The sequence below is a fragment of the Apus apus genome, chromosome 3 (assembly GCF_020740795.1).
Source record: "Apus apus isolate bApuApu2 chromosome 3, bApuApu2.pri.cur, whole genome shotgun sequence".
In the NCBI taxonomy this organism is placed as follows: Eukaryota; Metazoa; Chordata; class Aves; order Apodiformes; family Apodidae; genus Apus; species Apus apus.
Window position 1 is genome coordinate 22,657,064 of NC_067284.1, and position 135,345 is coordinate 22,792,408.

At 37.9% G+C, this 135,345-nt stretch overlaps 1 protein-coding gene across 2 annotated transcripts; it reads right to left on the reverse strand.

The window, feature by feature from the left end:
• Positions 1-29,930: 29,930 nt before the first annotated feature.
• PRIM2 (DNA primase subunit 2) lies at positions 29,931-118,822 on the reverse strand. 2 transcript variants are annotated; one of them, XM_051615320.1, is made up of 14 exons: positions 118,761-118,822; positions 118,346-118,519; positions 117,568-117,671; positions 117,228-117,307; positions 111,628-111,748; positions 94,728-94,823; positions 93,957-94,094; positions 68,013-68,080; positions 63,908-63,980; positions 62,653-62,838; positions 45,858-45,984; positions 44,896-44,978; positions 34,690-34,758; positions 29,931-30,562 (listed from the first exon to the last, which is right to left on the reverse strand). In XM_051615320.1, the coding sequence occupies exons 2-14, from the start codon at positions 118,500-118,502 to the stop codon at positions 30,335-30,337; spliced, it is 1,530 nt and encodes a 509-aa protein (XP_051471280.1). In that variant the 5' UTR covers positions 118,503-118,519; positions 118,761-118,822; the 3' UTR covers positions 29,931-30,334. The 2 variants fall into 2 exon arrangements, with proteins under 2 accessions (XP_051471280.1, XP_051471281.1); XM_051615321.1 differs by lacking the exons at positions 93,957-94,094; positions 94,728-94,823.
• Between the last annotated feature and the right edge of the window lie 16,523 nt (positions 118,823-135,345).

The window sequence follows — 135,345 nt, forward strand, 5'->3', positions numbered from 1 at the left end:
CACAGAAGCCTGGAAAGGTTTACAAATTCCCTTTTTTCAGTTCAAATAATTGCCATTGGATAAGATTTTGTACAGAAACAGTATTTCTGAGAGCCAAAATTTTGAAAAGACCCTTAAACATGTCTTAACACACACCCTCCTGGCTAACAAAATCCATGGTTTTTTGTATTTTGCATACCTGATTTTTGATATTGTGGCACAAACCAGTTCCTTGCTGAGGAAATTACAAAACTTCCTCCTAAGTCTGTGCTGCCCAAAAACCCAAAATAAAATAAAACTTCAGAGGTTTTTGCAGTTTTAATTTTCATTCTCACTAACCTTGCCAAATAATTATTTTTTTGTAGTAATTCCTGCACATCACTGAGCTCTGTGTGAAGATCAAATGTCTACTTCATGGCAATAACATTGCTTTACTGTTTCGTTCCCCAGAAGAGTGGAACTAGAGCAATGGAGGCTCTTCTTTGCCCGTTGGAATAATGGCATTACACTGACATGAATGATATTAAACCCTACCAATAAAAGTGTGTTTGGTGTATAAAAAACCACACTCATTTTATCTTCATACCTCTTACCCAAAAACCTACTGTAACAGGGATGTTTTGTATCTTTGTTTTCCTTTATCCTAAGCACCTTCCACCTCCAGACACTGCAGAAAAGGGCAAGTTGATATGTACAAATGAAGAGTAACCTAATACAGTTTTATTACCTGACTCTGGTAAACTGGGAAACAAATAAACAATAACAAGAAAAAGGGCTCTTATCTACTTAATGTAGACAAGTGAGCATATGATCAAGAGGCCAAGAGGCATCTCTGGCAGAAAGCAACCAACTCTGAACTTTGATCCAATGCAATTATCATGAAAGACTTTCATGGTGACTGTAGCAAGCTGGAAGACAAGGAAAAAAAAATAAAATAAAAAAAGACAATGTTAAACATACAGGAAAAAATTTTGCCTGTTTGATAGAAATGCTTTAATGGAGAAAAAAAGAAGTTCAGTTCCTCAGAGTGTAAAGACAGGATATCTTAAAAACTATTAGAGTAAATATTAAAGTGTAAGAAGTGTATCAGATAAGAAAGTGCGTGTTTCACTAGGTTAGGCGTTACTGTACATTTTTAGTCAACCTTCATCTTGTCTCACATATTAACAGACAGCTTTATGAGCCCACTCATCTACAAAATTTATGGGACTAACCACTTAAAATGTCTCCAAGGACCATCTGTGGATCTCTTCCCATGGCCAAACAGATGCCCAGGTGTCCCTGTCAGCAGGAGAGCCTCTAAGCTTGGGTCACTCCACAGAGCACCTCTGGTGGCACTGGGAGGTGAAGACCATCCCTCCTTACCATGGCTCCTGCCCCTCCACCTGTGCAGCACAGCACAGTCACTCCTGAAACCATGCTAGGAATCAGCTACCAAAATACTCCAGACTGAAAAAGCCCTCCCAGCCGAGCTGCCTGACAGGCCACAAACTTCACTTCTTTTTTTTTTTTTTTTTTCTCCAACTAGAGCTGTAATGACTGCTTACATGTTTTAAACAAACTCTGTATTTTATGCTTTTTCTGTGGCTTTGCAGATTTTTTTCTGGACCTCCTGGGAATTTTGCTATGGACATATTGAACTCAGCCCATAATTGGCTTCACCATAAAGCAGTGTATTATGGAATCAGCTATGAAGAACTAGAGAAGTATATGGAATGCTGATCACCCCAAGACTGAAATAAATTAATTTATGTACAAATTAGAAACATTCCTGGAAGTATGTTTGCTCTGCAACATTAAAAGTTTAATTCACTTGATGACTCAGAATAACAAGCAGAACTGTTCTAAATTTAAAATACAGAAGATACAACTGCATTGTAATATCTTTGAATTAGCGATGCTTGCTGAATAATTGTTCTATCTCGTTCTTCTTATACCCCTTTTCTGGAGAAACAAGGAGCATGTGTGATTGTACACAAGCAGCCACTTTTGCTGAGATATATAGCAGGATTTATGATCACCATTTATTATTTACCACATTAGTTACTGGACAGTAAGAGCAGAGCTCCTCATTTTCCTTCCTCAGTGGCAGAGACCGAAGATAAGAGCAGTGGCAGGTGTTAGAGCAGCATTACTGAGGAGAAAGAGAAACTATGCAGGGTCTGCACTCCAACATCAGAAATACTTTTTTGCATTTTACCTGTAATCATACAGTGGTTTAGAGCAGCAGGCAGCAGGAAAAGGGACAAGGAAGAGGTTTCTGCCTGGCAAGAGACAAATATGAGCCAAGGACCACTATGGCAGGCCCAGTCAGAAGAGAACAGCTCCAGAATCAATGGAAATCATTTACAGCTCTAGTTTGCTTCTGCCTTTCCCTCATAAATAAGGTAACAGGCACATCATTGCAGGGACACTCCCAGCCTTCTTGAAAACTGCTGGCATTTCATAGGTAAAGACAGGAATTACACGATGAAATGGGTCATTAAATAAAGCAGCTGCTTTTATTGTAGCACATTAACTTCTGTGTTATTCTGGAACAAATGCTTATGCTCGGGCTGAGTGCACGCTCCATTCCTCCAAAGCCAGCCACTAAGCTTAACCCATTTCTCATGTATTAAGTGAGTCAGATCCACACTATCAGGGGTCACCAACTGCCTCATACATTCATTTGCTATAAAATTATTTTTTTAAGGATCCAAAGCACTTCTTTACAGTACCACACATGGTACCTGGCTGCATGTCTTGTAATGTCATATAGAACTTACGGTATTTGTCAACATCTGTAGCTGCTCCCAAGATAATCTGGGAGGTGACCATGAAGAACAGCAGTTCTCCTGAGGGAGCAGACTCTTAGCTTTGGGAGCTCTGTGTTTTAGGTTTAAGGTAAACATACTGCAGCTGTACCTGTCAGCTTTGTTGCTTTTTCCAACACACATAGAAAAACCTTGTGGAAGTCACAGAGCAGCTGGTGCACACTGGGGGATGGGAAATGAGACTGAGGATTTTATTTTTCAGGAGAGACACAGGAAACAACATAAGGAATGACAACAGAGCACAAGAAAGAAAGTATAAAGGGAGGTAAAGAGAAGGGGCAAAGGGAGCATCCTGAAAGTCTGCCTCACAGCATGCTCAGTGGTAAAATCAAATCCTTTTAGCTTCTAATCAGGTGGATGCTTGGAGCTTACATTTTTCTTTCTGCTTCAGGAACCTGTGCTGATGCTCAGATGAATGTTCTCCCATGCAACACGCACTTTTAACATTTCAATTGCTGGTAACAAAAGTAATTTTGATGCCAGATAAGAGCTGCTTATTACTTTACTGGAAGGTGTGTATTTCTTTGCAATTGCAATATGTTTTTCCTACCAAAGGAAAAAAAAAAACACCATAGACCAAAGGAGATTAACTCCACAGAAGGGCTGTGCAGTGGAGTACTTCAGCCTAATGTTCCTATTAAAAGGATTTTTGTAGTGGGATATCCTCCCTTTTCCTTTTTTTTTTTTTTTTTAAGTCCAGGTGTAGATAACAACATAGCAATGGGACAGGCATCCATTGCAACTGCTGTCGGCAGCAGCAAGTTCTATATGTGCCATAGTACAAGGAGGAGACTTTTGAAGATAAAGGTGCAGTGTTTTTATATGCCAGAGCATTATCCTACAGCCTCTGGTGCTCTGATCAGCAATCATCGGGGCCACCTGCGGGTTGGAACAGCCACTTCCAGGTCAGAATGTAACTCCCCACAGCATCCCCCTTGCACTGGGAGGTCTGGGTACTGAGGGAATGCTTCCCTTGTGAAAGGGAAGACGATGAAAGGAAAAAGGATGAAAGGATCTGCAGAAACCAGCGATCCAGTTTCTTTTAAGCATCAGTAAGCCAGGAACAGATTTCTTTTCCCATTACAGTAAGGTGGTTTTTACTCTGACAGACCCATTTCCCTGCTGCAGCACCACCTCTGGCAGCTGTCCAAGCAGTGGGCAGGCAAGACGCTTTGTGTTGCCCGTGCTACAAATTCACCTCAGTATTTTTTGCCAACTGCTACAACATCTTCCCTTGCACTAACCTCAGAAAGAAATAGCTGTTCAAGACTGTCCAAGCCATCAAAACCATGGTACATGGGGAGCTGTCTTGCTGCCTCTCAGCCGTGCAGGCAAACAGGTCCTGTAGGATGGAGGACCAACCAGGGAGAGGGCAGGAGGCCAGAAAGGGACTGGCAATGAAATGGCAGTCTGATGTAGCAGCAGCTCTGCTGAGAGCTTCCAATGCCCTCTGCAGAGGGATGGAGGACAAGGGAGCCATAAGGAGAGGAAGGGATTGGCCAGGGTTGCCCCTGTCATGCACAGCACGGCAGCAGCTCTCCAGGGCTCTGCCAGGGACAGACCTTGGCAGGAAGCCATGGGCGTATCACCAGTTTTCTAGGCACCTTCCTCTTTTGCCTATGCATGAAACTTCAACTCTTGACCTTTTTCAGTTCCCTCTTTTTTGGCTCCAGTGAATTAATACATTCTTCAAACAATGGGAGTGAGGAGGGACTGGAGGTTCTTTCCAACCATGACTATTCTGTGATTCTGTGAGCACTCCTGGGCACACAGGCTGAGCAAGGGTAGTTTACACAGGTCTGTTCATCCTGCATAACTTCTCAGCTGAGCTGGCAGTAATTAAAAGCCGTGAGTTGATACTTTCAAAACTCTCCTAACAGAGGAGCAGAGTTCCTGTGCTCATAACCCTCCACAGCAAAGGAAAGCACACCTTAACCCTCAAAGTTCAACACTTGTTTCTCCACAATATCAAAACTTTTGTGATTAACTCACGATTACAATTCCAAAGATTACTGCAGCAAGAGGATTTACTAACTGCTACTTTGGACTATAGAAATGTAAATTAAAATCTCTTATGGCTGTATTTCAGCAATTTAATTCAGGCTATGCAGAGCTGTGGAGAAATGCCAGGAAACAACCTCCCTCCTCTTTTTTGAAAAGCCAGATTAAAATATGGGAGCTGGTTTACAGTCTTTTGTGCTGTCATTAACCTCACACTACCTGTGTCAAAAAAATGACTGAGGATCAGGCAGTCACCCATAAGTCTCAGAAACATCAATAAACTTTATATGCAGACTTCATACTTTGGATTGTGGAACCAAAAACTTCTCTCCATGCTAATCCTCTGAGGTGGAGCTGAAAAGAACTGGTGCTTTATACCCATGAAGCACCAACCATTGTACTATCTGCACTGGAGCAAAATGGGTGAAGTTTCTTGGACAATGTGGGTGGGAAGCACATGTATTTCATCTAAAGCTGCTGAAATTGCCACATCCAGAATCTGTGGACTGTGTTGTGGGAATTCAGGTGCTGAGGCAAGGGTTCCTCTACTAAATACTGTGATAAAAAATAAGAGAAGTAACACTAAATTATAACCAGGTTATTTCCCACTGCATATCAGAAAATTAAAAAAAAAAAAAAATTTCATTTTCCTCCATTGCAATAGAAGTGAAGAAAGAGATGAAACCTGGAGGGAGAAAATTCCCTTCAGAAGCCATTAAACAGAATAATTTCAAAGACCAAATATTTGTCCTCTCTTCTTCCAAACCCGCTCCCTCAGCTATGTACAGGATCATTTGTATGGAGTCACAGCAAGCACATGGGGCAAAGATGTGAACACACCATGAACACATGAACTATGGTAGCCCTGTACATCAGGCTGTCCGGGCCTCTTTCCCAAAGTCCCTACCAAGCAAATGCTCCCAAACTTAGTGTTAGGAGTGAGAGGCTGCCCTAAGTACATCCAACTCCAGTAACTCTCTAGCCTAGAACAAAGGAGACACCTTCACTCACCCTTAACACAACCTGTGGCACAATGAATACCTAAGGATACAATTTAGCCTACTTGCTGATAAACGCTAGCAAAAAACAAGGCAGGCAGCACTCAAGCTTCTCACTCATTTTTGGGAACTCCAGGATCACACCAGTGTAACAGAGACACCCCAGCTACTTTGTCACTCCCTGTGCAAGTCAGATTTGCCTGTGACAGCCACAAGAAGACTGTGCTATGTGAATGCCTTGTATAATGCCCTATGCCAGAGTAGGGAGTGCCATAAAAATCACCGAAGGGAGAAAGCAAACCCATATATCCTGACTGTTAATTCATGTTTCCAGCCTACATTGGTAAAACTAAAGAAATGTACCATATTACATCCCAAAAAGAAAAAGCCATGCAATAAAATGTTCATTTAACATTACTCACTGTACCAGAGTAATAATCCCTCCTCAGAAATTAGAACGAGAGACCGAGAGACACATAATTGCTCAGGGGCCTCAGTCTTGTCACTCCTCAAATCTGCTCCATCCCCTTGTGAACATGAACCAGCTCCAATTCCCCTGTCTCTTCATTGCAAGTCTTGCCTTCAAAATCATCAGCAGGTCAACCTATTGCTTTGCACAGTACAAAGGACTTACCCATGCAAGGTGAGATTCATTCCTTTACTGTAGCAATAATGGGGCAGTCCTTCCACATTGGTGGGTGTGTTGTTGCTGAAGCAGTGGGACTGAGTCCATGCCCTGCAGCGTGCTGGATAACTGGGACAGCTGAGAGGAATTTTGGGGGGTTCTGAGAGCACAATCATTAGAGATGCATTTTACCACCACCACCTTCAACAGCAAAAATAAGTCTGTAACCATGAATTCGCCTGATTATGGGTATAAATTAAATATGCTGGAAGTACAGGGAGCAAAAAATACTCTGATTTATAGGAAGAGGCACTGGTCTCCATTTATAAAACTAGAGTTCGTGCTGAACAGTGGCTCGACAAGAAGCCTGGGTAAGCCATTCGCTATCCAATAGTTACATTAAGTTATCACATGAGCAGCCATTACTCAAGGTGACAGTCTCAGCACAACAAGCCCCTGTTGAGAGTGCTTGAGCTTATGTCAAGATGAAACAGATGAACCTAGAGGATATCTGGCTGGATGACTGCAGTGTCTGCACGTAACCACAGCCAGACTGCATGCAGTGGGACAAACCAATTGAGCAGTGCCTTTCTCCAACACTGTGCTCTGCACAATGAGACTAGTATTTTTCTGCTTTCCTTTAGATAAGTCTTGTAGTTTGTTTCATTGTTTTTTTTTCCAGAGGGTTGTAATAAAAAATAACTCCTAATTAACAGCCACCAGTCACATCTGGCAACATGTTTAGTGTTGGAAGGAGACACTATCAAAAGGGATGGGAGAAAGTTTGGCTTTGATTTTCTCCATCAGACCTGATCTGCCTGGGGCAATGGGGCATGAAGATACTCAAAGGTCTGGTTATGCAGCCCATTTTGAGGAAGAAAGGGGCTTTTTCCAGTTCTAGTACAGGTTAGACCAATTTTAGAGTCTATTCTAACCCTATGGTCTATGGTCTTCTTTAGGTAAATACCTAGACTTGCCTATTTTATCAAAGATCTTGAGAAGCAAGTTTCTAAAGCTGCTAGATGAGAAAGATCAGGATTTCCTATATGGTTCTCTCTTTATTAAGAGATACTTTTTACTGCAAGCAGACATTGCTGTTTCTGAGCTGATCCCAAACTACTTTTGTTAAAATCTATGGCTGAACTTCATGGATTAAAAAGAAAATTAATTCCCTAACCAAGAATAGTACAGAACAAATAGAATGCACACCAGTTATCTTTCTACTGCCAAAGTTACTTCATTGTTCATTTTCTAATACACAATTCTCTTAATTAAATACAGAAATCTACTCCTTCTTCTAATAAAAGTAGTGAAAGTCAATGTCTGAAAGCAGGATATTCTTCTTCTGACTTTTTTACTGCTGTTTTAGGCTTTTATATCTTCACTGCATATTAGAAAGGGAGGAAAAAAACCCAGTAAGTAGCCAGTGAGATTGATTTCTGGAGCTGTGCTTTAACCTATGGAGTATTTTTTAGCACTTAACACAATGTAGCCAGCAGGGAACAGTCACGTTTTGTGTTCATTCATCTGATCAAGGAAAAAAGTCACATCCTAGTGCCACACATTTGGTGGGGGATTAGTCAAATTACCGTGGGCTGAGGCATTGGGCCCGTAAGCACCCTCCCTCAGTCTCTGTACAGCCCTTTAAGCCAGGAGATGCCTGGCATGGCCCTGCCAATGGCACCACCAGCCAGACCAGTGCCGCCTCCCCCGACCATAGGGTGAGAGCTGCTCCCCCAGAGCCAGGAGGCAGCAAGAGGCAAAGACAGTCTCTCTGACCAGGAGCACCAAGGAAACATCACCACAGACAAGCTAGAGGAAAATTATGTCTGGAGTAATTAATTTAGAGCTGTGCTTAAAAGGAATGTGAGGCAGGTGGGGAAAGAGTAAATCTGTGAAGAGAAGCAAACTGGATAGCAAATAAAAAGACAACACTAAACTCTGTTCTTCAGGAAGCACATTAATATTCTTATCTAACTCTATGTCTCTTTAGTGATAATACACTGGAAACAATTAAAAATATTTTTTTATTATTATTATAAGTAAGGGGTAGGTGTTACCAGGGCTCAGTTTAAATTATAAAACTCTCTATTAACATTAATTCATTAGTATCCTCTTCCCTGAATATGTATAACTAATTTGCAACTAAATTATTTGGGTTGTTTAGGGTATACAGAACCCTGACCCAGTGTTGCAGGACTTTAACCCCCAGAGAAGCAAGGGTGGGAGGGGTGAGGAGCAGACTCTCTTCAGAACCATTGCCAAACACCACAGTACAGCAAGTTCAGTACCTGATTAGGCAAAATCCTCTTTAAAAGGTAATGGTAGTTTGCAGAGAGAGTAAAGAATGAGAGATCAGAGCTCTGCTATGTGACACAGCCATGAGAAATCACATGATGTCTCTCTGTCCAGAGATGGAGAACGCTGCTTAGAGAAACCACAGTAAAATTAGTTGAGTTGTCCTCAATCTGTCGCAATATCTGCAGGTTCTTTCTCAAGCTGGGCAAGATAATGACAAATACAGCGTGAGATATTACATTGTGTCTTTTTCCTGAGCCACAAATAAAACTGCCTGCAGGATTTGCCTCCCCAGAAGTAAATGTCAAGAAGAAATCCAGGGGAAACAAAGGAAGTTGGTTAGTTGAGTGACATTCATGTCCCTCAACAGACATGATCCTACAGAATGGAGCATGCAGTCCCAGTCTGGCACTGTTTACAAACACAATGCAACTGGCATCATTTCAATATCACTGTAACAGGTGAGCACATGGAAATAGCATTTTTATTGACTGACAGATTGCAGTATTACATTACATTGAACATCCCATTAAAAATGGAGTGAGCCCTCCCTAAAATATGGCACTGTGCAAAGGTAGGTGGTACAGTGGTCATTTTATCAAGGTTAAGGCTATCCTGTAAAGCTTTGCTGTAAAGCTATGTTGATTAGGAATGCCAAATAAATAAATAAATAAAAATCTATCTCAAAGCCAGCTTAGCTCTGCCAGGGGAGCCCCTAGAGTAGGTACAGATCAACTTTATCAGCTTAGTTGGGCCTCTTGAGGAAACTGGGTAACAAAAGCAGCACCAGTATCTGCATCTTTCCTGCAGGGCTCAGCAGACACACGATAGCAGCACAGCTGCTGCAGCAGCTTCCAGAATAAATCACCCCTGACACAAGGTGCATGTTCATGTGCATGTGTGTATAGATAACATGTGTCTGCAGGTACGTATCCTGACTCTCAAGTCATAGTTCCAGGCTTGACCACAGCCTTCAAGTGCTTCTGGGGCAGATGCAGTCCCCAGCAGCTCCTGACCGTGGTGACAGTCACTCCACTGCCCACTTCCACTTCCCAAAACTCTGCACTTCTGGCCTGCCTGAAACCGGATCGATAAAGTACTGAACAGATAAAAAGTTATTATACACATAAAAATCTGACACTTCAGCACCAAAGATTTTGTGGGAATTGAATTATATCTCTGATAATTAACCATCTAGTTTTTCGCACTCTGACAGCTTCACAACTGGCACTGGTTTGCCCCTTGTTTCTGCACTGAACTTCCATCTCTACAACAACCAGCGCTCAAGTACTCGTGGAGTATCACTACTCATCAAATAGCATAGAGAGTAACTCTTCTGTGTTGTCATAAACAAGGGCTGAAGAATGCCCCATGAAAGATCCTATCACTTAAAGAACTTTGAAGGATATTGTTAAACAGTCAAATAATCTAAATGGGATGGTTTCCCTGTCTCGCAAATATTTTTGAATGTTTTTGTTGGCTTTTTTTCCCCTTGCATCCTGATGAAAAAGGATTTAAAATGAAATTACTAAAGGTCAGGTATTTCTGAAAACTGACTGCTATACCAATCAGAACATGCATCCCAAATGAGAAAGACAGGAATTAAATCCCCCCTCTGCCTCCAGAACAGGAACTTCCCTTCAAAAACTCATTCCCTCTAAGAAACATGTCTCATAAATAAGTTCTTTTTTTAATTCAGCAGCCTCTTTGACTTAACTCCAACATAAAAATTCTGCTCTGGACTATCCAACAAGAAGGGAAATTATAGCAACTCACATTTAGGTTTGAAACATGTATCTTTAAAATAATCCTTCATTGAAAGCAGAGCCAGCCCTGAGCACAGGCAGAGCCAACCACTTCTTCACCTGCCTGTGCTCCTGCCAGTGCAAAGGAGGATGTCCTAAAATCTGCTTGTTCCTGTTCCACAAACAACAGCATAAGAATTAAGCTCTTAGGCTTTCTCGAATCTCGGTCTCCCCTCCCATGCTACTTGTGCCCTGCCTGCAGTCAAAATCTGCCATTTCTCCCAAAAATTAATATGCTTCTGGTGTGAAGCAGCTCTGAGCCGGAGCTGGGTTTACATTTGCTCAGTCATCTTGTCTGGCCAGGTGGAGCTTGGGCCTCCCAACGAGCTGCACTGAAACGGTATTTAGCGAGAAACAAGGTATTTCTCCTACTTGTTTTGTTAGCAGCATGTATACAGGCCCTGCACACCCTGAAGAGCAATGAGGAAACTTCTGCAGACTATTTGCATGCATCACTCCACATTTTTAGACACCACAAGCTACTGATTCTAGCAAAAACTTTACAGTCTCTCCTGAGGTCATAAACCTGAGGACCTGTATAACTCTCAGTATCCTGTAAATCCTGTTTTATGCTTGGACCAACCCAGCACAACCTTTTATTTATTGGCAATGTGTTACACAGAGCCATAAGACTTTGTAGATGGAACACATTTGGGAATCCATTTTGGTGGAGCAAATATACCAGCACTAATCATGACACTGCTCATGAGCACCACTGTTTAGATGACCAACAAAAACATATTAACTACACATTGATACCCTTGTTCAGTTATAGCCAGTCATTCCTCAAGTAGTTCTGAGCTTGCTTTGATAGCAAATGGGTGAGGGGAGAAATCATAGAATCGTAGAATCATAGAATCATAGGGGTTGGAAGGGATTCCAGACTTCTTTTAATCATGACATCAGCATAATTGACAGATCATAACAGATAGGGCTAAAATGAGCCCAAACCCATTGAAATTGAAAGATATTTCCAAGAGCTTCAGAAAGATCAGTTGCATAATCTGGACATCCATAAATCGATGGGTCCGGATGAAATGCATCCAAGAGTGCTGAGGGAGCTGGCGGAGGTCACTGCTAGTCCACTCTCCATCATCTTCGGTAAGTCATGGGTAACTGGAGAGGTGCCTGAGGACTGGAGGATAGCAAACGTCACTCCAGTCTACAAGAAGGGCAAGAAGGAGGACCCGGGTAACTATAGACCGGTCAGCCTCACCTCCATCCCTGGAAAGGTAATGGAACAACTTGTCCTTGGCACTATCTCTAGACATATCAAGGAGATGGGGGTCATCAAGAGCAGTCAACATGGTTTTACCAAGGGTAAGTCATGTTTGACTAACCTCATAGCCTTCTATGAGGAAATTACTAGGTGGATAGATGATGGTAGAGCGGTAGATGTGGTCTATCTTGATTTCAGTAAAGCATTTGACACCGTCTCCCACAGCATCCTTGTAGATAAGTTGATCAAGTATGGGTTTGATGATCAGGCAGTGAGGTGGATCAAGAACTGGTTGAAAGGAAGAAGTCAGAGAGTTGTAGTCAATGGGGCAGAATCTAGTTGGAGGCCTGTGACTAGTGGAGTCCCTCAGGGGTCGGTACTGGGACCGGTGTTGTTCAATATCTTCATCAACGACCTGGATGAGGGCACAGAATGTACCCTCAGCAAGTTTGCTGATGACACCAAGCTGGGAGGAGTGGCTGACACACCAGAAGGCTGTGCTGCCATTCAGAGAGACTTAGACAGGCTGGAGACTTGGGCGGGGAAAAACCTGATGAAGTTTAACAAGAGCAAGTGTAGAGTTTTGCATTTGGGGAAGAAAAACGCCATGCACCAGTACAGGTTGGGGGCTGACCTGCTGGAGAGCAGTGTAGGTGAAAGGGACCTGGGGGTCATGGTAGACAGGAGGATGACCATGAGTCAGCAGTGTGCCCTTGTGGCTAAGAAGGCCAATGGCATCCTGGGGTGTATTAGAAAGGGTGTGGTTAGTAGGTCAAGAGAGGTTCTCCTCCCCCTCTATTCTGCATTGGTGAGGCCACATCTGGAATATTGTGTCCAGTTCTGGGCCCCTCAGTTCAAGAAGGACAGGGAAGTGCTTGAAAGAGTCCAGCGCAGAGCCACAGGGATGATTAAGGGAGTGGAACATCTCCCTTATGAGGAAAGGCTGAGGGAGCTGGGTCTCTTTAGTTTGGAGAAAAGGAGACTGAGGGGTGACCTCATCAATGTTTACAAATATGTAAAGGGTGAGTGTCAAGACGATGGAGTTAAGCTTTTTTCAGTGAAGACCAGTGATAGGACAAGGGGTAATGGATACAAGTTGGAGCATAGGAGGTTTAAGATGAATATCAGGAAAAATTTTTTTACTGTGAGAGTGACAGAGCACTGGAACAGGCTGCCCAGAAAGGTTGTGGAGTCTCCTTCGCTGGAGACATTCAAAACCCGCCTGGACGCCTTCCTGTGTGATGTACTCTAGGTGACCCTGCTCTGGCAGGGGGGTTGGACTAGATGATCTTTCGAGGTCCCTTCCAACCCCTATGATTCTATGATTCTATGATTCTATGATTTGGTGCAGCACGTGCCTTGTACATTCTAAAGCCTGCTGGCAATGACTTTGTACAATTTTGCTTTTTTCCTAGTGAGAGTCACATGAATTGATAAATGCTGCTTCATTTGAAAGCCAGGTGCTTAGTCCCTGGCTCTAATAACACTCTGCAGATTGATGACTGATTGATTGACAGGCATTTTTCGGATACCTAGTGATGAATATCAACAACAAAGTGAAATGTCAGCATGGGAGTGAAGTATATTGCAAGGCTTATGTGGATTATGAGAAGTTGCATTATCAAACAAGGGAATGAAGTCAAGGGATAAGCAAGTGTAGAATCAGAGCATCCAGCAGGATAGTGATAATTAAGTCCAGGGAGATAATTTTATAAATGTAGATTTAATGGCTTTACGCAGATTCTCATCTTTTGCTGCATAACCAGTAGGTTTCTTCAGAGACCGTGCTAGTAATCAGCTCGAGTAGAAGTGGCAACATGAGTAGAAAAGGGGCTGCACAGAGGAACAGTTAGGTTAAAGGAAAGCAAAATTATAACTTCCCTGCTGCCTGCTAATGACTTAATAACTTCAAATGTGATCCAGAGGGTGCTGGAAAAGGAAGTTGTCTTTTGAAATTCAAGCAGGAGTTTCATATCTGTTCTGCTAATTTCCAAACACCAATGTCACCAATTGTATATATAAAAAACAACTTCATCTGTCATTTTGGGCTCAAGTTACAATTCCTTTCAGTTAAAAAAAACAAACAAACAAAAGCAAAAAAAAAACAAAACAAAACACGAAAACAAAAAACCAGCAAGTAATAATGTCCCTTAGGCTGGAATTGTGACCCTGCTGTCATCCAGAAAAATAGTCATGTTAATCTCCCAGCTGCAGTGACATGAAAATAAACACATCTGTTTATGAGCAATTGACTGTTCTTATGTATCTGGTACTGGGTGCATCATATGCACCATCTTATATTTATAATGAGGCTGGACCCAAAAGAAAAACTCTGCTTAACAAAATGGTTCATATTTCACCACTGAGTTTTGCAGGTTGCAAGGATGAGCTGGAAAAATTGTGCATGGCTTTGGGGAGGCACAGGATTAAAACATGGTGGGGAGATAATTGCTACAGACATCTAGTGTTAGATGAGCATTCCTTGAGATGCCTGATTTCCCAGCAGTTCCCCAGCCACGATACTGTGTGATCAATATTCCACCCTCCACATAAAACTGAAAGGACTGGCTTCCAATTTGCAGCCTCTAGACCTCTAAGGAGGACATGGAGTGTGTCCTGGTTTGAGCCAGGATGAAGCCAGTTTTTCTTTTGCTGATTTTTTTTTATTTCAGTGAGCTTTCTTCAACTAGCAACTGCGTGTTCTGCTAGGTTGATAAGACACTGGAATGTTTTTGTAATTGCTGGGCTCTCAAGGTTGTGCCTTTGCTCTGCCGGCTCAGACACTACGGGGGGATCTGTGGTCCCCCCCGTGGGAGGCTGGGTTAGACGAACAGCAAAACTGGCCAGAGATATTCCATTCCATATATCTACGTAGGCTCGGGGGAAGGTCGGAGATGATAGAAGAAAACTTCCTTCCTTCCTGCTTCGCTCTCTCGCCGCTTCGTCTTGCCTGTCTATCTGCCTTCCTTTTTCTCTCTTTTCCTCTTTCTTTTGTTCGTGGCCGGCGTCTGGGAAAACACCATCTGCCCATCATCGTCGAACCATCGACCTCAAGCCCTCCTGACCCTCGTAACTCTCTGCCTTCTCCAGGAGCAGCTTCGGGATTCCTCGGAATTGTCTCATCTGAGGGAAGTGCTGTGGGAGTTGCTGGGGGTGGGGGGAGGTGAGAGGCTTCTGCCACACTTTTGTATAATCACTATATATATATATACACTCTAACTTCACGTATTAATATTCTAAATAAAGTTGCACGGTTCAGTTTTCAATCCAGACAAGTCTCTTTTTTTTCTCTCTCTCCTTCCCTACCTGGGTAGGAGGGGGAGGGGATCGAGAGCATTGTTGTCCAACTGGGTCAAACGTTGACAGAGTGATTTTAAGTTGTCCAAGAAAGTGGATTACAAAAGAGAGCTCTTTACATACTGGTGGGTGGGGAGGTTTTTGGTGTCCAGAAACTGCTAGAAATTGAAATTCTCCAAATGAAGTTTTAAATGGGATAATGGAAGTAGTAACAACCAAAATCCTGAGGCTTGACCTGCAGTCTCCTAAAACCAGTGCAAGTGCCACTGCCACCAAGGGTTCCCTCAGCCTTGTTGCTGCACACACCAAGCCAGAACCATAGGAGCCCTTCTAACAGACAACTCCTTGAAACATTTATCCAAGACTTTCAATTTCAACAGATGAGAAACTCTTTACATCAAAAACTTTAAAATCACCTGTAATGAACACAGACATATACAGTTCACACAAAGCGCTTCAGTCCTCAGGTTTTGTGAGCCTAGAATCAACAATTCGACTGGAAAATTTAAAAAGACTTTAGTGTACTGAGAGAGTACAACCAAACAGAATGATAATTAAAATATTCTAAGAACAAGTAAATATTATTTTTAAGCATTTTAAAGTCTTTGAGTAAATGCATAAAGTTCATAGTTAAGCAATCAGTTCATTGTAACAGTGCTTGAATATCTATAATTACATTTTGGTTTCTATTGTTCAGACCATTTCATATGCACATGTAAATGCAAACACTCCCATATAAATACTGGGTAGTGATTATTTTTAATAGTGCAATTATTTTCTCATCATAATCACCAGGGTACAATTCCTGTTAAACTACTCAGTATTCCTTAGGAGAACTAAGTAAAAATCAATCTGATTTACTTTAAGGTAAGGGCTTCCCAGCTCTGCTCCCTCCCCCTTCTCTGTTCAAATAAATATCAATGTGCATTAGCTATGAGGATAATAAATGAAATTATAGTAAATTTGCAATTCATCCAAGTGTCTGAAAATTCAACTAATTATTTATATTTTTACTCTTGTTAATGCTGCTGTTATTGAAAAGCTCAACAGCCCATCTCTTTAATGTAAGCAACATCTGAGACTTTTACATCTCTGTTTCATTAAAGTTGAAACACTTTGTGGCCTAGTTAAGTGGTTTACATAGTTTTCTGTTTACTGAAAATTTTCAAAATATCTGGTTCTGAAATGCATTTTATAAAGTAGTACATTTTCAACAGGTGTCAACACTGTATAAAGATATTTGGATTTTTGGACCTTATAAAATCATAACTAACTGTGATTACTTCCCCTAGGACTTCTCTGAAGAGGTCCTGGTGGAGGTCAGAATGCAGTGGGCCCCTCCAGACCCTACACAGCTGGTTCTGCTCCTGGAAATTGTGCAAAAAAAGAAAAAAAAAAATCCAACAAAAACCATCATTCTCCTTACTCCAGCAGTAAGGAAGCGATTAGCCTGATGTTAGTGAACCCTGACAGGGGTAAGGAAAGCCTGCCCGAAGACTGTAGGGCAATGAATTTCAACCTATAATATGACAAACACTGATGCAAACACCTCAAAATCGATTTGAATCCACAAGGATGAGTTCACTGCAAAGATCCACCCTCCCGCCGTTGCTAAACACCCCATGACATTTATCAGAGGAGTACAGGTAATGACCTCTCTTCTGCTTGGCAGATTACATTCTGCCTCCATGAACTCACCTTTAAAATTTCAAACAGATTGCACATTATTCATTTCCTGATTCAAAATGTCCATTATTAGCAAAAATGACATTTCGGAAGAGAGAGAAACTATTTCAGTGTAATCTGCAAATCAATTTCTAAGGATTTTAGCAAACCAATTAGAGAAATTTCTGGACTACAAACACTGTGTAATGTGAGATTTCATCTTGACTGATAGACCTGTCAGGATTTCCATCCAAAAATACAGCTGCACTTCCCTCCTTTCCACCCCACTTTTCCATGAGTTACATCTGGAAGTTTTGTTCTTTCCTGTATTTATTATTGGTGTCTTGGCACTTTACACAATTTTAATCCATTTTAAACCTCCCATTGTCCCCCTGAGCAGAACAGATGACCAGCAGGACTGGAGAAAAAGGACAAATTGATGCCATATCTGCAGTGCTCAGAAGCCACTGAAGAGAAATGCAAACCCAATTAAACCTCTAGAATGTACAGAGTGCTCTCCAGGCAGGGGAAAGCAAGACTGACCAAAGCTGAGTTTGGGTATATCATGCAGTCTGCAGGATGACAACCAGTCTCAACATTTCCTAACAAAACGGGCAAAATGCAGGATCACAACTTACAAGCTCTATGAAAAGGCCCGAGGGCATCATTTTAGGAAGTTACATGGGGTTTGGGGTGGGTTTTTTTAGCTTTTTTCCCCCTCTTTCTCTCAAAGTGCAGTGAATTCATCGTTATGCTCCAGTTTCTTTTGAACTATACACCAGAGACATCATAAATAACAACCCTGCTGCCATCTCATTAAGACTCAGAAATTTATCAACCATTAAAAAACTGACTCCCTTTCACATTCTCAGGCTGAGCTGTCTCACTGGCAGCTCCCGCTTTGAAAGATTCCCTGAAATCTCAAGCTTAGTGCAAATAAAATCAAAACCTTAATTCATCCTCTGTCTTCTCCCCCAGGTCTTTCTTAGAAATGTCAGATCCACAGTGCTCTATGTTTGGCCTCATACCTCAAGGGTCATCTCCAGTTCCTTCTTCCCTCTCTTACAGCCCATGACAGTTAAATCTGTGAAGATCTATTATTTTTCTTTTCCTCTTTGGAGGCAGTCATGTTCCCATTTGATTGCTGTACTTTTCCTTCTGGGGCCCTTCTTAATTAGAATTTTTTCTAGTCTACAGAATTTTTTCTAATAAGAAGAAAATATAGCCATCTTTTCTGCCTTGTGACTCCCCTCAAGCCTAGCTGGTAGGTTAGTTTAGTTAGCTAAACTAAACTTACTTTAAGTAATTAAATCCTACACGGGTATAAATAAATGTAACATGAGAAGCTGGCATCCAAACACTGAGCATAGCTCTTGTTTTGACCTGCACGTCCCTGTATCATCTTGCTAGGGTAGGAAAGAAATTATCTTACCAACTTCCAGAGCTTTTGTGTTGGAAATAGAAATAAATAGAACGGCTGAGCTGCCCCAGAAAAAATCCAGCTGGGATCCTCTTCCCTAAGCTACAGACACAGTCATGCTCTGGGAGGGAACACAAGCACAGATAAACAGAACATTCAAAACAATTAGATACCCACAACACTGAAAATTACTTAAATAGGGACTTTCACGCTCTGAAAGAGTGGGATGAAGCTGTTCATGACTAATTTTGCATGGCTGTCTCTGAACTGGCTATTAAACTCAACAGTGGAGCAGAAGAGTAAACTCAAGGCAAGCGCACTGGGAAGAACACTTCCCTGCACTGGGAAGGAAGCTTTCCTTTCCTGCCCTGCGTACAGCACCTTGCAGCCCCCACACACAGGCAGTGTGCAGCCCGCAGCAGTCGTTGTGATAGGGGAGCAGGAACAGTTCCAGGTGAGCTGCCTGAAGCACTGGAGATCTGAAGGTAATCTCAATTGGCAGATGGAAATCTAGCCTCTCCAGACCAATGGGAACTCCAGAACATTCTGGAATTAGCATATAAGACTGCCCCAGACATCCAGAACTTTTAGCAGCAGGATGTTAGAGGAAGCCACCCAGAATATTTTTTTCTATTATAATCCAGTTATTGCTCAAGTAAAATTCACCTTTACACATCAAATGCCTGGAAAAAAAGTTTTTATTGCTCATTGTCATTGTAGGCAAGCTTGGAGAATCCAGCTGAGACAATCCTCTCAATATTATACACAAATTGCGATGTACGATCCACTGGAATGGAGCGATACAAATGGACCAGAACTGGAGTTAAGGAGGGATGGTTCCCTCCGCCTTAAAGTAGGTAGAGAATTGCCACGGATCATCAGGGAAATCCATGGCCATATCTCAGATTGAAGACAAACTGTCCTGAGCTCTGAAGCCTGGTCTTCAAGTGGCAAGAAAGTTGACATTCAGTGGGTCAGCACTAACAGCAGCCATGGAGTTGTGCCTCCTAAGCCAGCCTGAATGTGGTATGCTTATTAAGAAGGGAAAGTGAATGCATTTTGCTCGCTCTTGTCCCAGCATTTCGAGCATGTCCCCACACAATGACTTCTCTTCCTGCTGCTGGCACATGGGAACTCGCAGCTCTTTTAGTCACTTCTCATTCCCTCAAATCCCAGGAAGGTGTTTTCCTCTCCCCTTGAATAGCCCTGCAAGCAACATTACTTTTACTTGTATTAACATCAAGCTCTTCCTAAAATTTGTCACTTCAGATGAAAAACAGGCATATGCAAAAGTGTTGCAAAATTATCAGCTTTCCATCCACATGCCAAAGCCGCAAGCTTTTCAGCCTCACCCACTTGTTGTTTGCTCCTGCAAGAAATCTTGCTGTAATTCAAGTCTGGGAGAAAACGAGAGTGAGACATGAGTGCATGTGTCAGAAGCTGTTCCCTGCCCACCACCAGCACGGTGGTGGGAGCCCTGCAGCCCTGCCTCCACTCTCAAGCTCATCAAAAGGAGAGCTGTGTGTTGTCTCAAGGCATCACACAGAGATGAAGATATTAATGGAGCAGGAAAAGCCGGTGTCAACAGCAAAATCTGTTACTGCAGCTGCATGACTTCAGAGCCTTAGACAGCAAAGTTTGTATTTGCACCCTTTGCCACAACTTTCCAGGGAGAGCACACTATTGTTGGGTTATGAGCCGAGAAGTCTTGATAAAGCCTCGGCTCTGCCAAAACTTCACTGTAAATGGATAGAGGGGTTTGCAGTGAGGACAACATTCTGGAAATATTTGGTCTTAGTCTCAATTCTAGCATTAAACTCTGGCCATTTCTGGTAAGAAGGCAAGCCAACGTTTTTCTCATCATATCTTAATGCTCTTCCCATCATCTGCCAGTTCACTGAGGCAAAACCCTATTCCACCGGCCTCTGATAGGATGTGAATCTTCTTTTCTTGGCAGGATTACCCACCTAGCTCCCATTTACTATCATGCAAGCTGAATACTGTGCCTGCCTACACAGCCCAAAGATGTGACTCCTCAGATGTTCATTATTCTCTCTGCAAACCATTCTGTATCCTTTTGCAGCACAAGTACATAAAACTCCTTTCCCCCTCCAGGCCCTAGACTACATTCATTTTTAAAATACTGAGTTAAACAAATAAAAATTCATGTTTAGTGACTGCTTTTACCTATCCTTATGCCTAAGATACATCATTTTGTGGCACATTAATGTGAAATATATATGTCAGAACACAGAAGTATTAAGTTTTGCCTGCAGTCCATGGTGACAAAGCATTTCTGACTGTATTCAGCTACCATCTGTGCCTCACCATGCAACCTGACAGCTGCCACTGCTGGTGTGACCTCCTGAGCAATCCTCATTAGTATGGCTTCTCACCCTCTCATTTAAGAAAAAAAAAAATTACTATGGAACAGTTCCCAAATGTGCACCTCTCCCTACAACAAAACTGCAAGGGATGAGGCAAGAGACTGAACATCTGTAGGAAAACAGTGTATCTTACATGTTAATCAGCAGTGGAGAGCAAATGAAACATGTTCTGGAAAATGGTAAACTGACTTCTTCCAGTTCAGGGGAGTTTATAAGAATACATGCCTACTCCGAAAAGGAAAAGCAAGTGACTGACTCTGCATGCATCATCAGGCCCAGGCAGAGTCAAGGCAGCTGCCCAGCCTGGATGATGCTCCACAGGCAGATAAACTTCCTCTCTCACAAAGGCTGGGTTTCCTGGAATAGGAAAATGCCTTATTGCCAGTATAGACTTCAGGCATTACTTAAGGGAGTAAGGTAAAAAAATTATTTTGCCTTTTTTACTTTCTTGTTTGGTATCTTTTTAGACTCTTTGATGCTGTGTCCTTAGAACTGAAAGCTCAAAAAGCAACTGCAGCAAACTGAGTTTTTATTCTTCTCCAGTCTTTTGTCAGGAACAGAAGCATTTGCTAACCAAACTACCTATGGAGAAACACAAAGCGACATTTCAATCAGCCATTCCAAATCAGAAACACAAGGTAAAAGCCAAACAACCACGAGTGTGCTCAAGGATCATAAATCTCCACATGCGACTCCATTTCTCCAACACCCTTCTGTTCCTGAAAGTACTATTAAAAATAAAATAAATTTTTAAAAATTTAAAATGCTCTCCTTTAAAGTAAATTCTTGAATGGCAGAAAGGAATTAATAAAGTGAGCAGAATACTGTTTTAAGCATGTTTTCATTGCTCATGAAATATATTGAACATATTCAACTGACAGCTCTGTCAAACAAAAACTACTGTGGCTTGGAAGAGCTGAATGGGAGACAGAATATGCTTCTTGCTTAGCTCCAGGCATGTCTCTTTAACATTTTAGGGGAACATATCTAGAGGAGAGAGAAGATGGTTCACTCATCATGTCAGAAATTAATCAAGTATCCAAGTATCCATTTTGGATGTCCAAGTACCCAAAATTTATTTGTCATAAGTGATTAAGATGCATTTAAACTGCTAATAGGAACAGAAGTTTTCTTATTCCTTACTTAAGCAAATCTGCAAAGCAGAAGATGTTTTTGTTGCTTTGTTTTGGATGTGTAATAATTTGCAAATTACAACTATGAATAGTTGCTTATTATTATAAAATATTAATTAAAGCATGAAATAGGCCCATTTTATGGCATCAATCCAAAATCATTCGCAGCACATAAGCAAGGCTATAAAATTTGCTGAAGCCAGAGTGAAACTGAAAATCACGAGACTAGAATACTAAACACAGAGTTCAATTGCCAAGATGTTTATAAACTTTAAATACCTGTGTTTGGAGACAATGAGATCTGTGATGCTCAGAACAAGAGAAAGTGTTTTAAAAGTAGGTACAATCCTATTCTTTGGTCGATCAGCAATTACAAAAATAATTTATATTTGAGGCATTTCATCTCCAAGATCTCTCATAGAGGACTATGGTGATAAAACATGGGGCTTGCTTTGGCTTTTGCAACACTGAAATCAATCAAGTGTCTGATTGCAGTTCAAAGGGACGATAAATCGTGTTTGTCACACCAACCAATTTTCTGAAAACAAAAGATACAACATTTTTCCACACCTCAGATGCCCTATATTTATCCTTTCTCTGAAAGCCTGAAGTGAAGACAGAACCAACTCCTCTCTTTTTTTTTTTCCTCTTTTTTTTTTTCCTCTTTTTTTTTTTTCTCTTTTTTTTTTTTAGTAACCAACTTTTTCAATAGACCCCTTTTGTAGTTTTTTTTTAGTGGTAGATCTTACTACAGCTGAAGCTTTTGCTTGAGGCAGAAGACGTTTGAAGTGTTTGAAGCAGAGCACCCTGGGCTTTGTGGAGTGGCCTGGAATATATTTAATATAAATGAAGTTATTATATTAATCTCAACATTAATCATTAAGTATGACAAAGTTTAAAATGCCTTATATGTGTTATGAAAACCAATATTATGAAAAATCCTTTCTATTATAGCTGCTTAATATACCTCCTTCCCCACGTATATTCTAGTTACAAGACATGTTTGTTTTCTTTATTGGTAAATATTAGAACAATATGAGAGATTAAATTAGAAAGAATATGTGCTGTTGCAAACTCTTAGTTATGGAATTACTTGCTTCTACTGTACTGCCTAGATAATTCACTGACCTATATACCCTGATAAATATTCACACAGGTCAGTCTCAAGCACAAATCCTTATCAGGCAGATGAGTCTGAGACATCTCAGTTTCTGGAGCCAAGAAAACATAAGACAGTAATTTTCTCTGCATCGTGTCCAGCCACCTTTTGTTACCTCCAGCCAAAATTAGCAGATCCTCAATCAGAGCTCAGTTAGGTGGCAGCAGCCTTGGTGAGCTGTGAACTGGTGCCTCTGGGTGTCTAGTGCACCAGGCTGGAAAACACAAATGAAGTCTGGGGCAGAGATGAGCCACATACAAAAAAAAATACATAGGAAGAAGCAATATTAGAGGCAGAAATATTAAAGACACAAGGACTCTTCAGTTTAGGAAAGCAGTAACTGGGGGAGGAACTAGCTGGGAACTGCTATATTGATATAGTGAAGAGAACTGCCAGTTGCTGTTTCTCATCATACAACATAATGAAACGATCAGTAACCAAATTTAAAATAACAAAAAGGAATTTTGGGTTGTTTTTTTTTTTTTTTTTTTCACGTAACAGAATCATATAATGGCAACCATTGTTACACAAGCATGCAAAGGTAAAAAATATACATTACTTCAAAAACTGTTTCAAAAATTCATGGACTGCCCAGAGAAGGATCACTGTCCATTTGTCCTTTTCCTGAGCATCCAGTCAGTTACAGCTGCCAGGGATGAGATATGGACTAGGAAGCTGTAGGGCCCACTCACTTAGGTTCATTAGATAGAGAGCACTCATCTCAATTCAAAATTCTCAGGGAGTTGAAAGCAGCAGCAATAACAATGTAAATTTAAGATTTGCCTGTCAGAACAAACTATATACTGAATAGGCAATAAGTATTTATCATGCTTGTTATTGCCATTCTGTGCTATAAGAATTAGAGCTGGGATTGAGAGATTGCAGGCAGCTCCCCTATTCCTCACCTGAATTACAGAGCTTCTTTCAAATAGGTCTTTCAAAACAGAAGGAATCATGACTAACTTGTGTGCGTAATACTCACTTATTTTCATTTGGATTGAAACAAGCACAGAAATCCAGACTCTAGATGCCTTTGTGATCACTCACAAATGCAATTTAGTACACCAAAATCCAATACATTACAATAATCTTTACAAAAAAACATGAACTCACACCTAATAGCTGAAATGACAAACTAGAATTGTCAACTCACTACGTGTGTTAGGCCAGTGTCACTCCAAGCAAATGTATTTTTACTCATATAAAATGAGAATTGCCAGCTACTGTCAATTCTTTTCCTTGAACAAGGTAGTGCTGAAAGCTTTACAAAGAGAAACCTGACTCTAAAGTATTTCTTTTGGAGCAACCCATAAACCAGGAGGTTCTCACAGGACAGAAGTGCTTCTTTGGAAAACAAACCATAAAGGTTAATAAAAAGTCTTCTATAAGCTGACAAAGAGATTACAAAGCTGAACAAAGGAGACTTGGGTAACAGTAAAACAAAGACCTAAGCTGTTCTTTGTCCAGAAGTCCTGGGCAAGGGAACATGTAGATCTTTCTGGACTCCAAGAAGAGCACAACATGAATGGAGGTCTTGTCAAACACCAAAGCATCTTTCTTATTCAGGTATATGTGAACCAGAAGTCCAGTACATGGAGTGTTATGCATGGAAATGATCCTTGGAGGGAAAATAAAAAATATTCTGCCCTGGTCCTACCTTTTGTTCTATCAGCAGTCAATATTTGGTGCTGGCTGATCATCCCCAAATAAATTCCTCCTTTCTCCTTCCTTTTAAGCAGTTATCACCAGATTTGCATTGTTTTAGCCAATGTAGAACTGTTCACCCCATTTTCCCAGGCAGTGGTTTTTGAGCTGCTGTCACTCACAGGCCTCTGCATCCAACATCATGAGGGACTGGATCAGAAACAGGGACAGCAGTTACCCTCTTTTAGCCACTGCTTGAATACTGTTAGCTGAAAATAAGTCTATGAAAGGATACTGTGCATGACAGATTTGTTATCATTGGTATGCATTGGTGAAACCTTAAAATTAATTTTAAGATTGTTATCACCAGCTGGAAAGGTGCAAACAGTTTGCAAGTCATCCCACACACCTGCCTAAAACTCAGAAACATCTATGTGGTTTCAAGAAGCTGCTAGGATTCCTGTGCCTTATGTTATCGCTGCCATGTCTAATCAATAATGCAAAATAAAGAGGCAAAAAGTGATGGGGGCTCCTATTCAGACAAGAGCTTCTGCACCAACAAAGACCTTGAAAATTTCATGAACAGCAAGAAAGCTCAGACAGTAAGGAAGGCATAGACTTCAGCTCATGGTTATTTAACATGTAATTTGATTTCATGTGTTTTCCTCATTTGTATTTGTTAATTCAAAATCCTTCCTCAGTACCTATTTCTGCCACAATAGCTACAGTAAATTGCCAGCTCATATAGAATAGGCAAGTGGCCAGCTGAGACTATGGACATAACCAACATGTCTATTTTAACAATGCATCTCAAACCTTCAGTTTATACAACAATGCAAGTTTTCAGTCCTTTGCTTTTTTGTGGTTTTGTTTGTTTGTTCTCTTTGTTTTTTTAATCATCTGCCTCTCATATTTGTTACATTAACTCATCACAACATCTCATAATTCAAACTGTAAGCTGATGAGGACAAAAAATATTCTGCTTGCTGTCTTCTTGAGCAATGAGACCAGGAACAATGAGACTCAGCTGCAATAGCTCTTCTGAAAATGAATACACATAATAATATTGTTATAACCTTCCAATCATTTCTTTATCATTTCAAGGTATATTATTTTCATGTATTTTCTAAGCAGAGCAATGGAATTTGTTGTCTGATTTGCATTCAAACGTGAATAAGATGCCAAGAGCTGCACCTCTTTGTGCTTTGCACCATGTGCTCTTTACAGCATGAATCTGCCATAGAGAAAAGTGGGTTGCAGCAGTAGCAGCAGATTTAATGAATCCAGGCAGTTTTTTTCATGTCCTAGTCTGTCGATGTTCTAATGTCCCAGGATTGCCATCTGCAGTACACAGCACCTCAGTATAGCAATGGAGATCAGAAATGTAAAGTGTGTTCTTCTCTGGGAAAAAAATATCTTTCATACAACTTCTATTGACCAAAATGCTGCAGTGCTGGTGAGCAGTAATCATTTAAGCAACCTGTGGCTTCCACAGACTGATGAAGGAAGCAGATAGGTCTTCACACATTCCTGGTACGTATTTTCCCCCTTCCCAATTCCCTGAACACAGAATACACAAAAAGAGACAATGACAACATGAATTGATCTGAGTGCTTCCATTTAGCCAAATCTCTTTTGAAGAGCAAGCCTGACATCAAAAACCCACCTAGGGAGTGTTTCCCACTGAAACCCTGCTCAGAGAAAGCATGGACAAATGGAAAGGTCTGCTAAAGGAAAAAGAGCTCTTGGGATTGAATCGCTCAGCCATTGGCAGCTGTGAATAGTCACAGCAGCCAGAAGTCATGAGCTCTATGCACTGCAATGAGAGCTTCATACCCTTTTGCTGATGGGCAAGTGTGGTTTTAATATTATTTCTTTTGTGTTAAATAACCAGGTTCAGGGGCACCATTCTTTTGATAATGTGATTCTGTGCATTCATGAAACAAAAATCTATACAGGAACATTTTATTTAGATATTTGTCTTCTAGTAACCATGAGTTATAAAAAAAGTCCTTCAGATGTCACCCACAGATGCTCCTGTTTTTCTAGGGATCTGATCACTCTTTTTGACGCACGCAGTCAACAGCCCTTAACGGTTCACTACTCCACCACATTACCACCACGCAGAAAATAAATGTATTGAGGTTTTTATCCCGCCCTTCAGTATTCCAAAGCCACCTTGTGACCCCACAGACTAGGCCAGATTCCTTTCAGTGCTAACAATTGCTCCAAATGGTAAGCAGCAGCAGAACTGATTGCCAACAAAAATCTCACACTCCTTTCTTCACCCATGGGAAGTTAAGATTTTACAGTCATTTATAAACATCTCACAGAGACTAGTTTAGAAGAATAAGTTTATTAGATTGTCTTCCACCTGGCAGAACAAACAGATGTAGAGTCACCCATGGCTTTAATGATTTTCCCTCTGCTGGCACTATTTGGCCATACAGCTAATTCATGCTGTAGATTCTGCTCAGCGAAGCACTGCAAATTATTCACACAAGCAAAAAACCATTTCCAGAGAGTAGACTTAGGTTAAGCATCATTCAAGAATTTGCATGGAAGACTCCCACCACAGTGAACCATGAAGACATTAAAACCATGATACATTAAAAAGATACATCGAATGTATTTATTTATTTAGACCACAGAGAAGAATTAAGTTTTCATTCCCAAAGCAATAATTCAGACACAGTTGAAAATTAAAACTGTTCAGAAGTCCAGAGGAATAGCCTGTGCTGATTATATTTGTTTGGCTTTAATTAAAATATTTAGTAATCTGAAATGCCAACAACCTTCAGCTTTCTGGTAGAGAGGAAATAAGATACTCCTTTATATATACTCCCACTTCATTTTAGTTCACACAATTAGAAATATTAGCCCAAATCAACTTGATTATCCCCTTGTGTAGCTGTACATTGAACAGTCAAATGTCATGCAAGATATGAGAATTTTCTAAGCAGCTGGTCAAGGTATCTGCATTGTCCACCTGCCTAGCAGACCTGAGTTTATAACCCTCAGCTGAAGAAAAAGTCATTAATAGCAAACACTTTAGTCTGCTACTAGGCAACTAGTGACAGGACAAGAGGGAATGGCCCAAAGCTGCGCCAGGGGAGGTTTAGGTTAGATATTAGGAAGCACTTCCTCATGGATGGGGTGATCAGACATTGGAATGGACTGCCCAGGGAAGTGGTGGAGTCACCATCCCTGGAGTTAAGGAAAGACTGGATGTGGCACTTAGTGCCATGGTCTAGCTGATGTGATGGTGTTAGGTCATAGGTTGATCTCAGAGTTACTTTCCAGCCTCAATAGTTCTGTCATTCTATGAATCACAGCTCTGTTAAGACATCATTTGATACCAATTACAGTATAAATCTTGCTCAGTAAAGTAGAAAGGGTCTAATCACTTCTGTACAGTGTCAGTTTAACAATGCTTGTTAGAAATAGTCTTTACTAAAGCTTGGAATGGACTCATTTAGACATTTATTCCAGGTTTATGGACAGCAGCAGGGCTTAATAATTACCTGTTCTCTGCAGTTACAGTGATGAAGAAGGTGGCAACTGAATGAATAATGCTTTATATAGGAGTACTTACCTTCTGTTTTAAGATGTTGCTCTTGCAGGTTACAAAAACAATCCTCAGGTATTTTTTGTTACAGAAAATTATTCTTGCAGCCATTATCAGTGAGGAAGAAAAGTAACAAAGACAGGTTTAGGTCTACTAACTGGGAAGGAAGAACAGTGAATAAATGCGTTTTTCCAAATAGTTTAAACATTATTAAAGGCTTGTACTATATGCTAATATCTGAGTGATTCTCTACTCTTTGGGTAGATTTCACATCATGATACTTAAGAATTTTAATTTTTTAAACTATACATAGCATATTCTAAAATATGGCTCTCAAGACTCTTAAAAATCCCAAGAAACAATCACTTTGTCCTTTTAGAGACCTTTATGGGTTTTGTTGTTGTTTCCTCTTTTTACTAGATTGTAGGTCTGCTGAAGAACTGCCATCTTTTATCTAACCTCTACCATCTACAGTCTCCTGTTTTCACCATCCTGTGTCTTCCTTCCTATCTGCTGTATAATAGACGTTACTAATGGGAGTTTTTAGAGCTATTGTGAAGTCCCCTACTTAGATCACTTTAGCAGAGTAACCCATCCTCTCTGCTGTGCTTGCAGATCATTGCCTTTTCATGTTTTATTATCCCTTCTATGTTTATTACCCCATCAGACTGTACCAAATGTTATCATCCTTCACTGGCCCATCTGATTCAAAAGCCTAGTTCATGTCAGTGGATCCTGATTTTGACAGATCTTTTTGAGAGTATAAACCTTCCTTTCCACTCTAATCTGAACTCTTAATACTATTACCAAAAGTGCTTCATTTCAACATCAAAACTTCTGCCTTCAGTATCTAGTTCACAAAAAGAAAAATAAAGACTTTCACCACTTAGCACACTTGCTAAGACTTGTTTAAATCCATCAAATGCTGAAGGATCTAAGGCATTCGAGTCAGACAAAGGTTTTTATGATCAATGAGTGCAGTTCTATGCCAGCAGGAACCTGAAGTGTTTATGTAGGTAAATCGATTGGAAAACAGGTATACAAGTGGTTGGAATAATATTAGGAGCAAATTGTAGCTGGGAAATACACAGGAATAGAGACCTAAATACTAAGTAGTTAAGAGAGGAAGCACCGGAAGACTTCAGAAGTGGGATAGGACAGGTGAAAAGTAGATCAATAGCTGCAGACAGGAAGGTGATATAGACATAGATCTGTTGAGTGAGAGCGGGACTTGGTGATTAGGCTGTGCAAAAAAGCAGGAAGATATATGAACTCTCAAAATCTCTTCAAATAAAAATAAGAACCACAACAAAAGTATCACAGGATGCTGTGTTTCTAGCTGAGATGCAAGTTCTCAGCCAAGTTGAAGATCTTTGTCATAGAATCATAAACCGGAATTAAGACAGTTCATGAACACAGGATAATGAAAAGGACATTAGTATAGCAGAAGTGGATATGGCATAATCTTAATATTCATTTTTCAAAAGAGCATTACATTCTACTCAGGATCAAAGTTGTATCATGGGAGGTGTTATGCAAAGAGAAAGTCTCTGCCATGCTTAATCTCAGCACTTACAAAGTGAACTTCAGGAAAAAATCAAGTTAGATCTGAAGAAATGTCTTCAAAAGGAATATATGCTATTAAGTTTTTAGCTTCTTCAAGATGAGTCCCTTGGAGGAGTGTCATCTTTCTGGATTACCTTCTTGCATACAGGTGTCTAAACTCAACTTATGTTCTGTTTTAAGCACCAAAACCAGCTCTCTACATTTAGTGTCAAGGTACACAAATTAGGAAGCTGATTTCCCTCAGCTCCTCATGCAGTAAAGAGATAGAGAGAATCCTCCAGAGGGTAATTTTGATCATAAGAACTCCTACTTAATTAACATCCAAATACAGATAAAAAGAAAATACCACAAACTTTTGCTTTGCAATTTATTTATTAAGATGAAAAATATAAAAGTGACCACAAAGTGGGATAAAAATATTTAAACATTTTGAGGAAAAACAAAAAAGGTAAGTCAGACAAAAGTCACCCACTAATTGGGAAGGAACTTCCATTTCCCATCCTTCAATATACCATATAAAATGGTATCCAAAAGCAGCAAGAATAAGTTCTGGATGCAATTGCAGCTTCAGTATTTATCTTTCTTTTCTTCAGCCTATTCAAAGCACTGAATGCCTTTGTCTTCCAGGTAGTGAAGTGAATATTCTTTACTATAGGGCCAAATTCAGCTAGAGATGGGAAAGAATGACAGAAAGGAAAAAAAACACAATGCAAATCAACCCAAACAAAACAAAACCAAAACCATATATGACAGCTGCTTAGTCTTCAGTGAAGTATGCCGCCAGTCCCTCCAGTTCTGCATCAGCTGTGGTATTTGAAGAGGTGGGAGTGCAACTTGAATTCATGCTTTCCTGAGTATTACTTCTTTGTTGAGAGTTTCCTGAATTACCTAGTTCCTTCTTCAGTTCTCTGCCACCACTTAATACCTTTTGACTCTCTGTAAAATACTGATTAGGATGATTCAAAGAAAACCCAATGTCATCAACCTGCACATAAGAGGAAAGGAACAGTGAGTTATAAGATTTCTTTCAAAAATCCCTCTTTTTCACATTCAAGGACAAATTAACTGGCAAATAACGAGTTTTGATTTTGTTGAAGAAAAAGGAGTCAGTGTGTAAATACTATCCCAGTAAATACTAGCATGACACAGATTTACTTTCATAATAAAATTCTTCCATCATGTTAGAAATAAAATTACTGCTTTGGCACATTCAAACAATATTTCTCATTGTTTTTGTTGCGGTAAACAAAAATAACACCCCAAAACATAAAAAAGCAATATAAGCAAAATGGGCCACCTTTACAGATGTAGGACTAGAACTCACACCTTAAAACAGCAGTTTCCTAACCCAAAAGAGAGACTAAGTCTAGTGTGCAAATGGCAATAGAGAACAACACTAACAGTTGTAACAACTGCACAGTATCATTCTGGATCTTAAGTATCAGTGAAACTGTGAATGACAAGTAGCTCCACCTCTTTCCCTGTTTTCTCCAGTAGTCACAAATGCAGTATTTACAAAGCAGCAGGCTAAGACAGAAGCCAAATTGATCAAGCTTATCTCTGTTCCATCAATGCCAACATTCTGAAACTCAATGCACAACCAATACCAAAGAACACTTAGTCTTCAGTGGAAAAGAATACAGAAAACCAGTATAAGGTGCAGAGTATTTTTATTGCTCCTTCCTACTTACCAGGCATATTCTTTCAGCTCTGCAATTATGTGATAAATGAACATGCAATTAATGTTCATTAAATATTTCAAATCAACAAAGCTTTCAGTTTTAGAAGTAAGCTACTCTGACATATTCACCACAAATTACAGTTGTAACCTTTGTATCTTTTTCAGGGGCTAAGAATTTGGAAGTGCTTACTCTAAAAGTTGCTTACACTTCATATTCAGGCAGTCTGCTCCTTCTTCCTGCCTGTCACTTCATGTGAATACTAAGAACATGTTAAGAAAAATACTGCCTTTAAAAAACACTGGATAACCTGGGATACAAAAACCGAAGGAAGACTAGAAGCCATATGCTGGTAAATTTCTTCTCCCTCTACATTCCAGTGCAGATCTCTCCCAGAAGGGTGGAGCCAATTACAAGCAACTTTGCACACACACAGCATCTCATGAGGACATATACTGGCAGTGATTTAATATGCCAAAACCCATCAGTTTAAATTTCAGCCACTTGTAAAAAACCAGAAAGCAGAAGATCAGTTTGTACTCTAAATGAAACCCTGATTAGATGCATTAACAGTGCCTAGCTTAGCTTCATCAGAAAATGGAGACATGTATAATAAAATCTAATTCAGATGTGAAGAAGACATTAGCAACTGTAGTAAGTGACCTTGCTTGAAAAATCTCAAAAATAAGTGACAAGCCTAGCACACTAATTTGGTACTTGAAATAAAAGAGGAAAAAAAATTTTTTTTTTTAATTAAATAAATAAAAAAAGAAACCCAAAGCAACCACTGAATTTCATCTCAGTTTTATCTGGATGAGTTTCATCCAGCCGGCTTTCATCTGTGCTCCAGTTTCCATTATGTGGGAACTAAATCACTTCTTTGTACCAAAAGGCTTAAAAAGAAGCAATACAGTGAAAAGCTGGCTTTCCTAGAAAACAATCTTAGCTAGTTCTGGGCTTTTTTAACCTTAAAAATCTCAGTTTTCTTCAGACCACTTTAAAAATCACTTTGTAACTCTTAATTTTGTTCTTAACTCCTCTCTCCCCAACAAACTAGAATAAGCTGTATAAGCAGCTTATTGTACAAACAGAGCCTACAACCATGTTTTCAGAGATGATTGACAGTACTTGGCTTAAAGGTATTTACAGGCTGTTAGTGAAAATGATAGTATGGCTCCAAGTACCATTTCTCCTTTTCAAATCTGATTGTTACTAAAATAAAGCTCTGCTAGATGAAGCCTAGCCAACTCTATTTTAATTAAAAGAATTCTGCCCGTTCATACTATCACCTTTTCCTTGAGATCCTGAAGACAGAAGGGAAAGTTTTGTTCATCATCGTCATTTGTGATATACTGATACATAAACAATTCTGTTCTGTGTAATTTTCAGCAAGGTTCAGTGACCTCTGAATAAAAAATTTCTGCTCTGGCTGGAAATACACATGGAATTTGACCACAAAAATGGAAGTAAAGCATACATAAATTTCCTGGATGTTTTATGTCAGACTGCTCGTGTTACCTTTATGTAAGCTTTACAATGTTTTTAAGTAATACAGATCAAAGCACATTAATTTTAAAAAGCTTCATCAATAGCTTAGCTAGAAGTTACCTGAAATCTACTGCCAATAGAGCAACTGGATTTCTCTAACAGCTTTACACACATAAATCCATCTGAAATCTGTTATGCCCAAAGAAAAATGTAATTTTTGTGCAGTCAAACATTTAAGCTTACAAGATGTACTGACACAAGCGAAAAGGCCTGTGACTTCAGACAGAACTCTTTATTCTATTTAGTAGGTGATACTAATGCAAGATATATTTTTTTTTTTATAACACATTTGCACATGCTGGCTTTCTTACAAATTCTAGCTTCTTATAAATTCTGCTATAGCAAAGATTGTTTTGAAAAACGTGAAGCAAGCATTTTTAAACTATAGTATCTTCAGCTTTTAACCAAGAACTTTTAAAATGACAGCTGATAACACTAAAGCTGATATTACAGAAAAATCACGTGGAGCAATCACGGTGTAATACAGGAAAATATATTAATTAACCACATCCCTTTTTCTAAAAAAATAATCCAGTATTCTTGCTATATGATCACAAGGACTAAGAAAAAATGTTTTTTGGATGTGTTTTTAAATAAACTATTCAAAACTGATTCTTCTGGACCAGAAAATTTGCTATGTGTCAGATTTTGTTTACTTAAAAATACAAAAGGATTGTAAAATATCATTACTCAAGAATTAGATGTCTAGAGGTAAATACTAATATAAAAATAACGAGCCATTCCAGCTGTAACTGAAATAAGAAACTAATGCAGCAATATTCCTGTAAACAGCATTAACACTATTAGTTTGGAATACAACTTTGTAACAGAGGCAGTAGCCAGTTAGGCTTCCTTATTTATTCATAATGCTCAGGCTGTTAAAACAGTGGATTTATATACAATCAGATTTTAAAGAACTAATTATTTCTGCACACACACTGTCTTAAGAACATTTGTTTGGCCTACTAGTAGTTCATAGCTGATATCACTCTCTTTTACTTGACTGCACATACATAGCCAAGGTCTCCAAACTGGACTGGAAATATTTTCTCTGTTTTGAGTTCGCATCCAATTCTACCAACTCAAATAAAATCTTGCTGCTATTGTGACCATGAAAGGCATCCCTCATTACTGTGACCAGGTTATGGTTACAATGCCTACATTTTCAGGGTGCCTCATTTCCACTTTATGCAATTTGCCTTGTGTCCTCACTTTAGTATAAAACAAAACCTTATCTTAAAGTGATAATCAACATGAAATAGCTTATTCTGAACTCAAGTACAAACATTAAAACTTCAGTCATGATGCTTTTTGTATGGCTTAAAATCCAAATTTGACCATCCAGAAAGATACTTACTCTAGTAACCATATAAACATATTTCATTCTTGAGATTCTTATTAAAATATGATAATGTTTGAAAATATCTACCATATAGACCATTTAGTCATGAATTCTAGCAAGTCAGAAGATCTTCTTTTCTTCACATATATAGGACAGCTTGTCTCGATCAAATTATAGTGTTATTATTTAGAAAATAACTTCCCTCAAAAGGAGTATGCCCTAATATCCCAGAACTGGAAACATATGATAACACCATTCATCCACTACATGTAGCACTTCTCTTTCTCACACCTGTTGAAAGACTTAACACACTGCATACACATACATTTCCTCTGTAATGTTTAGGGTATTTATAACATCAATATATATGCAGAAAATGCCAAAAGAAACTTTTAAATTATTTAAATGAAAACTAACAAGGCAAGACAGCTAATGATGGATGTGAAGACTGCAAATAGTCTTTGGACATCATGCATGACTTCCAAGGCCTTCCTCAAGACAAAGATGGTGATTATAGTTTAACAAAAAATAATAGCTACTTACATCATGTGTCAACTCAAAGTACTTCTGACAGGCCAGCTGGTAATGCATGCCCTTCACCAACTCCAGGATCTATACAGAGGAAAAAAAATGTAGAGGATTTAGAAGAACTACAGATATACCTTGTTGATACTTACCATGACAAGGTATTTCACAACAGCCTTGTATATACCTCATGGAACTTTGCAGCTTAAGATATTTTTACATCTGTGTATCCTACTAATAACTGACAACATTTAGAGATACTGTAGCTCTGTAAAAATAACCTGGCTACATTAAAAATAAGATAAACCAAAGGAAGATATGCCTACTCCTTAAAATGTAATTTCAAGACTTTCAGAATAAGTTGGATCTGTATTTTGGTAATATAATTGTGACAGTTATTGTCAAACTATCATATTGCAACATCTCTTCAATAATTGCAAACATAAATCTAGTAATTCAGGTGGTTGAAGCATGAAGCAATCAAGTACACGATTTGTATTTTTATCTTCCACATTACTAGTTCATATGGATGCAAAATAAAATACTACTGTGCTCCCATCAAGAAAATTTAATGCAAATCCTTTAGACAAGTATCTCTGAGAGGGGAATGCTTTTTACCTTCAATCAGATCTGTCCTTTTTGAAATGAAGTTATTTCAAGTCAAGCTCAGCAGAATATGTGAGTGAATAGTCTGTTTTGCACACCTATTAGGAAAATCATGCCATCTTTTGTAAATACAATTTGCTCCCAATTCTACTTCAGGTAATCTCTTCTGTGCTGCATAAAACCCCATTCTTATCACCCAAATGCAATGCCAGTTGAAATTTTTTGAAGTCTCATCACCTCCTCCCTCCTTTATATAATAAAAATGTATGCTTTCTCTGCTTATCAAACAGAGAAAATTGCTGGAATTAAGAGATAGCCTCAGTGGAAGGAGAAATAGTTTTCAAAAAATGTTAATTTCAAGCCCCCTTCCCATGGTTGACCTTTGCATCAAACACAGCAATACACTCCAGCTTAAGTCCCTGCTGCATTTATTATGGGATGCTGCCTTGTATTTATTGACAGATGTATAAACAAGTTACATTTGCCGAAGGGATAAAAACAGCAGCACACTGCCAAGAAAGTACTTAGCCACATTGTTTCTCTGTAATAGTCCAACTGATTACTCTTCTATCCCTCTTGCCACCTCCTGTTAAATCCTCTGCAAAAGATCAAGGTCAAAGCTAAGTAGGCAGTGTTTGCGGTTTTGGGGTTTTTTTACCTTCTCTCTCCTTTGAAACTGACTGAAAAAATTACTATCACATTACGTAGCTAAGGATTGAAGAAAGCTCATCTATTCTAAGCATTTCAATGACATATTGCCTATGTTTTCCTGCTTGATCCTTATAATAAAATCCGTACCATCCAAAAGAGTTATCTCTGTTTTAAGTAAACAGGTAACCATGCTGTAAGCATGCACTTTAAGTCCTTGGATAAATCTTGAGCCACCTGTCGGGAGGAGAAGAGGACTTCATAGAATCGATACTGCTCACTATAATGGTCTTGAAGGACTTTAAATTCTTAAAGAGCAACCATGTTATTTTGCAGCAGCTTGATCTTTATTGCCCAGCTGCAGATTCACCAAGGAACTACTGTCCCACTCCCTCTAGACTCCTCAGACGCTGCTGTTAGGTAACCAGATGTTTTTCTGCTGTACTACTATGAAGACATGTATCTTGGAGAACAGCTGTTAGCGAAACTTCTACCAGCATTCTCCAGTTTTTGGAAAATAGCTCTTCATGGCCCTTTTTTTTCCCCAACGCTGTAAGAGTTCTCCAGAGAAGACAACACCCACTAGAAAAGACTAGAGACTTTTATCTAGTTTGTTAAATTTATTAATGTATATAATTGCATTGGTAGTCATCATGTTACTCCTGCTCCTTTAGCCTCTCCACCACATCACCTCCCCAACTTTGACTGGTTGGGCAATTTCAGCCAAATTTGACAAGCAGGGGTGACAGAGCTATAAATTTCCTACATGTTGATTACAAGTTGTGGTTATGTAGAAAAGCCAGACCAAGATTTGTGGCTCATTCCGGTAAAAGCAGTTATAATTCAGCTCCTACCCATTCTGAGAGGCAGTCAGAAGGCAGCCAAACTAGCACATATGTAACTTTGAACTGGTTACATCATGGGGGTCCAGATTCATCTTCTGCATACATGATGGGATTGAGGAAAAAGGGGCACATTAAACACACCCGAAGAAGAACAGGTTTAGTAGATTAACTGGTTTAATAGGGAAGAAGTTGCTAAGAGAAGAAACAAAAAATATTTAAAATTTCAATACAAGGGAGTCCAGCTAGAAAGCAGTCCTCCGTGTGAGAGAAACTAACATTTCCCTGTTTAAATAAAACAGAATTATAGTTAATAATAAATATTACCTTTCCTATTACATTTGTGCACATCATGAAAGCAAGCATGCAGCTTTTTTTCACTGGTGTTACCCAGAAGCAGTCCTCCACTCAAAACTATGCTAATTCACAGCAGCAGCCTGCTGCCTCTACTTATATTAAGACACTAAATCACTTTATTTTGCAAGTAAAGGTAAATACGCAAGGACTCTTTTGTTTTTAGTTCTTCTGTGCCTTCTCTTTCACTCACATCTGCAACTTGGTTTTCTGATGTTGCTTTACTGACTACTAATAACAGATCAATTTCTCTCCTGCAATTTGCGTCACAACTGTCAAGAACATCTACTTGTATTCTAGTACACTTTATAAACATAAAAGGAAGAGGCAGTCATGATCCAGAATAACATATTTTAATAACCTTTCTTTAAAATACCTACTTTTTCCTCCATTTTTAATATATAGGTTTTCTAGCCTGAAGTTCTTATTTTATGAATGTCAGTAGAAAAATTATTAAATACTTGACAAAAGAGTTAGTGAATATCTGAATGAAAAGAATATGTCAATATGAGCCTATACATGCTGCAGCAACTCCTGGACAGCCACTAAAATAAGACAGACATAAATTTAAATTGAGTCACTAATTTTAAAAGGAAACCACTCTTAATGCTAGCTGGTTTTGTTTGCTTGGTTGTGCTGTTTTTCAGAGGTCTATATATCAAACGCAAGAAGGGTTAATGCACCTGATTGGTTAAAGCACCACTGCTCTGATTTCACATAGTTCTAGAATAGCGCTATAAAGATGTACATTTTATGATTATTCAACTTTTTTGCTATTTCTCACTGACACTTTTTTGTTTAACAGACGAATCCTGCATGAGCTTACAGCACCTACTCTAAAAGACAGCCATGCCTGATTTTATATATGATAGTCGCCCACATTCCTCTATTGCAAGGAAATGCTGAGTCAAAGCCTGGGTGGTTGTCAAGTACAAAAGCAAGTATCTGAAATACTTCAAAACAGAATTACGTTACCATATAAACTCAATTTAAGTGTTTGCTTCATGTAAGATCTAAGTTTGCAAAATAGCAGTTTCAAGAAAAATGAGATGTAACATTTTTATTTCATGTTATTTTTTTGTTTTCCTGTTTTCTCATCCTGAAATGGGTGCTTAATCCCTTTGATAGTTTTTGTGTGCTTATTTTTTCCTTCTTTCTCTTCTAAATAAAATTTTTGTGAGTAGCTTAATACACAATAAATTGAAGCTGCTGAAGACCCCCATTCTTTCCACCCATTCCTGTTATCTGAAAACGAACCTCATTCCTCTTCACCTTCCCATGCAAACCTAGAGTTGGAGAATTTTTTAACCTATTTTAGCATGTAGTCACAGGGCCAGCATAAGAAAAGGAATGGAAATTCAACAGGCAGGGAAGAACAAAGAGTAGATGAGCCTTCCACACCAGCAGAGCCCGTTTAGGCTAATCAAATGTTCCTGGAACTAAAGTCTACGGCCTAGACACTAATTGGCTTATTTATTTACATCTCTGCAAAGACTTTCCAAACCCCAACACACTAAATTTGTCAGTGAATATTGGTCAAAGTTCAATGACTCAATCAAAATCTTTAATTTAATCCAATTAGGGGAAAAGGCAGCTTTTTAAATTAAGAGAACGATTCTACTACAAAGAACATTCTTTCTTCTAAAGTTATCTACTGCTCATTTACATAAGCACTTTTCCCTAAAGAAAAAACAGTAATTGGAGCCAAAAAAAAAAGGATGAATGGAGACCTTCTGTTTCTCCTGACTGTAGAACAAAACATTTTTACTACCTTTTTTCTTTTGTGATAGCAGTGATATGGGAAAAAGGTCACTTCTCCAATTAAGCTTTTAGAAACCAGTAAGAGATATTTTGAAGTAACTCTGATTCAAATTCTATTCTATCTGATATATATAAGTAACACATTACAGTGCACTTAGTATAGCACCACAACAGATGTGTTTACCTTTATATGCTTTGATTTTTATAGTCTTTGAAGTTATTAGCTATTGCCAGACTTGGTTCAATAAATATTTGACCTGATTAGCACTATACCAAACACAGAATCACCAAATCATCCCAGTTGTAAAGGACCTTGAAGACCATCAAGTCCAACCATAACCTAAATCCACCAACCATAACCTAATCTACTCCAGTATGTCCCTAAGCACTACATCTGTATTTCTTTTAAACACTTCCAGGGATGGTGACTCCACCACCTCCCTGGGCAGCCTGTTCCAGTGTCCAAAATTAAATGAAATGTGATCCAAAATATACTACAAACTGACTGTCTTGGGTAAAACTGCAACCCTATCAGCTGGACACTAGTCCACCTTCTGGCTCATATAATAATCCTGAGGAACAAGCTTCATAAACAAGACAGGGGCTTGCTCATGGGCTTGAAAGGAAGATTAAAATCCCAGTTGAGGACCAATTCATGACCATGTAGCTAAATCCAACATAAGCATTTGGAAAACTATGTATCATTCACATAAAAAAACCCTAATGCTTGACCAGACAAAAGTGTAGTTTGCAACAGAGAACAAACTACCATCTACAATGGAAAACAGAGCATCTGCAGGGCAGCTGAAGCACTTGATGAAAGACCTAACAATAAACTGCAGGAACATGCGAAGGCCCCAGGTTCTGAATGGACAGACAGGAAAAGCCCTGGAACCAGAACTCAAGACAAGGTGACGCACAAATGATTGAGAAAGAAGCCATAGAAACACATTGGATAAACACCAAACACAGCAAGAGAAACTCATTCAAACCAATGAGTTGCTGCACAACTAAACCCACCTGATGTAATTGCCAATCAACTCAAGATCAGCTAAGACAGTGGCCTGGCTTTCATAATTCAAGGACCTCCTGAGATAACTGCTGAAAGTTATGGGAGACCTATGAAAAAGAATCACTTATGTGGTTGCTGCTGTACTACGAATCCAAATCTTCTGATTGTCTACAGCACTGTGAACTCAGTTCATGGAAGGTAAACCACCACTGCTCAGGAGTCTGTATCCCTTTGATGAACACAATAAATTCAGTAATAAGATATGTCTCTTGATGGCAGCACAAAGATAATTGAAGAGAAACCCATAAAATATCAAAAGACTAACAACCCTGTCTGTAAAAATATCAAAAGACTAACAACCTTGTCTGCAAAAACCCATCTCATCAGAAAAAAGAAAAAAAAAAGTCCTCAAGCTCTCAAACTAAGTTTGTCAGCAGGATCATGATTAATCTAAAAAATGCTGTGAACAAACAGAAAGGAAACATCCTCAAACAGTAACAGTTCTGATCCAGATCACTGCGTATGAACTGGAAATAATAAGATTTCAAGAGATTTCTGTACTTCTTATTAAAATAAGAGTCCCTCAAACAAGAAACACAAGCCTACAGGAGCTGCTAATAAAAGACATGCACTAAGTCTCCACCAAACTCAGACTTCAATATTTGTATTTACCTTTGTACAAATTAAGGTTAGGACACCAGCTCTGTTTAATTTTGGGTACAATGCCACCAATGTAAAATCCTTTGTGCATGGATTGAGCTGCCATGGCTTCTCCAGGCTCTCTGGCCAGGACTGTGTCAACATCCTGATTTATGCTTCTGGAAGGCCTGATGAGTTTTCAGCCAACCTCTGTTTCAGAATGAGAATTTATTCATAGTAGGAAACAGGAATTATTGACCTTTTAACCTCTTTAAGGTGGACTGCATAGCTTAGGCGAGAAACATTTACCACTGCTCACCTGAAGAAAGAAGCATAATGTATTCTACTCACAAACATCTACCCAGAAGAGTGCCCTGGAGTATCTACTTCAACAAAAACTATGGGACTATACAGAAGTTTCAACAAGAACAAAACACTTGGTGACACATGAACAGAGAAGCTCCTTGAGACCAGGCACAAAGAAGTCTTTTAAAAACCTCACTTGTTTCCATGACAATGGCTATGCAACAGATTCACACACTGTCAGATAAAGATGAAAAATTGTAGTGCAGAAACCACCCACCCAAGAGGTCTCCCCAGAATAGATACTGGCACATTATTGAGAAGAAGCATGCGTTATGCTTATAGCATATAAGGAATCTGTAGCTCTGAAAACATTTCACTTAGGTGAAAAACATATTACTAACTAAAATAAAGATTAATCTCCTAAAATTTAGCCACCACTGAAAGCAAAAACCTACAGTTCATTTCAAGGTTTAGTATTTCAAAATAGAAGGAATTACTGAGTTAAAGAATAATTTTATTCTATTGTTCTGTTGCAACTACCATCCAGCTGAAGGTCATATTCCTAGAAAAGCAAAAAAGGAAGCAAGAGCCTGTTAGTTCAAAAAAATAAAGAACCGCTAAGTTAAGATAACTGCTGGAAGACTGGGTTCTCACAGACAAAATGCCATAGCTAAACCATTGGAAAAAATATTAAATAAAAGCAAACATTTATGTCTGAAGGTGAAGGACTTCTATGTAGCCAGTTGTTGGCCAAGTGGGTTCATTAAGTTGCATCTTCTCAAGTCCAGTAAATTACTATAAATTATAGATAAAAATCATCTTTTAGGGGGATTCCATATTCCACACTGCCTGCAATCCATCAAATATATGTCTATGTACTCATAATTTAAGTTTGGCTTCAGTGTTCAGTAAATTACTTTCACAGATCTTGCAGTACTTTTTTGCTAATACAGAACATGGTAGTGATATATCTGCTGTAAACAGGGAAGCTAAAAGGATGAATTGATTCAGCAATCAATTAAAGCTTAGTGTGTTACCTTTCACCATGATTTCTAGAATGCTGTAATTCGCACTCAGCAGGGACTGCAAGTCTTGAGCTTTCATTTGAATTCCTTAAAGCAACTCCTTAGACACAGGGAGAAGCAGGGATCACTACTCACTTGGAAAGCAGAAGTCTACTGTTCACATGATTTGGCACCTAATACCATTGCAGAGAGTCTCATAACTCTCTCAGTATCACCATGAAGTAAGCTGAGAAACCAATGAGCAAATAACAGTTGGTTCGAGTTACTTTTGCACAGATTTCATATAAAGGTTTTTAAAGCATTCCAAACTGACTTTTCAAATGAACATGCTAGCTAGCAACAGCTGGTGTGGGCTGGCTGTAAATTTTCGTAACATTTGGACTAAACAAATGTGACATGTTCTGAACTCATTAGTAAAGAGACAGACACAGAACTACCAGTGAGGAACCTGACCACAGGATTTGCAGATAAACTATTTAGATGAAAAAAAATGGGGGCTTGGAAGTCCAGAAGGTTGAGGGTGAAGATCCTGGAAAGCTGAAGATGATCCTGGAGATCAGAGATGCATGGAGATGAATGCTGGAGAATGCCCTGGGACCACCACCTGTAATGTCTGAGACTGTTAACTGCAAGCAGCTGCAAAGCAGGTATTGACATGACTTTTAGTCCTATCCTCCCAGACTAGCAGTCATTTCCTTGCTGGGAAGGAAAGTTGAGACCTCAGTAAAAACACCAACAAGATGGGGAGCAAGTGAGGGACTGTGTGAGACAATCAAGCAGGGGTATAGTTCTAATCTCCTTGATTCTTAAAACAAACAACAACAACAACAATAGTATCCAGATTCACTACAGGCTGTCATTTACTGTCTCATCTGTGATACCATCACACACATTTGTTAATGATCCAGCTGCTCTGCACTCTGTCTTTCATTAAGTGGATGAGAGACTTCAACTCATTACAGAAAGCTCAGAGTCCTGGAAAAGCTGATGTAAAATGCCTGCTTCTTTTGAGTGTGCTGTCCTGTGCACACGGCCACTTGAGTGTCCCCTCAGTCCAGAACAACACATTTATCTCTACCATAAACCAGGCAGAGAGAACTGAAAAAGTACTCAGGTACATACATTGATCTGGTTCGGCAAGACTGAAGAGAATTTTTCACTTTGCAACGACCTATTTGTCTAGAATATATAGAGCAAGAGAAAACACTACATGAAGTCACATTCGAAGATAGCAAAATAATTTTGGAACAAAGCAAGGAACAAGTTTAAGAGACCCTGAGCCAGAGGAAAGACATATCGTTTATTAAAATACACAGGTGAAAGGTCAAACTCTGAATCATTCATTAAAAACAGGAAACTGTCAGGTTGTAAGGCACCTCTCATTTGATCTGGAGTTAACAAGGTCTAACATACTTAAAGGGTACAGTTGCAGTGAGTGTCAATTTTGAGGCCCAGACACTGAAAAAACAATTATATCAGAGGCTTTGAAAGACTGACAGACCATCCACCCCTAATAACCCCTAACTGAGCTAAAGGAAAAACATCTCTGATATCAGCAGCTATCACCAGCACCAGAGAAGACTCTTAAAAGCCATGGTCTGTACCAAAGGATCCTGAACTGGTATTAGTGATGCCAATGTTATTGAACCATGCAAGTATAGCAATAAGGAGTAGTAGTATGAGATCTTAAGAGACAGATGTGAAACAATATTCTTGCTCTGTTCCTACTGAATATCTTAGGACTGTCTGATGTAAAAGATCAATTTCTGAAAATGCAGCCAAAGCCAACTTCTTTTTAATTTTTAAAAAATTATTATCAGTTTTCAGGAGGGAGGTGTTCTGAGTTTTGGTCTAACGTTAGGAGTGGCCACTGCAGAGCTCTGTACCCTGACTGCACTTAAACTGACACCACAAAATTCAGGGATAGCACAGTGTCCACTTCCAGGCAAAGCAGACACTCATGGAGATAGTTTTTCTTACTCACTTCTTAGAAGAAAATGTAAGACTCCTAGTGAACCGCAATCCTACTTTACAACCAAAAACATACAAAAACCTAGAACTCAATTCACATGAAGGAAGGAACTATGTTACATATAAATATTCTGCCTCACTGTGCAGATTCACTGAAGAAATAATCTCTGCTACAGCCTACCTACACATGACAAGGCAGATAAAACAGTAAATCCTCACCAATCTTTCCAGTGAGTAGCAGGATAGGAGTCTTAGACCAGCATTAAATTTTGGTGCATACAAGAAAGAAATTAGCTAAAGGAAGGTATCTGTAGTGCCTGTCATATATATGGAAGACAGTCAAATGCTTATTTATATGAACCAGGAGAAAAGAAGAAAAGACAAAAGAAAAAACATTCCTAGCAAAATGTCCTAATTTTGCAAGGATTTGTCAAGAATGAGTGAACGATAAACACTCAAAAACTATTTTATTTTAATTTGTATCTTTATTATTCCTCCCAAGGGAGACTACTTTAAATGGAACTTCCACATTCTCTTCTATCTAGTTCAACACTGCTGCTGCCTGACAAGCCATGGTGACATTCCACATGCACTAAAGATGACTGCTTAAAGCAGGTTTTTGCTATGGACCTAAAAAGCAGATTTCAGGCAGTTAATACACACAAGTTTGTGTACAACTATCCCAGCTTAACTCTACCCTGTATGTCTTACTCCAACAAAGATGACAGTAAACTTTTATAGCCTCAACCTCTTGCTTGAGCAAGCAATGGGAGTCACAGTCCTTCAGTCTACATGTCAGCAAGTTCTGATTTCTATGTTGCTCTTGCTATATAAGATAGGTCATCAATTTAATGTTACATTTTAAAAAGCTGCTAAAGCACTGCTGAATTTCACTAGGCATTTCATGTTCTGTGGTTGTTTAGGGGAAATTAGCTCAATGGATCGCTACGAATGTATGGCTTTTAGAAGTTTATTACAGAAAACAATTACTTCAATCTACTGACTACATTGTAGCGTCTTCCACAAGTTGTTGCAAGAATAAAAACAAAATACACCTCACCTGAGTTATTCCACTGAGAGGGACCTTGTACAACTGCAGCCTCTGCTTCAATAGCTCAGGATCACTGTGGCGGAATGGGCACCCTGACAGTAAAAAGAGGCAAGCTCACAAACAAGGCTGTTTACGCACGAGTTAGAATAGTAAGGCACTCAAGAGACCAGCTAAGCTGCTCCTAATTGTCTAACAGCTTATTAATAAGAAAGTTAATTGCCCACGTGTACAACTGCTTACTTTTTTTCTTTCTTTTTTTTTTTTAATAATTACTCCACTTTATGGTTATCAGGGCAGCACAGGCTCAAGAGTTGCATAACATATTCCAACACAAACAGGATACAATTCACTGACAGAAGAGTTTTAGTTAGTTCCTTACTAATAGTAATTCTGCTGATACATTTTATAGCTGTGAAAAAAAACAAAACAGGAAGAGAGAAGTAATGAGCGTCAAGTGGTCTTTAATGCATAGTCCTTTGTAAAAACTGTACTTTAGAAATACCTTAGAGAGTTCCATCACTTTAAGAGTCATGGGTTTTTTTGTCCCAGAATTAGTTTTGACACAAAACTGAATGAGTGACATCATGACTAACCACGATGAAAGTCAGTGCAGGTTTTCCATGTTTAGTCACATAGAGATAAGAGATTTTAAAGTACCCTAGCAAACTTCAGAATTGAATTCTTATCTCAAAGAATCTCTAATTGGTCACTTTCAAAAGCATGAACACATTTACAGTCTCTTTGCAATATGTGACACAATGTACATAAAATAGAAGCTATCAAGTGCTATAAATAGAAGCTATCAAGTGCTATCTAAAGACAACAGTGCAAGACCACTGTGGCCTTAAAATTAAATACATAATTTAAGAGACTACAGGAGGGAGCAACTTCTGTAGCCAAGGGTTTCTGCTGGTTTTTAACTTTTTTTTGTTTGCTTGGTGTTTTGTTTGTTTTTGCTTTTAGAAACTCACCATGATAATCCCCTTGACTTGGTGGATTGGACATGATAATCTTCATGCAGCTGTATGGGGTATAATCAGTTCTCCTTCCTTCTTTCCCATAGCTGTGGCGAATGCTGTAAGCATATCCTTTGTCAAACTAAATAAAAACAAAGGGATAAATTCTTACATACTGTGCCAGTGATTCTATCTGCTCAGCAAACAGAAATATTGGATAACAAAATATTACAAACATATTCAAACTAAGAAAAATAAAAATTGAGTTGCTTGCTGCTAGCTTTAATTTTTATATTACACAGACTTCCATAAACACATACACGTGTTTTACAGACACATTGTAAGAGAAGCGCGTAAGGTCTTTTCAGCTGATGCAGTAATCACTTTAAAGATGATTTAATGATAAAAATGTTGAGTCCCATAATGTCAGTAAATGGAGAAAACACAGTAATTTAAAATCTTCCAGAAATGTCCATAAAATGATTGCTTTATCAAGGCAAAACCCAGAAATATAATTTCTTAACTCAGGTTCATATTCTTGTTCTCCCAAAGCATAATGCTTCATTTATACTTTGTTTCAGCACTGAACTTCAATGCATTCAATTCTAGAACAGAGTACACTTTACTTGCAGAAAAGACAAAGATTTTAGCAAATCTCTTTTGTCTACTGATAAGACTACCAACTCCTCCAAAAAAAAAATGAAATCTTCTGAAGTAATAGAGATGAAAAAAAACTTTTAGCAGCTGAGTACAGCGCCATCTATACATTAGATAAGTAACGCAAAGCACATTCAAAGACATTAAGTTCATGTTATTTTATTTATGGCAATAGGTAACAAAACCTGTAGCAGAATCAGATAACGTAACATATAGATTTGCTTAAGTTGCATTAGCTACATAAGACATCAAGAAACATTTGTTCAAATACCATGTTCTAGTTCTAAAAAAATCCAAACAGGATAAAATAATGGATAGAATAAATAGATAGAATTACACATCTTCAGTCTCCTCCTCAAAAAAGCTACAATATATAGAACAATGGTGTTCCTGATCAACTAAAAATATTAGCCCTATGTAAAGTTCTGTGTTTGAATTAAATATAAACAACTCCCATAAAAATTTGTTTTCTTTTCAGAAAACACTTTAAAAATAATTTTTACGCTGTTATCTTACTAGTAGAAAACAATGTAATACGCTGAGAAAAATCATTGAGGCATACATTGAGGTAACAACTACTTCAAGGATACTTATTTATATGGATAAAAGTAGTTCCCTGTTTGGCCTGTCAACTAATTCAGAATATTCATATACCTATGAACTAGTTTAACCTGCTAAAACATGTCTAAAATAAAACAGAAAAATAAGTATATTTTCTTCATTTTAAACACTGAATTTTTAATATAAATACTTGAAAACCTGTAAAATAATATGCAAATACATTATAAATGTGTATAAAAATACACAAAACTTTTGAGAATAAAATCCTAAATTGCACCTGATTCTGGAAGGGTAAAAGAGAAACTTCTCTATCAAGATGCTGGTCGTAATCAAGTCAATGTAACAAGAAGAGTAGAATTTGGCACTCATTCCAAATAAGGCTTAAGACATCCAAAGGTCTGAATAAACATAGACTAATTAATCTCTACTGTGCTTTTGACAAAGTGACTTTACAGTATTTTATAAAATCAAAATAAAAGGGGAGGGAGTAATAAAAGAGAGTGAAAAAACATGTAGCGTTGTGTTTTGTAGCACAGCCACAGGCAGGATCCAGCAAGTAGCAATATTCCTATGCAGACAATCCTTTTGCACAGGAGAGAAAAGAACTGACTGGCTGAAAAAAGTAAACAAACACTATTTTTGCTCACATAGGAGAGCTGGCCTTACCAACTCCACATTAGAAAGAAGGGTAAGACTGTATGAGGATCTGCTATAGGTGTGTACACATACTCAGGAACAACCAGAAAACAGGTACCTTCCCCTTAGCAGGGCAAGCAGCAGCTGCTGGATGAGTCCTGCTGCTGTTCCTTTGGGAGCTGCAAATTGTATATTTACTCCTGAAAATCAGCAAACATAAATTACAGAGATGTGTGTATTTTAATTCCCAACCTCTGAGAGAACCAGTTAAACTGAAGATGGAGTCTGTAAACCTATAGCCATCCACTCTTCCCTCCAGAAGCTCTGGAAACTTTCATCCTTCAAGCATATTTCATTTGCTTGACAAAGGATATTTGAGCAAGCAGTTAAATTAGATTAAATTAGTTCTTTGTAAGGGAAAAGCAAATCTTGAATGCTTCAGGATGCATTGCTTAGTTTGCCTGAAAATTAACACCTCTCTTTAACAGTTCTGTACAGTGAAATCTTGAGCTGTACTTTTCAAATCACTTGCCTTAATGCCAACAGAAATTACTTTTACTACCTAGTTCATTATTTTATGCTAAGAAGCAGCTCTTGCAGTAAATAGAAACAACAGCTACATAGTAACACAACAAGGTCTTGGTTGGATACATTCTCATTGCTTTCTTGTAACCCTGTTTGGATCTCAGTTTTTGCAGTGGCAGACGGCAGAGGAGAATAACACAGCTACGTGCTGCAAGTTAGCACACATGCAGTTACATGCTTTGTTAAGGTATTTCTCATCCTTATGATTCCGTGTTTCTTATCATAATCTATGAGCAATTAGAATGACCCTTGATTGGTTTTGAACTGTTCCAGAAAAATAGCTTAAAACCCTGTAGAACTACTATTACAGTATATTGTAACTACTATCTACTACAGTCATTATGGCAAGAAATACAGATCGTTATGGCAAGAAACTGTAAGAGGTCAAGACTTCAGTTATTTGAAAAATCATTTTTCTTGTGATGGTGCTATAAGAACTTTTGACATTTTTATTGAAGCCTGATATGAATATGTCCAACAATAATTCTACTGTAGGAGTTTGTACATTTCCCTTGTATTATTGTGTGAGAAGATTCCACTGAGACAAAAAAAAAGATAATATGAAGACCCTCAAAAATATCTATTGTCACAAAAAAACTAGGTATGCACATACATCCAGCCATAGTTTGTCCTAAATATCAATGGAAACGTACTGCCTAGTTAAAATAAAATAGCAATGTTAAAGTAACACCCCTATACTATCGAATATTTACATGTACTAGATCCCCATACTTGAGAGCAGGGATTGTCTACAACTTCTAAATGGTATGGTCCAAATATCAACTACCTCCATTGTTTTTCTTCTATTTAACTCTCTAAGCTTTCCAAAATCTGCAAGGCATTTGTAATTTATGTGCTGAGTGGAGGGGATGTGGCTTTGATGAGGGGGAAAGGGATCGAAAGAAATGTCTCGTTTAAGTAATGAACTAGTTCATACTGAAGTCCAGAAGCTGAGGCCAAGACAAGCCTTTAACACCATCTCCATCAAAACTTGTCACTTTGGTGCTGACATGTACAAAGCTTGAGGTTAGCAGCAGTGTGAATTTTTGTTTTAGAAGAGTGCAACTGTCTGAGCTTTATACTGTATCCTTGAATATGTAAGGTTTTTTGAGGACCTCCAGGCATGGCTGCAGGATGCATGTGATGCCTAGTATGCAGTGCACAGCTTATGGGTAGTTCTAAGATTTAATTGAACAAAGCAGGGAAAGATGGATCATGTGTGCCTCTTAACTATTAATTCAATATAACTGAACACAATTTCAAAAGGGAACAATTACAAACAACATTCCCAAGGCATTCCAGCCACTACAGAATAAATAACAAGTCATAACTGAGAGTTACTTTGCTTTTATCTCTTCTTATATTTGCACATTAATATCTGGAAATAGAACTAAGTCCTTCATACATTTTGTTATCAATTCTGATATTCAGCATGTGTATTACGATAGAAAGCAATGCGCTGATGGGTCTTCCAAGCCCCATGTGCTCAGGTTCACAATTTCGCAAACCTTTCATGTTTTAACTAATTTTGTATACTCATGTAGGTTTTTATGCATCTATTCCTTACAGTACTGTGAGATTTATTTATGTAAAAGGTAACAACTAAGCAAAATGATGGCAGCAATTTTGTTTAGCTTCTTGGCTGACCACCAGATTAATTCCAACTCTGCAAAACTCAATGTAGTAATGGTTTAACACCTTTTTTTGAACAGTCCTTGGGTAATTTCCTGTCTAAAACGTTAAGCCTGTATGGATAAGAGCCTCAAATTCCTAAATTTATCACACACATTTGTGTATCTTCTTAAATAATTGGGTCCCTTTTCTATTCATTTCCTAGGCAGTCACTCAAAGAACTACTGTTGACACTGCTTAGTTGGCATATCTTTTTCCAAGCAATGCTTTTTTCTAAGCCTACTCTTAGAATAACCTTAACTGGAGGTTATCTTTTCCCAAGCATGAAGTGAGTAACACTATTTAAAAAAAAAAAAAAAAAAAGAAGAACCAGAGAGACAGAATAGCCATTTTAAGGCAAAAATCAGTTTGTGGCATCTGTTGCTTTGTTTTTAAATAGAAAAAAATAAATATTTTATTTTAAACAAGAATTAAAACAGCTGAATTAAAATTATAATATTTGACAGCACCATAAGAGGTATCTTGCTTTCTTTAAGTAGCTATAAATATACAATGGTACTTTCCTTCAAATAATAAATGAACACTTAATAAACCTGATTATGTAAACATGTTTTTTTAAAAAAAAAAAATTCTGAAGACAATTCTCTATGGTTTTAAGGAACTCTTAAGAAAAGTCTAATATCAGAGAACAATCTTGAATCCTTTACTAAATATTTACTCCATAAAATACTCCTTGAGAAAGTTTAATACGAGATGGAAAAAAAAAAATCCAATAATAAATTTCTAAACCAAGGAAGCTCATTCAATTAGGAAAAAACACAACACTGCACTTCTGGTACTCCATGAACCACAGGTACACCAATGCCCTTCAGATATTTCTGCTGATGTTTTTCAATACTTGGAGAAGTTAACTGATGTAACTTGGAAGTGTATCTTTCAGCAAAAGGAAAGCTGTAAGTTAATAAGGCTATTAATTTCATCAGAAGTGGCAGACAGACAACACAAGTCCCCAAAACATTCAGTGGCAAAGGAGAGCACAGAAAGCATTATCACTGAAAGAGATGTAAGAGTGTTAACAGACTGCAAAGTAGACAGCAATTTGGCATGTAGTACAATAAAAAACTACTAAGAAAGTTAAACAGAAGTAGAACAGTAATGAACTGTGTGCACCTATAGGAATAAGATTCAGCTCCAGACATCTAAATCCAGACATCTCCCGTTGTTGTCAATGGAGGTCAATGCCTGATGAGCCTGGGGAGCAATTCAATTTACCCTAACATAGGCACCTAGAGGCTCATTAAATAAATCATTCTCTAGACACTATTGACTGTATAGGCTAGATCTCTATTAATCATAAATGGCAGCTTAGGATCTCAGTGTAAAGAATGTGTATACCAAGGAGAAAAGAAATTCAGTAAATCTGTATCAGAATTGGGAGAAAACCAAACTTGTATGTACAGCACTGCAGCACATATTCCAGCTTTTCAGAGAAGACGGATGAAGACCAGCCAGGGTCCCCTGCAAAGTCCAAAACTGAAATTCCTACGGCTTATCCAAGCTCTATCAATTCTGTAAACATGAGTGCTCTCGTATGATGTTCTATAGTTTTATTTCCACACAGTGAATGCGTGATGCACTTACAGGCTCGTGCAGCTCATCATCTATTACACTGTACCATCTACTGTAATCTAGATCAGCACGTACAATAAAAACCTACATGTATCAGAATAAAAAGAATGAAAACTCTTGTCAGACATGAAGACATGTTGTCACTTTGTGAAAAATCCTGAAATGCATACAGCTGGACTCTGGTTCCAAGACCAATCAGCAATAAAACGCAGGGCAGGGACATGAGGCTTAGCCTGCACACTGACAAGAGGGTTTATTCTCACTAGCCAGTCACAACATCTCCAAGCTGTGGATGAAAGTATTTGGCAGACATGACTGCAACAGGCCAGAGTGGCAGCCAAATGGACTTCAGAAGAAATTCAGAGGACAACCACTACTCTCAGCACCAGCTCGTACCCTGGATATTAGGAATAACTCTTGCTTCATGGAAAACAGTCCAAGGTGTTATCATGTCCAGTTGTTATCATTTAAGTCAATAGTCTGGCATAGCAGGCTCCTTCATTCTAGTAAAAATAATTTTCCTCGTAATTGTCTCAGCCATTCCAGGTAATAAAAATTATCATGACCTGCTTAATTTTTGAACAGGCCTCTTGCCATTTAAATAACAGACATGTTCATCCACAGCACCAGAAATTAGTCCAAAGGAACAGGGCATATTGATCTGCTCTTGAAGAGCACTGCTGCTTGCCCGGGCTATAATTCACCCTGTGCTAGAGTGATCCCAATTCCAAAGACCTCTACAGGATATTGGAATTAATCCAAGGAAGTCTGGTACATCAGGAAGTCAGTACTATCTGCCAGAGAGTCAAAAGATCTGAGCAAATTCACTACAACAGTTGAAGTTCTCTGTCTATGCATTCTTTCGATAGAACAACCATCTCCTGACACAATGGAAGACGTCATGTACTCACCAAATTGTTTATATTTTACAAGCTGGCTGAATTGTACAGCATGCCCTAAATACACAATCTCTGAAGCAGAGACTGGAAGGTTTTGCACATCTTTTAGACTACTTAGACCACAGAAGAGTTTTTCCCTTTTAAAACCACGTACCTTGCATACAGATGTCATCTGAGCAATCTCCCCACCTTGACTGCTAAGATATTATTGAATGACTTCCTTAATATATTACTGCAGCATCTTGCAGTCCCCCTTGTGGTGTCTCAGTGTTATTAAGAATCTTTTCCAGATTGTTGCTCCTCAAACTATACACTGATCAGAACAACATCTGAAGGCAAGTTCAGCATTAGATGACAAAAGGCACATAAGAGTTAAAAAAACAGTTGCAAGACTTCTCCATTGATCACGAGATCGAGTGGTAAACTGTTGTTACCCTCAGGTTACGGCAGTGCCTGCAAAGCAGTCCTCACTCATTAGAAATCTGACTGACCTCATCTAGTCTGTAATGAGATCCAATGAAGTCCAAGAGACTCAATTTTACCCTAAGCCTCACATTTGCAGAAGTGTTAGTATCACTCAAAGAGATCCAGTGGGCCAGAGAATATCCCTTCAGCCAACCCAAGTGACAAAGTCATCAAAATGTGATAAAACTGTGGCAAAACACTTGTCTTTTACTGGGCCATGGTTAAAACCTCTTGGACAAGGATCAGTGTCAGAACAGAAGGTTATTAAGTTTCCAATCACACAATGTCTCAAGATACCAGAAAATCTCCAGTATAAGTGCAGATAAAAAAGGAAAAAGGATCATTGGAAAAAATCAAATAAAATAAAGCTACAAGGAGGCTGAGTAATGAATACCTCAGATTGGTATGTATTCCTTATGCCTGCTCTTAAAACAAGTACACTTAGCTTTTTTGATGCAGTCAGAAAACAATAACAAAAAGAAGGTATATACAAAATCCTACATGGAGATTTGATGTTTGTCAACCATTTTAAATAATAATCTTCAGAGCTTCACTAGCATTGCCTCAGTTCTCATACCTCAAACTCCATTCCATCAACTATATGAACTGAAAAAAGAGGGGGGAAAAAAGGAATTTAAACAATACAACTTGCCATAAAAACCAGTAGCTTCTGCTCCCCCTTGTACAGCAAGGGGAAAATGAAAAAAAAGGAAAAAAAAAGGGGAGGGGGAAAACAACTCAGAAAAGAAAAAGGTATTTGAGGGACATTTTGTTTTTCTCCTTGTGCGAGTGGATTTAAGCAGCAACAGGAAAAGCTGAGAGCACATCACATGATGCAGAATTCAGTTTCACAGCTAAACAGCATTGTATATTTCAATATAAAATCAGAATGTAACCTTCTTTCAAGAAGCAGTAACCTATATAATGCTGAAATACTTTATCATAGTAATTTAACTTTCCTAAATCAAAATATTAAATTTCTGAAGCATAAATTACACATGGTACAAATAATGTATAAAAGATCTGTCCTGTCTTTATTCATGAGATTCAATGGATTTCAAAGACATGCAGCAAAACATTAAATCAATTCTGAGAGTAAAAATACATTTTTATTTATATTGTGCCTATGTGATATAACAGCAGAGTGCACATTTGATACAATATACTGCTTTTATGGATGACTGATTATGAAATAGAGCCACAATTTATTGGCTGAATATAGACAGATGGAATATGACAGCTATATGATGTTACAACTACATGAACATTATCAAAAAAGAAGGCAAGTTAGACAGGATTCTGGATTTTGTTTTGGTAGTCAGTTTATATGATTGCAAGAAACCTGAACATTTAATAAAATAATTTTAAAATATTCTTTCAAACAATTACATCAAGATTAATAAACTGTTATATCAAAACTGTTCTGTTCAAAAAGCTCAGGAACACAACTGGAAGAGATCTGCTATGTTATTCAATCTGTCCTGAAAGGTAATAAAAATATACAGATTAATAGATTTGCATCTCAAAAACAGTTAACCCCTGTGTCAGAACTTGGGGAAATAGCTGAAGATTTTAAATACATTACTGGTGGTGTGTAAGGCAACAAACAGCAGGTATTTTTCAGCAGACGGCTACAAAGAAAGAGCTGTAGGGTTAAGAAGGTATTTGACTGAGCCTACTAAAGACCATACTTGGTGACACTCAGATACTGCACCAGTGCTGAACTTAGGAATTTGACAACCAAATAGGCAAATCCATCCGTTACTTTTCTTAATATGTCAGGGACTGACTGGCTGGCTGGCTGCTGCTGTGACAGCTAATAAAACAGAAACCTCTTCTGACAAGTACACACCCTTTCCACAGCAATAATTAAGTGCAAGGCTGACAAGTGGTTCGAGACTACAAAAGGCATCTTAGAAAATTAAAGGTCTGGCTTTAACATCCATTCTTTTTATACACAATTCTAAAAAGATACTACAGAATGGAAAGACAACATGTGCTGCTGAGAATAAAAAGTCTAAAGAGAGCACATTCTGATCCAAATTAGTTTTAGTACAGGAAAGGTATTTATTGCTTTCCCTCCTGTCAGTGCAAGAACCTTATCACTAACCTGCTCATCATACGCTAGATTACTAAATGCAAATTTCAGTGCCTACTATGTAACAACTATGGAAACTGATCCTTGTTTCTTTTCATGGTAGCTCGTACATTTAAAAAAACATCACTAAAATTATGTCAGCACTGTAATTAATGTCCTGGAAGAGAGATAATGTAGCTAGAGCTCTTCTCTGTCCCCAAGACATACCACAGGCTAAAAGACCATTAAAAATTTTCCCTTATAATGTAAGTCAGTTGATTAAAATTGAAAATCAAAGTAAAGACAGATACATTTTTAACACATTAAACAAATGAAAGCACTTTAAAGTGAATAATCACAGGAAAACACCATGGTAACCTTGGCTCCAAAACAAAGACTGCAGAATTCCAATTTTAACAGAACATAACTGAGAAATCTGGTAGCAACAGAAAAAGGGATTGTGTTTGGAGTAAAGGAATAAACTTATTTATCATACCTCTTATTACTGTGATTCCTATAATATTTTTGTGCCCACACAATAACTTCCAAGTATATCAGAGTCTGAAATTATTTTATGTTTTCTAGTACGTCATCATCAGTTGTGGTCTATTTGAATAACAACCATGAAAAAAAAATTGTGAAAAATAATGTTTTACAGCAGCTCCATTTTTTCAAAAAGATTACTTAAAGATTTTGAATCTATTGCATAAAAATTAGCTTTTTTGAATTCAAATGTTTTTTAGAACCGAAGTTTTTGTAACAAAAATACTGTATTATGAGAAAAAAAAAATATAAAATGACAAATAGTGAAACAGATTCTCATCAATATTTAGTAAACTTAAGTAACTGTAAGATACACTTGTATGCTGGTTAGCAATTTCAGGCCTGAGAAAAGAAAGTTTCAGAGGGAAATACAGAAAAGCATGATTGAGTTTAATATGTATCTACATTAGCTACAGGGCATAATTAAAACTACATCACTCTCTTAAATCTGCATCATTATGTGGCAAAGACACCTTCTCTTTTGCATCCTTAACTGTAGTGATAAAGCAGTAAGGACCTCGGATTTAAAAGGTCAGGCAATATTTTTTTAAAGGAAAATATATCCTAAGAAGTGAAAGGGTAAAAAACTACACTTCTTGTTTGATTTAATTTCTTCTAGTGCTCAGAACTTCAGATGTGGCAGGCAAAACAAAATCAAGAAAAAAAAAACCAAAAAACAAAACAAACAAAAACAAGAAAACAGTACCAAGTGAAGTTGCCTGTTCCAAAATGTACAGGGAACTGATACATCATCTACCACTGGGAGGAAAAAAACATGGTTAATTTTGGAAATGCCAATAAATCAATTTATTGATACTAAAAAGCATCATTAATTTGGGGGCCGGAGAGGGGGCATCCCTTTACCAGTGACTATTCGAGCTGTAAATTTAAATACCACTGAAGTTAACTAGCTGAATTAAATAGCACAACATTATGCATCACTTACCATGTATTACTATTCTTACTTCAATTTTTAACACTCCTGAATACAATTAAATCATGTGTGCACTATATATACACAGACACACGATACTATATTAATTTACTTATATTGATATCAAGTTGTAAGTTAACAGTACCTTCTCCATGATGATTAAGTACATTGTTTATGGGCAGAAATGGTGAAAAAATACTACTTTAATCTTATTTTGCTCAAGTAAATTGCAGGACATTTCTACCACGTATCGCGAAGAACATCTAATCTTACATTCACATATGATTCCTCATCATATTAATCCTTATATGTCAGCTGGAGCTAGGATATGCCTCATTTACTTGCCTAATTTGGAAAAAAAGTAAAATGGACTATAAGAGAAACAGCCACAGAACACATCCGTAATTTTAGCTTAATAAAGAGGTCAGAACAGAAAGGCCTACAAACCTGAACACATTTGTGTGAGTACTGTGAACAATGTAATGTTACTGGTAAATCCCTCTACAGCAAAGTCAGGATTTTCTGTCTGTCAGGTAAGTAGAAATAGTATGAACTGCTTTGCAATACATTTAATATTAACCATGTTGTGCAGTAATGTCCATAAATACAACACGGTACATTATTTTAATGTCAGCAATTCCATACTACTATTTAAGTCCTAATAAAAATCACCATCTAATGCAAACAACTTTAAACTATTTCAATTTGATCTCACAATGCTTAATTAAAACAGGAAGCAAACAGCTATCTCTAGCTCTATATAGACGAGCTAATTTTCTGCAGTCTTTCCTGAATGACTGTGTTCTCAACACTAAAAAGAATACCTACAGTGACTTCCCTTCAGCCATGGGCCAGTAGTTTTATGTTTAGAGGTATTGCTAATATTCAATATATTTGATATAGTCAGTGACTAATCTCTTCTGAAATCCTTCCTGTGACTTGGCAGAATTTAACACGACTCTGCAAGAAGTTATTCTCTTTTGATCATAGAATCTTTTAGGTTTGCAAAGATGTTTAAGATTATCAAGTCTAACTGTAAAACCTAACACTGCCAAGACCACCACTAAACCATGTCCCAAAGTGCTATACTTCCTGGAATATAACCAAATGTAACCCCAGTGAGCAAGCTTTGCTCAGTTCTCTCACTTCCGAAATCCATTACAGATCTGTTTCCTGCTGCTTTGATCATTACAGATCTGTTTCCCACTGCTTTGGTGAATAGGTATACAAAACAAATTGAAGAAATGAAACCTTGCAGATCAGTGCTCCACAAGAGAACGGAACAGAATGTTAGTCAGTATGAATGCAAGCACACAGGACATGAAGGACACAAAGGACAAATTCCCATCCATAAAACATAACTTTACACAAAAATTACAATATATGATAGCAAGCATCTTGCATAGACTTAACCTACATACATACTGTAATACATTTATTGACAAAAATACTCCAATTTTAATCGCAATTGAAGCTTATTTCCATTCAGCTAAACAAGGATATTATGATTACTTGGACTAAACTCCTTGGCCAGACCCACAGAGGTTTTGCAATCAGGTCCTGGTTTTCAGGCTCGGCTCTAACCATTCATATGGAATCAAACAAGGAAGAATAATAGATGTCCACAACTAAAGTCCTCAGGATTTTAAGTTATTTAAGTACAACTCCTCACTGCATCTTATTAGCAAATTACCACAGTCACAGGAAAGAAAACAAAATCTTTTTCCAGCTACAACCAAGAGGAAAGCTGTACTAACAGTTTGACTCAGATGCAGCCACAAATTTACAGCTTCAAGTCATGCTTTTAATTCTCATGCCTAGTGGTATAAATTTTGATGATAAACCAAAATCACTCAGAACACCTCTTTTGCATATTGTTCATTAAAATATGAAATTAACTCCAGACTATCCTCTTCTGCCAAGATCACACCAGCTAATCAATTTCAGCAGCCATCTCTCTTCCCATGAATATCGCCTTCAAAAACAGTTATGTCCCATTTGAACAATGTACCTGTTAACCGCTAGACTTCAATCTATGTGCAAAAAAACCCACATTAAGGAAGCTATATGATAGGAGTAGAACTCCTGGTGACTCATTCACTGCTATAAAGCTGATTGCTGGAGACAAACATGACTAACATGAGTTCAGAGTATGAACATTTTTAACTCAGTGTTGAGTGTACCACAGTATAAAGGCTGTCCAGCTTGTAAACCCCAGCATCCTGGTTGCATCCCGTAAGTTTTGAACAAATACTTGTAGACGTGGCTGTTCAGAGGAACACCATCACACACTACACTAAAAAAAACACACGCATGTAAAGAAAAGGTTTAATGTAAATTCAATAGTAAGTTTGTGAATCAAAATGACTCATGTAAATGAAAATGCATTTTCATGTTTCTTCTGACAATAAAATAGCTTTTAGGCTGCTATTAAAGCAATTTAAAGAGCTAACTTTGTACAATACAAAGAAAAACATTTGGAAACAAATCATAAAAGTATTTTTACTTTCTTTATGCTCAGTCATACTAGGTAAGCACAGCCATTCAATGCATAATAATGTTATGAATAGAATGTCATTTTGCCAATACAGAATAAAAATTATTCACTCTAAATCTTTTATGTTCACTTGTCCTATCTCACTACAACTAGAGCATGAAATGATAATTTCCAAATAATGAAAGAGAACCACAGATAGTGAGTGGTCCTACTGAAGCTAATTTTTAGTCAGTGGTAGAAGGAAAAAAATTTATTTCATTTTATGATGTCTAACAGAAAAATACAGTTTAACCAAGAACTTTACTATCTAGTCTCCTGATAACCAATGAAAGAAGGGCAATATGCTTAATTATATTAATGCTTTGTTATCATCACACACTCTTGAACTTCCACAGAATTCAGGGGGATAAGATTTTACAGGTAATATATGCTGCAGTTTTATTACCTTTTTATATCCTGTAAGAGAGCAAACATTCTCAAAGTTCTATAGTAGCCTTTATACATGTCAGGAGAATTCAACCCTGGCCATCTATTTGCATTAGAGCACTACTGATGTACAATTTTAAAAAGACCAGATTTTAACATATAGAGAAATTTTACCTATATTTGTATCTTCATTTCTTAGATGTTAAATATTGTGGCTCACTGTTCAACATGTCACTCTAGGCTGCAGATTTGTAAAGTATAAATAAATCAAGAATAAGTGTAGCAAATGACATTAATTTAGAAAACTGTTATTAAAAATGTTCTGATTTATGAATAAAAGTATGTTCCAAAAATAGCAGACAACACTACACAATAGGGAGGACAAGTAAAAAAAGAATCTAGCTGCAAACCAATCCACAAATCTGAAATAAATGAGAATGTAAAATACTAAAACCAAATGTAGCCAACTGACTGATAAAGAAAATACTCCTGAGCACTTACAGAGGTGGAGGTTGCTTTAAAGAACCCCCACATCATTCATGCATTATAAATTGCACTACTTGAGCATGCTTAAAAGCACTACCCTGCAAATTATCAAGTGTCTATTTCTATTTTCATTTAAATATATGGGACTTTTTTTTTTTAATATAATTGTATAGACCTATAAAGTATTATAGCAGAAGTCCTTCTAATTTCCATCTATATATTGTATTTGTTTATTTCTTAAGATCTTGTCTCCCTCTAGTGACTGGCCTTCACAAAAACGTACTTCTACCCATATTCAGACCTTGTATGCATAACCATGGGATAATTCAAGCTAGAAAGGACCTCAGGAGGTCTTCCGTCCAAACGCCCTCATGGCATTTCTGGTTGGCCCTGGTAGAAGCATTCACCACCAGCTGTTTCCAATCAAGGTAAAGCCTCACTCCTGAATCCAGATTCAAATACCTCCTAATATCAACTGGAAAAGAAATGGAAGAGCCAGGAAAATCAAATCACTGGAACTATCTTGTTGGGATGCATCTTCATCACAAAGTTTCATCATTTCTTAATAGAGTAGGAGATGTATTCCTTTGTGTATCGATGCAGTATACGGCTAGCAAGTTGTCTCTCCTGAGTTTCATATATGATCATCACGTGTGAAAGAAACATATAAAAAACATTAATAACCAACTGAAGCTCAAAAGCTTTGCTTTGAAGGGTTTGCTCCTTTACCAATCACAGAACCTGAGCAAAGTTCAGTCTGAGTAAACTTGCCTACTCCTTCTACCAGGAAAATGTCTGTCACAAGAATTTTGACTAGTGGGAAGGGCTGAAGATGAAGAGTCCCATCTCAGACAGGAACCTCTGACAAACAGAAAACAATCTGTTCATCACCACTTGTGATCAACTGCTACAGAAAACAGTAAGCTATATGAAACTGAAGATGATCTGAAAAGATAAGTCAGAAAGAGTAAGGGGCTTCACTAGACTGAATGCCACCATATTCCCCAGGAAAGAGTCCTTGAACACAGGGGCTAAACAGCTATGTCTTATTCTATCTAAGAAGTCAAAAGGACAAGAAAGCTGTTCTGTCATCAGGGTAATTTTGTAAATTCAGTAACACTTAAGTTTTGGAAATTTATTTAAAAAACTTACAAACTCTTGCACAATTTTCAGATATACTTCAGTAGCGTTTGAAACAACAATAAGAATCAGTGCAATTATCAAATTGCAATATCAAAGGAACTTCTTCTCAACACAGAAGTGCACAAATAGCAACTGTCTCTTCTGTAGAAAGTGGTAAATAATCAGAGTACTAGAAGAGAGCATTTCATACCACTGTGCACCAAATACTGCTAAGAAAAGGAAAATATATCACAAGTATACATGTAGCAAAGGAAAGCCGACAGGGATGGGTTGCCTTACAGTCATCCATCTGTATGCAAACCTTGATTCCAAGCTATTAGCTAAAGAACTGAAGAATGCTTTCAAGAAATTGATCTAGCTTTCATTTTTTATTTTGTTCTAAACACTGTGTCATCTTTCCAAGTCTCTAATTTCACATTCACAGACTATTCATACAAATAAATCTGAAAACAGCGACAGCCAAGTAATGATCTCCACTCTAATAGGGTTTTATTTTCAACTATCAGAGCATTGTAAAATTGTACTGCAATTATTTAATTTGGCTTGATCATCTCATTATTTTCTTGTTTCAAGTATTTTAAAAGCATACTGGAATTACCTCCCTCTTCTTTAGGGTGAGAGAGAGGAGATTTATTTTTATGGAAGAATGGGACATGAAAGAATCTACAGGAATTAATATCTGTGTAGAGTAAAATTAAATTTCATAGAAAAAACAAACTAGACTTTAAAAAACAAAACAAAACAGATATTATGAAGCCAATTGGCATAATTATTCAGTCAGAAGTAACACCTCTACCATCATTTGACAGTTGATCCTATCATTTCAACAACAATAATTTACCATTTAGGCACTCAGACTAGCAATTTGCAGAGTAATTTTTATTTCAGCGCCTAAAGAAAATAAAATTTTATTTTGCATTCTGCATTTGTCTCTGTTGTGAACACACCAGTACATGAGCATTCCTCCCTCCCCCAGTAAAGTAGCATCTCTACTGGTTTCAGAGCTGAATACATGGTTTAGCACTTAATTTACAATATCCTTTACAGATTCCTCTCTAAAGGTAAAATAATGTTTCTTAAAAACTTTTCTACAGTGTTTTTATCACCAAGCCCTGAGATTTGTCCACATCAGTGCTCCAGAGCACAAGAAGAGCTCTCTTTGGTGCAAATTTTCCTTGTGCCTATGCTTAGCCTGGTGGTAGGTGCTCCAGTGTGCTGCTGAGGTGTTCAAGGTAACTTCCTTCCTGCTGAAAACTGAAGTTGTGTGCCAAGAGTTCTTAGGACTGAGAATTAGAGTAAATGTTGCAGTCATGAAAGACAAATGTGAACATACAATTTTGTAATGATAACAACATGCAGCAAATTGAACATTGCACCAGTAATGAATAATTAACCTTAGTCTAGTTCTCATGTATAAAAACCTTCTTTACGGCTTGCCTTTTTCCCTGTGCTTCAAGAACAGCAAAACTAGCAAAATCATAAGCAAAAAGAAAAAAACCTCTTCACCTTTAAAAGATATTACTGTGGGTTTTGTCCAATTATCTACTTTAACAAGCATCTATTCAAATATGAAGCACAATGTACACATTAACTGCATCCTCACATTCACATGTTCAAGTATTTTTCATTTGCTGAGTTACCTTGTCTGCATCCACTTTTCCTCTGATGAATTCTTTCTTCCAAAATTCCAGTGCCTGTTCCAGAGTCAAGCCAATGCCTTTTAAGAACAGACCATACTGCATACGGCCTCCGTGCCGGAGATGATGGTTATCACGCAGGGCTTTGTGCAACTGGCGCATGCAAAGAGGGAATGATTTCACAGACAGCTGTCAAGAGAAAAAATTGTAGGATATATGCTTATTATTAATTTGCTCCACTTGAAAATGCCAATGGCTGAAAGAAAAGATATGCATGTGCAGAAAGCCTTGGGACTGCTGGTAACACAAGTGTAAGCCATCAAACCCAATAACCATCTCAAGAACAAAACCCAAAGTAATACAGGTGGTAGCATCAGCTATGAAGTAACAATGTTTACATTAGAAACAAAGAAACATTACAGTGAAACATTACAATGTTTCTTGCTTCTTCCTTACTTTAGCTTCTGGAATAGCAAAATGACCTTTTAGTTTGGAGGATTGGGAGAGGAGATGTGTTTTTTTAAAACCACTTTGAAAACCTGTAAGTAAGAAATCCATTGCAACTGATCTTCAGGTTTGTTTTTTTTCCCCAAAGAATACTATTTCTTATAAAGCAAGATCTCAAAGATAAAAAAAATGTAACATTCAGTTTTACTTGGGCTTTGCATTTTTATTTTTGACTTATGAGTCATGCCATGGAACTCTCCAGCAAAGGAACACTGTCATGGTTAAGATGGACACTGAAAACAAACTATTTATAAACGTCACATAAAAAAGTTGTAACATGTTTTTAATTTTCTCTGCACCATTTATGTGGTTTTACAATTAATTTTTTTCACTTTCTTGTTTCGTAAAACCCTTCTTTAAGTCTAAAATCCAAAAAAGAGCACTGAAAAGACTGATACTGCAATGCAATAATCATAAACTAAAGTCACAGGTCGCAAAACTATTAAATAAGAAAATTTTGTTAAACTCTGTTTATAACTATGTAGGGTATTTAAGAAAGTACACAAAATTAAGCCACAATGAAGAAATTAATTTATGCTCCAGTCTAAATCATGATTCATAGCATTTTCACTTAATCCTGCTTCATTTTAAACTTTATCACGGCTTCAGTCAAGTAGTTTGTAAGATCTACAAAGCAAATATGAATTAAAAAAAAGATACAAGCTTTGTATATTATCTGTACACAAGAGTACTTTAATTGAAAAACTACGTATCAATATACAATAGAACTCAATAAACACAGAGGACTTACAGAATCTATCTGTTCTAGAGAAATTTTTCCAGTGTTCTTTTGCACGCTGTAATCTGGGCCAACATATGAATGGCTGAAAGACAAAGCAAACAACATAGCATCATTTAACACTGTTCAAAAAAATGTTTGAAAACTTGGAAAGAAACTATTTTACCAATTAAGGGCTGCAAATATTTTCTATCAGGCAAAATCAAGAAAACAGTATTTGACATTTACGTAAGTAATTAAGATTTATAAAACCAACATTAGACTCTACATGGTAAAGAAACTCTCCCTCCCTTTATCTGAAAAGAGTGGTGAGGGGTCATTCAGAACTCAGATCACAGGATCACACTACCGTTGGGGTTGTGAGAGACTTACGAAATCATCTAGTCCAACACCCTGCTCAAAAAAGAGTTAACTACAGCAGGTTACCTTAGCATCTCATCAAGTCAGGTTTTGAGCATCTCCAAGGACAGAGACTCCATCACCTTCTGAGCAATATGTTCAAGTGTTTGATCTTCCTAGCAGTAAAAAAGTGTTTTGTTATGTTTAAGCGGTCCTGCCTGTGTATTAGTTTGTGCCCATCACCTGGCCTATCACTGGATACCGAGAAAAGTTTTACACCGTCTTCTTTACTCCCCCTTATCAGACACCTTTTTATATGCACTGGTAAGATTCACACACATGCACCCCCTCCTGAAATTTATCTCTGCTGTGCTGAACAACCTCAGCTCTCCCATCCTCCCCTCATATTTACTGGGGAGCTAGAATTGGACACAGACTTCCAGGTGTGCCCTCATTAGTGCTGGGAAGAGAGGATCACCTCCCTCAACTTGCTGGGAATACTTCCTACTGCCACCCAAGATACTGTTAGCTTTCTTTGCTTCAAGGCTACAGTGGTGCCTCACAGTCAGCTTATTGACCACCAAGACCTCAGAGTCCTCTTCTGCAACCCTGTTTCACAGCCATTCAGCCCTCAGCCTGTAGTGGTACATGGGGTTATTCCTCTCCACATGCAGATCTTGTTATTTCCCCTTCTTGTACTTCATAGTGTTCCTGTCAGCACAACCAAACTTAAGAGCTGACATTACAGGAGGCAATAAACCAAAACAGGGGCTTTGGATGCAGCATATTTGTCCAAAAATCCGATTTCAAAATCTGGGTAAGAAAAAATTTCTCTGTGCAAAAGGGATTTTGCAACTAACATACAAAGATAATTTTTTAAATCTTTCAAAGGCATATAAAGGTTAAATCCAGAAAAAAAAAAAAAGGATTTAGCTAAATGATTGTACTGCGTGCTACAGATTATTTTGAGACATTTCAATACTGTAAAGTGTGCAAAACATATAGCTAAGAGGTGATTTTACTATATTACAAATCATTTGTTTAATTATACATGTATTCATTCATTCTTTAGTCTTATTTCTGGTACACACTGAAGCACTAGGCAGGCTTAGTAGGTATTTTTTCATTACACAATGGTTAAATAATTAAAAGTGTTTGACCTGTGTGTCTATTACTACTGATTCTACTAAAGAAGTACCTAATTTTCCTTGTAGAACCAGATCTACATCACTCTACTTAGGCGAACTACAAACCAAACAAAAATCAAAGTCCAAAAGCGTTACAATCAAAGCATGTAACAACAGAAAATAGCTGTTGCTGAGGCAACTTCATTATTTTTTTTTTAACAAATGAATTAGAAAAATGACCATTCAGTCACTAATCACATCCTGGCTGGTAACTTCTTAAGCTGCTCTAAAATAACCAGTTTAGATCATCTGCTTGCATCCTATGTGGCCTTTGGCAGCTATGCTGTTGGATTCTTGTCCCAAGGAGCTCAAGGACTAAAGCTTTTGAGTTCGCAATTTTAGGTGACAGGTCTTTTTTTTTCCCTAATGTTTGATCTAAACCTCCCAAGCTGCTGTATGTGACCACTGTCATTTGTTACATCCTCTGGCGCCAGCAAAAATTCCAATGTTGTGAAGTTTGTCCTTCAAACAGTTGCAGGCTGCTATCTGATCAACCCTAAGCCTCCTCTTCTCCAGAGTAAACAAAGTCAGCTCAGCTTCTCCTTATAATTAATGTACAGGCACAATCCCGTAGTATTTTGATGGGACACATACAACAGTTTTTGTCTATCTTTGAAATAATTCCTGCTGAACATTTTAAACAGTAGAGTGCTAGGACCCTGGAATTTCATCACAAACCCCATATAAACTCATTTGAAAGCAGGAGTTGCAGAAGTGTTCTCCTCATGCATTTAGAAAAAAATTTCCATTTCTATTAAACTGATGAAATCTTAGCAATTTAAATCTCCTCGTAGCCTACTGTGAGCATGAGAAATCTCTAAGCACAATCTTGCATCAAATATTTTAAGTTAAAATGTTCTTTTTTTGGTCTAGTACAATTAATATTAGAAAGCAACAATGAACAAGCATGGGCCAAAAAAAGGACGAAAGTCACAGGTAAAATACATATTTAGACCAGAATAGTCCAATTACAAAATACACATTGTGTTCATTTAATGAAATGGGCATGGATTAATATATCTATGCAGACATAATGGACAGTAAAATTACCCTTCTGAGAACTAGCTAATTTAAGTCACAAGCCGATATGAACAGCTGCCAAAAATGTGCGGGGCGTTAACAACCAAACAATGCTCTGTAACCTTCAAATGTATGCTCTTTTCACACATTTCTATCTAAGCTTTTGCTCCCCTGATAAAGCTCTATTGACATATACCTTTAATAAAATATTGCTGTAAGAATTCATGCAACGAAGGTAGAGGAATGTCTACAACTAATATTCTCCTTTCTCATGAGCAAGATGAAGCAAAAATGAATCACAGATTCACAGAAATAAATAACAGAGCATAATTTTGGTCAAATGTCTGTTCACTGCCAGAGCTTGTTTTTCAAGTTGTAAGGTTTGATGCCCTTTGTCTATTTTAAAGGAACTTCCAAAAAGGTAACATTGAAGCAATTTTTTCAACTGGTGACAATATATATGGGAAACAGCCCCTCCATTTTTGCAAAAGCAAATTTGTTGTCGATTGTTCAACACACATACCCAAGTTAACATAAGCATGTGCAAAAACCACTTTTTTCCATGAATGTAGGGTACACTATTCCTCTTGAAGTAGCTCATGTTAAACTAGCTTTTTTTTGCAACCCTTCCTTTTCCCATATTTTTTGAAAAAGAGCAGAGAGGACTGTGATTGCTGTGATACTGAAGGCTGTTTCACTTATGTAGATGCACAGCGTGTATCAAATTTCAAATTTCTCAGTAATTACTCCTAGAGAGCACGATATATAAAAAGCTAACCTAATTGCTCTTTAGCTTCAAATGGAGACAGGTATGCCACTAAGGCATATTTTTTAAAATCCCAGTAAGATGTATAGTAATAAAAACATGGAAGTTTATTGACATTAAGAAGTATCCTCATATCAGTTTTGTTAACAGTTACACTGCAATATTTATTCCATTCATTGCTCTTGAACAATCATATGTAAATAAGCAGATACACAACTTTTCATACTCTGATTTGCAGTAAAAATGGTAAAACATGAACTGTTCCTATGTAACAAAAGTTACAATAATTTATTTTTATATCAAAATAAAATGTCAGATTTGGGGTACAGATACTTCAAGCAGCAGAGCACCACAGGAAATAAAGAGCATGCTAACTAGATCTGCATGCTATTTCTGGTGCACTGCTGTCATGATGAAGCCTCACCACTTCCACTTCTGATTCATCCAACATAATTTCAGTGATCTTAATGCAAAGCTGCATGTGTTCAAAAACACAGCTTTAATTACTGATATTTAATATTTAGGTAAAATTCTACCCTTAGAGATATTACTTGCTATAATAAAATTTTATAAAAGCCACAAATATTTTCTTGTTACTAAGAAGCAACACCAGCTCTGTAAATTATGTTTCACTTCATTTTAAAAGCTTTTTTTAAGTTGAAAGGACAGTTTCAAGGTTTTTTTCCAGTTGAAGCCAAACACACAGGTGAGGCATCTGAGAAAAAAAATCTAGGTAAAACTTTCTACTAATTCAATTATTTTAATCTGTATGAAAGAATACACTCATGCTTTCAGTTTATGCTACCTGAGATGATTTAGCAGAGGCTGTAGTCGCTCGTCAGACTGTATGGAAGGCAGCGATCGTGCTGTTAACTAGAAGAGAACAGAAGTTCAATTACAAAAAAATAACTTAAAAGTATTGATAGCACAAAGCAGGAATGACGTAACAATTCACTCTGCGTTGCTGCAACTTTACACAACATTGGGTAAGATGTACTTCCCCCTATTAAAAATAAATAATCATGACCTTACTGAACCTGAAATTAGCAGAAAGATTTACAATATAACAAAGTCAAACAGTGAAAAAAAAATCTTAAATTACAATGTTATCTGAATTAAGTAAGAGATCTGAGAAACAAATTAAGTGGAAATCTTGATGTTAACTTAAATTTGACAACTCCATGTAGACAATATCAATTATACCATAGCTTAATCAGTAATAACAAATAAGTAGAAAATTATTTCATTAGGTAAAAAATACGACCGACATGGTTCTGTGGATACAGACTTCACAGAAGCCTTCTCAAAGTGACATTATGTCACCATGTTTCTGTAAAGTCACATTAAGGTTACACTAATTTTAACAGGGAAAGCTGCTAACACTGCATCCTTGCTGGACATTTTACAGTGTTTTTTTGCAGGAATGTTTCTGCAATCAATCAGAAACAAACTTCGCTTAGATTTGAACTAAAGCAGGATCTGACCTGGGAAGACAGAGGAAGGGGAAACTCCTATCACTTGCGGTAACATGCAAACCACAGCTTTTCCTTAAATTCTTCAAACCTGCGGTTAAAGGGCCTGATATGAACAATTAATCTTCATCGAAGACTAATAGCAAGCCTGTTTTCAGGAATTTAAAATCTATTTATCTAACAAACTAACTCCAGCAAAAAAACAGAGGTGATATTAACTGCTTTGCTCCACAAACCAATAAATTCTTAGATGATGATTAACAATCATCATGCTGTACATCTACTAGAAGCAGTCTTCCTTTTTACACTTCTGACTGTGGTCTATTTGTTCCCATTAAATGCATAACACAGCTGAGTACGAGCCTGCACAGTAGTGAAGTGCAAAAGGGAGATAAAATAAAAGATAAATGGAAACAAAGATATGAGTAAAATATAATGCTCTAATAGTATCTGAAGCAGTAACAAAACCTAAGTATGGAATTAGAAATTATCTTCTGTGGAATTAAACAAAACTATGTTTTAAGCTGGTGACTCAACGCTACTTAACCTATTCCTATCTCTTGAATTTTTTGAAAGAGAGACTACATTTAAGAGATACCTATTCAACATTACTAGGCACTACATTTTTTCCAACTAACTCTTCAATACTAGACAAGCTTTATTCAAATATGTGTTTGGCCTGCAGCGTTTTAACTTGTTTTCCAGATGTAACCACTTCACAGAGTATCAGTGTCCATATAACTTAAACCAGACTTACTTTTTTTTTTTGACAGCACAGTAGCCATGACATACCTGAGATTTAGAAATACAGATCCCAGCTTTCCCCACCTCTACCCCCAGCTCACCTCTCATTGCCCCATCCCTCTGAATATATCCAAAACATGAGAGATGAAAGCAAAATATTTTCTGTGAAAGTGGTTTACTTAATTCAGGATTTTTCTCCTTATCTCTAGTCTACCTAGATTAGCTAAGCTTCTGGAGTATCTGCTTTATCAAAAGAAAAAACAACTTCAAGGAGATTCTATGAAAACATTTGGGAGGCTTTCCTCCCGTAATCCCCATTTTAAGATTCAGAACAGGTTAAAAATAATGCTATAGAAACATCTTAGTTGTGCTTACTTAAGGACTGGGTCATAACCTTCACTATATTATTATAGATACACTACACATATAAAAGTACTCTTTATATACTTATAGTATTTAGGAACAACACAAGCCATGCACATACCCAGCATGATTACAGCAAATAACAGGCCTTTCAGTTCCCCTTACATTGAGTCCAACTACAAGTATTTCTCAGTGCATATAATCAAGCCCATGCTGTTATTTAAAAAGGGAGACTCTACTATATATTGACATATTATCTCAAACATAAATCTCCCAGGTTTGTTTTTTTTTTCCCACTGTAATCTGATTGTCTACAGAGATGAACACCAGTTTGATGTATCTTTTATTCCAAAATACATCCTAAATGGGGGAATTATTAGTCAGGAAAGGCTTCTGACTAGTATTGCTGATGAGTACAAGTTGTATAAATTTAAAACAATTTCATATTCAACAAAACCTGAATTTTAGCCCGTAATTGCCTAAAAAGTAGTACTAAAGCATATGAACTCTCCAGTAAGTCGGCTTATTTTTCTCTTTCATTGTAATGCACTAGGCACCAAAATAATTGCCTTACATTAAATTTAAAATAAAATTCCTAGAAAAGTTTTGTACTTCTGAGAAATTCTTAATATTAGGTGGTGGGTTGAAACCTGATGATCTTTAAGGTCCCTTCCAACCTTAACAATTCTATGATTCTATGATTGCTTTATTTTACTCTTTTTATTTTAAGATAATTCAGAATTATAACCTTATGTGGACTTCAAAACTGCGCAATTCTGCGGCCATCACTAAGAAGTCATGAGATTCACATACCACCAGAACTCAAGAATTCAATGAAATTACATTTCAGAGATAAGCCTCAAACAACCAACTAAGTTGCAGACTGCCTCATACCAACAAAAACTGATTGATTTTGAAACATCAGCTATCTTGTTAATGTTGTAAGAAAATGTCACAATGCAAATGTTATGCAGCTGAGGAACCTGAAATAAGAGAACAGCGTTTGCATGCTGGTATGCTGCTGTACCTAGGCACCTGACATTTTAGCACTGATCAATTTCCTTTTGAAAAAAAGTTGGATTTTAACCTTTCACAGCATGTTACAAATCTCCAGTGTTGTACAAAATTAATAAGTAATTTTTTGCCAAGGCATTCTAAGCTATTAAAAGTTGTTTCAGCAGCATTTACACTGAAATAAGCTCAATAAAAACAAAGAAAACTGCATTACATTTATTCCATGTTAAGGAATTATTATTATTCCATGTTAATTCCATTTTTTGTAATAAGCCCATATAACTTATTACATAAAGCATTTAGATTCTTTTCATACAGCACCACCAAAAGTATGGGAGAAAGGGAATCAAGAACACAGATTGGCATTACTGGGCTTTTAGTACAAATATAACAACTCAGTGACATTTCCAAAGGACAGGAAAAAATTTCCCTCATGATTCTCTAGTGGTTGATGTAAGCATCAATAAAAGACTGAAAATGGTATTGTGGGGTTTTTGTTTGTTTTGGTTTTGTCATGAAATAAAACTTCCCATTGCTCTCTTTCTGACACACCCCTCTCCACAATATACAATTCAGGAAAAAAAAAAAGCAGAACGCAAAGTGGTCCATATCTTAAGGAAAGCAAATCAGAGGAGAGACCTAACTCCTGCCTTATTTAAGGAAGGAAATTCAAGCCATAGTCTTAGCGCTGCCATTTTCTTTTTTTAGACTCTAAAGGTGAGAACATGACAGTTATTATCAATGTTGCTTAAATGCTATACCTAGAAATTTAAAAGTGATACATAAATTGCTTTATAAGGTATCCATCATAAATTATATATATTATACCTATATAATGTATAGTTACATTTAGTCTGTTAAGTCAAGCTGAAGAAAGGCAGATCTTACATAGCAGAAGAAACAAATTACCAGTTGTTTAGAACGTCTGTGCTAGCACGTCCTAGATATTTGCCTAAAACTTTAAGAACTGTGAAGAAACCAAACTCCACTAATTTCAGTTCCACATTTGTCAAATGCAGTCAGAATAATAATTAATGTTTTCCTGAGGCATTTTCTTTGGAAAGCAATTTCTTTCTTTTTTCCACTTTGAAATGTCTAGCTTCCATATTTACATTGAGGCATAAATAACATCCAGGTTGAAGACTGCTATTTAGTCTTTAAAGAAAAACTTCTCAATCATTAAACCTTGTTTAACTGGTAAGTGAACTTTTGCTGGTTTTGAATCATCATTACTTGTGGATATATTCCTTTCATTTGTATGTTAGGGTGAAACATGTAAATGAACCCATCTATTGTACTTTTTTGCATTCTAACAAAGTTGACAGTTACCAAGATGCTAATAAGATATTTTTTTCCTGAAAAACAGATTATTAATTCCATCTTTTTACAATAGTGCATAGTGTCTTTCAGGTTTTAATTGTGTGTAGGTTATGTATATAGGTAGCTCAGAAAGCTACCTTGTCAGCAAAATCCAAATGTTTTGTTAAATAATATTGCTTCTCATAATTGTGATGGTTCTTCAGTGACTTTATCAACTGTTTCACCACTGACTTGCCTTCTACCCATACCTTTCTAAACTTTTAATTTAGTCCTCAGTCTTCTTTGCATTTAGTTTCAGACAGCTAGTAATTTTAAAACTAAGTACTGTACTGGAACACTTATCTTCACAGTAAGCTGGAAAACGAAATGATTTACTCTATTCTGATACATACAAATATTTATTTATGTCTTCAATACTGCTCTTTGCTGCATGCAGATCTTTTGTTTCTTTTCAGGCATTATTTATGAACAAAAGCTTCTCAGTTTTGCTATCTTTCTCCCAGGTTCTCAGACTAAATATCGACTCCAGTACTCCAAGGCAACTTGGAATCTGTTCTTCAGTGCAACTATACCTTGGCTGCTTTAATTAACTTGCATCAATAGAGCGTTTGTTATTGGAAAGAGAGATCACTCAGACAGCAAATGTTTCCCCAAGGTTTTAATGTTATGATTTTGAAATTTCTCCCCCTCTTCCCTGAAATTAAGAAAAGCTCTGCATACTTTGGTAGAAGTTAGTAGCCAATGCCACACAAGAAACAACGAGCTAGAAAGCATAAAAGATTCATTATTGCTTCATTAAGCACCCTCAAAGTCACTGTCACAACTGCTTTAAGAACAACCATAACCATGCTACCAAAACTTCTCCAACGATGAAGACAATATGTAGTCAAAAAGATAACAAACAAGCATCTATTTACCTACCCAGTCCACTGGATTCAGATCTGATTTTCAATATTCATCATCACTACTAAATAGGGGTTTTAACTATTTTTCTACTATGTAGACCATCATAAAAATCTTGAGTTAAAAAGTTGTTGTGTGGCTACTAATCTTCACAAACCTTATCACTAAAGTCTTATGTAATTCAGAAGGTACTACAGGAAAAAAAATACATCAGCCACCATGTGAAAATCAGGTATTAGAAATCAGTTGTATTAAAGAACTTCAGAGAAGATATTTCATTTTCTTAACAGGATTTTTCTACTAGGAATTAAATACTCAGTCCACTTCTGGGCTCCCAAGGACAAGAGGTAGACTTCCTGGAGAGAGACCAGCATAGGGCCATGAAGATTAAGGGACTGGAGAATCTCTCATATGAGGAAAGGCTAAGGCAGGTGGAACCATTCAAGACTGGAGAAGGCTAAGGGGGGATCTTGCCAATGCATATAAATACTTGAATGAAAGGTGCAAAGGAGACGGAGCCAGGATCTTTTCAGTGGTGCCCTGTGACAGGACCAGAGGCAATGGGCACAAATTGAAACACAGGATGTTCCATCTGAACACAATGAAACATCCTTTTGCTGTGAGGGTGACCAAGCACTAGTGCAGGTTGCCCTGAGAGGCTGTAGAGACTCCATCCTTGGAGATACTCAAAACCTGCCCAGACAGTCCTGGGCAACCAGCTATAGATGATACTGCTTGTACTGGGGATGTTGGACCAGATGATCTCTAGAGGTCCCTTCCAACTTCAGCCATTCTGTGATTCTCTGAAAAACGACAGGAAATGAGAAAAATTCTGCTAGTCAGCATGCTAATCTCAACTGCCCAACTATCAAACATGGTTTGATATCATGATTCATGATTATTTAAACCCAAATACTCAACACGTAACACACATCTCCAGTACTAAATACTTCTGCACTACTACTAGCATTCCTGTTTTCCGTACAAGAACTTCCATTCTCTAAGCATCCTCAGAAGTCCACATTTTCATCTGCAATGTAGAGAAATTTTCAAAATTACTAGTGGTTAGCAATTAGACATGAATTGTAACAAGAGTGTTATATCCTTTTTCAGGAGTTATAAGAACAAAATAAAGTGATTCTTTAGAAATAATTTTACTCTTAGATTGCTTTCACAGAAAAATAATTCACACAAATCTTAAAAGCACTTGTTGTTAGGGACAAGGATTATTTACTGCAGTCAGCGCTGCCCAAGTCTACATTCCTATTCAGTCTTGAAACACTAGGATAAAGACCTTCACAAACAAGGAAAAAGGATCGTATTGCAAAATATTTTCTCTGCATAATGGGCTGATCAAATAATCTTATGACTTTTCTTCCTTGAGAAAGTTGCTTACAAATTAAATAAATTCAAGTGATCCCTAAGAATTACATACTTGATTTTTAGTCACAGTAAATGTAGAAAACATTTTATTACAACAGTCTGTGTGATGTCAACCTCTTAATTTCAAACCTCAAACAAAGGCATTTGAATTTCAGTGTCTTATTCTCTATGTGTGGTACTGCTTGGAAATTATAGTTTTGTTGCCAAGAGCTAGAAAATAACTATCTTATTAAAGAAAAAAGATATTTGGAATACTTTTGTTCAGTTATGCATATTTTTCAATATTACTGCTTTTTTAAGAAGTAAAAACAACTCTTGCCAACCTTTGAAAGAGTTTTTAGGCCTTAGCTTTTGATATGTTCAAGTACCAGTGATTACATTCTTACCTGTAGAGCAGAGAGCTAAAAACATGACAGGCCCTCACATTTATGCTGCTAAAAACTAGGATTAATCTGAGCCTACTTATCATCATTTTCAAGTATTTTACTTAATGGCAACTCTCAATTCCCTGCAACAGCAAAGACATTTCCCAAATATGTTTATGAGTTCATGTTTAAATATTTTAGTTCCAAAACAGAAAGGACATTCATATTTAGGAAAACCTCTAGCAACTCCAACAATGTGCAATTTTTTTATTTCTTTCTAAAATATTTATTTTTTTAGTTTGTATTTATTAGAAACATTTTAATTCTGAAACACTGATATAACAGCACTTCCTCCAGGACTCAAGTTCTTGAATCAGAATGCTAAGACTTAAAAAAAACCTACTTAATTATAAAACATAATATTGTTGCCTTATATTAGTTGTCCAAAATGATATCCTCATCCTACACATGCTCTTGTAAGTAAGCCTCCTAATAGACTCAAATACATATTTAACAGAAAACACCCTGGACCTGAAGTCCAGTGACCCTTTAAGAAGACAGGCAATTGCATAGGGAAGTATACATAAAGACCTACCTGAACAGAATCTTACTTGCTGTCACCATTTGACTCAGGTCTGACAACAATGCTCTCAGTCCCCTCCCTCTCCCACCCAGATAGGGAAGGAGAGAGAAAAAGAGAGAGACTTTGCTGGACTGAAAACTAAACTACACAGTTTTAATTAAACACTAATGATAGAAGAAAATATATACAATTATATACAAATATGTTCACATATGAGCAAAAGCCTCTCGCCTCCCGCCAACCCCAGCAACTCCCACCACACTCCCCTGAGCTGGAACAGTCCTGAGAAATTTCGGAGCTGCTGCTGGAGAAGAGCAGAGAGTGATGAGGGTCAGGAGAGCTCAAGCCTAAGGGTCGATGGTGCTGGATGGAAGGAGTCCTCCCCGGACACCAGCCATGGACGGAAGAGAAGGGAAGAAGAAGCAGGAAGGAAGTTGCCTTCTGTGATCTCTGACCTTCCTCTGAGCTTACACAGATATATGGAATGGAATACCTCTGGCCAATTTTACTGTATGTCTATCTCAGCCTCCTACAGGGGGGTCACAGATCTCCCCGTAGTGTCTGAGCGGGCAGAGTAAAGATGTGACCTTGAAGACCCAACAGGTAGAAAAACATTCCACTGTCTTATCAGCTTTAGTTAGAACACACTGTTGCTAGTTAAAAGAAAGCTTACTGAAGGAAAAAAAAAAAAAAAAATCAGTAAAAAGGAAAATTGGCTTAATCCTGGCTCAAACCAGGACACTTGTGTGTTAGCAAATTCATTCCTAACTAGAATATAAAGGCAATTTAGCCTTCTCCTAAAGATGAATACTATGAAAAAGCATTACCTCTAAAATCATTGAGACATTGTATCTTTCTGTCTCCATGCCCCCTCTGGACAATAACTCAGCTTCACTGACAAAGACAAACTCGTTTTCAACTAATTTAGGTCTAGAAAATGAAAAGATAAGTAAATACCAGGACAACTGTTTTGTACATTTCTCCCAGAGTAAAAGAGGCTAGAGTGATCCTTCTACTTACACTCATCTTTAAGTGTTAGAATTAATAACCTTTGCTTGTCTTAGCCAATCTCACCACATCTGATGGAGAAAAGAATTGGAAGACACCAAGTACTAACAAGTTTCACAGGAAAATACTAGGTGAGAGTCACTATTAAGTATCAGAAAGCAAAACACTACCAAAAAATAACGAACTGTATCAAATGGGAAAATGTGTTATAACAATTACAAGAGAATTTTCAGAGGTTTCAGTTTGTTAAAATCTAAAATATCCAAACAACAAAATAATAACTGGAAGCTAGCCACCCGCTCAGAAAAGAAGGTAAATTAAAAGATTAGCAGAAAATATAGAACAATTAGCTAGTAACTGAGGTGTGACTACTACTTTTCAAGGACAGATTTCAAGAACAGGTCACTAGTAAAATATCAGAGGGCACTATTTTAGGACCATGACACCCATCAGCCTGCATTTTTTTTGTAACTACTGGTCATCTGGCAAAAAATCTCAATGCTGCTATTAGCTAATGCATCTGATTTATTGTGAGATGACTAATGAAATAATTAGACACTGAACAAAAAAATGCACATAATGACTTAAGTATAAGGGTTGAAATAGAGTTCAGGAACCAAGAGTTTACAGGACTGAAACATATAAGTAGCTGTGTGAAGCCAGCTGAACATGCAGAAGAACAATACTCAACCTAAAGCAGTGCCAAACAACGTATCACTACTGCATTTCAGGAAAGAAGCTCCTTTACACTTATGTCCTCAAATAAAGGTGCCATTAAAAAAACTTTTTACAAGGAACATACTCCCGAAGCATTACTCTTTGAACAGATCCAGTATCCATTTTTTTAAGTGAGACCAACATTTTGTAAGGCAAAACCTGTGAGTAAATATCCTCTGTATTCTTTCCATTATTCTAGCATTCTTCAAACGACAACTTATGATCAACTAGGAACAATGAAAATATACAACAGGTATGGGCGAAGTATCTGATGGCAAAAAACAGCAGAAGTTTGGTTCCTCTTGAATTACAGAAGTACACCACCCTTGGGGTAGAGGAGAACAGGATGTTATTACTACCAACAGAGCACCAGAGCCTTCAATTACCAGCTGAAGTGCTTATATTAGCCAAGGAACTCCTGCTGCTAGCATCAAATCTGTTGCACTGTTCAGTTGAGTAATTATAAAGCCCTAAAGGATTTAAGCTGCTTACAACTACTTGTAGCATGCTCTTGTGACATAAAATAACCTTTGTAGAGGACATACACAAAAATCTACATTCTACATAGTTCAGCAAAGCCATTGTTAAATATAGTATAAAAAATAAGCTCTATTTACAAGTTAGAAGTAAGTAGACACAAATTTAGGTCAGTCTTGTTCTGGGTAGTTTATCAACACAGCAATAGCAAATAACAACAAATAACTTGTCCATAAGAGTCAATTTACTGTTTATTTTGTCGACTGGTTTGGCACACACTTGGACACCAAGAAGGCTCCAGTGATCTTCTAACTAAACTGTGACCAGATGTGTTGAGTGACACTTTTTTTTTTAATGGTCATTAAATACTTTAAATTAAATACTTACTAAATTTCCTGAAACACACTAATGACAAGTCCTATTAAGCATATCTCCTATAACACTCAACATATGCCATTACCACTAGGACCATAAAAAGAGGGATTCCATATCTGCACAGGTCTTAAAACTTTAATTTCTCTTTTTACAGAATTTCTCAAATTATTATTGAAAATCATGTGAAATGCCACTCTCCATTTTACATAACTAAAGTAGCTTCTTTTCACACTAACTTGTGACCTCATCAAAACTAAGCGTATACAGAATATTCAAGCAGGAGAAAAATTATCTGGGACAAGGATAATGAGGTTACTGAGGTTGGGAAAGCAAAGTTGTTTTCAAATATGTACAAGAGACAATGGAAGAGATTAGGAGAAAACAGAAAACAGCTCTGATAAAATGTCAAAGTAATCAGTCACCTAGAGCCTATACATGACATTGTTTCAGGAAGCAAGGATTAATGGAAAATTATTTGTCTAAAGGATAATCTCTGTTCTTTACAGTCAACTGAGTAATTTAAAATGGAAGGGCACGTGAGCCCAAAAGTTAATGTATTTCTTTATTTAATTTCAAACTTTCTGCACCTAATGCCTGGAAGTAGAGATTGGAGCCTGGAACAGGCTGCCCAGAGAGGTTGTGGAGTCTCCTTTGCTGGAGACATTCAAAACCCACCCGGACAAGTTCTTGTGTGATGTGCTCTAGGTGATCCTCCTCTGGTAGGGGGGTTGGACTAGATGATCTTTCGAGGTCCCTTCCAACCCCTAAGATTCTGTGAAGTAGCACTCAGAAAATAAGACTTAAACTCTATTTGTCCAGCTCTGATTGATTAGATCATTCTCATATAAAGCAAGAAAATGAGGAAAGCACCAACAATTCTTACAGGGCAGGGGGGCAGCTTGCCTGAAAGACTTCACTTGTCTTGCTCTAATAGTTTAGGTATGCACAGGACAACAACTAAGAAGCACGAATGAACTCTTAACAGCTTTCATTCTTAGCACACACACATTTAGGTCAGAAAGGTAAAAACTGATACCACCCCAGGTAACAGCAGCAAGTGGGCTTACGATATGGAGGTTAAAAAGATAGCATCACCAACCAGGCCACTAACGACTTAGGCCAAGTGTCTAAATCAGAAAACAATAAATAAGTGAAAAACAGAAAACTAAACCATTCTCTCCATTCACCTTGTTGTTAGTGATGCAGATTTTGGTTTAGGAACGACACATTCCGAACTTCACCATTCAAACACCACAGTGACTGTTCAAAAACAGCAGTGACACATATTCTCAATTTTAATTAAATCAATAGTAAATTCAGTGACTACACTGACAGGTCTGTTTCATTTTCCTAAATTAATGTATTCTTTTTATTCAATAAAAAAAGCTTAAACATACACATTTAAAATGTATCTAGTCCACAGAACCCCTTTATTTAGCGACTATAAGCACTTAAATGCATTCTAAGGTACATAAAAATTAGCAATTAACTTTTTTTCTAAGCAAAAGAAATATTTTATGATGACTATCTTGCAAAATGTATTATATCTTCACTTTAACTCATACAATGCAGTTCTAGTGCTGGTTTAGAAACACTTTGTACACCAAAGACGTTTCACTCCATTTTACAGAGAAATCAAATTTCTCTTTCTAATTACAAATAATTAAGTAAGCATATTTGACACTGTCCTTCTTCAAGAAAGACCTCCAGTTTCATGGGTCTGTAGTCAGCAAGAGGCATAAAAAATCCTTTCAGGTACCCAAAGTATCTTCAGATATCTGATTTTTAGAAACAAATCCCTGTTTCTGAGCAGGTGCTTCCTCTGCAGGGCCTTCTAATCTAATGCTGCACATCTAGACCATAACAGTTGATTAAATTGTATCTTCCATACAATGCAGTGTGCAAGTATATACAGCACACTGAACTGCGACTCAGACTTCATAAACAAGGCTTATAAATGCAAGTACCTAACTGAAAAACACAGGAAAGAACTTTTATCACTAAGGCATCACTAAAATCTTACCGTTAGGATTTATAAATCAGAGGTCTAGTACTGAAGCAGTACCACCTCTCATTACTTTTATTAGTTTGAGAAAGACTGTTGCAAACTGAAGGAGGAAACTTTGTTACAGGAGGAAAAGAGCAAAACTAAGCTATAGAAGAAGTGCTGCTAACAGACAAACTACCTCAAAAAACGTGTCAAATATTTTTCAAGTCTATATTATTGCTTTACCTTGCCACAAGATCAGCCAACTGCAGAAGCAGATAAACACATTCCAAACTGACAGATTTTGTTACTCAAGTTTATTGCGTTTGCCTAGCCAGGTTTTGATGGGGAGAGGTAGGGGTCACTACCGGAGTGGCTTCTGTAAGAATCTCCTAGAAGATTTCCTATGTCCCACAGAGCCAACCCCAGCTGACTCCAAGACAAACCGACACAAGCCCATTAGTGACAGTGGTAGCATCTCTGGGATAACACAGTTAAGAAGGTGGGAGGGGAAAAGGCACAGGAGGTGCTCCAGGCTCCAAAGCAGACATTCCCCTGCAACCCAAGGTAGAAATCACGGGGAGGCAGGCTGTGCCCCTGCAGCCCATGGAAAGCTTCCAAACCCTAACATTCTGTGATTCTGTGAGCAGACATCCACAGACTCATGGAGGACCCCACACCAAACAGGTGGATGACCAAAGAAGGCTGTGACCCCAAGGGAAGCATGTACTAAAATCATTATGTTAGCATGGAAATGCATCTGTTACTTACTGCTTTCATCCACTCCTTGGTTATCAGTCACAGCATGACATAACACAGATATGGAGCTGAAGGTAACAGAGCCACACATAGCTCTCTGCAGCAGCAATAAGCTGCACAGCCACCACCTAAGTTTAACTTTTTTTTTTAAGGTTGTGACCCTACCAAGAGTGAGCAGTATGGTTCACTTATTTATTTCTTTACACGTAGGTCTCTGTAATAGACCTGTTTTTTGGGGTTTTTTTAAGCTTGCTGCAGAACTGGATTTGTTGCCAGGCAGGGAACATACAACAGAACATAAGACAGATCTGGCAATGAACAGAATGCAAATAGAACACAAGTCTGTGGGAAGTAAGATCACATTACTAACTCAAATGTAAACTGCCTTGGCTAAGCTGATTCCAAATCTTACTACTTGCTCAATGAAATAAAAAAGACCTGGTTTCTCTAATAGGTCTAAAGAAGGTGATAAAGAATTTAGAACACTAGACAGCTAAAAGACACAGGACATCAAACTCAGACTGCAGCAATGACTCACAAAAGTGAGGATGAGGATGGTCACTCTAAGAAGTAATCTGGCACCTTGGGTTTCCCCTATGACTGCTGCTGAGTAGAAGTGGAAGCTACATGAAGGGATTGAACAAGATACGGTTCAAGAAAAGCCAAATAAATTAAAATTAAGTGAGTTCAAGTGAAACTTCTAACATTGCTCTTGAGTACTATATGTAGAGAGAATTATGTCATATTCTTGCCTGCATGTTCAGGCATCAGAACAAGGAATGGTCACCATATCTGCTTACGATAATTTTGAACACCAAAACATGTGGTTGCATACGGGTATGTACACCCATACTGAATACTGAAATACATAAACAGATCAGTCTTATTACTGAACTCTCTTAAAAAAAAAAAAAGAAAAGCTGAGGATCACTCAAGGCATTAAGGTAACTTAAAATTAATAGACACATCTAAGGTAATTATTGTAGTATGTTGAACTGACAAGGCTTGACTGAAGTCAACTTCCACCAGCATGGCCATATTCACAACTTGAACTGACCCATGACCTGAGCTTCTTGACAAGTTTGCTCGGTTCCACAATAAAAGATGAGACTTTACAAGACCTTCCTCCAGACTATCTGTAAGGAAAAACGTAGTTGACAGGGATGAGAAGGATGCATAAACATCTCCCAGTTGCTGGTTCTGAAAGACATTGATGGATTTGCAACTAGTAACAAGGACTCCTGCTCCATCAAAATACCAAAACCAGTATCAGTGTGAGAATGTAAAAAGCACCTGCAAAGAACAACTAGACTTGAGAGATCTAGATAAGGACTAACATTTGTAAATTTCTTTATTCCTTCAATGAAAATAGAGATTGAGGCTATCCCAAGCTCTTTTAAAACTTGACAGTTGCCAACATGACCCAGTATAATACATTTAAAACTGAACATCTGCTGCAAACACTGTACATAAGATCCTTTCCTCCTTCCCTGATGATGTGTTGAAGATACGGGTCTATGGAGGTCAGATCAGTGAAAAAAACTGAACAGCTCAGAACTGGAGGTATGAATGTTACATCATCTCTTTGAAATCTTTTAGACATAACCTTGTGATATTAACTAAAGCTTGAAATATGTCCTTTCTGTAAGAAACCTGACATGCCATTTCATAGCTGTGCTTACAAGAATAAAAATTTGGGACAGGAAACAGTACCACTGTGACTCCAGAGCAACAGAAATAGTCTGTGCTCTTCATACAATATCAAATGCTGAACATCCCTCTAAATATCCAACTGGTAAAGTTATATCTGCAGTGATCCAATAAGCTACCTTAGCAAGAAAAACCAACCAGACACACATCTTAAAACATTCAAAGAATGCATAGAATAGTAGTCAGATTAAGGCTAGGTGCAATGAGTATGACCATATCAAGGCCAAGAACAAAGCTTTGAACACAAGACAATTCTTACAGCCAGACAACCACTGATGATGATGCACCTGCAGTATTTCAGGTTAGTGAAGGCTTGAGGGAACCTGAAAGGATGCTGAAGGAAAATGCCCAAGTAATAATCCAAGAAAGCAGAAAAGGAAAACAGAAGCAGAGTTTTTGAAGCAGATGAGTAGCAATAACACAGTTTTCCGTTTTACAGATGAGTCCAAATAGCATTATTTTCCAAGATCACAATTAGTTTGTAAATATTCTGAGACTCTGCTAAAGATGACACAAAGCTATTCATGTATATTATTATAAAAAGGAATAATAAGTGCCCACTTATTAAGAATACAATGACACTAGGAACAAATTAAGTAAGACACTAAGGAGAAGAAACCAACAACAGGAATTGTCCATAAAAATCAAAGCTAAACAGTCTCAACAATAATTTAGAGAAAAAATGTAACTACTCGTTTATGGTAAGATACTTGGTTTAGTTGATATTAAAACTTAGGGAATTAAGTCTACTGACTCAAAGATTAACCTATACAGCCATAACATCATTAAAAAAATGCATATTACCTCAGACACCATCAAATGCACCAGGAGGCATCTGCTGCTCCAGATTAAAAAACAGAATCAGCTACACATCACAAATACAAAAAAGACTGGTAACTGTGAATGATATATGCAAGCAATTCATGAGGCTACTGTTAAGACATCAACAGAATTTTTAAATGTTATTAATTTCTTAACTTCTGTTTATCAGTTCATACTGACAGATACCAGGAAATTAATCACAGAACTAAAAATTAATGGCATTTAGTGAAATCCTTATTTGCATTTGGTATATATTAAGAGAATAAAATCAACCTCATTTACATACTTTCTGCATTAGACCAAATACAACACATTTTTCTTCAGAATTAAGAACCCAATCTAATGTCTTCATCTCCTCCTTAAAGGAATACCACTGCTACACAGAAAGGCTGCACTCCACGCACATTTTCCCTGCACTACCTCGTTGAAGCACTCCTGCGGTGCCCTCTGATGGCCAAGGCCAGAAGATGCAGATATAACCTCAGGCCAATTAAGCACCAGGGGACACACACTGTAGGTATCATGGGTCAGAAAATAAGAACCATAAGAAAAATGAATTAACATTAAAATGCATTAATGATTTTAAGCAAGACTGGATGTAAGCAAGCCAGAATTTTGTCCCAAACCTCACTCAGTAACTCTGCTGACCAGAACTAAAACTGCCACCACAGCTTAAAAAGAGTTGGTTTATAAAACAAGAAATTGATAAAAGTTGCTCCAAACTCCTTACTCAGTGGCAAAATCTTCATTTAAACTGCAAGACAGAAGATGCGGAGCTGCAGCAATGTGGTGAGAAGGCTTATACATAGTGCTTAATTTTAGCATTTTGTCTGGGTTTTTAATCTGCTTTTCTGAAAGGGAAAGATTGCTCAAATTCAAGTCCAACATAAAAAATGATACTTTCATAGAGCTCTCTGATAAAAGCTGAATAAAGACTTCAGGAGAAAAAAATAAAATAGAAAAATACTGCAAAAGCTAACTTAAAAATTGACAAAATTACCTAACTCTGCACTTTCCACACTTTGTATTTTGCATCCTGAAAATATAGAAAATTCTTTAGTCCAATCATCCAGTCAATGCAGTATAATTGCAGCACCATTTCCAAGTAATACTAAAGCTACATCATTTAGTTATATTTGACAAGTGACAAGACACAGTATTTTAGCTTCAAAGAATATTGATACAAATTAGAGATAACAATTTCATATAAATACATGTTAGAGAGTAATTTTATGTGCCACTTTTTCTGTCCATCTTTACTGACAAAGTTTTTCAGGCATTTAAAACTTACAGACATTATTCAAGGAAGTGAAGAACTACCAAGTAGACAAAAAGGATTGAGTAAGGGATATACCACGAAATGTCCTCTCATGAAAGTCCATGGAACCTGATGGGATGTACCTAGGGGTGCTGAGGGAGCTGATGTTATGAGCCTGCTCTCTTTCATGCTGAAACACCACTGCAATCAGGAACAGCAAGTTTTGCACCTGTCTTCTGACAGAGCAGTAAGGATGACTGGGCAACAATCATTAGGATTTGTGAAAAGCCGTTTGGATCATTATAGTGACTGGAGACTAAAGATTACTGTACATCAAGGAGTTAGGGATTCCCTTAAGAGTAAACCCGAGTAGACACAGGCCTGGGCTGTACTATACTGCATGTATAACTTGGCTTCTGGTGTGCCACTCACATTCATTGGCTGCAGGACAAACCCAGGTGGCTAACTGTAATGAAGCAGCCTTTGGGCAAATCACACCATCAACTGAAACACCTGCATGTCCTTGTCTTCATTTAAAAGTGTGGCAAAAATTGCCACGTGAACATGTAGAAACAATTAATAGAAAATTCTAAGCAATGTTTCAGTCTGACTGTCTTTCTTACTGAGATCAAAACAAACCGGCAGTTTCCAATACAAAACAGTCATCAGGCTCAAGGGTAGCAGTTGATGTTTTGTACACTACCTGGAGGCCAGTTACAAGTGGAGCTCCTCAAGTGCATGTCCCGAGAGCTATGCTGTTTAATAACTTTACCAATTACCTAGAGGAGCCAAAATGCATCTTCATCAGGTTCATAAATGTGAGTGCAGGGAAGGCAGTGAATGCACTGAAGAGCAGTGCTGCCATTCAGGGTGATATGAACAGAGTGGAGGTCTGAGCTAATAAAAACCTAATGAAATGCACCAAGCACAACTGAAAAGTCCTCCACCTATGCAAAATAAATCCCTGCACTGGTACAGGATAGAGGCCAGTTCCTTGGGGAACAGCTCTTCTGGAAGACCTGAAGATCTGGTAAAAATAGCCTCCACTTTGTCAGTAAAGGCAGGCAGAAAACATACAGGGTAGAATTCTACTAAATTTGTCCCAGTTTATTAACATTTTTCTTGTGCCAGGGGCTCAAAAACGGGACATGGTATTCCAGATGTGGTCTAATGAGTGTGAGTAAAAGGGAATCCCTTCCCTCCTCCTACTGTGCTTTTGATACAGCCCAAGGTACTGTTGACCTTCTCCATTACCAGGGTGCTCTGCTGGCTCATGTTGAGCCTACTGTTTGCTTAGATGTGAACTACACTAAATCAAAACTCTAATGCTTATACCAAAAGTTTAAGAAACAGGATGACATAAATGTAAGTCATCTCATCAAACTCAGATATACATTCCCATTGTGGCTGCTTTTGTCTGTGTATGCCATATAACTGGTTTAAGGCACATGCATCAGCAGTTAGGGAAGCTGTTCGTGTCTGTGACTTAAATTTCAATATCGTTATCAGTATTCACAAGAAAATATAAGGAAAAAAGTTGGAGCAATAACTTGTTAGATGACAGCATGTTACCATCTGCTGTGCAAAGCAGTACATTTCTATGGTGAACATGCCTTTAAAAAACACCCAACAAACCAAAATACACCATCACACACAAGCAAAAGCCTCTTCTTTTCTGTTCCTGAGAGTTTTCTCTGTGGCTTCCAGACACTGTCACAAAGGCAAAGGAGGTTATAAAAAACATAAGAAAATTGGTTTCTTTCTTGCAAATATCTCATATCCTTCTACTACTCATAGCAGTGTTCAGGACTGAGGAACACGAAAGGCTTCCACCTGAAATAAGTGCTCCCAGTGACCCTCACATAGCTTCTGCACAGATGCTAGCAATGCAGACAGAGCACCCTGCACAGGACATGCCAGAAGCTTCTTTCTCCCCTACTCCACATCTACTTTTTAATCCCACAGCAGCAGAGCACACGTTTATGCTCATGCACTGTCTGCTGTATTCCCCTTTCCCTCAATTGAATTGAGGTATCCACTCATGAAACATTCCAGCTTGTTAAAAGAGCAAGGTACTAGGCTGTGGATTTCACAAGAAATACCATTATCTTTGAACTGTAATAAAATCCCCAAAGTCACAGACCTAACGGTGCTGGTTTCAAAAGTGCAGCTTGGAAGAATTTTTTTTTATTGCCTCTCTAATTATTACTTCTATCACTTCTCTGCTTTCATTGCAGGCTCTAGCAGCATTATCCTACATCCTACCAAAAATACACAGATGGACAGTCTTCCACTAGGAACTGTGCTGATAATGCAAATCAGGGGTTACTCTCCCCAGCACAAATTTAGGCAAATGCACATCATTAGATGATCCACAACACCCCTCTCTTTATTCCTCACAAAATAACTTCAGATCAAAAGTCCAACTGGACTTACTATTTAAAACTGGTTAATCTAAAATTGGCTAGTTGTACTATGAATGATGAAGTACTCTAAGAGAAAACATGAAGATGCCTCTGCTCCAATGGTCTTTGCTTCTTACACTGCAGCATACCAAATCTAAAAGCAGATTAACCCCAAAACTTCCATTTGTTCAGCAAAAACAATCTTGAGCAACAATTTAAATAAAGTCTAGAAGTATTTTTCAAAAGAAATAGTGTGATTTGCCTTTGAAATTCCACTTATTGAAATATCTAACAAGAAAAAAATGTTATTGTATGTGACAGGTAAGACACTGATTTTAAATTTAAATATATTCTAAACTAATTCATAGTTCTTATTCTTTAGCCTACATCCTCTGTTACACTTCTTTTACTTATTTGTTCATGCAATATGAGGTATCATCGACTTTTCTTGAGAAACAGGTATTTGCTTTCTGTCACTGAAGGGTGTTACACAGCTAGCATTCCGCAATAATGCCTGGGAGATTCAATTCTTCCAAAAATTACTTTAAAAGCTTGTCACTTGGAATAAGAATTGATTAATATTTTTATTCATTCACTTTGACAACTGTTGGAGTTCTTTCCACTTTTTAAAGAAGCAATTCAACATTTCCATGTACTCCACAGAGGATTCTTATGATTCACAGTTCAGTTTTAAAAAGAAGGTGAGGGATGGGCATATTTCCAGATTTTTTAAATTCTTATATGTCTATACATCAAAAGGATGGAATAAAAAAGACAAACCCTTTGGGATTAACAAAACTGGTAAAAGAAAAATCTTCATCTCCTTTTGGCAGCATAACTAGGAAAACAACAGGGAAAATACATGGGGGTTTCTATTACGTAAGAAGCTTTAAGCACTATACTATACAATATATAATTTAACCCATTTCTTTATGTACATATATAAACAAAGGCCTTAGTCATCAATAAACGATGTAATTTTGCTTAACTCACGACAAATAATAGAAAACAATTGTTTTCTGATATTTGTTCAAGGCTACAGATTATTTAAATTAAACATCAGTCCTTACAAACAGAAAAATACTCGTATTTGTTTACATAAATACAGGAAAGGAATTACAGCTAAAAAGATCTTTCCCAAGCTACATATAAATTGAAACTGCATATCTTCATTGGTCTGTTTTTCCCTGATACTTCAGCTGATTACTTCAGTCTTAAACTAGAGCAGGGTAGATTTAGAGTAGACATGAGGAAGAAGTTCTTTACAATGAAGGTGGTGAAGCACCGGAACAGGCTGCCCAGAGAGGTGGTGGAGGCCCCATCCCTGGAGACATTCAAGGTCAGGCTTGATGAGGCACTGAGCAACCTGATCTAGTTAAAGAGGTCCTTGCTCACTGCAGGAAGTTTGGACTACATGACCTTTAAAGGTCCCTTCCAACCCAATGCACTCTATGAATCTATGATTCTTTTTTGCCTTTTTACAACTCTGATGCTGAACAGCTAACTCAGTATCCTTTTGAAATCTACAGAACACATACAAGCTTTTACAAAATTTCACTTATGGTTGAGACTTTCCCGTGACCCTGGATGCTCAGTAAATCCATCACCACCTTCAAAATCCACTTTCACTATAAAACATCTACTTTGCAGCACTTCTGTGCCTCCTCCCTCAGACAGATGAGGCATCATCAGACAGATGAGATTACACAAAACGTTTACATGTATGTTTACACTTGCACAGAATGTACATAACTCATGGAGAAACGATGGAAAACGTCTCCTGGTTTTCTCCTTCACAGTAATAGAAGATTCAAGGAGTAACAAAAACCAGCCCAGGTAAGGCCATACAGATGCATCTGCTAATATACAGATTATTGCTGCTAGACCACCTCCTCCTTAAATACCTCAAGGTAAAAGAAAGCCACTTCAGACAAAGAAATTTGAGTTCATAGCAATGTCAAAGTGCTCCACATGAAGCCACCGTCCTCATTTGGGACTCCAGTGCTTTTAAGTCCAGGTGGGCTTGAAACACTGACAGACTGAGGCAGATCTGTGAAGGTGGAAGACAGCAGCATAGAGGCTTCTCTTAAAGAAAGCTAACTCAGTGATATTGTACACTCAATTTTTGATTCATTGCTTTCTCCAGGCTGAACAGAACACATGAAATACCTGGATATGCAGATGCAATGTAGCATCTGCAAAGTAGGCTCCTTAGCAAGAGCAAGGTAGCTGGCATCATAGGTCAGTATTTCCCTGTAGGTTGCTAGTTTGGAAGTTTGGGGGAAAAATAGCAGAGGTGAACTGTAAAATAACTGGAGATAATCCAGCAGGAGGTAAAACAAAATAAAGGAACCAAACAAACAAAAAATCAACACAGCAATGCAAAAAAAGACTGTCAAAACCCATGTCAGATACCCAAGAGAAAATTAGCAAGGGAACACCTGAAAAATCATCAGAACATAAAACACTGGTTAATCAATTTTAAAAATTGATTCTTGCAGCCAAGGTGTTAGGGATAAAGCCATATCCTCCTAAGGCAGGTAAGCTGGCAGCCACTAGGAGGAAAGAAAATGATGACCTAGTAGGAGTCTAGCAGCAGAGTACAGGCCATGCAATGGCACCTGATGCTCTCCTGGAGACAGTAAACTTCACAATCCAGAGCTGCAAAATGGTGTCACAGCTGGGAAGGGAGTGAGCCAGGCAGGGTATTTCAACACGCCTAATACCAGTAGAGACAAGTTTAACTACCTGAGCTCCACATTTGACGCCTAATTAAATCTTGTTTATAATATTTCAGGAAGACAGCACTTCAGTGATTTCAGTGACAGCCTGCCCATAAGACACAGGTGTGTGTTTGTACTGTAAAATTTCTGCTCAGCTATACCACCTCCAAAACACATTTTCCTATTACCAGGAAAATATTCTGACAAATAATCTTAATTTACAAGAACTACAAAAAACTCCATGTCTTCTCTAGCATAAATGTGCAAATGAACAATTAATTGCAGAAGAAACACAGAGATGAACTTTCCTGTGAGAAAATGAAGTAAAATGGAAAGTCATACAATGAGACCACCCAGAAATAAGCTGCATCAACAGTGGCAGTGACTAGCATTTCTAAAAATACTCACTTTGTCTATATTTAAACCAGTTTAAAAATAAACATGCAATAAGTTCAAAAGGCATATTGCTACAGCTTTTCTTCAAAAGACTTTTAAAACACTTGAGTTGTGAAATCAGTGAGATTAGTGGAGCTTTTTAATTAGTCCTACAGTAGAATTTATTTTAAACACATCTTGGTAAAGGCATTTCTGAGATGAGGCTTGTGTGTACTTTGTTCTTACATTTGCTGCTTAAAAAAGTGCTCCAACCTCTAGAAAGATTCTATGCATTAATGAGCCAAGTGCCATCTGGTATGACTATCAGTTGTTCAATTTATTTAATGGAACAGAATCACAGAACCATTTTGGTTGGAAGAGACCTTTAAGATCATTGAGTCCAACCATTAACCTAACACTGCAAGTCCACCAGTAAACCATGTCCCTAAGCTCCAGATCTAGATATGTGTGGATTCTGCACTACTGAAAGTTGTTTCCCATTTTTACTTCTGACTGACAAAAGGATTTAAGATTTAGTTCTTCCTCAATAGTCAGCCGATCTTTATCACTAGTAGGAATGGCAAAAAAATGTCAGCACCATCTATGCAATATACATTCACTATCTTAGGATATTTTAAAACTTTACCCAGAAGAACAGCCACTCACCATATTTCATGGAGAAATCTAAAATTTAATAAAAATCATTTTTAAAAATCTTAATTGGAAAAGTAGTTACCACAATTTTTACTGATTCAACCTACTTCTGTTTGCATAAACTTGAATTAAACATTTTAAAACACAATCCTCTTCCTGTCCTTCCATATTCCATATTTTTTGCAGTCTTAATTTTCTTAATCCAAATTGTTACTTCTAACTGTAATAATAGCATCAGATACTACAGCTCAATTATGGTCTCAAAATAACTTGGCATGACTCCAGTTCTCTCTTGAAAGCTTAATCTGACACTCACTCCTCTACTCATTTCTTTTAACAGCTACAGAACCTACCAACTCTGTTGTGACTACTCGCAACAGCAATTCCTATGAGAAATTATATTTGGTATGCTATAAAATACTGAATACAGTACATTTACATTTAACCTCCCAGCATTATTTACAATTAGTATATACTAGCAATCTATGTAGTCTCTGAAAGAAACAGCAGAGGCGATAAAACACGGAAGGATGGATTTCAGAAAATAGCCCACAACGGGATAATTCAGGGGCCATGACAAAAAGAAGATCCACAAAGAAAAGGCCAATGAGCCATTCTGGGCTCAGGCTTGAGTCCTCTCTGACACACAAACACATGCTCAAAGTCACTTTCCCCAATTTCACTTCTCCTACTCAAAATATCACCATTTTATTCAGTAGACCTGTGCCTTAGACTCTGCCCTTACAGTAAAATACTTCTCAGAAATAAAGACCAGCTGGTTCTCTGAAAAACTCTCACAACAAACCTTCATCTGAGAGATCCAGAGGACAAAGTCACCGTAATCACATTTTATCCTGCACTGCCAAAGTTATTACCCTACTAACCTTGTACGTGCATATTATAAAAATCATCCATTTATGTTTCAGTGAATTACTTTAAGTTAACACTGGGAACAAAACACCTGAAATGAATTTCAAGTGACAAGACCATCATCAATCATACTTTCTCAACATTAATGCCACTACATAAAGCCTTCTGCTTCACTGCTTGAAAACATAGGTGTTCTAGGAAGAAAATGTTTTGCAGGTGGTGCCATATATACTGATACTTTTCCCAAATTTGCAGATTTTTGAACACAGCATAAATTGACTAAAATGGCGTATTTGATTAATATCTAATTTTAGAGGTAAATCATTGCAAATATTACCCCAAATAGCAAAAGGAATAAACAAAAAAATACATAAAAATTAGAAAACACCAATGAGGTCCTTCTTTTGTGGTAAGTCCTCAAAACCCGACAATTTTATTTGTAGACAGTTTATGGGATTAAACAAAATCATACTTCAAAGTAAAAAAGTGTAGGCATTAAATTAAGAAGAAACACATGCTATCAAGATGGTATACATTAACACTGGAATCTTGATTTCTTAGGGTACCAGTCTGTGTTATTTTCAGTTAATATTTTAATTTGCATCCTATGTGATGTTATGACCAAGTATTTTAACAAAAGCAACTTTTTGTTGCAGAGTTACAACACAAAGATCAGCCAAATTATTACTGAAGCTCACACTGAACACTGCAACACTTGGAGCAGGTGGGAAACATGGTCCACCCCTAGGCTCACTGCAGTTAATCACACAGGGCAGGAGTTCTGGAGGCAAACTGCCATCCAATGCAAACTCCTGTGCAAACAAGTGGCAACAGCTAATATTATTTTTTCAATTATATGAGGATTCTGCTGATAAAGGCAAGTCCTAGCCAAGGGTTTGTCAGCCTCCTCTGTCCTTTCTCCCTTTTGTCCCATTTCAGATTTCTCTGCAGCAATGCTCCTCTGGGCAATACCAAAAACAACATAGCTCTGATATTGGTCTGCAGAACCACGACACTATGCCAAATCTTCTGATTTCAAGAAATCAAAAATTAAAACAACTATCCTCAAAACAGAAGATCCAATACAGCCAATAGTTTCACAACCTAAGTTCACTACATGGCTGCAACCAAAATGACGAAAATGCAGAAAAGCATTATTGCAGAAACGTGTGTGCATTAGTGTAAACACAGTGAAAGCCTCGTTAATAAAACATAATGCAATCTGAATTAACGAAAGTTTGTTTTAAGTTATAAACAACTGCCAAGCTAATATTACAACTTACATAAGCTACAGAAATGTTTAGGCTTTCTACAGTTTAATAATCATTAACGGCACAAAGTAAATTACTTGCCATCAAACGGGTCAGAGAATACAGAAAGAAGGTCCTTGCAGTATCAATTCTGCACAGAAAATTAACTTCTTCAGTTGCATTTACAATTGCCAAAAAGGCTTGAGTAGTATCAATTCCCCCTATTATTGAGCCTTCTGACAAGTATTTAAAATAGATGCATATAACCTGCATACTAAGCCACATTTCTATAGAATGCATTCCTTGTTTTAAAATCCCACACGTGTTACCAGTTTTCTGCAGGAATCACCATTTTTCACTGCCCATTAAATAAATCCACAGACTCCAGTTATATTCAAAATTAACAAAGTAGGAAATTAGCTTACTGGCATCATCTTAAAGAGACAAGTCTTCATTTCACACTGGTTATTCACTGAACACTTATGGTTGACCTCGATATTAATGTGACATAGCAATATAAGGCTTAAAAAACATTTTTTAAAAGCAATCCAAACTGCTTTTGTGTTACTCAACACCACCTTTTCTAAGGCTGAAATTCTGTGCGTTATACCTGATCACCAACTGTTAAACCCTGTGAAGACTCTAATATTGTACAACTAGCAAATCCTAAATCGATCACCAAATTACTAATAAAGAACATTCACATCCAGTGTTCACCATAGGTGTCCTAACTAGATTTGATAAAATTCATACAGTGAAGACTACTTTTGCCTGACATGGTCTGACATTCTCATTTCAGTTCTCATGAACAAAAGAAAAAAGAAAAAAACCCACAAATCACTATTTTACTTGTTTCAACAAAAAACTGTTGTAAAATGTTGTGGAAGAAAAGACTGACACAAATACAAAAAACAGTTGTGTGTATGGGGCTAACATTTTGAACAAGAAGTCATGTTACTCTCTGTGTGGGAAACAATTTTAAAATCTGCTAGTAGAAACTTCTTTACAATGCACATCACATGCTACATTCCATATAAAATTAATGAAGTCTCAGCTCATCATTAACTTATTTTAGTGCTGTCAGCACTTTGATAGGGTTTCTGTATTCTCCAGATGGAAGCAGATAAATTTAAAAATCCAAAAGGCTACTATCCAAGAGTGTCACTAAACAATGCAGCAAAAATTATAAACATCAGACTTGAGCAGACTTACCGCCAATGCTTTAGATAACTTTGTTCGGTAGTTATTCAAAACAATCGCATCAATCTCCTTTAGTGGCACATATGCAAAGCCATCTTTAATAAACACTCTTCTGGCTCTAAATAGATCCACAGCATCTGCAAGTCCAACCTGAGAAAGAAGTAAAACCCACACTAGCATAGAACAGCAAAGAATTGCAGTAACGATGATTACAACCCTAAGATTCAAGATGGACAAGTTAAAGCTTTAAGTCATTCTCTTGTCTTTTAACAAAGCTCTGTGAAGGCAAAAGATTTTTTCTGTTGGCCTTCTGTTTCAGACCTACTGAAATACTTGATTCATGTAGGCTATGTATAGAAGGTCTCGGACACAGATCTGGAACCCAACCAACTTCGCCCCAAAGAGCCAGTGGGCTACAGTAGTTACTTCTTTCCTCTCCCTTCGCTCTCTTGCAAAAAGTATTTCAGACTAATACAATCAGAACAAACCTAATTTCAGCAACATATATTTGAGAATGTCTCCATCCTAAAGACCATTTTTGTGGTGAAAGACAAGGGATGGTAGAAAAGAAGACTCTAATGGTAGTTTAAAGCTCCCTTCATTCTCCCAATCCCTCCCTCTACCCTTATACTGACATGAAGAAGAACTCTCATTAGTCTCAGTTAATTTAGATACTTTGATTAACCCTTAGCAATAGTATTAGATAAACTTATGATTAGTAACTCGAAGTTTAACCAAAGGAGAATGAATGCAAATCTGTGGAACTGAGAAATTTCTACTTACCTTATAGAACATTTGTTCTTTTACTTTAATCATACTGAGGCCAGGAGTTGATGCTAGCAGCTCATATGCCAACTCATTTTTCAGTTCTTCACTAATCTAAAATTAAGAGCTTGTTTTAAAAATGCTGAAATACTTCAAGGCTTTTTTTTTAACTAACATGAGTTAAAAGATTATTTAATCTGTAATCATATCCTCACTTGGTAAAAAGAATTACATATTCAGCAAGTTATCACTAATCATTAATTAAGCACAAACCAGCAAAAGCATGGTCAATAGTGTTAAATAACCTTCCTTCTGAAGCAGCAGTGCAGATTTTAAAATGTAATAATTTTAAACAATAACAAAAGAACTATAAACCACAATTTTTAAAACTTAACTTCTTTAAAATAAAACTTGTGAAAATCCCTGCTCATATTTAGATACACCGCAAGCATTAAATGAAAGCATGACTCAATGACAGTTAGTTAGGACTTAAGCAACTCTGGCAGATTCTTAACAAATAGGTCTCAACTCCTTTTTCAAACCAGACTTAAAAAAAAAATTATGTATTTATGGATTATTCTCTCTCCTGTTTTTCTGAGAAAAAAAGAACAATGCTAAACTTCTTATTGTCTAAATGTCAATGCTTTTCCACTTCTTGAAACAGCTAAGTTAAGCAGCAATACTCTAATTTAACAATTATGAGTACTTAAGCCAAAATTTCTAGCTTGAAAAATCATGGACAATGTTACACTTCCTTATATAAAAAACTTAAATACTGCAAATATTTTGCTTTTTCACTACTCAATAACAACTAAATACAGCAGAAAAGTCATGCTTAAAATTAGCATATTATAATGATTTTACTAGTCAATAAATAATGTTTGGTTTTTATTCAACAGAAAACAATTAAAAACAAAATTTGAAATAAAATTGTTCTCTTTTAAATCATTATTAAGCTCAGGCCTTTAATACCTGAAAAAAAGTAACGTAAGAATTATCATAGATAATGCACTCTGATAAAACAGACCATACGTGCTGGTAAAACAGCAATGATACCTAGTAACTTAACTAAAAGCAACAGCAGTCTTGAATATTTGCACAGTATATTCTTCATAAAGCATAACTGAAGTAGTCCCTGAATCATAGTGATTAACAGTTAAGGAACACAGAATACCTTCCCAAAACATAGACAGACACAGATGTCACAAAAAATGTCACACATTGTGTACAGAAACTGGACATGTGCTCCAAAACCAATGGCAAGGTGAAAAAAAGCTGCAGTCAACATAGCTTTTAGAGAGTAGTCAGTAACCAAGCCAAGATTATCACATGCAAAAGACACTCAGACACCAAACGCAAGATAAAGACATTCAGTGTCCTTCTTTTTCATGGAAAGGGATGTCCTTAAGCAGCTCAGTTTATTCTCTGAATGGGGCAGAATATCTAATTTGTTGACTAATATGCAGTTAAATGGACACTTAAAAGTTTTTTCCCTTCTCAGTTGAAAAGCTGAGAAAATTATGCAAAACACTTTTATCAGAAGTCACAGGAAGTAATTTCAAACTTGGAAGAGTAGCTCAGCAAATCCCCTCTATGAAAGTGATTTGATAGATGCATATGAAACGGACAAGGCAGTGATGCCTAGAAGGTTACCCTGTCCACACTTTGATGAAATCTGTAGTACACTCTCAGGAAAATCAGCTTTAAAAATAATAATAAAACTGCCAGTAAGACAGAAGGAAGTAACTTTTAAGACAAAGGAAAAACACAGTAGTATTGCATATCTGCATGTGAAAATCTAGTGCTCAGGGAAAAACAGCCTGCAAGTAAAGCAATTTCTTTAACAAAGTAGATGTATCAAAACAATTAAATGTGTTTGTGCAAATGACACAATATTTTTGAGAAAATACTCTAGTAATCTTACTCTTGTTAGTCTTTGAACGATTCCCACTTTTCAAAGGTGACACCTTGAAATTATATACAAATTTCACACAGTGCTACCAAAACATTGCTATTCCTTCCTGATGATGTATTTCTTGCTTAAGTAGTGTAAATCACCACATCAGCTTGCAAGCTTGCCTTTCACCTAGTATACACCAAAATTTTAACTCCAGAATAGTGAGTTCCATTTTCCAAATATAACAGTTTTAGGCTTTCTCAGTAGAAATTGTTTAAAAGAACCCAGTCTACCATGTAATTCCAAACCCTCAGTGAAACTATCTTCGAATAAAAGCATACCTATAGTGGTGAAAATTCCATTTTTTCTTCTATGATATCTCACAAAAAAAAAACATAAAACCAAGTCAAGGATAGGTTGTGGTTGGTTGGTTTTTTTACAAAAAGCCATTAAACAGTCCAGTGACTGTTTTACAGACAGATATACTGGGGAGAGAATAGGAAGAGTCAAAGGCAAGGATTCCTTGCTTATTTGTTAATTGAAAAGCAATTAGTTCATTTTCATCAACAATTTTATTCAGTAGTACATTTAATTTCAAGCATTTTTTATATTTTAATGTACACATAAAATAACTATACTGACTCAAAGCGTCACAAGATTTTTAGAACCTTCTTTATTAGTAATTTAACCGTATCAAACTTGTACAGACACATAATCACAGAGATTTTATATTTTCTTCGATTTCACTAGCAAAAAATTTAACTCTCTCAGAGCAAAAGTGACCCCGGTGAAATCTCCAGAAAAAAACAGGTTAATGAGCCATGAATTAAAACTTGGATAAGACTGTGGAAAAAGTTACAGAAAATACCGTTTCATCGGAAATCATATTTTTAAACAAACAGAAGTATTGCAAAACAATATCATATAAATAAATAATACTTCTAAATCTGTTAAATAATTTACTTCTTTCAGCCTCAAGTACCTTATAGGTTAGGGCAAGCCTTCAACAGCCATGCAAACACTTTGCTCCTTATCTTTTCACCAAATTCACATTGACTTCATGCTTTCAGATAATGGAGAGAGAGGAAGAAGAAAAAAGGGTATGCCTACTCCCTAACTAAAGCTGGGATACACCTCTAGAACACACTTTAAAAGAAAATCTGCTTCCCTAAAGACTGGCACATTAAAAATAACCTTGCACTGGCATTAAGGATTTCACCATTTTAATATAAAATGGTGTAAAACTGACTGAAAATGCAATGCAAAGAAAATGAGCTCTAAACTCAAACTCCAAGCTTTCAGTTAGGTCATGCCCATACCTCTGTATACAATGCATCACGAAACATGTATCCTAATTTCTCTTGGCTTTTTTAACATTATTTTAATAAGAATACTATGGTTTGTACATTTAATAATTTCATCTCTAAAATGGCACCTGCAAGAACACATTCTGGTAATTATAAAAAAAATTAGAGACAATTAATTATACAGCTTTTAGGATTCTAATCAAGATCAGAAAGATAAACAGATTGCTTAACTTCTGACAGCACTCAATGATGTTTACCAGATAAAATACTGTGACGTCAAAAGATTTTAGAAAGAAAATAAAATCAACAGAATTCTTCTGAGGGTGTCATCTGGTGCTTATCTGACCCTCCACACTGTATCAATTCAACTCACCTCACAGAAGACAATTCACTAGTTTTGTCTCATTAGTTTGTTGCCAGTTTAATGAACTGAAACTGCTTATCCCCAAGTCAGTCTTTGCTTTCCGTAAGCAAAGAACGACAACTCCAAGAACAGAATCTTGCCTTTTCGGTGACATTGCGTCATATATTGTAGTTTGAAACAATTCAACACTTCATGATTGGTTTTTGAGACTAAAAAAATTAGAAAAATAGGGACATAAAAAGGAAAGGCAGGAAAGAAGCATGGATTTGGTACAAGTTGCATTATTTCTAGTTTTCTTTCTTTCTAGGAGCAGTTCATTCATTGATTTTTAATCACAGAATTCTCCTGGAAACACAATGACACATAAATTTAGATTAAATTATTAATAATTTAATATGTAAGGCTTTGTTAAACAGACACTAGCAGTGAGGCAGTCCAAAAGCTTCAAAATAAATTTTATATTCCTTCTCTGTTTTAATGAAGAGATAAAGATGCATGCACACACTGCACTACTATACATCCACAAACACTTAATTTTGCTGTTCCTTACTGGGAGACTTAGAAGTCGTCAGTGTCCAAGACCTCAGAAAGTGAACTTTTAAAACTTGCTTTTAGTCATTGAGCAGCTGGTACTCAAATGGCACAACACCCTTCTCAAAAAGAGATGGCATCAGTCTCTCAAGACTGCCCTGTACTGTAATTTTAAGAATTAAATACACTAAACAATCATTTCCAAGACAATCTTCTCCATTGTCACACATCACAGTACAAAGTAAGATAGAACTGTAATACAAAACTATTAACCTTGACACCATTAGATTTAAGAACATGAATTAAAGTCTGCACAGCCAGTCAATGAATACTAGCTTGATTAGGAAAAGACATCATTCCCAGCTGTTCTACCAATTAAAATAATCTTAAATAATAGATTCCAGAGGCTTACAAGTCTGTTGTTCATAAGTCTGATGAAGTTTCTTAAGAGATATATTTTCCAGTTATGCCAGGCACAAATTAATTAAGAGGAAAATTGTATTTTCCATGGTACTACAACTTAATATTTTAGCTGACCTTCAGGTTGCTGCTGCCCCTAATAATAAAAATGGCTGCACTTGGAATTATTATGTATTCTTATTCATCAACCGAAATGGTTTGGTTTTAAAGTCAGGAGTCAACACAGAAAGGACATTTTATGGATCCTCCTCAACTACAGTCACCATAATCACAGAGAAACTCTGTGAGACAAGTCAAATTTCCTACGCTTCTGACAAACATTTCCCTACATCCATAAAAAGGAAAGCTGACAGAAACAGTTACTATCTATTACTCAGAAATATCACCACATAGATATTAGACTCACATATGATTGAAGAGCTAACAGAAGATCCTTATGAGAAATACAGCAACAAGTTTCAACAACACCAAGCTGAGTGGTGTGGTTGATACACCTGAGGGGAAGGATGCCACCAGAGGGACCTGGACAAGCTCAAGAAGTGAGCCTGTGTGAGCCCCATGAGGTTCATCCAACAAGGCCAAGTGCAAGGTCCTCCACCTGGGTCACGACAACCCCAGTGTCGTCACAGGCCACCTGTATCCTGGGCTGCATCAAAAGGAGCACAGCCAAATCAAGGGAAGTGGTTCTGCCCCTCCACTCCACTCTCATGATACCTCACCTGCAGTACTGTGTCCAGGTCTGGAGCCCCCAATAGAAGAAGGACATGGATCTGCTGAAGCAAGTCGAAAGGAGTACCACAAAGATGATCAGAGGGCTGGGGCACTTCTCCTATCAGGAAAAGCTTAGAAATTTGGGGTTATTCAGCCTGGAGAAGAAAGAGCTCTGCCAGAGGCCTTTCAACGTCATCTACCACTGAGTGGGACCCAAAAATGATGAGCTGTACCGCCCCGTGCATTACACCAGGAGCCAGCTCAGATCCCTGACATGGCACCATGGCCTGAGATGGCCATGAAAGATTTCGGAAACCCCAGTGATACGACCCCTCAAGCAGAAGGAAACAGCAGCGGCAGGGCTGGGCTCAGGATATTGCTCGTAACACTGCTTGTGACCAGGCCCAAACTCCAAGGCCCAAACTGCACATTGCAGCCTCCTCAAAAACGAGCAAGCACCATCACTGGAGACACCAAGTATCCTTCACGGAAGTCTTGGCTATAAGGAGCCAATCCCAGTACAGGTCCCAGAGTACTCTGTGCCAAAGACAGTGGAAGAGAGCAATGGAGAAGGAACAAAAGAGGCGAGGTGCTAGCTCTGATACAGGAACAGGACCTCTCAGCTTATTCTGGGAGGAATAAGAGCCAACAGCATGGACACTGAGTTTCCTCCAGGGAACAGCAGGCTACAAGGAGCCAATCCTGACACAGGTCCCGCAGTACTCAGTACTGAACACAGTGTGAGAGGCAAAGGAGGAATAGTGATGACTAGTGACCTCTAAGCCCCAGACAGAAAGTCCCAGCTCATTCCAGGGGAAAACAGCACCATCAGCAGAGACACAAGGTTTCCTCCAGGGAATGGCAGGCTGATCCCAATGCAGGTCACACAGCTCTGCCAGATGCAGGGCCTGGTAGCACATGCTGTTAAGAAGGGTTCCACTGTGTGCCCTGCTACTAGCATCAGAAGGGATCCTGCTTTACAGCAAAATGGTTCCTACTAATAATTGTGAAAATAAAGTCAAATCCAACCATAAAGCTTGGGGGTCGAGAATCTGTTTTCCATTACAAAACATGTCTGAACATCTAAAGGGACTCCTGCAAAGCCTTGTGGGTCTTTGATGATAACAGGATAGAAGCTTGGGTGCCGGCTTTCTCATCATGTTCGGTGTTATGCTTATCTATTTTAACTCGCTGAACATTTTATATGGGTGTGTCTTTTCTCCTTAACTTGCATTTCCACAGTATGATCAACTGCAGAGTTTATCACTTTTTCTGCTTTCTGCCCTGATACCAATTACATCAATGCCTTAGTAGAAAGAAAACCTCTTGTCATTCCACATCACCTGTTTTCACACTGTTTACTCCAAACAGCCCCCATAATAACTCTTCCTCTCACTTGCCACTCTTGTCTCACAAGGTGGCAGCAATAAGTGAAGTCGACTTACCATTACTGTACTGCAAAGGGACTGCCTATAATGCCAGTCCAAATTTAATGGCTACTAGGAAGGCCTTTGGAAAGCTTATTGTCTTCTCCTTCCTCCTTAGAGACTTTAAAAAGAATCCTGAAAGCCTTCAGAGAGACATCTGCCCCCCTGGTATGCTCTGCACAGAGCCTCATATTTAATGCCCTCAGGGAAAGGACATGCTACATACTCCTCAAACCACATCCAAAGACTACCAAGCCACTGGAAACAGCCACCTACCAAAACCACTGCTATCTTCAAGGCAGACTGGTGAGAAGAGGAGCTTTCTCTACAGACCGAGGGGACACAATAAATTAACTAACGGACTGAGACAAATCGCGGTCAACTACTGAATGCAAGAGCACATAATCACACAAGCAGTGTGGGAACCCTTCCCAACCCTTCTATCATAAGCTGAAGAACATGGTGTAGAAGATGTTTATTCCCCAATGAATTTCTGGTATAGCTGCCACTACATATTACTTTAGAAACCCAGGGTTACAGCAGAACATCTATCTCAGCATTCAGACTGTATTACAAATGCTGTCTGCCTGTTTTCAGGTAGATTAGAAACATTGTTTTTATTCATCATGTCATTTTCATTATAGCCTTTTTTCAATTTTGATTTCAAAGCACGTAACTTTTCCAAAGCAAGAACAGAATGTACTTCAAACCAGAAAGAATGTATACAGCACCACATACAGAAGGATTCAACCTTATAGTGAACTCCAAAGGTGCTATTTAATTCAAATTAGGAACTGCACAAAGCTACTTAGTAGGCATCACAGTACTCTGATGCACTAAAGGGGGCATAAGTAACTGTACAGTTGTTGTTGTAGTTTGATTTCAGTTTCAGAAGTCAATTTTAAACAATAAAAGCTATCTTCTAAGGGTCCATTTAGATTTCTGCAGAAAATCAGCATCTGTTTCTAATCAAACCAAGATAATTACCAAATTAAAACTTTAAATTAGCATTTTGCATCATTTACAAAGTGTTGTTCATTATTTTTATGAAGGTGAAAAGGGACATTCCTAGTAGTTATTTCAAGCACATTTATCACTTAATTCCACCATTTCATCAAACATTACCAACACCATATGTGCAAATAAATACATGCCATTAGAATTACTGCAGCAAAATGCTATTTTTTTCTCCATGACTAATAAGGAAATCATGTTTATAGTTCAAGGGTTACTCATTAGAGAAGGGTAAATAAAGACCGCTTCTCATCCATCCGGCCAGTGAACCAAAAAAATGGCAAGTGCATGTTTTCCCCTCCTTCCAGCCAGCACTTCTCCATCTCTTAAATTTATCAGATGCGTTTATATTCTCTTGTGAATCAAGCTTTATTTTAAAAGACTGTAAGAGAATACTACAAAATAACTTGTAAGCCTAAATGTTTTAATCAAACCTCTACCCATCCCTCACAGTGTTAGCTCAGTAGAACACTCAGGTTGCTTTGCAATCAACCCAACTATTTCAGCTTGCAGATAGTTGGTAAGATTGTTTTGCAAAACGTATCACTTTGCAAAAAGTTGTTCTACCAAATCCTTGGACCGCAGAACAATGGCCTAGAGTACTACATACTGGCTGAACTGGATCCCCACTTCTGAAGGGGTACTTCTGAGGAAAGAGGCGTCCCTAGGATATTCTTCCCCTAATACATAATTATAGTCAACTACAAGAGGTAGCTATAAACCTAGACATCAGCATCATTTTTTTCTCTGGAACAAAAAAAAAAAAAAAATTAAGAAAGGAACAGTCAATTCTGTGATAAAGCTGCCACTTAGTTTCATTTATATCATCTTCTGAAATTTGAATTGTTACACTGAGAAATTTATTACTTTGAAATTAAGTACTTAAGACAATAGTAACCTGTTACCTTTCATAAAGTGGTAATAAGTGTATGTTTCACTGTCTTATTTAACAAACTCCACCATTTAATAAAAGCCTTTTCACATACAATTGTTTCTGTTATGACTTAAAGCATTGAGTGACAGATTAAGCATTTTTAGCTTACTTTGGCAATAAGGCAGTATTTCCCACTCAGACATGCATCACTTCTGACCTTTACTGTCACTTGTCAGACAAGCATTGTTGGTTTTCAAGCAAAGGGACAAATGTAAGATCCAAGTCACAAGAAACTAGGATAAAATTTACAATTACTTCCTTCACAAAGGCAAGCTGCAGCATACTTGGACTGCTTAGCTTGGCTTAAGTTTCCACTCAGTAAAATTAGGCTCTAGACTAGTTTCCACTTTTAAGCAGTTTACTCCATCCTATTTAGGAAAGGAAGAAATATTAATCAAATCCTCTGAAACACAAAGCCATAAACCCAATCAGAAAAACATTTTTATTTATACACCTGATACCAAAAGGGCAGTTATAGTTACAGCTTTTTAGTAAAATTAAGGATTTTACTTCACCTGTGTCCTTGCTATGGACACAAACTAGTCCTATTCTCATTAATCCACATCTGACTTCAGGATCTTCCACATCCAATAAAGGCAATAATAAAACATTTTTTCAAGAAGCTAAACTACAAATATTTATACAACTGCCCCACTACTGAGATGAATGTTTTTGAAGAAAGCATAATAGTGGTATCAGGAAGTCTCTCATAGGAGTGCTCTGATCACAAAAATGAAAATTAAAGAAATTTAATTTCTACTGCTAAAAGCTGCTAAAGAAGCACTTCAATTGCAACATCAAAGAGGTAGTATAGAAAAAATGTAACTCTAACATTAAGGCACTTTGCTTTTTCAATTGAGATTGCAGTTCTTACTCTTTCCTCCTCTCAAATGCTGGCAAATGCACTACAGATCATTAGCTCCCCCAAGTGACTATTCCCATCTGCTGTTCCTTCCCCATTACCACGATCCAAAGATTTTATTTAAATAATGTTCTTTATAACAGCATTAAAAAAATTAGTATGGTTACTTTTGCAACAACTGCCAGTTACCCTAAAATAAGGGCATCTAACCTATAAGTTATTAAAAAAGCCATAATATTTTTTAAATTTCAATAAGCTCTTCAGAAGTGAAGAAATTCTACAATATTTTAAATGAGATTCTTCATGCTATGTGGAGAGGAAACACAGACAGATGTATTCAAGGAGAAATATACTACACTTTGAAGTTTATTTCTTCTGCACATTGCAGAAAGATAACACAGAACAGAAGCATTGCAAGGAATCTAAATTCAATTATATGTCATCCTTATACCACAGATAAAGACATGATAATAATTTCTAATTTTTATTTCTTGTGAAAGCAACAAAGAGGAAATACATCTGCTTCAAGGAACAAACAGTCTGAAGACAAGATGAAGGCAGGAAAATCCCAACTGTCAAGATGATGACCAGAACATAACCGAAAAATTTAGGATAAAACTTCACATTCTATTCCACTCCACATTCTGGTATATCAAGTTAAATTCCTGGAAAGGTACAGTAACAAATCAAAGCATCTCATAGCACATGCATGGAAGAATTTAACTCAAAAATAGAAGGATGTATTAGGCCAAATTGCCCAAGTATTTAAAAGATGTAATGTTTTCATCACTAACCTGCATTATAAAATAAGAGCAGATCACAATTAAATGCCATGAGACTGGGGTCAGACAGTGAATTTTAAATTTTCTTCAAAAGTTAAATCCTATCAAGAGAAAGATTATTAACAGCTTAAGTTCATTATCAGTTTCACTGAAGCAGACTATAATGTGGAAGAATCTCCCAGAACTGAAAGCATAATTAGGCATGGCCTTTGCCAAGATTTGTACACAGGAAGTAGGAACACCAAAGGCTGAAACACGTAAGTTAACAAGAGGGTTAGTTTGTAAGATGAGAAGGAGGACTAGACTGATTTGAGAAACAGGAGACAACAGGAACATGAGTATGGCAGAACTACGACAGGAATCAGAAGTTACAGGTCTCACAGAATATGTGGCAACTGTCTAAAAAATAAATTAGTTAAGTGACAGTTCCTATATGAAAACTTCTGTGAGACGGCAATGAAAATTTTTTTCATTGTCATTTTAGGTAACAGAAGCATTAAACAACAGGTGAGGAAAGTAAAATTCATGGGAACAAGGAAGTGTTAATAATTACAGAAATTAACATGTAAATTAAATTCACAAGGAATGAAAAGGAAGGCAATGGTAGTTTTCTTTTAAGGAAACATTACTCTAAATCCTGATTTACAGTAACTAGCATTAGTTGCCAATCTGGGGGACTCCACTTCTATTGAGAAAAGCTACCAGTATGACTAGATAACTTCTGACCCCTTAATGCTACAAAGCATAAGTTGGCCTATATTAGAAGAAAAAAAAAAAAAGTGTAAATAACAGTGTAAAGAGAATATTCTCCTTATTTTTCCAAAATATCTTAAAGCAGCTGCTGAAAGAAGCAGTATATATTAGAGGTGCCTATTTGTATTTCAGAAGCATGCAAAAATTGAGCCTAAGTAGGAGTTACTGTGCAACACAACATGCATAGAAACAGCCTTGAAGGGCAAAAAAAATATAAGCAGCATACAGAGTGAAGGTAAAAATTATTTCGTTTTTATGGCTTCAGGTTTCATCATCATCATGATTAATTACTTCCCCACTGCTAGGTTCTGTAAGACCAAATACGTGAACAATAGGAAGCTCAACACCTTAATTCAGGAATTCTTAGGAACACCAATGAACCAGATACCTGGCAGTTTTCCTCAAACTTAAGACGCACAGGAAGCTTTTTAATAACAGGTGTGGCAGTTGCCAGAAATATTATGTGAAAAACAGAACATCAAATCAATAAACTAGGATTTCTCTCACACTATAAAGGTCTAAAAGCACTATTATAACAAAGAAGTTTTAAGTATGGTCATTTCTCAAGGGCTTCTGATATGGGCATGAATAAGCAGCTCCAAGAGGTTGGGGTAGGAACAGTGGGACAACTGAGGGAGTATATATGTAGAGTAGCATGTGGAAAACCACACAGAAAACCAGTCTCACTGACAATGTTACATGATTAAATGGGGCTTGGGCATAATGTCAACTGAATCCAAACAGGTCTTGTATCACAATCCGGCAGAAATAAAATCAGGCTCTCCTAACTTAAACAGAGGAAAACATCAGATGCCCACAGCTTGTGCCAAGAAAGAAAAAATACTTTCTAGTTAAAGCCCAATTGTCACTTACCTGTAAAACTATTTTACTTTATATAATTCCTTCATATTCTGAATCACTTCTTTTGAGATTAAAATATTTTCTTCAATGGCTATAAAATTTAAAATATTCACTGTATTTCCCTTTAAATATCTTTAAAATCTCTGCTAGTGGCTTTCACTGCCAGAAACTGTCAGGCATCACTACTGTAATTACTCATTTATAGTAAGATTTTAATGCTTTAATCTTCTAAGTTAATGTAAATCTCAACTGCACATCTGTGTTTGCATATTCTCTTTGATGGGCTCTGTCACCTTAATTGTCAGCATTTACCTCTCCTGAGTGATGCTTACGGATTTCCTTTGCTCCCTATGTGACTGACTTTGCACAAAGACTATTTAATGTGCCTTGACAGTTGAAAATTACATGCCTTACACAAAAAGCTTCAGTATTTACCTGGACGATGACAGCACTGTCCCTCAAATACTTTTTTTAAATTATTTTTTTATTTTGCTTTTAAAGGACATAAAGCATAGAATAGACTGAAATAATTCTGAAATACCTTAAGAACCATTCCATGGCTCTGCTGTTATTGTGATAGAAAATTATAAAATAAATTACAGAAATTAAATAGTTAAGACAACTAGTCTCAGATACTATATATTACACTAGTCTGTATTATTTTTGTACTACTTGCAGGCAAAACAGCACTTAAATAAAGTTGAGGTTTGGTGTTCTGATTAAGAGCCAGACACTGCACAGAATGCTTCAATCAAAAGGAAAAAAGAAAATAGTTTCACTACTGTCTCAAAATCTGCCCAAAAAGCAAAAGCTGAAACAAGTCATTGTTAGAGATGTTGAATACATTCTCTCAAGAGTTGAGACCACTGAATTTTCTGAACTGAGAAGTAATAGCGTTAAATTTCAAATAATTTTCATTGGTCTCTATTCTTGGGCAAAACTTTAGTCCATGCAATTCAACAATCTCATCTTATCCAACCTAACATATCCATGCTTAGACAAAAGAAAAAGACCACTGCTATTTATATAACTTTCCCCACACACATCATTTACAACTAAGAGGAATATCAGTTGTCAAAGGTTCGGGCAGGGTCCAATCTCAGTAACAAACTACACCAGTGTTTAATATAAAAGTGTAATTAATTAAAAATATACAGAAGCCATAACAAGGAATCCCATACATGCACGACACTGTCATTTCATATTATGGTACAATTAAAATTAACAGCTCACCACCATAAAAACAAAAAAAAAAAAAAGAGAGAGTAAGAACAAGGTCCATCACCCCATCACCCCTACTCCCTCACTTTTATTCTTGCTTTCCTTCTTCCCGCTTCCTTTTTTGACATTTTATTCAATACTACAAGCTCTCTTTCTTGCCCATTCTGGCACAAATGGCCAGGGTGACATAAATGCTAATATTTCATAGTGTAAAATTTTAAGCACCAAAACAATGCTCTAGTACACTGAGCAGCACAAGTCCAGGCGTCTTCCACACTTGTTAGAAAATAGATTAACCAAAGGTATTTCCTGACAAGTGATTAAAATGCAATCTACCTTTTAGTAGTTCAAAAGTGTTTCAAATACAAACTCAAAGCAAACTTCCATTTTTTTTCTGGAAGTCCAGGTTCTAGAGACTTCTCACAAAAATACTATAGATGGACTAACTTAATCTAGAGACATCTTTGTAAAAACATTTCAAGAAAAAGCTTACTAAGCTTTGCATTTACTATATAGTGTAGAAACGTGCAGAAGCTTATTTTGACAAAGACTGTAAACATTTTGAAATAACACATACCAAATTTTGAAACACAAATTCATTGTACTGAAGTAGTCACCTTTAATCTGAACACTTTGAATAGCTGATGGCCGCCTTTTTGCAAGTAAAGGGAAATCTTTATACTCAGGCAAAACTCCTCAGAGCAAGTATTTACTTAATTTAATAAACCACTTCCCATGTGTTTTGCTCCATCAGCAATAAAAATGTCAGTCGCAGGATATAAGAAATCCTATTACAAAAGTCAAAACATTCATTTTCATTAAATTTCCTTTCTATTTTTAGATTCAGAAAGCTCTTGCTCTTTGATTACAATTCTCTTCAATTAAGAAATCAGAACTACTACCATTTCAAACTCTCCACAGCTGACTGTCACATAAAAAAATTAAAATATTCTGTATTTTTTCTTCTACTTACTAACAAGTTCATTCTTTCCAAAAAGTTGCTAAATAAGATCTTTGGAACTACAGTCCACAAAGAAGAACTTAACAGCTGCTTAAGTATTATCCCTGAGTGAAATAGAAGACTTCTTGATTCTATAAAGCAATAATTCTCAATCCATAATTCACAAAATCTCTGATTAGTCTGCAAAACCCCTGCAAAAAAATCATATGAATACACGTCTCACTTTCTCATGCATGTAAGCAAACATAAAAAGCAGAGAAGTGACCATTACTGAATTATCAATCTTAGGTTCACTTTGTTGGTGCTGTAAATGAAGACAACTGTGATAAAACCGCAACACATGATCCACTTAATCCTCCTCCCCACAAAAAAGCTGACCAGTTCTTTTATCAGATATTGAGAACCACTTCTTACAGTGGTTCTTAGAATTGTTAACTGCAGACATAGCTACACCAGACTGCACCAAGATCTGAACTTCAGCAGCTCTGGCTTATCTCAGATCACAATTCTGAAACGTAGAACCATTATCTATAAAAGGCAAGGTGCCTGTCTTAAATTTAAAAATTTAACTCTTGGGCTAGCTTAAAAAATTAAAATCCTGAAGTAGAATTTCTGTTCATTTATCAACATGAGAACTTAATTGTAGTATCAGGACTTAACTCCTTTTCCTGAAGACCATACCCTTTTCTAACAGGTAGATCACAAAGTTTTACTTCCATCTTATGCACAGTAAGACCTGAAAAAACTGTCATTTCCAACAAAGAATATGAAGAGGATAGTTCATCTTAATTCCCTTTTAAAGCCTTTTACCAAGACAACATTGAGAAAAAAATACTCTTACGTTTTAGTGGACCCTATATAGCACCATAGTTTAGACCTGTTTCAGATACGTATGGAATTCCTTAGTAACATTCAAATGTTTTACACATGATGGTGCAAGGAGGGATCAGTTTATCTTAAATTCCCCCTGGAATTGGAAGGGCAGCAGAAGCAGAAGCAGGGGGCAGACTTTCAACAAGATGATGCTTTGTTGCCTCAACAGGCTTAAGAAAGTAATACCTTCTTAATCTTTTTGACATATTGAAGGCATATGCAATACCACAGAATCAAGCCATACTTTTAGCTATTTCCAGCAACCTGCAAACAGTAATTTATTCTCACCAGCCTGAAACTGTGACAGCACAATATGAGACTGGGAAATAAGCAAAGGAAATACAGCTCCACAAACACACTGTTCACTTCAAGGTCTGTTGAACCAAAGAACGGCATTTCTAATCGTCTCTCAAAGACCCAGGAAAGCCCTTGTGTTACTGTTTACCTAGAAAATTCACTCTCAACACTACACAATCAATCTTTCATTATCAACATGCACTAGTGTCAGATCTTTCAGTCCAGCAACATACAATGCACATCAGTCACATACTTCAGAATATTCAAGTTCTTCTAATTAAGTAGTATTTTAAAATACAGGTTTTTTTCAGTAGTGATTATTGTACATTATTTTTATTAACTTCAGTTTACTCTAAGAGCTAAAGGCAAAGCTGAAGCTTTCTAACAAAACAGCTCATAGCTGCAATGCAAAATTTTATAGAAATCATTAACACAGAAACTGCAATAGATGTTTTCCTTTAATCCACTCAGACAAATGAAGCAGTATGTAACAGCAGGAACTCTTCTGTAATATCCCTAACACATCTCAAAAACAGTACTTGTTTGTCAACATAAATTTGGCATTTTCAAGGTTTTTCATAAGTTCATAAAGAACTAGAACAAGTTTAAGCCAAAAGGGAAAAAGCTTTGAATCTAGGTTCCAATGAGAAAGCAGCAACTGTGGAATAAAAGCATTTACAGAATTTTGGACACAACTTATATTCTGCATTCTCCAGAGCATGTACTTAATGGTCCAAAACCAAACAGTGTATTAAATTAAAACAATATAATTTACAAGTATGTGCATGTATTAAGTCCATGTAACAATAAAATTGTTATTTAATTGTACTTCAGTAATTTTAAAATTGTATCAAAACAGTAGGCAATTTTTAAGTACTGCATCTAATACCAGCTTTTCTTCTCTTTTTTAAACTACATCATAATTTTGGTTACACATCTATAATTCAGTAACTCACACATTATGCACAAACAAGCAGAATCTAAATTATTTTTAACCCACAGTGATAATATCTTACATTCTTGTGCAATCCATAGAGGATTTTCATACTTGTATTATTAAATTTTAATTATGTCTTCAAAAACTATCTTAAGTATTTTCTGAATGCATGTTTGGTTTTTATTTTCACATCGCCTTCAAGATGGCACTACGCATCAAATGGTACAACATTTGTCCCCAGGTCACTGTGGTTTGCTTTGGTTACCACAGCAACAAGCCAACATCTTATTAAGTGCTAGAGCCAACTTTACAAATTAAGACATATGTTGGGCAAAACTATTTTCCAACTAAAGGTAGTAATCTAATGAGAATGGATTGCACACATGCTTCAGGTTAGAAACAAACACAGCCATTGCTTTGTTATCACTTAAACCTTTAAGGTGAATTATCATTGCTTACATATAACAGAAAGCAAGGTAATTCTGAGTTTCATTTGCCCTTACAGACAAATAAAACATACAAATGCCACATCTGAAGAACATACACTAGTTCTAACCCATCCAGAACCTTGACTGCAAAATACCCACCAGCTTTTGTAAACATTGTTACCTTACTCAGAGGTAAACTCAGAGGTTGTGTGTGGTTGTTTTTTAAAAGCGTAACTTCACTTTTTGTTTTTTAAATGGTACTAAAACTATTTTAATGATAATTTTTTACAAAGAAGAGACACGCAACATAACACAAATACAGAAAGTAACATACTTACAGCTTCAAATGATAAGTTGACATATTCCAGGAACTTTTGTCTTAAACTGTCAGTTAGTTCATTGAAGCGATATCGCAAGAGATCCATCTCTTGTTGAAGAAACCAACGCCTGAGATCCTCACTGCAAAGAAATAATAAAAAATTAATACTTTTTCCAATTATGCATTCTCTCTTTCCTTATAAACCAGATGTCGTATCAAGTGAACACAGCATTAAATGCAATCCTGACTTAGGCATGGGATCCACAAACTGAGGAGCTCAGAAGAGAAGGCAGATCTTATGCCCCTTCAGGAAGGGGCACTCAATCAGAAAAGAATTGTGAAGAGACAATACACAAAGAAACATGACTGCAGATGCTTTGGAAAAACAGAAGTAGTCAATCTCAACTCTAAAAATTGCTTTGTAGGAATCAAAGCTGTTAGTCTGTTTTAAATGGTACCCATAAATTCTTTCTTCAGATAAGAATAACCAACTGCAGACAACATTCTCCTTCAGTATTTAAAGAACAGCTTTTTTTCTTCCACATGGCAAAATATTTCTTTAATGTACAAATAACATCACAATCTGATGAGCAAATACCTCATGAAGCCTACTTCTTTAAATTCTTACTTTAGGGGTATCTCCAGCTGAAGGAACATGCATCTATCTCAGACACTGTTAACAATAGTGCTCTGTGCTTGGCAAGAGAGTGTGGAAGTAGGCAAAAGAAAAATACGTAACAATGAATGTGGGTGAAGAACACAAATAAAACATCAAACACTTGACAAAAGAGCAAAAGGGGTTTAGCAACTGCACGTGAGCAAGTAGGAGAATAAACAAGAACACAGGGATAGGAGCCAGTAGGCAACAGAAAAACAATACTGAAACAAGTCTCTGTGAAGTCTTAAGAACTCATATTCCTCTTTACATCTCAGCACTCAAGATTCCCAGACATCAGCACATTACTCAAAGCTATAGCAAGTAGGTACCAGAATAGTAGTAACAAAAGCCACCCTGTAGTACAAGCACAGAATGCAGATTAGGCTCTATTTCAGTGTTTCAGGGCATTATTTTAAACTGTTTCCTGAGAGCTACACTGTGGTCTGCTGCTATGACAATTAATAGAGCACAGAAATACTGCAGTCTTACATTACCTTCTTACAATACTTAAGTATCTTTTCCCAGAGAGGATCAGTGAATTACAACAGGGTTGTCTGTGTTTTTGTGGACAAAACCCCTGCTTGAAATAGGGTTTGAAGAAATAGATTTTGAAGTATAACCCTGTGGACAGTTTCAGTGCTTGAGATGTATTAATAATCCGTGCAACTTAAAATGAAATTAATGCCTTTATGACTGATCTTCTCCAGTTCTTCTGTGATCATCGTAAACATTAACAAAATGTTAGGATGTGACCATTTTACTCTTTTCCTCTATGCTGAATTTGGTTTTCTAAGCAAAAAGGAAAAAAAAAAAATTTAAAATCAAGGTTATTTAGTTACTGTGAAGGCCAGCCAGTCTCTTGCTCTTCCATTTCTTCAGGAGAGTAGAACACAGGCTGTAATCCCACCTACCCACTTAAGTTACCAAAACAAGGAAATGTTACTGTTATCTCTAATATGATACACACACAAACGTGGATTCTTCCTACAGTTGACAAATTAGCTGAGGAGCTAGCTTATGTTACTATATATACCCAGGATAAACTTTAAAACCAACTTTCCTAGGAACTTGACCACTAGGGCATTATTTATGTTCATTTTTTCCTTATGTCTTAAAATTTACATAATTTATAAAACCAAATCACATCTTATACTCATTACTTACATTTTTTCAAAATGTGCACTCTCATTCCAGACACATATTAGTAATAATACTTACTACACAAGCTGAACTGAAAAGCAATGTCAGTGTTTTAGAAAACTAACCAAGCTCCTGCTGAGGATGAGACAGTTACAGGTAGCTGAAGTGTAGACATTAGGAACATCTCCTGATTTTTTGCCACTTAACTATGTTGTGTGCAGAATGCTCAACAACTTAAATCAAATTAGTAGATTTTCAAATTGAAGAGTAATATGAAAGAACAGGCTCTTTCATACCAGGGAACAGCACTCAGGGAAAAAAAATCCTCTTCACCCTGAGGAGTGGCAGAAAGACTAGAGTATTTCTTACGAAGCATCAACATAAAAGTACTTTAGAAAGACATGAAAATGCTCCTAAATCTGGAACCTAATCATAGAATCATTCTATGATTCACAAAATCACATAATCACAGAAGGGTTTGGGTTGGAAGGCACCTTAAAGACCACCTAGTTTCAACCCCCATGTCATGGACAGGAACCCCTTTGACTAAACCACTTGACAGATAAAAGTGATGTTAAGAGGTCTGAAAGAAGGGTGTGAGTGAGACTGTTAACTAAAGATTGTACATACCATATCTTAGCAACATTTTTACATTATATGGGAATGAGCTTGGACAATCAAGAGAGAACGACATTACAAACCTAACTGACAAGAATGGTGGATCTGACCACTTCAGACCATGTAAAAACCAAAACAAAACAGTTCAATTTGTGAGGACTGATGAAAAGTAGGGAAAAAAAAGGAAAAAAAAAAGCTGATGCAAACTCATACCCCTGGGTGGCACTGTTGGCCAACTGGAGACTTAAAAATGTGCTGTTGCAGGAAAACAAGTCTGTAAACACAACTGCCTGGCAGGCTACAGGAAACCGTACTTGCAAGCTAGTTTGCAGTTATGTCTGTTTAAGTACACTTTTTCAAACACTCCTACCTTAGTAGCTTTCCTCAATTAATCTACTGATTTGTGCCTGGAGCCCCATCCAAGGCCCTTCCTGCCTAAGAAGTGTTTTTTCCCCCTCCACTACAAAACCAGGCCCTTTTCTGCTGATTCTGTGGTCCAAAATAGCTTGTACTCATTTCTGCACAGTGGTTCACCTTCAACAAGCTACCCACCTCTGCCCTGCCTATAGCTTAATTCTTAAGAGCCTTCCCTGAAATGCAGGGTTTGAAACATGTCTCCCATTCACCTCCTAAGCAAGCACTGTGGTTGAAGAAGCTTTCATACAAAAGACAATTACCTTCTTTTTAGAGAACGTCTCTTTTTTGTAGAGAAAAAGAAAGCATTCAAATTATTTGCATCTACCATTAATTCCAGGAAATTCCAGAGCCATTATAGAGATGTGGGTCAGCAGAAGAGGGGTGGGGGGCAGTGAGGGTGTGGAGATACCACAACAATGACAAAGGAAAATGTTTAGCCAAGTCCTTACCTGGTTATTTCTGACTGAAACCACCTTTCACTCAGCATGCTAGCCACCATCATTCACATATGTCCTCCTTCCTCAGCACCCTTAGTCAATTCCACACCTAAACCAAATATTTAGCCTTCAGGCTTTTACTACTTGGCTTGTATTGCCTTCTTTCCCACAGAAAAGGCACAGTCCCATCTAAATAATAAATAAATACTTAAAGTTTTACAAGAGTCAATAATGGAAACTAAACTGACTATTCAAAATGCCACTAGCTGCAGAATAAGAAACATTAAGTTTTCACAAGGTTTTTAGGCTACTTAGGCGTACTACTTTTCATGGGTTTTGGTAGAAACCTACAACATAGGTAAAGCAAGGTATTTTCTGGTCAAAATCAGCAGGACCAGTATGACTAAAGGAATTTCATAAAAACAGCAAAAAAAAGTAAGCACTAGATAGAAGCCAATATTACATCTGTCATTCATATTCGCAAATAATGTATGTAAAACAAAGAAGGGCAGAAGGAATTTCAGTTCTAATTCTGTTATTCAACTTGCTCCATTCTTTCAGGATTTTAAACTATACTGCAATGAAGGCTGCCACTGATCTTCACACCCACAACCTGTTCCTCACTGCACAGGCATCACAGACCTAGCTGGCTCATCAAACACATAAATCAGCAAACTGTCTTCAGCACAGCATTTGGAGGCTTTTGAGGCCTCTGCTACTTCCTGTTCTGATCAGATGGTCTGTAGCAGGCACCTACAATGTTGTTAGCTATCTTGGGTTTTTTTTCCAACACTTGGCCCAAAACTCTCAGCCGTCTCATGATCCATTCCAAGGAAAAGCTGCATCCATTCCAACTCCATATCTTGGCTTGGAGCACAATCCCTCCTACTCACCCTCCTGGTCTGTTTTGGCTTACAAATCTGTATCGACGTAGAGCAGCACTTCACTCATGTCAGCTATTACAGTATGTCTTCTACCACACTCACCTAATTTAAATAAACTATATTGCAACTTAAAGTGCAATTGATTTAATGATTTGTCATGGTGTAATCCCAGCTGGCAACTAAGCCCCACACAGCTGCTTGTTCACTCACTCTCAGTGGGATGGGGCAAGAGAATTGGAAGGGTAAGAGTAAGAAAACTCATGGGTTGAGATACAGACAGTTTAATAGGTGAAGCAAAAGCCATGTGCACAAGCAAAGCAAACCAAGGACTTCATTCACTGCTTCCCATCAGCTGGTGGGTGTTCAGCCATCTCCAGGACAGCAGGGCTCCATCACACGTAACAGTTACTTGGGAAGACAAACATCATCACTCTGAACATCCCCCTTCCTTCTTCTTCCCTCAGCTTTTTACACTGAGCATGATGCCATATGGTATGGGATACCCCTTTGGTCAGTTGGGGTCAGCTGTCCCAGCTGTGTCCCCTCCCAACTCCCTGTGCCCCCAGCCTACTTGCTGGTGGGGTGGTGCAAGAAGCAGAAAAGGCCTTGACTGTGTGTAAGTGCTGCTCAGGAAAAGCTGAAACAAACCTGTTTTATCAATACTTTTCAGCACAAATCCAAAACATAGCCCCATACCAGCTATTATGAAAAAAATTAACTGTATCCCAGCACACAATCCAAAACAGTAAATTTCATATTTGTCAGCTGAAATTACAAAAAAGGATTGCAAGGGCAAGGAGTCAGTTCACAGTGATGCATAACAAAGCTGCTAACAGATACAAAACAGTGACAACCTCTATAATTTCACCCAAAAACTACAGCTGAAGTAAAAGGAATTCACTTGACAAGGCCAACTTTGTGCTTGAAATTTCACACAACGCAAAAATTTCAGTGCAACCATTCAAAGCAATGAATTTGGAAGAAAAGCAGAATCAACAGAGGAAACTTCAAACACAGATGGTATTTTTAGTTTTCAGAAACAAGGCTCTCTCTTTTATAAAGCCTGTTTACATAAGTCAGGGCTTTAGTAAGTAATCAACGGTTCAAGCATATACAACAGTTAATTTAAATTAATTTATCTAATCACTCCAAATGCCTAACAAACACTTAATACTGGTGTGCTTTAACCTCAAAGAATATGTCAAAAGGAAGAAACTTAAATCAATGTTCCATGCGTAAAATTCAAAGTTCATATTTTTTCTTAATTATTAGAAAATCTGAATGTCAATTTTGACCCCGAGTATCCCTTTTCACCATGGCTAAAATCAGTATCCTAGCAAAAAAAAATCTCTGAGCCTACCTTTCTATTTAGTAAGTATGCCACTCTAAAATATCTATGTCTATAATAAAGCAATGTAGTCTCTGTATTTATTTAAGAGTACAGCATAATCCAAAAAGTACTTACGACTGACAGTAAGCAAGGCGCAGTATGAAATGAGAGATGTGGTCTTTTCTTCTTGCATCATAATCATCCTCAGCCAAAGCCTACAGAACATATTATTATTATTTCAGAGAAATAATCTCTCCCAGGTTAAAAATCCAAAATTAAATTATTATTGCTGTTCAACAGTGTATTTAATACTCATATTTAAGACAATAAATGCAAGACTATTAAGGGGTTATCCTAAAGAAAGAAATATATACTCTCAAAGAAAAACTACATCTCTGACAAAACCACAGAATATAAGTTTTAGGAGTAGTCTTTCATCACCTCTGTTTTGTTTTTTCTTAAACTTTTTACTTACTTTGTAGGGAAACTTAAGTTTCCGCAGCTCACTCTGCAGCTTAGTTTTGTATTGCTCACTACCTCTTGCATAGCTCACACCAAGGTTTTCAACTACTTTGAGCACTGCAAAAAAAAAAAAAAAAAGACCACATTATAGACAACATAGTGAAAAGAAATTTAACTGTATTGTTATTAATCTTGGGTAATGCACAAATGGGGTTAAGGCCAGGAACTGCTGTTAGTGGTAGGGGAACAAAGGAGTACGAAATACGGAGGATAAGGTGTGGCCCACACGTCCTGAACAGCTTGTCCAACTCTGGAATCCATACAGTCAACAAAGAAAGCGGGACAGCTAATTCTGACAGATCAGCCCTGGAACACCAGTTTCCCCTGTAAAGATGGAAACCTTGGATGCAGCGGTTTTCAGGAGCTGAGGGGAACCCTTGCTTCCAGCCACAACGATCTGAATCACTGCACTGAGGGACATGTCACAACACCTAGAAAGTGAAACATGCTCATAAAAATCACCAGTGTAAACCAAAATTATATTGTCCTGATCGCTATACACCAAACACTCGTGTGAAATCAGTCACAGGTCTCTGAAATACCTCAAGCAACACGTTTTCCTTAAGGGGGTCCGTTTCAGCATAAGCAAGCAGTCAGCTGAGATCGGTAAGTGACAAGCGAGCATCTAAGCCCGCCAAAAACATACACAGCCACGACAGGAGGCATCAGAAGTGCGGCGGGGCGGGAGGGGCTGTGCGGGCAAAGGGGCACGGTCGCACGACGCTACTCACGCCTCAGGCGGTCGACAGCAAAGCTCTCAAACTCCACCAGAGAGATGTTTTCCGTGGGGGGTTCCAGGTAGAACTGCAGGCTGTGAGGATACAGCTCCCGCCGGTCCCCCGCCAGTCGCGCCTGCTTCAGCCTGGCCCGGCTGCTGGAGAACTCCATGTCTCCCGCCGGTGGGCCTGGGAGAGACAAGGGCGCTGAGCCGCCAGGGAGGCAGGGCCGCGGGGGGCGGGCGGGCAGGTGGGTGCGAGGAAGGCCGCCCTGGCCCTGGGGCCTCACAGGGCCCGCCCGCCGCCGAGCCGAGCCGGGCCGAGCCGAGCCGAGCCGAGCCGGGCCGCCCCCCGCCCGGTGACCCGCCCCCCGTTCCCATGGCAACCGCCCCCGCCCGCCCGCCCGCCGCGGTAGCGCACGAGCCCCCACCTGCTGCCGCGCGCCGGCCGAGCGCTCCGGCTCGGCTTCCCGCGCGCCGCCAGCCCCGCCCACTTCCGCCCCGCCTCCGCCTCCGCCGCGCCGCACGCCCGGCCCCGCCCCCCGGGCCGCTCCTCCCCCCGCGCGCGCGCGGCGTTCCCGGGCACGGCGCCCGCAGCCAAGATGGCGGCGCCGGCTGCGCGGCCCGGGGGGCGTGAGGTGCCCTCGTCCCCAGGGAGCCGAGCTGAGCCCTGGGCCCTTCTGTCTGGAAGTAGCTTGCTGTAACTAACTTGCTGCCGGCTTGTCATTTCCATGACTGAAGGCGCTTAAATATCTTTGCCACCAAATTAAACAAACGTCCTTCCTCTTTTTTTTTCCCCCAAAGCCTTTTTCTTCACGGGAGGCCAATGGACGGCTGTGGGTGACTGGGCTGGGGGTCTCTTCCACCACCTACCTGCCCACAGACGTTTTCACTGTTCACTCAAATGCCAGCGAAGAAAAACGGCTCCTGCGGGCCCAGAGTGTGGCCTGACGCTGCCGGGGTCGCGGCCCAACGGCCGGGCCGGGCTGAGTCCATCTGTGGCACCGGGATGGAGCAGCTGTCGGGTGGCCCATCGCGGTGGAGGGCCTGCCCACAAACCGTGCGTGGCCAGGGCACCCGCCACACTGCCCCTGAGGGTCTGCCTGAGTAATCTGAAGGCCACACCGGGGTGGGAAGTTTATTTATGACGTCCTTTATCCGGGCCCCAGGGAGGCAGCAGGCTTCCCTATGGAGTTGGTCTGGTCTGCACACTGGGCGCTCTGCACCCCTCAGGAGGGAGTCACCCACGACAACGACCATCTGTTTTTCTCTCTGCACTGAGCTGTGATGGCCTAGGGTGAGTTGGCCTCCCTTGCACTGACGAATTTTCTCCTGATCTCTAACCTAAGTCTCTCTTCTTTCAGTTTAAAATTATTACCCCTTGTCCTCTCACTGCAAGCCCCCATAAAAAGACCCTCCCTACCTTTCCTGTAGGCCCCTTCAGGTACTGGAAGGCCACTGTGAGGTCCCCCTGAAGCCTTCTCCAGGCTGAACAGCCCCAGCTCGCTCAGCCTGTCCACAAAAGAGAGGTGCTCCAGCCCTCAGATCATTTTCGTGGCCCTTCTCTGGACACGTTGCAACAGGTCCACATCTTTCTTGTGCTGGGGACACCAGAGCTGGATGCAGTGTTCTAGGTGAGGTCTCACCAGGGCAGAGTAGAGGGGCAGAATCACCTCTCAGTCTGCTGGCCACACTTCTGGCCCATTGTCCCTGCTTCTGTGAGTTAGCTTGGGAAGGCTGGGAAGCTTGCTGAGACAGTAAGGAATCCTGTGCTGCACTAATGAGGTTTTTATGGAGAACAGGCTTTGAAAACATTTATTCCCTCTTCACTCTCCCTAATGGTCCTCATTCTACTCACCTTCGTCCTGAGCTCCATCACTTCATCTTGCACTGTGCTACCCAGCAGAGCAGGTCATCAACCTGCCCTCACCAAACACAGCCATGGTCAGGGCTGTCCCCATGACCCAACAGCCTGTGACCTGGATAGCCACCTCCTTCCATGGGGGTACCCTCTGAGTACCCAGATCCATTTTGGTGGGTGCTGGGAGCACGGTCTTCCTCTGCAGGGTAGACACCATTATCCTGGGCCATGCTGGCAGTTCTCAGAGCCCTGCCTGTGCACCCTGCCCATGCCCACTGCCCTGCTAAGTGCCATGAGCCCCCTGTTTGCTCAGCCCCTGTTCCCTGCTGTGCTAACTGCCCTGAGCACCCCCTGTTTGCTCAGCCCCTGTTTCCTTGGTTTCATTTGCTTGTGCACATGGCTTTTGCTGGGGCTAAAATATGACACCAGGATAAAAACATTCCATCACTATTTTTTTATGTATTCATGTTTTTTAAAAGATGTTTAACCCAAAGCAACTATTTTTTTTTTAATTGTCTATTGAAAGGGGGCTCGTCCCCACAGTTCCTTCCCTCTCCTACCTGGCTGCTAAAGAAGTTGCTCAGGCGTAGGAGCAAATCCACAAAAATCCACCTAGCAGTTGCAAGAAGGCACAGCTTTTGCCTTCGACCAGTGTTTTAATACTTGAGAGATCTTACCGAGACTGGCAGTACACAGTCCAGGGCAGGTCAAGGAGTAAGGTGAGAGTGTGCACATTTGGTTGGAGTGCTGTACCCGGCCTGGACCGAAGGGGGAGAAATGTGACAATGCTGATGAGCCCTCTGCAGAGACCAGCATTGCTTTTCATTTTAATTTCAATTAATTTTTCAGAGTTTGGCACATAAGCAGTACCACACTTTTTGAAACCATGGTATGCCGTTTGCTGTTCATCACCATTTCTCAAAATAGCATTTTGGTTACTTTTTTCGATGTATATTTTCATCACTGCCACAGTAACATTACCAATGGGGTCTAATGTTTAAGTATTTTTTTTGAGAGAGTCGTTGATGGTGCAACAACCCACCTCAAATGTTTTACAACAATATCCATATGGTCAGCTGTCAAACTGTTGCCCTCATCTCATCCAAACATAGTACAATGCAGCATGACCCAAACTGTTCTGCTACTCAATTAACAAAACCCAAGATCCTTATTTGCATTAAATGTATATCTTTGCACAGTTTCTACTCCCATGTTCATTATACTAACTAGTGGAGTGTCCGATATTCATCTGTCAGAGCCTGGTCTTTCTCTACTTGCATAACTAAAACTGCCAATAAATGGTAAATATTGTGGTGACCATGCCTGGTCTCTCTTTTAAGCTGCCCCGTTCATTCATAATGTCTGGGATGTCTGGATCTCTGTGGATGGCAGGGATTAGCATAAAATATCCCTTCTGTCCTTCCGGCTCCCCTTTAGCTCTTATTGTTAATTTACCCACAATCTTATTTATTGCATGTATCATCGCCTGACTGAATTCTCTTGTAATGCAATCTCCCTCTATGTTATTGTCTTCATAATCTGCTTTCTTGATGTTTTCACCTCTTACATTATTCCTGAATATTTTTTTAAACTTGTGTTTATTCAAAATATTTATTTATAGATTTTCCCGTCAATTAACTCCTTTACTCATCTGGCTTTTTCAGAGGTCTTGACAGGTTTTGTCTTGACACTTCTCTTACAGTGTATTTGTGTCATTGCTGGCCCCACTTCTCTTTGTGTGTCTGATTTGCGGTTCTCTCCTCCATGCTTTTTATTACTTCTTTATATTTTGCCATCCAGGTTATACTAAGATTCTTTATTCAGACCATGGTGCACCGACACCTCTGTACTTACTATAAATAGCAGGGTAAATGTTCTGAGCTGGCCTTTAAATTCCTACATGCTCCAAAGTGAATAAAGCATTAATCATGCAGTGAAGAGGTTCAGGGGGCTATTTTAGTCAGAATATGTTCTCAGTCTCTCAGCGTTAATATAAGTGAGGAGTTACAACGGTCACATCCCTTGTGACACTCTAAGGCTCTCTGGCTCCAGTCATACAGTGCTTTCAGATCCTGAATTTATTCCCCAGGTCTCCTGTCCAAGACTGTGGTACACAGACAGTGTAGATCTAGATACATCTTCACCATCTACTTAAATTTATCCTGACAAGTAGGTCTATCATCCACCTTTGCCACTCACTGCATGCATCTTCAGTATTTTTGGGCTGCTGTAGCAAATATGTTTCCTGTATCCTCGTTCTGTTATATATCATATTTCAATCCCTTAGCATTGTTTTTCAGGCTACATATCAAGGAAGAATTTGCCCTATCTCTGTGCTAGGCGTATCCAAAAGCATGCCACTTTTGCACTCTGTTACAAGATGTTCCACGTGCTTTAAATAATTTTGCCTGTTATGCTGGGGCTAGGGGGTTTAGGTTTTTTTCTCTTGTTAATCTTCCTCTGATAACTTCTGAGCATTTTATCAGTGTTATATAGAATGTTAGAGAGAGGGGCTGAAGCATCAAAGATAAAAAGTTCTCACAAATTTGAGAAATTAGAACTTGGATAAAGGAAAGAGAGATTCAAATTTCTACCATGGGAAAGAAAAGCAGAACTCAGCCTTTTTTATGTGTGGAGCAGCAGCAGCCAGCCAGTTAACACAAACATCCTGCCTGATCAGTGTAAATACAGCTTGAGCCCAGCCACTGCTCCATCGTCCCCAAACAAACAGACAGGGGAAGGTTTGAACTATCGAGCATTGAGACTAAGAAAGTAGAATTCACTTGTAAACTTAATGTATTCTGCTGCACAAGGATCTCCTTCTTTCTCCTAGTATGTCTATCATATTTAAATTGTGGGCTCCTGAAACATGCAAAGAAGTTTTCCAGTCTGTCTATCTGTATAGATATTGATGTGTTTTTTTCTCAGAAATTATTACCACTGAACTAGTTTAGTAGAAGAAAATGTTTTTGTTACATAGAACATTTAACATTTCCAGCATTTCTAATACTGTATTGAGATTCATCCAATTTCTCCTTGTATAGCAGTAAAAAATAGGATACTTTCTTATCAAGTCATCTATAAGTAATTTGAAGGTTTTTCTAAAGCCAAAAATATTGCTATCCAACATTAAAAATTAGACACAGCTATGTATGTAGGACTTTTATATTTTTTTAGTCATATAAAGAAGGAATTGTCAGGAAAAAGCAAAAAGGTTGAAACTTTTTTTTTTTTACAAGGAGACTCTCCTATTGTATTTTAAAGTATTATTCTGTCTCCATTAAAAGAAACTCACTGCAATTTAATTATTTTCTTCAGCCTTTCTGGTGTTTATTTAGGGCTATTGAATAATACAGAGTTGGCTAAGCAGATTTCCTGTTTTAAGTCTATGACTTGATCTTGAAAAAATTTCCCATTCAGTACTGACACAGACTGAGTTTTCAAATACCCAGTCACTGTGTAAAAGAGCCTGCAGAATTCCAACCTAAATGTAAGTGCCCAGCTGCCCTTGCTAATCCATCTCTGTGTTAGACATACTCAGAGCACTTCCACCACTACAAGTGAAAACCCCTCGAGTAAACACCACAGTGGGATCCGAACTGCCTGATCTAGCCACTAAATCTGCACCTGCACTAGACTTCACCTACAGTTCTCCCTCTGGTAAAAGAGCCAACCATGTGGGACAAATGCATAATATTGTATGTATCCCTAGAAGTTGTCCACACAGTAGAAAGAGATGAGTATAGTACAAAAACCTACATAGGACCAAACCCTATATTGTGTACAGATACTACTTAATAATAATGTATTTGTTAGTAGAAAAAACTAAATCTACCATAAAAATAAAAACTGCCTTTGGTTTTCATTAGAAAGTCCAATTAGTTGAAGGTTTAATGGAATGAAGACAATGAGAAAACCAGATAACCAGCAGTGTGCTCTTCTGTGACAGTAATTCACACTTAGGGTTTAAAAGTACACTGTATCATCTCTCATGGACCCCTTGCACAGAGGTGAACAGAGAATTTCCTAAAACGAAACACAGTGTTATGGCAGTGACAAAACTGCCAGTAACCTGTTGGTGGCAAGTGGTGAGCAGGCAGCACAGCCTCTGTTACACCTCATCCAATGCCAACCAATCTCATTGCCTTGCAGGAGGGAGCTCATAGGGAAGAGAGCCAAGAGCATTCATTTATTTACAGGCCTGGGAATATCTTGGGTTTGCTTTGTATGCCCACAGCAGCATGCAAATTCTACACAGGCACTAAGAAAGCCACAGCTGTGGGAAGGGAGTTCACAACAGGGAGTCTAAAAAAGGGAGGGACAATCCTAGGTGTCCTCAGAAGTATGCTGGTTAGGCTACCTTCTCAATCTCCTCACCTGCCGTCCCAGTTCACTTACAACATCTTAGTCCACTCTGACAGTTTCTGGGCCCCAGTAACTTGTGATGCTCATTTTCCCCTTCACCCCAGTATTTCCTCCCTTGGCTCTGTCTCCTGCATGGGCAGCACTTGTGTTACTGCCTGCACAGATTCCCCAGCTCCAAATATGTGGGCATCCTTCACTTGTAGGCAGCAGTATTTCAGTAGTTCAGTAATAGCAGTAAGCCCATAGCCATATACCCCACAGCCCCATAGCCAGCCCTGTTTCTTCCCACCAGCATCAAACTTAATACTAACCTGCATATTCTGCATCTCTGGGCACTTCATGTTCTAGCAGTGACAGCTGAAGTGATCTAGACCCCGTTCTTCATTCTGGTTCCATCTCAGACTTTGCCATCCAAGGAGCCCAGACTGAACTCCCACCTTCCAGCCCTCTGGAACACATCAAAGGGCTTTTCTGAAAATTCAGTGATGTTATATATAAAAAGAAGGGAGGGAGATGAAATTTTAGGTAATTACAAATACATTTGCTCTTACAGATCATTGTCTTCGGAGGCAAAATACTAGCATAACTTCCCATTTCATTTATCCTTAATAGTGTTTTACTTCTATTATTTTTATGGAGCATTTTCCTCCGAGCCTGGTATAAAAATACCTGCGTTCACTTGAGAGGTTCCTGTCTCCTTCAGTAAGCTAAAGTTGGACTCATTAACTTTTTCCTTTAAGGTTGTTATGACAGACTCTTCACAGTTCAAGTGTAATAGCCTAAATATAAATGAGTTTTCGTAGCAGCCAAAGAAAATGTCAGAAACTCATTCCCCCTGGCATTTTTGAACTTTGAAAAGTCTGAAAAAAATGCCTGGCTGAGATTTTGCAGAACCAACCAAACTTTTTAATCAATTTGGTTTTGCTGTTGGTACTATCTACTAGCTGTTTTTTCAGCCACATTTTTACTTCAGGATTTTATCTTTCCCATGCTGAATAGGATTAAGAGGTTGTCTAGAATCTTTGGATATCTGTAAAAACTCCTTTTAAAATGAGATAGCTCTGGAAAGTCAACTGCACAATTTCTATATTGTTTTTGTGATTGGCAGATAATTTTCCATGAATGACAACTGTCTATTTTAAATTGTGGTCTATTGATGATGGGTTGACTGTGAGGAACTTGCTGGTGGCCTATAGAAAGAGATTGGCCACACATTTAGAAAACATAGAATATGCCCTATGATTGGGTTTTCTTATGCTTTATTGTTTAATAGATATCAGAGCCAGAGGAAATATATTTAAACTGCCTACATACAGCAGGCCGTAGAATTTAATCCTCTGGATCTGTGCAACTAAAATAGGCCTAAGATACCTGGGTTAGGAAGACTGGATCTTAGAACCTTTCACTTAAATGCAAATCCAAATTTTCTGGAGTAAACTTGAAGTAAAAGGGAGATGTCATAGTGCCAAAACTTAGTAAAGCCCACATGCTGTGGTCACAAGAACATGGAACATATGATGTATCTGAAATTTGCAGCAGGACGTTGCATATGGTCCTTCAGATCAATAAGGATTTATTCCTGTATGACAGCAAGATTGGGGCTGGTAGAGACCACTTTATCTTCTTATATTTACCAAAAAGTAGGGGGAATTATCCTATAATTTGATTGTAACATCTTACAAAGTTAAATTTTGTTGTCTTGTTGCTTCTAACAAAGGGTAGCCTTTCTTAAGTGTAAATTGCTTTCCTTTCCTGCTTGCAACAGAAATACAGAAGACTTACAGAGAGCAACCTAGTAAACACAGATGCAGAGTATTTCCATTGTGATCTATGCAAAGGAGTTCTAAAGCTGTCTGTATGTTTCCCAGTTGTTGTTTTTTATTTTATTTTATTTTATTTTATTTTATTTTATTTTATTTTATTTTATTTTATTTTATTTTATTTGTGCTAGCTAGTTCCAAGTTACTTGCCTTACTTTCCTCCTTATGGGTGTGGACATAGTTTTACTTTTTATGTCTACATTGACATGACCTCAGCCTGACAGTACTTTATGTGAAGTTGGAAGATTTATTGGTAGAAGAGAGCCTGCTGGAAAAAAACTGGGTAGTGGTAATTGGAGAATGACTCAGTGTCTGGAGTCCAGCTGTGCTTGCTACATAAGCCTGACTAGAGCCGAGTACTCAGTTTTCTTCAACTATCTGAAACTGGCTTTTTTTTTTTTAAAGAAAAAAAAAAAGAAAAAAAAAAAAGAGACAGGCTTTGTGTATGCTGGATGCATTTTTAGCTGAGAATATTTTTATAGAGGCAGCAAATTACCTTTTTTACTTCTTGTTGTTAGTATTGCTGTGGAGTGTAGGAGCATGCCCCTGGAGAAGCAATTCATTATAAACACACAAACCAGCACGTCTGAAAGATGTTGTGGCATCAACATCTCAGAATGCACCAGTAACAGTCTGATATGCAGTAAGTTCTGTGACTAATATTGTAAAAACACCTACATCCTGACCCTGGGAGGCATTAGAAGTACAGCACTTACTCTATTATTAGGAGAACACATACAATTTGGCTTCTTATGGATCACCATCTTTTCTTTCCCCTAGCATGCCCACAACCCTCTGTTCCATTTCACACACAACCACCTCAACCTCTTCCCCATTCTTGTTTCCCAGGCCCCTCTGTTCTTCCTCACTGCCAGAAGACAGTACGTGTGCTGAGCGTAGCCAGGACACTGATTAGTGCTGTGGCTATCAAAAGTGACAGATTATTTCTGCTGTCTTGCCTCTGGTGAACATACTCATTTATCTAGGTCTCTTTCATTCATTTAGGTGCCAATTTTCAGATATGTTGAATGTTTACCATCTCTGAGATGTTTATCTATATTATTTGGTTTCTATCTGTATTATTTGCAATCAGTGATGCTAGCATAGGCATTTTCTCTTATCCGTGTGTGATGATGTGCCGTTCTGTGAAGCAGATCAGGGAACTGATTTGACTTTCAGAAACAAGCACTGTTTTTTGAACACCAGTTCAGTTCATAATCCAGTTCACATTGTGAGCACACAAATTGTTGTTACAGTGCAACTGAGTGAGAGGCACAGGGAGGCCAACAGCAGTATCTTGAATATTTCCTTCAAATGTTAAGGTCCTACATATACTTACCAGTTTTCAAGATACATGGAGCTGCTATGAATAGACAAACACTTTCTGTCTTCTTGATTTCCTGTGAAGTTCTTCCCTGCTGTGAAGTTCTAAGAAGAAAAGATGGAGTGGCAATGTAAGCTTGAAGTCTCAGACTCCTGCAACTGAACCCCACCCCTGCTTGGACTTCCAGACGGTATTAGCTTAGGAGGCTAAGCAACATGAGCCTCCATGCCTTCTCACAGCCCTTGACCCAAAGCACTACCTTTAAACAATCTTCAGTTCTCCTTACCAGATCATATCCTTTTGTCCTAGCTTCCAAACAGCTTATCCTCTTAATTTCCTCAATATACCTATCCACATCTATTTAGCAGTTGCATCCAAGATATCCAGACATCCCAGCTACCTCCAAGTAGTGCAGAGGCTGCTTATCTGAAGGCAGTGCTCAAGAAAATAGAGAAGTCCACAGGATTTTTAGTCCTGAGCATCATCTATATGATAGATAGATCTAAACCACACTTTCCAAATCCCACTCAGCAATGTCATGTGAGACTTGTTCTAGCCTGGAATTTTCTAGGGTTCACAGCAAAAGTCTGCCTTGATTTGCATTAATGTATTTCCCTCTTTACTGTTACATTGATCTGAAAATAATAAATAGTATCTCCTGTGTGTAGGGAGGCAAAAAAGGAAAGTGAAAACGCACATTAAAAAAAAAAAAATAAAAGAAAGGAAAGAGAAAAAAAGAAGAAGAGGATCAAAAGGTACTTCTAAAACCCTCTTATTGAGAAACAAGGGAGTTCCCTGGATGAGAGCCAGGGTTAACTCAATCCAGTCAGTGGGCATAATTTTTGCATCACCATAGTTATTCTACCTTGAAGGTAGCATTAGCTCTATTATTACAAGTACACATGAAGGAAAACATTTAATGATTGAGTCCTTTTTTTTTCTAAGTGACAAAAACATGTCCTTTTGGCTTGTTTGTTTTTTTTTTCAAAAAAAGTTTTATCTCTGTCATGTTTTAGGAGATGTCAGTTTTGAATATTTTTCAAATGCAAGAGAAACAAGCTCTAAAGGGAAAGTCAACATCATAAATAGGAAATATAAAAGTTAGCTCCTACCAGTGCTGAGGTGACTGATAATCACTTACTAGTCAGAGCCTTAGTACTGAAAGAAATCTAAAGCTACTAAAATAGAAAATATAAATCTAAAGCAAGAGGACCACTGGGCACTAGCCCCTTGGATTAAAGTGCCAATATTCTTTCAGAGCAGCCATCACCAAAAATGTTATATAAAAAGTTGATGTAAGAATGTGAACAGATAGATATGCTTCTACAAATGAAGGAAAAGTGGGTTATTTTCTGTCTGTAGTGTTGATAAATTAAATGTTGAACTATTTTAGTAGCAAACATCAGTAGTCATTGATACATTTTTTACATTCATATTCTATACCTGTTTACTCACTAACATCAGGGCAATGCAGAACATATGTTGCTTGTAGGTCTTTTTACACCTATATATGCATCTATACAAAGTGCAGAAGCTGCAAGTATAGGAGCAGCCCAAGCATCACTTAATGCAATGTGTTTCTGACAGTGATTGGTACCAGATGCTGCAAAGGAAATTTCCACAGAATTCATGAGGTAAGCAGTCATGGAAGAACTGGTATGTAAGGAGAGTTAATTCCTAACTTTGCTGTTTAGCTGGTGCATGCCCTGAAGAAAGGCATCACGCACCCTTTCTTAATTACACTCTCTCCCATCACCTTGATAATATATATCTTGTTTAGCAAACCCTGCCTCTTCTTTCTATACTTTTCTGCAAGTTTCCCTATCACCAGGGCTTTAGCAGTCTGTGCACCAAGGATACATGTGCCAGCTGTGATAGCACGCTGCACAACCTCTGCACAGAGTGCTAAAACTGAGCTATGGGTCTGTACAGAGAAAAGGAAAATAAAAAATACAGGTACTGGTGTGACAGGATTGTTAGCAGCTCAAGGTTTCAAGAGCAAAAACACTGGCAGGAAAAGCTGTATAATCCTAAATTTTTAAAAAGTGGAATGCTTGTTGGTCCAGGGACTAGTCAGGACCTACTAGGTCAAGTCACCAATGTCATGAGTGTCAGTGGAGGTGGTGGGACCAGCCTGCCCTCCCCATCGCAACTGATGCCTGGCAGGGCACTAAAGTCCCTGGGTGCCATATCTGATGCAGTGAGTGTATTAAGTCTTAACCTGAGAGGTCAATAAATCCAAACTATTTTTTGTTTGAGTCGATAAGCACTTGCTTAGTACTTGTATGTTATGCATATCCTGTTTGCAGAAGATCACAGGGCATGGCTACAAATGCCCAAACAAACCAATTCCAAGTAGGGACCCTAACAATTGATGTGCACTTATTTCTGAATTTACTGGACTCTTAGCCCAAGTAATTTATTGAATAACCAAATCCAGGGATTATGTGTTGTATAAAACACTGGTGATGATTGTGTAAACTGGGAGAAATTGCACATTTCTGGGTCTGTGCTGCAGATGCCTGATTGAAGCAAATATTTTTCAACATGATGTTTTATATTATTTTTAATCTCTGCAAAACAAGCAAATTCCTACCACCCAATTTGCTTATACTGCAGTGATTCAAACCTTGGCATTTTTAGCAAATTCACCACAGGTCATTAGTTGCAATGTGTGTGTACAGTTTATTGACTAGATTGCCCACAACTGTGCCTATTTTGTTTTTACAAGCATTTTTGTTCAGTTACACTGGACAAAGCAGTCAGCAGGATAATATTTCATGAGGTCATATTTTGCAGTAGTAATTTTTTGAGGTGGAAATGAGAATTTTGAAGCAGAATATTGTTGCTAATTACTCTCAGTTACCTAATTTGGCTATCTAAAACTTAAGAATCTAATTTAAGCTAATTGACTTGGCTGCCTCAGTGATTACTGGAGAGACAGAGAGCTCTCAGGAAGCACATCTCCAGTGTATTTTTGATAGTTACTTTATCCCAATATGAGTCACCCTCCAGGGGTCCGCCTCTTTCTGCAGAGTTCAAAGGTAGTCAAAATGATAAATTTAAATTGGATGCTCACCCTTGCTCTTATTCAGTGTACATATGAAGTTCTCTGTGGATGGTCTGCAAAGAATCACATTACATAGACACAGCTTGAAATCAGTGTTAGCTGATAAACATTCTTTTAGAGACCTAGGAATCAATCATGAGATTTTCTACTTCAAACAAAACCCCAAGTCTCTGTCTTTTGCATTGTTATAATGAAAGTTTGATGAAGCTTCACTGAAGCTTTAGTGAACACAATGACTCTTTTGGCTGTTTGGCTCAAGGTAGTTCAGCTTCTTTTCTGTTGTGGTTTTTGTTTCGGGGGAGGTGGCAGGGGGTGGAATTTCAGTAGGTGCCATTACCAAAAGCCCGTGTCACAGCTCCACAAATTACACCAAGAATATGGTTTAGCAGCTGATCATCATATTTCGAGAAGGATACACAAATACTGGAGAGTCCAGCAAGATGTGTAATCAAAGATCTAACATCACAAAGATAAAATAAATTTGGGTTGTTTAGCTTAATAAAGAGAAGACTGATAGGAAGAGGTGAGAATCTGATGATTTTCAAAAACATCACAGAGGAAAAGCAATGATCACAACAAGGAAAATTTCAGGGTAGTCAGGAAAAAACTCACAGTAAAGAAATGCCTGAGGGGACTTGAAAGTTTTAATTGCTAGAGCTTGTTTAAATTAGACAAAAGTCTGTCAGGAATGACTTAGGGATAGGTGCTTTGCCATAGGGAAAGTAAAATAGCACAAAGACATGTTCCTCTATAATCTTTCATTATCTAAATAATTTCTTATTTATAATGAATGTATTTCTTATTTATCTGTTTCTTATTAATTTCTTATAAATAAGAAAAGGGCTGACAGAAACCTCATGCAGTTCAAAAAAGGGAAATGCAAAGTCCTGCACCTGGGAAAGAACAACCCCGGGCACCGGCACATGCTGGGACCACTCAGCTGGAAAGCAGTTTTGCTGAAATCGTAGTGTCCTGGTGGACACACAACTGATCATGAGCCAGCAGTGTGCCCATGCCACAAAGGTGGCTATTGTTATCCTGGGCTGCATTAGGAGTGTGGCCAGTAGGTGATCACTTCTCACTCAGCACTGGTGGGGCCACATCTGGAGTCCAGTTCTGGGCTCCCTGGTACTAGAGAGAGATGAATGTACTGGAGAGAGGATTTTCTTCTCTGGCATACTCTAGAGAAATAAGGGCCACAAACATGATTAAGGGACTGGAGCATCTCTCACATGAGGAAAGGCTGAGGCAGCTGGGACTGTTCAGGCTGAAGAAAAGGCTCAGGAGGGATCTTACCAATGCATATATATACCTGAAGGGAGGGTGCAAAGCGGACAGAGCCAGGCTCTTTTCAAGGGTGACCAGTGACAGGACTTGGGGAAATGGGCAAAAACTGAAACACAGGAGGTTCTGAACATCCATAAACACTTTTTTCTCTGTGATGGTAACTGAGCACTGGTACAGGTTGCCCAGGGAGGCTGTGGAGTCTCCATCCTTCAAGATACTCTAAACCCATATGGACATAGTTCTGGGCAACCAGCTCTAGGTGGCCTTGCTTGAGCAGAGGGATTGGACCAGATGACCCCTTCCAACCTCAGCCATTCTGTGAGTCTATAATCAATGAGGGGAGTAAGCAGACCCACAAAACAATTTTGAATGTTACTAGAATTGCTCTTTCCCTATATGTCTGTCTTTTTCTGACATCTGTACAAAGAGTTCCTGGTTTAAGTGTCCATTTGTATGGGCAGGAGGAAATGATTCTGGGCCAATGGCTCGGAAGAACAGAAATAGCAGACAGCTCATCAGAGGCAGAGTCCCTGCTCTGCTTCCACTGACCTTCCCAGGCATTAATGGTGTTTGTCAGCCCACTGAATAAAGGCTGCTTTTTTTTTCCCCGACAGAATTAAAGCTTCTGCATAATGGGGGCTAAAACATAGCCTGTCAGATTGTCAAAATTACGGTTTTTATTTATCTAGAGTATGCCAGAGAAGAAAATCCTAAAATAAATTATTGAAGATTTTGTTGCAATCTTCACAATGTTTAAGTAAAGCAGTCCGCTGTTCACTTAAAAATAACAGAGAATGTAACAAAATCCTCATTCTTTGACACTATGAAACACAACAAAAAGGAGTTTGTCAATGAGATGACTTTCTTAGCATGTTCATAATACCTCTTTGCATTTCTATCATGTTTTTGTGTTTTCTTTTTTTTTTTTTTTTTTTTAATTTGGTCTTATTCCAATTGATAATTACATTTGACAATCTGAGTCTACTTTACCTAAATACACAAACTCTGTTTTAAACCCTTTGTCAGAAGCAAGAGTCAATGTTACAAAAGAGATTTTTTTGGATTCCATATTTTCTTTTCTGCCTTGTGATACTGAAAGCCATACTTCCGTAACTGATTCAAACCTTCTCATACAAGTTAAGTTTACCTACATCACCTTCCTAATTCTGCCTCCTGCAGAATAATGCCTTCATTTTCATCTACCAAGTAAATGCAACTCATTGATTTCTTTCTTTACAGGCATGCTACAATCTGCCCTAACTTCTTTGACTATTTCTAATGCAGTTACTGGTCTTTGAAGTGATGTAAATGTTTTGTTTCAGTTGTCAAAGATTCTTCTTTATTTATACTCATTGTGAAAAGACAGTCAATACTGTTACTGAGTATGTTTAGTGGGTGGTGTCTTAGTGATATGTAAGAATATGCACTCTGGAAGCACAAGGAGAGGTTAACAAGGAAGACTGATATTTACCTGAAAGTATCAAGTATCAGTAAATAGGAATCAAAATAAGCAACATAAAAGATATGATGATTGCTAGATAACACAGCAAAGTTCTAAGTAGCCACCAAAAATAATCTTTTCTGCTTTCTACACATGAAATTTCAATTGATCTTCTTTATGCCACGGCTTCTCCCCACACAACATGTAGTTGAAATTTTTCCTTTTTTCTCTTTTATTCTCTTTTAAAAGGATTTACTATTGCCATTGGCTATAAAAGCCAGCCAGATTAAGTGCTTCATTACATGTCTCTTGATTAAGATAGAGAGAACATTAAATTGAGCCATTTTTAAACTTTCTCCTGCCACTCTACAATAAAAATGCACTCCCTAGTCACCCCATCACCTTTTAAAAACCTCATATAATGAGAAAGAGATATATTGGGCTCTTAACTCTTGCCATCTGGCTATTACATTTTACTTTTATTCTTCCTTCCAGGGATGGAGATATCAAGTATAACATTGTTACAGTTGCCCATTTAAAAGCCTTTTCCTGAAGAACATTTTACTGATTTTTGAGATTTTATTTGTGGACCTTAATATGTCTTTGCTTTTATTACTGAAGGCTGTACTGTAGCACAGCTCTAAATGACAAACCAAATGTTCAGACTTTCCAGACTCATACTGGCAGTTACTGAGTTTCGTTAGCCCTCCTAGCAGGAGGAAGGCTTGAAAAGCAATCCAGTAAAAAAAACCCAAACCCTCAGGATACTCTGGAAGCAAGAGTTTATAGAACAGAGGGGGGAAAAATTACATGGCTTTTACTTTATCGCTAGGCCCATATGGGACAGACAGCTCGTGTAATGGATGTCATATCTGTAGAAAGGGGTTTAGCATAATAGTGGGCTCTTAAAACACAACTTGGGCTCGAAATACAGGTTCTTTCAATTTTCTGACAGCAGACTTGACAAAGGTGATTTGTTAATAGTGGAGATAAGCAATATCATCTGGGTGCTGCATTCCTGTGAACTTTGGAAAAGTCAGGAAGTGCAGTGTATCCCCAAATGAACAGTACTGCTAAGAGAGAGACTTGGGATTTGGATCTAGTGATCCCCTCACGTACAAACCCTCACATTTTCAAGATAAAGAAACCTCATCTCTAATCTAGCAAAATAACCATATACTTATGCTTGGCTAAATACAATTCTTAACCCAACTGATATCAGAAGATGGATTATTTTTTGTGTGTGTGTGTGTCAGTCAATGGTGTATTTCCACATATTTGTTACTTACAGCTTCCTCTGAAGCTACAGGCTGCTCATTTAGAAGTTCAATGACTCACTGTGCCACTAGGAAGTTAAGCCTGAGCTGTATTCATTTCAACAGAGCTGTTGGCAGAGAAAGTCAATCCCTCTGTTGACAAGAGCTATAGACAAGCTTCTCATGTTAGGCAAGCTGCAGTGCTCTACCAGGTTACCATCCCTTGCAGTGAAAAGCTATCCACTTCCCTCTCATTTCAGTGACATTTTAGTTGAAATCCATTTTATCAATGCATATTTTCTGTTGAAAGGCTAAGTTATATAGCTGACTCCAACAGGCATTTTGGGAAAATAACTTATGAGCTTTCATGACATCTGTAATACTCAGGCAATGCACATGAACATCTGAAATGAATACTAAGGTAAGACCTCTAACCCTGTCTCAGATGTAACCAGTCATGCAATATAAATAAGTGATGTGAATGTGAAAGAGAAAACAGGAAAATTAAGTCTTTGATCTGATGTTCAGGAGTGATTCACAGTTTCACAGGTTTCAAGCTTTCTTTTCCTTCAACTGTGATTTCTGATTTATC

What these genes read in the sequence shown, in the direction of transcription:
- PRIM2 (XM_051615320.1), bottom strand. Translation starts at nt 118,502, where the DNA reads ATGGAGTTCTCCAGCAGCCGGGCCAGGCTGAAGCAGGCGCGACTGGCG. An exon ending in AAGAACAAATGTTCTATAAG is followed by an intron (nt 94,095 to 94,727) that starts GTAAGTAGAAAT and finishes CTTCTTTCTCAG; the next exon opens with GTTGGACTTGCAGATGCTGT. An exon ending in CTCTCAGTGGAATAACTCAG is followed by an intron (nt 34,759 to 44,895) that starts GTGAGGTGTATT and finishes TCCTCTGTATAG; the next exon opens with ATCCTGGAGTTGGTGAAGGG.